The sequence below is a fragment of the Epinephelus moara genome, chromosome 20 (genome assembly GCF_006386435.1).
Source record: "Epinephelus moara isolate mb chromosome 20, YSFRI_EMoa_1.0, whole genome shotgun sequence".
NCBI lineage: Eukaryota > Metazoa > Chordata > Actinopteri > Perciformes > Serranidae > Epinephelus > Epinephelus moara.
Genome location: NC_065525.1, coordinates 24095606 through 24226777, shown reverse-complemented (window position 1 = coordinate 24226777; position 131172 = coordinate 24095606). Strand labels below are relative to the sequence as shown.

Here is a 131172-nt window from a genome sequence, read left to right as displayed (position 1 = left end):
ACCTAAAGTACAAAATTCCAGGAAGATGGTGTTTTGATTACACGTTGGGGCTTAAAATATTGTAATCATGCCAGAAAATTCAATACATTTTGACAATTACGCCAATGTCTGCAGATGATGTCTGTGTTTCTGGTGTTAATTTACATGAAAGTGCTTCACAGCTCCTCTCTCTCTCTCTTCTTTTTTTTTTTTTTTTAATTTGGTAAACTCTCTGCTCTCCTATTTCTGATTTAGCGATGGGCAGCTGGCGGGGACAGTTGAGCTTATTTTCACCTGCCTAACACCAAAACAGCACTAGGACCACCCTGCTCTTCTCTCATCATTCATATTCAAGCCAGGGCCTCTTGACAAGTCTGCTGATCTCACTCAATGTTTTGTGATTTGGACAATACGTTTTCACTGTGTGGGCAAAAATGCTGAGGCCATCACACTTCTTGAGGCCAGTCTTGTGAGACTCAACTGAGGCAGAAGCTCGGAATTATTCCTCCTCTGTGAGAGTTATGCTCGTCAGTGGATCCGCCTGATCCCAGATAAGTCTGCAGTCAAACAGAGTACGGGATCCCGTGTTTCCATACTAATATGACCAAAATACGACTTTAAATAAAGGTCTTACTAAAGAAGAAAAGTTGTCTTTTATACATCCTGCACTTTAATTTATACATTCTGTTGCACTCCTGAGTTTTTGCTTCTAAATTTTGAAGACTTGGACATTTATTCTGAATCAAAAGCTGTTTATTTTATGTTGTCTGGAACAAAAAGTCAGCCATAAAGTCAACAAATGCAAAGTGTACTATAAAATGCACTTTATAGTGTTCTTTATATTTAATTTTGCTATGGCTTTTTCAAAAAATAAGGTGGTAATGGCTGAAAATGTGTGAGAAATACTGCAATAAATTGGTAGAAATGCTGAATATTTGGTTTATCTTAGTGCTAGTTGACACAAGATATAGTCCTTTAACTGTTTGATGACATCTGATTTAATTACATTTTAATTTAACAAACAAATACAGGAAAATTGCATCAAGAGTGTAAAAACTTCTGTCTCAAACTGCAACTTCTCCTCACAACCCTCTAAAATGCCATGTTGTTTTTCTGCTCCACGAAGCGCAACTACTCTCAAAAATATGATTCTTCATAAAGAGCGTGAATATTTGTGATGTGGCCATTGGTAAAAAATCCTTTTGGGGATTTCGATATCTAAAAGAGAGAGGTTTATACATTAGCGCTGTAGTTGCAAAACACTGTTGATATTCAAATGATTATTGTGCAAAATCTGGGATAAGCTTCTGTGTGAGAGCTCTTCTAAGTGCCTACAACTATTGCTAATTCCCCTCACCATTGTGGGCCGAACAAAGGCCTTAATCCCATTTCACTTTTGCAGAAGGCTGGGGCTATTTTCCCTCTCATAAACCAACAACACTCCCCCTAGCCAGAGCTGAGAGGTTCTGAGAAAGGGGCCAGTGTGTGTATACTTCAAGGCTTTTTTGTCCAACTTGGCTAGTGCTCTGCATAAACTTTTAAGTGGTCCCAGTAGGCCTCAAACACCTTTTGGCAGAAAAAATAAGCTACCACAAACTGTAAAAAGGAAACCAAACACTCTCTTAACCTGGACAATACAAAAGAAAATATATGAAGTCTTTTATAACTCAGATTGGGTCCGGACTGCAAAGAGTTAACATGTTTTTTTCATGCACTAGTAAAGGAACTTTCATTCCTCTGAAAGCAGCGCTCTTTCTCTGCATTGTAAATCCTTTAATACATTATTTATAACATGGTGGTCCACTATCAAAGCAAGTGGAGTAGGACAGGATTCGGTTCTTGTACTTTGTAGTTTTAGCTTTAGCTTGCAGCGGAAAATAAAACCACTTCTCTGACTTTGACATAATATTTTCCTTTGTTATTCAGCCCACTTCATTTCTACCTTTCAAATTTGTGGTTTAATTAAAACAAGTAACAGTTTCAGGGGTTTTTTGTCCATTCAATTATAATTACATCACAGAGTCCTGCAAACGTGAAGACTGTCCAGAAATACAATTACTTTTTAATGACAGAAAAAAAGGCATATCATTTAAATTTGATGCACCACCTAAAGATTATTTCATCTTTTCCCATTAAACACAGGAACTATCTTAAGGATGAACATTAAACATCCCATATGTATGCATTTTTTTAACCATTCAATTTAATTTTGTAAATACCAGTATGGGCAGAATATGTCTAATAGGAGCTTGAGTCTATATGGAAATGGTGAAGCTCCCTGGAACAGACAGTAACGCCACAAGCCCAGTTGTTCAGTGAGTAAGTGATGGCTTTATTCAGCTGCTGTGTCATGCGGTGCATGTGAACCAGCATGCAGACCAGCATGTGGCCTGTGTTGGCTCATGTTAGGTGTGTAGTTAGAGGGTCTACTTGCACTTAAAAAGGAGGGGCGCAGCAAAACACAAATCAGCCAGGAATTTTCTTCAACAGCCAGACAAACCATCCTCCTTTAATCTTAATCAATTAGACACCCATGAAGTGCAAACAAATCACAAACCTGTCAGCATGCACAATACAGTGTAAAGAATCTGCAAATTACATGCAGTGTAGACAAGCTGCACCCCTTCCTACAAAGCTGCTGGGTTGAGTCCTCTTAAAAAGCTTCACATCACCCAGATCATATTTGTGCCATTGACTTACAGTGTAATAAAGAGGATCTCTTTGCTAAGATGCCCACTGGAATCCAGAACTGTTAGCTTAATATCCACTGGGATCCACTGAGGTGAGTGTAGCCTTTCACATACAATACTCAGTCCTGGGAAAGTGATACGTCTTTGCTTGATGTTAATGGTTTGTAACATCCCAAGATAGCAAAATTTATCTCTGGCAAACCTGGCCTAATGATATTTCCCTTGCTCAAGTTGACAGAGAGAAAAGCCATGGTTAAAGTATTATTGAATATACTTGTGCATACAGGGAGTCATGTATCAAATTCTACCAACTCTTATCTGCACAGAGGACCACCTGAGGCTTTTTAGGGGGATGGGGTTGGGGGTGGGGATTACATGATGTACCTGATTTTCATTGACGGACTTTAAAATGAACAGTAATTAAATAAAGTTTCTAAAAAAGCACACATTTGCTTTCTAAATACAACTGTCAAGCCCAAATGAACCATAATACATTTCAATAGTAGTGATATTCAACACAGAAACTGTTGCTGAAGTTTAAGGCTCGTATGGCAGCAGTGTTGGGGAGTAATTAGTTACGTGTAATCAAATTACAACATAAATGTAACTGTGATCAGTTACAGTTAATAAGAAAGAAAAACATGTAATTAAATTACAGTTACTAATAACCATGTTGGCGATTACAGAGGGGTTACATCCGAATATAAAGTTTTCGGTTAAAAGTTTTTGAATGAATATAATATTCATTCTGGTGCTTTGCATCTTTTCCCTGAGCAGGAACGGCTTCTTTTGCCCCCGCCCATTTCTGGACAATCATTTTTCAGCTTGCCAAGTTAAAATCATTTATTACAAAAGTCATCAAAAAGCAATCAAACATATGTTACATTACTTTGTAACAGTACTTTGTAGCAGTCTACAAGCAGCAGCTGATGAACTGATTTCTATTTTTGTTTTTTTACCAATATTGCCTAAGATATAGAAACCAAAAATTAACTACCTCAAAACTTCAATTAGTAGCCCGGGCCATTATTTGCTTAAATCACTGAAATCAACAGGCCTGTATTTGGGACAGGCCTTTAATGCCTTTTACACAAAACTGTTGCTCTGTAAATACAATCAAATTGTGTATTTAAACCAGTATGAATACTACTTGTTTAAAAATTAGGCTTCAGATAATACATCAATTATGATCATTCATTTGATATAGCTCCAACAGACAGCGTATCTGAGAGTAACGGCACTCAAGGATTACGGCACCCAAGGATTACGGCACCCGGCATACCGATAAAACACCACTTTATCCTGTTTAAACAACACTCACAACTTGGATTAATTTCTATAATAAAAACCCTTTTGCTTCTTTTGATCCGAGGATCCTTACAGACTAAAGGAGTATGAATAACTTACAGGGTTATCAAGGAATGGACACAATTAGAGGTAGCCAACAACCTGGTTTTAATCATCTGAAGAACTTCTATAAAAAATGCTTGGCAACCAGACCCGGCGTCTAATTGAGACAGGCCTTTATTTGTTAAAATGTGTAGACACATCGGGCTGGTAAGAGGGACTGGGCGTTTAATTGGAGTTTTACACCATTCAAAGGAGAGAATGGATGAACATTGGCAATATGACACTCTGAGTCATCTCTTTCACATCTATAGTGGGCCTATATCTACTCCCACTCAACTGCAACAGAGCCATATTTGCTGTATATAGGATACAATAATGATACTGCATTGAAAACCCCCTGTCAAAATGTGGAATTTTAAGAAAAGTTTATATGATCATCATGACTATGTTTTTTTTTCTTTAACTGAACCACTGTCTAAGACCACTGTCTTTCCATAACCTACAGCTTTAGTTACCTAAACCTAACCAAATCTTACCCACACTGCAGTTGTCATGAGCAGATATTGTAGGAATAATGATGTGAGGAAACTTTGGCGCCAAACAAATGTTGTCACAGAACGTAATCTGGGTTTTTGAGAAATGGGCCAATATCAGCGGTCTGTCTGGTGAGTGGGTTGTGTAAAAATGATCTTTGCAACCAACATGTTGTGAGTTTCCCCACAGAAAATGTCCTGGCGGTGGAATCTGGCAGCAGAATCATCTGCAGGGTGTCCTGATTCAGTTTAGCTAATATCCATTCAGTTGATTACTGTCTGTTGTCGCAAAATCAAACCTAACTCTGCAAACTCATTCATCTGGCTTTGAATGCAGCGATCACAGAACCCACTGAGAAACTGAGAATCACTGTGCGAGCTTTTGGTTAAAATTGCAGTGGACTCTTGTTTTGGTGGTGGTGTGTGTTCTGCTGTGCCGTTAGCTACGTCTGATCCTCCTCTGGCTACAGAACAATAGATTTTCATCAAGAAGGAATTTTACAAGTTTCAAAGTGCAATTTTGGCACATATCCTGAAAGTTAGTGAGAAAATATGGTTTTTCATGTCAGTTTCTTAGAGACTCTTCATTTTTATTCCAATGCAGTGTTTTAGAAAGATATATTAGTGGAAGGTAGAAAAGTTTGTGTTTTTAAAAGGAAACACCTCTTTGGACAATCTCCCCAAACTGGGGAGTCACCCTTACCGCTAATGTAAAGACATGATCCCTCACCAGCCTCCCATCTACACCCCTGGCTAAATGTGTTTGTTGAAACTGTAGTCAGGAACTAAACTTGACTATCTGCTTGAATGTACTGTATATTTTTGTATACTGGAGTTTGTTGTTATTACCAGTGTTTTGAGACAGTGGTGACGCATGTGACCAACACTGCTGGATTGCCTACATCAAGGACACCTCACGAAACTGTCACACTGTGTTGAGGTACATCACCCAATTAATTGTGAAATGGCACACTGACACACTGATGATGAGTTTATGTCAAAATGTTTGTTTTCAATCTGCTCATTTGACACTGACTATTAAAAAGCTCATGTTTTTGAAAGACTCTTTGATATCAGAAAACTTATTAAAACTGAAAGTGTGTGAAACCAGTTGATAAACTTTATTTTCTTGGTTTATTTTTAAAATTCTGGTAAAGGTCATAATTATTTTGCCTGCGAGGTGGTTGTGATTTTTATTCTTGATTTTCTTAATTAGGAATAACAGGCCGAATGGTTAAAAAGCTTTCTCTGGTTGAAATAATGTAGGTCTTTTGGCCATTCCACGTAATTTGTGTCGCCATTCCCACTTTTTAACGTGCTGACTTCTGCCAAGTTGCGCCAAGGTGCGCTTGAGATGGACCATCTCCAGAGACAGGTCAAAGCTCACCTGTCTGTCTCCAAGTTAGTTGTGGTGACATCAGATGGGCTTTGTCGTCATTCAGAGATTATTCAGCGACAGTTCAAGACACACCTTCAAGCGGGTAGCCCTGTTGTATGGAGATGCAAATCCAGTCAAGTCAAGCTAGCACACGTGTATGGAAAAGGGCTATTAGAGTAGGAATCCAGAGTGAGCCTTTCATAGGTGTCGTAGCGATCACGACAAGTAATTATTAACAAAAACTGAAATACTAATTCCTTTGATAAACTATAGGCTTTAGTGGCCCAGTGAAAGTCAGACCAAAGGCATTTGCACACTGAGTCCATTTTTCTCTGATGTGTTTTTTTAATCTGTTGTCCAAAAGAAACTGTAACGCATAGAAACTTTGCACACTGAGTCCGATGCATTTCTCTGTTCTATGCACTGTGAAAATTCGCAATGCGAGACAAAATGAAAAGACACATTTCCTCTCTTGCCTCTCTCCACTGGAGTTATTTATTTGTCACCATTCTCTCTGCGTATGTCTTGCATTTGGCACGACAGCTGCATGGAGGAACTGAGCTTTCCTCCCCTGTCTGTCTCCACATTCTGTGTGTGGTCCACATCCTCCTCCTCGTCATCATCATCCACCTGAATATTACTATCTGACCTGTTGAACATGAGCTATCCGAGTTATGAAAGGATACTGTGCGACCTGTTCTTCTGTCTCGTTACGGATGTGTCCCACTGCCACATTTTCTTCACAGATTCTTGGTCAAACAGCTCTGAAGGATTCTGACATGCGTAAAATGCGGAAAATCAAACCTGTTCCGAAAACTTTAATGACGGACTAACGTTTCAGAGTCAGTGTTCTAACGTGAGGTCGTATCTATTTTTAGACGTTCAACATTTCATACGAAACAAATCGACTCAGTGCGCAAAGGCCTTAAGACTGTCTAACTGCCTCGAAGAGACCCTTTTCATAACAAATTGTCATTCAGGTCAATTATATCCAAATATCATACCCATATAATATAACCAAATACTAAAAATGCAATAGCATTTTGATCATATAGTATAAATTACATTTGCTCTATATTTTGCACCCAAACAGTACCATGAGAGCACAGTATTTTTTAGGGAGACGGTCCTCCAAATTATGACCACATGCAGCATATTACGACCCATATTTACGTTGTTGTTAGGCCTCTACTGGTTGTAGTAGTTATTATGGGAGCAAAGCAGGAAGTCAGATGTAGTAGAGGGATGAGGTCAGGGTGGATGGATGGGTCAAACAAACACAGGACTTTCACCCAGGAGACCAATGTTTAATTATTTTGTCTATGTGATATAGGACATGATGCATGGCATGTGGCATATGTTTTAAATGTCACCTAACATACACCATGTTATATTAGTAACAAATGTACATATTTTAACCTAAACCTAACAAAGTACTTTTGGTGGTACTTTGATGCTAGCCATTTTACAATGGTCTTACAATACTAACCATATTTTTATGGGCATTTTGCCTTTAATTGACAGGAAAGCTGAGCGTGAAGTGGGGAGAGAGAGGGGGAATGACATGCAGCAAAGGGCCGTGGGTTGGAATCGAACCCGGGCCACTGCGGCAACAGCCTTGTACATGGGGCGCCTGCTCTATCCACTAAGCCACCAACGTCCCGCCATGTGCTTTATCTTTAAATGAAATAAAAATGAATACACTTGTTTTTGGAACCTTATCCATATGTTTTTCACTGATCTTCCGCAATATAATCCTGGCTGTGGATAAAGCAGGACTGATTTTACAAGGCACTGTTCCATTAATGTAATTGCAAAAAAAAAAAAAAAAGTACTAGTAATGTAACTAGTATGGTGAGTTGAGGTGACATTAACTAGCTACTTCTGCTGGCTAGGTACTTCATCTGTTTACAAGCAGGTAAAGAAAGGGAAAACATTTAGATTAAATGACTGCCATGACTGTTGTTTACAAGCAGTTTTAAACAGATTCATACCCTACTGTAAGTAGGAATCGCATATCTTACGAATCACTGTTATTTAATGTAATTTCTTTGTTCAGTCCAAAACGGCAGCGACTTGGCTCTGGGGCAGTGAGCAGATGTGGTTTTGACAAACCAATGGAGTTTCGCCTCTTGCTAACGTCTTTGACTAAGTACTAACTCCAGCATGCTAACATGCTCACAACTACAATGCTAACATGCTGATGTTAAGCAGGTTTATTCTTTACTGTATCTTTGTTGGGCAATTTAGCATGCTTTTGCTACTTTAGCACTAAACAGACGGTACAGCTAAGCCTGTTTGGAATCTCATTAGGTTTGCATGTAATTACTGATAAAGCAAAGCATGGGACCAACTCTGATCTGATAATGACTAGATGAAAAGTCAGGGATCACCAAAGTTATTATGATTCATCCTGAGGGAGACATGAATGTATGAACCAAAATTGATGGTAATCATTTCAATAGTTGTTGAGAAATTTAACTCTAAACCACATATGCAAATCTTATGGTGTCACTAAAGGAAGTCAGGGGATCACTAACATCAGTAGGATTCATCCTCTGGGGATCATGAACATCTGTACAAAATTTCATAGCAATACGTCTATATTTCAGTCTGGACCAAACAGATAAATGGACAGACCAACCGACATCGCCATCTGAACTATGTCACTGGCTAAAAAAATGAAGTTCGTATCCATATTTCAAAGCTATACTGCACAGGATTTTCCTAATAAACAATGTATGGACTCATTCAAATATAATCCCTCTAATCATAATTTATGACTCACCAGAAGAGTGTGGTCTCTGCAGAGACTCTGCCCTCTGCCTGTATTTTCTTCCTGTTCTGTTGTGGTTGGGACATTACTCGGCACAGCACAAAGGTGAGGCCTGGAATTTACAAAAAGGTAGCAACCAGGTGCCAGACAGTAAGCAGCAAGCATCCAAGAGGAAGGAACAAAAATCACAGACATAGCACCTAAAAAGCGGGGAAGGCAAAATGCCAAGCAGACAAAGCTTGTTCCAAAACTAGAGTTAATCTAAGGTTGGCTTTCACTTTGACTGGTGTTACAAAAATTCTTGGACAGTATACCTTTAAAACCAAAAAGCTGGAGAATAAGTAAATAACCAGGTCTCTGACAGTCGTCATTGTACAACTTTCTATACAAAGTTTTTATTTGTTCTGTTTTGTTGACATATAAATCAGAGCAAAAACGATTCTCTTTAATAAGATATCAATTATGGATGGATGGAGTTTAATATTAACAATCTGTTAATGTATTTGTATGAGTGAGTTATGCCCTGGTTTGCTCTCTGTGAAACAACACAGGTATACTCTATGATACAGTAACACGGCTTACTGAAAAACTTGGTACAACACTCTAAAAACAGCCCACACAGCATGAGGCGGCATAGACACTTGTGATTGGTGGAAATTACTCCTGCTCTAGTTATAGACCCATTAAAATGCTTTTAACTTGTGAAAGCAACAAACACCCACCCATGGAGGGTAAATATTGGCAGAGGTTGAATTAATAAAATATAATTTGGACTGTTCAGTAGATCGTTCTCTCAGAAAGTAGACAGTGTACCTCAGAAACTGAACATTTGGCAACACAAGGCAACCAAAATCCTCTGTGTGTGTGTGTGTGTGTGTGATACAAAGTTCTGCATTTGCACATTACTTTCTGTACTAATTGACAATTAGCACGGTCTAGAGCACAAAGTGTGAAACCTTTAAGGAGTCCAAAGTTAGCTTTAGTTTTTTATTCTATTGCAAGTTCTGAAAGAAGGTCAATTTTAATCAACAGTGGAAGTGTTTTAGAGGTAAGGAAATTGTTTTAATACTCATCACTTTATATAGATAGTATCAAGACTAGAATTATATTAACACTGAATCAAATGACAACACATTTCAGCCCCTCCAGGATGCTACGATTGCATGCTAAAATGCAGGGAGAACAGAAAAATCACTATGACAGAGGCTTTTGCATTCAGATCAATTGCACATGATGAAAGAATCAGGGTGGTAAGCATGGTTCATGGTAGTGTTGGTGTAGTAAAAATCATAAACTCAGAACACAACAGTTTTACTGTTGCTGAGGAAGTTGCCTTCAATATTTATATCTATTTCTATTTTTTGCAATTTTTATTTCCTCCTGCAATTGCATCATAAAAATATATTGCACCAATATGCATTGCAATTTTTAGGCTTTGGTAGGCATTTCAGGCTACAACAATGTAATGTAGTGGACACGTCCAGTTACGAACCCATAAGAGAATTTTTATTATTAGCCAGGCTTAGTCAGGCTTGGCCTCTTTTAGTTCACCGTTTTGATTATACAGCAAATTTCATTTATCTTGCAAACAGTTTTCTCAGAAGATGGTGGAGACCAAAAACAGAGCAAAGAGGAGATCAAATAACGGATTTGCTGAGAGGCCAGAAACACGACTTCAATTGGACGACAATGTTGCCTCATGTTTGCAATGGGTGGGCAAATGTTTGCTCATATGTGCATTGTAACAGTTTACAAGGTGATTATATGTTCTGCCCCCTGGTAGCTAAAATTTTACAGCTGCAGCATGACAAAAGAGTCTACGAGAGAATGAGTAGCATTTGTTTTAACTAAACCTAGATGGCAAGTCTGTTGAATCGCTAGCTGGAGAACAATACACAAGTCTTTCATGGTTCTGTGCAATCGGAGAACAATACACAAGTCTTTCATGGTTCTGTGCAATCTCTCTGTCATATATTTAGGGACTTCTGACCAAAAATTTTGTGTAATACTCAAGAACATTTTTGTGCATGCAAACAAACAAACAAAGGTTTGTTTGTTTGTTTGTTGTCTGGTTCAACATGAAAGAGGACTACAACCAGGCAGAGGAGACACAAATTGTAAGTGGACCATACTTGTTTGCAGTGTACTCTGCTTGCTGTACTTTTGTTTTGCCCCAAGAAATGCTGTTTACCAGCTGTATTTATTAACTATTGGCCAAACTTATATTTCATTATCTATTTTCAGGGTTCAAGCACCACACATCGAACAGATGTTGTGGAAGCTCCAACATCCAACAGCTGTCGACAAATATGAAACTGCACAACCACATAAGAAATACTGGCATTATTAACTACCTTAACTATGTTAAACTGACCCTCTAGAACTCTACATAGCTGGACTATTTATGCAAATACAAATAAATAATCAGATAAAAAATATGTGCAGAAATTATGTGCTGTCATGTGCTATCAAGATCTCATTGCAATATTACAGAATGAAAAGTGGAGTGTTTCTGGCAGGGCTACTAATCATTTGTATTTTGTTTAGGGATTAGGGCAAAAGCAAAAAAAAAAAATCATCTTTGCCTTTGTGGTATTGTATAAAAACGCATATGTCTAAGAAATTGTACGATACAAAAGAACCACTTAGCCCCAGTAGCTTATTGGTCTTATTAAGGTCTTAACTGGTGTGATAAGTTGTAACATCCAGGTGGTCATTAAATAAAATCTCTTATCAGGTGTTCACTTGTGGAGGAATTAAGCAGTAGTTTGGTAAAGAACATTTTCACCTCAGAGTTTAATTAATATTAAAGGAGTGGCAAAACAATAGCCCCACTGCATTTGAAATCTTAACCCCAGGTGCCCTCATTTGGAGTGCCTGGCATATCTCCATGCTGCACCAGTCTAATCTATGGCATGTCAGCGTGACCAGGTGAAAAGTGGCGTTAATTCTATATTGGAGCTGGGCATGTGTTGAGAGCAGCAGAGACAGGTAGAGCATGCCATGGGAGTAAGCGTGTGACCTGACAGGGATTGGCAGGCAGGGTGTTAATTGGATAGGTGCGCCAGCCCATTTGTGTTGGCCATCCCATCGCAGAAGACATTGTACCTAGTTCTTGACTCCCAAGACAAGCTGCTGTGCTCTTCGTAGACATGCTCTGAATATAGCCGGTGAAATTATTTGTTTCTCAACAGCCACGTGACTTTCCCCAGACACAAAGACAGGGGGATGGGAAAGACAATGCATCACAAGGTAGAGCCTCTCTAGGCTAAAATGGATGTTATTTGGACTGGTAAGAATTCATTGTGTGTGCGTGTGCGTAATTCTTTAATATATCAAGAAGAAAACATTATATATATGAACTGAGTTGTAGCAGCTGGACACAAGTTTGATTAGAAGTTAGGACATTAAAAGATGTTCACAAGGTACCTATATGTGATTAGTTGGTTAGTAAATGTAACATCTCTGTCTGTAATTAGAACACAGCACATCTAAACATCTATAACACGATGAGATATATTCTGATGGTTGTCATGACCTTAAGTTGTCATGGTGGCATAAATAACTTAAATTCAAGGCATGTGTTGTTCATTTGGATTTGTTAGGTGTTTCAACTTAAATATTACATTGTTAAATTGTCAGTTAAGCTCATGTCGACATTGTGGAGTTTCTGAATACAACCTGCTGTTTCACATTAGTGCTGTCAAGATACTGGAATTTCTAACTCTGATAAAATACCGCAAAAAATATCGAAATTCAATACAATTTTTGATACCACGGGGAAAAGTGTCAAGTGTGGGCTTTAAATTTTAAATATTTGTTAAAAGATCTAGCAAGGCTATAACATGACAATATTTTTATTTTTGGTTAGTAGCAGAGAACTGCAGAATGATTGTAGTAAACATTATCAATATGAGACCAAAGACGCACAGCTGATAGTCGTGTCTCAATACTGCAGAAAACAAACGCTGACACTGTTGTAAATATTCAGAATTGATTTGTATTGATAAATAGATATTTTGTCAACACTGTTTCACGTAGTCAAACCAGTCACATAGGCTACAAAATGAACGCTATACTGAAATCACACAGCCAGTAATATTTCATATTTATACTAACATGATGTGCAATAACTTTATTCATTTATTTATGTGTAAATAATTCTAACTTATATAATGTTCACAGCATATGTTGGCATATGTGTGCACATGTGGGCGTGCATGTCTTATGCGTGTGTCTTATTATTTATATATTATTTCCGTTTTATTCTGTGCATTGGATTTTTATTGTACTCATTTACAATGACAATAAAAGTAATTAAATTGAATTAAATTGAATTGAAAACATTGTCATTTATCTCTATTCAGATTAAGTAGTGATACGTTGTGACACCTGTTACTCAAAATAACATCATTTTAGGTTCATCTTAAGTTACAGGTTCATAAGGATTTTCTGCCATGACTTTCAACATATTTATGCTACATCATAGTAGGTGTATCCTGCTGAGAACTGAGCTTTTGTTTGGTTTGCATTTTTAATTTCTCCTTCCTATTTGGGATCAGTAGGATCTGATAACTATAAAAAAAAACCAAGCAATGAACAGAAAGTAGATGTCCTAAATGATGTCCTCATATGGGGACAATGGCTTTATGTTTAATAGCCATAAGTGTGTAATTAAATATAAAACAGTTTATTTCAATACCTGAACATTGTTGTGCAAAAACAAAACTAAAAACAATGCAACATTTGTTCAATGTTTTGTAACTCTATGAGTTAGAGGTCACTGTTCAAATCTAAAACTGTTGGTAAAACAGTTGTTCAATGCCTGAACTTGGCTGTGCAAAAACTATACTGTGATTTACTCATTTTGTAACTCAGTGTGAATTCTCCTTGCTCCATACTTCAAGCTAGGAATGTCATTTTTGTCTGTCACACCTGATTGGCCTGTGTGAAATGCTTTAACAATCAAGTCCCAATGTCCACAGATGAGACGATGATAAATGACAATGCCTTAGCTTGTTCCTGTTGCTAAAACTGGTCACATTTTTATGCAATATCAAACTACAAACATTATAAAATTTTAGTAAACAAGTTTCAACCATAAAATGTGATCAGGTTTGATACCTTGTCCACTTTTGTGTTGGGATTGGCTGCAGACTTACTTGGCAGAGATGGCTGCCATCTTGTTTTTACACGTAGTAATGTATTGTGCTTTTACTTCCACTTGCACAAAAAAAGTGTCCACAAACAAGGACAACAGGTCTAAGTTAGGCAGAATGTGTTACATGGGGCAGCAAAGCCAAAATGTGATGTCCTTGTATGAGGACGCAGGGTCTCCGGAGGGTATGTTTGCAGAAGACATTTCCTTAGCTACGGTGCAGCTGAACATTTTGGCAGAAACTTCAAAAAGCTTTGGATGTAATAAAATTACTTTGCATTGTGTCAAATTCATCAATTTTGTGTCTCTCGTCAATGAACTGTTTTACTTAACCTTTTTATTTACTCTGCTAGGACCATATATGGCATCATATAACTGAACAAATAGCTGACTACAAAAACTGTCGATGTCACAAAATGTTTTATGGTTACCAGTGATGGGCTGAAGCTTGACTCTGATAACTGGTGCTGGCACATTTGACAGTCGCTTTGGTTTGAAGCTGAAGTTGAATTGCTGGTTGGCTGACTTCACTAGTACCCTGATCCTGCTGTAAAACCACAACAGGTGAATGTAAATGTCCATGAGAGAACCAGACAACTTTAACTACCAGGTCTGATGATATCATTTTTAATTCACATTGGCATATGCTGCTTGCAACAACCAGATGTCAAAATTATCTTTATAGTCTTTGCGGTCTTCTTAAGCATTCTGTCACTACCTTTTTTTTCTTAACTTTGAGTCTTTTTTCTGTCTTAACTGAGAAAACTGATGGAAAATGTTTGATCCTCAATTTTGCTTTGCACGCTGGCTACAAACACTCTCTTCTCTGCTGTCTGATGAGCAAACATGGTTATCACTGTCAATAGTCACGGATTGCATTTGTTAGCCATGATTAATATTGACAGATATTTTCTACATTAATATGAAAAAATATGTGATGAAATGAATAAAATAAATGTTGATTAAATTGAATTTGAGAGCTTAAATTTGTATATTTTAGCATCCTTTTGTAAAGCTAGCAAGTATACTGAGCATGTAATAAAGTAACAACATACAAGGCTTATTCAAATGTGAAATATGTTTTTTGGCCCTAAAAGGAGTGCGTCTACAGCAGTTTTAGAAATGTTGTCAATGATTGGTACATTGTTAATGAAGGAGAAGTTCTGCTTACTGTTTCATTTTAAATTTCCTCAACTATCAGGGACACATCTCACACACATCAGGCTCTAATTCTACCGGGCAGTATAAAGTATTTTTAGATCAACTAAGTGGAACAATGCACATCCCATTTTTTTGATTGCTTGATCAGGCAAGTGGGTCAGAAATTAGACAGAAATATACTTGCTGGCGGTGCCCACAAGCTTACCTGATAGAGCAGGTGCCCCATGTACAAAGGCCATGTCCTTGCTGCAGTGGCTGCAGGTTCGATTCCAACTCCGGCCCTTTGCTGCATGTCATCCGCTCTCTTCCACCCCATCTCTCTCCACAATCTAACAAAGGCAAAATGCCAAAAAAAGGAAATCTACTCACCCAATGTCATTTTTTGCCCCTTTACAAACTGTTTTATTTTTTAGTGGTTATCAAAAAACAACAAAAACTAAAGTTAATTGTCATGAAAAATAACTCTGTATTATTGGCCTTGCTCTCAAATTTGGGGCAAGCTGCACAATAAAAAGTTGGGAGTTTTGCCCAGATCCTCTAACGCCACCGAAATAAAAATCTTGTTACCATAACTGAAATGCTTGCTTGCGCTTTAGCTCATAAACTTTTCTGTACCTGCTGCCGTGATCTCGCATGTGCCAAATCAGTGCTGCACATGTGCAACTCTCAACAGAGATGACAAGGAAGTGAGATGGGTCACTACTTAGCTACCTTTATCATCAGCTCCAGGAAAAAACAAAATCATGTGTTTAATTCTTAGGATTGGGCGTTATCTATTTTTCATATCTTTATACCTTCCCAACATTTCACCAGGGCATTGTCACTATTTATTCTGCCATCCCTCAGAGTTTCCGCTAGGAGGGAGATCTGTTCAAGCCATGAACTCAAATAAAAAAAGGAAATATTTTTACACCTATTTTCCGTATTAAACAGAAAAATACGACCATACACCTTCAAAATATAGGTTTATCCCTTCCTAACTAAGACTAGCTTAGCTGCCTTGTTGACACATTGTCAAACACACAAACAAATAAAACTCACCACAACCATCTTGGTTAGCTTTCCATTGTTCCAAAATCACCGAAACTCTGGTTTGGTCGAAATAAATCCCTAATATTAATTGATACGATGTTAAATATATGCCGGCTCTACACACTATTTTTCCCTGCTGTCTTTCTCTGGCATTGCTGACCGTGTTTTTACTAGTCCTGTAACGTTATCCCCACCTCTCTCAGCTTGGCTGCCCGTTCCACCATTGGAGACTGACCTCTAGTGGTGCACACGTTGCACTACATCGCCTCAATACAGCATCTCCGTATAAGTTTAACAGAAAGAGGAGCATCTGTATTTTTTTTACAGTACTGAAAATCATAACTTTGGGATTTCTAAACACCTTAGAATACCGTAATACTGTGATACTGCCCAATCAGTGAGTTGCTGGATTTACTAGCCTGACGTGGCATTTTACTTGCATGGGCAGTCCTCATTGTTGAGCCCTGCAGTTGCTAACATGACTTAGACTGTGTGAAGCGAGTGGCTTTAAGACTGGACTGTGAGGCTGTAGCTGAGTGCTGTGGTTATGGTCTCAGTAAGCAATCAGAAAGTGAGGAAATCTGTGAAGAATTATAACTAATACAATATTTTCCACAGCACAGATAGTCATTTTTCTGTATGTTAGTGCAGTACTAGATATTGAAGTACTTATAGAGGCATTAAGTACTTGGATAGGAGTAAATGATTGCTCACACAATGTTTCAGCATCTGCAAAATGAAAAACCGGTTAAGAGCGTTGTTCATTTTTAATATCAGAAAAATTGTAACTGCGTTGCAGTTTCGCTTTGTGCGTACAAATGCACAATTGCACACTGCTATGCAATATGAACCAGGGCTTCATGCTTTTATTTGAATATGAATGTTCTTCTAATACAGCAAAGGGTATACACAACCTTCAATTTAACCTTAGCCATTGTGTTCGATGCAGACTAGCCTTTCTATTGTTAAAGATGCTGCATCTTATTTTTTTAATAAGCAAAAGGATTAAATTAAACCCCATGCAATCCAAATGAAATGGGGATTTTTGGATGCATTCATACCAAATGTGTCTGGAAAAGATAATTCCACTTAATGGAGGCATTTAAAGAAGTTGGCTGATGCCTCCACTGCAACTTGGATTATATCATGTGTTTTTTTTTCTTTCTGCCATCACATTTATCTTAAAAAAAAAGGGAGAAACTCAACATTAACATGAATGTTTACCACAGCTTCTATATTAATGATTTTAATTTTGATGGATGCAGCAAATAGTGAGGTTTTCTACATTCTGAGAGGCATCTAATGAGGCATATTAACACCAACGATAATTATCATTATTATTCTGGTTATAATTACTTTTATAATAATATTGAATAATAATAATATTAACAACATTATTTTGTTAGTCATTTAATCTTATTTGGCTCTCTTTCTGTTCCATTTCCGCTCACTATATAGATTTCCCTCGGCCTGAGTTAGGGGCCGGTGTGAGCTGTCAGATTTGCGGGTGATATCTCAATTAAGCAAAATAGGAAAATCCATTGTTTATGGGGGTGTGAGAGGGTATTTCCAAGCCGCGGGCTTTAAAATGGGAACAAGAATGTGTTCGGTCAGCCTGAACAGCGCAGGAGGATTTTGGGGAGGACTCGTCCTTTGTGACACATGCAGCATAGACATAATGAATTATATTATAATTACAAAGCACAGTCTGTAGAAGTGGACAATATAGATATTTGGCCAGGGGGTGGAGTGTGCTGCTCCATAGAGACTGGGCCACTCCAGACTGCATTTCTATTCAGATCACTTTAACTTAGACAAATCTCAATGTGAATGAATGGGGCTTTGTTCGGAAAATAAAAACATTTGAACAAGGACGCATCATCTTCTCATTCTCGGGGCACATAAGCAATTTTACACGTCTGAAAAAGACATTGAGCTGTCGATGTTTTACTTTTTTAGACTCTCAAAAAGTACTCATTATGTATCTTTTTATAAATAACCTAGAAAACACACAAAAAATGCAAGCATGTACTTGTATTACACTTATTCAACAAATAAATGTTTGTAGGGAGGAATATGTTACACCAGAGAACAGTGGTTTATCTGGAGGAGCATGGTGTGTAAGTGTGTGTGTGTGGTGCTGGTGGAGGTAGTGTATATTGTGGAGAGATTGGGCAAAGCAGAGCGAGCAGAGAAGCAGAGGGGAGTGAAGCTGGCAGTGACTGAGAAGATGAGGATTTGACGGCAAGGTGACAAAGAGTTCAAACAAAATGAGGCTTGTAGATTAGCAGCACTCCCCTCAGTGACAGGTGTCATCTCTTGGGGCAGTCTGTCACTCTGCCTGCTGCCACTCTTTATATAATATGAGGAGAGAGGGAGAGACGGAGGGAGAGAGAGAGAAGAGGAGGAGAGGCAGCGCACACTTGCACCTCACAAGGCACGGCCTCGCCTGCTCCTACCTGCCAGTAAGCAAGATTAAAGACGAAGTGGCAGCGGGAACAAAAGTCGAGCAAATGTTTATTTACCTTTGCTGGTGATGTCGCTTTAATGGTTTTTATCATAACCAGGAAACTTCTCAATCAAAGTCAATGTAAAATCACTTAGGCGGGGACATTGTGGTATAACAGAGAGACACTGATGTCCATAATTACTCTTTGACATTGCAGTTGGAGGGTATGCTATTCAGGCAATTCAAATTGCTTTACATCTTTAATTGGTTTCATAATAATCAATCACTTTCATATTCCTGGATTTATTAAGCCATTGTAGAAAATGTGGGAAATCAGTGGGTAGGATTAGATGTTTTTATATAATTATGTTTTATTTTTTGTATATTTAATCCAATTTTTTTTAATATAATTTGCCAAAAAACAGATTTTGCCATCTGTTTTTTTAATCCATTTCCTGATGAAATGTACACGTCATCTTCTATATTATTCTAAATATTTTATAGCATTTTATTGCCCATTCAAAAATACTATAAATCGAAATAATACTACCCAACTAGAAAAAAAATTAATAAATAAATATGTACAGTATATCTATATATGGTTGTATGTATATTAGAAGAGGTTCAAGGTGATACTTACTAGTAAACATTTACTGCCACCCAGGAGAGACAGCAAAACAGAGAGTGACAGAGACACAGAGTATTGTTCTTTTGTAAAGAGTCGCTGAGTTTTGCCCAGACCCTTAACAAGTCTGTGATACAGGAAGGTATTAACTAAAGCTCGGAGGGAGCCAGCTCACATCATCCTGGTGACATGCAGGCTGAGACCTGCTGCTCTCTGCCCAGGACTCCAGCCATCTGCTCCACAGATTGCACTGAAACACACACAGCAAGCGCTGCTGCCACCCCTCTGGGTGAGAGAGTCACCAGAGGGTCAGCTACTTCTTCAGGACTTTCTCCCTTATATGTTTTGACTGCTCTTACTCGCTTATGCTGATTAGGGTCAGCAAGCAACCCGACTAATAATCTCATAATCTGCAGCGAGCGACGAACTGAGGATCTACAGTGTGTCCTAACAGGCAAGCGAGAGAGGCTGCACAAAGAGAGAGAGGGAACGAGAGAAAGAGGAAAATAGCACGAGAAGTATTCTGATGTTTGTTTTTGACAGATGAGGGATGCCCCCTATTGACTTTGTCAGGGAGGCTAGAAACAGGGGTAGAGAGAGTAAAACCGGAGAGCAGCAGTGATTGCAAATTGTGAAGAGAAATAACCCGAGTGACAGCATTCTCAGTTACAACCACAATGGTAGGAAAAGGGGTCCCTGAGATTATATGGACAAAGGGAAAGACTCGGTCTGGAAATTCAGATGGCCAATATACATTAAGGTTTTAAAATATTCATTGCACAGGTTGGAAGGGATAGAAGGTTATGTGAGTATTTGGCGCCCTCCCGAATGGAAAATTCTCTCTGAATAACAATCAGGTTGTACAGCATCAGACGTATAATGAAAACGAAGATGAGTGGTAGCTGGTTATAGCAACATGGGGCAATTTTCTGTAGCCTGGAAAAGAATAAATGTATTGACACAATAATTCTAAGTTAGACACAAAATAAGCAGCTAACTGTATATTTTATTTTTGTGTTTTTATTCGGTTAATTCTCTTTAATTCAGAACTGTTTTTTGCCTAAATGAATTTCCTGATTTCACACACTTGCAGCATGACGGCATCTGTGCCCTGTGCATTGAAAAACAAGTCATATGCCTCACAGTGCGTCTCTGGTCTGTGAACCAGTGTCCGTTGGGGAAATCGACCACCCTGGGCACAGTTGTGCTGGAGTGAGTAATGAGGCAGGCTTTCCACGATGGCTGATAGAGGCTCCCATTAACAGCCATGCTTCAGGGTATTCTCTGTCTCTGTGTTGTGGAATGGAAATGAGATCTGATAGAGCCATGTATAATTTGTTGTCACATCAAAGTGACACTTATTAGCTTTATTTCCTTATCATTGTTACATCTACAGTACCTCTGGGTAAATATTTCAGTAGATCAGACTGCTGCTAGCATGCTTTTGTTATGTGCCTCTAAGTATAGCAGTAGTCAGAATAAGTTTCATTGATTGTAGTTCTGTAACAACTGGTTATGGAGACGTGTGTCTTCTATTGACGTGCTTTTAAATTGGACACAATGAACGTACTTTACCCCACAAATAGATTTCCTGAAAGCTTATATCCAACGTCTCTGTTGGCTCTAAAGGAATAGTTTGGGCATTTTATTCCTTCTGGGAGCGCAAACATTTGTCATTTTTTCTTATTCCTCTGTGTGTCATCTCTTTTCATCGCCAAGGTTGATAATCTTATTACGAATATCATCCTGTAATATGTAAAAGTTTTGTGGTTTTTGATATATTTTATTCATCAGTCCGCATTCTCACACAGACACAAACACGTTAGCCCGCGCGCGCACACGGACACACAAGCAAACACGCACATTTTTCCATTAATCTCGCAGCTATCCTGAAGTGGATTATTTTGAATTTATCCAACAGCCCTCTTCATATCTTTGCGACTTTGAATTGGGATATTGCGGGATGGACCGCTATCAGAGCAGAATTATTTTCACAACTCCAACAGAGGACTGAGCATTGAAGGGCTATATTTTACCATTGCATCTATAGATGTGCAGCATTATAACTCATGAGTGGCACCTCATTTCACACAGCCTAATGGCTTGACACTGAGAGCACGCTGGGGATCCAGGCACGGGAGCTTCCCTTCATTTTTTTGGTCTAAGTTTTATGAGATACAAGGATTAGGGTTGATTGAAAGTCACAGTGAGCTGCTGCACAGCACTGCAGTATGTATAAGGGTTTAAACTTCCTTCATTGATGACTTAATTCTATTAATGATACACACACGCAGCCAATGTTACATCACTTTGATTTATGTTTTTTTTTTTTTGTACAAATTCTGCAGGCTCAATTTGCTGTGTCGATAAAAAAAACCTGACAAGTCAAAGATAAGTTCAGATGTGGGTCTTTATACGTCCCCCCAAAAATCACCCTAGACTGCAGCAGCTGTGATATTTAACTGATTTAGATAGAGAGAAGCAGACACTGAGGCACAGTCTACTCTTCAGTGAACTTATCTTACCCGCCTGCATGTGACAGACAGCGTGGCCCTCCAGCTTAGTTGTCATACAACGGCGACCAGTCAGAGCTCGTCAGGTTGCATGATTGTATAATTGTGTTGTGACACCTTGAACCCGCCGGTGGTATATAACCATGCTCATTTTCTGATAGCACACCGTGGGCCGTTAGAATCAGAGTTATGATGGGTGTAATTTGTGCCTCCAACGGCGGAGTGAAAGGAGCGGGTCATCAGCAGGATAAATACAAATTAAAATTGATGCAGGTCTCATTTCTGCTTGACCAGTTTGTGTTGGGAGGCTGCAGAGAGCTCGGAATGGTGCACTTGCCATTTGTGCCATTTGGTCTTCCATTTCAATTCAGGGCCTGGAGGCAAAAACTCCAAATAAAATGTACCTGCCCAAAGATGTGCCGCAGTATCACAGGCTTGATTATGAAGCTCGGCAGGCTGGAAATACGGCTGCTTTTATAGCTCAAGGTACGCCTTCGTGAAGATGTTGCTCATATTAAGTTTTTAAGTTCATGTCAAAGCCCAAAAATTACTAATATTGAAAAACAGAAAATAAAACAACAATAGTGTAGAGGTAGATTTGTGATATTTTCCTACACTTTAAATGAAAAGCGAGTGATTTGTGATTGACAGCTTCTTTCTGATTCCTACATTAGCTGTTTGCTGCTGTCTCTGGGTTCGTGTGTGCCTGAGTGTGTACCGGTGTGTGTGTGTTGTACGTCCAGCAGAGCCAAAGAGGCATCCTCCTGAACTCCTGTCACAGCTTCTCTGACTGCGAGTTCAAGAGCTCTTCATTACAGCCTCTGCGCATCTGAGGGAAAGAGAAACAATGCTTAGAGCTCAATGCACATAACCTTTCCATTCAATCAGCGGTTCAAACTGTCTCCCACTACTGAAAATCACTCTGTTTCTACCCAGTCAAGTGCACCGCTGAGTCAAAAAGCCTCCTATCAAAAATTAATAAAAGTATCTTTCACTGTACTGGCTGCCAGAAACCAAGGAACCTAAATGATAATTTCCAGAATGAGACTGACATTTTTCGGAGATCATAAAGCGATACAGAAGCTCTGATTGAAGACAGTAATCACAACATTTTAACCAGCATGCCTATGCATTACCCATCACTGCCTTTGAAATATGTATATTTATGAAAATAAGCAGTAAAACTAGCCTGACAGTACAACGGCGACGTCAAACAAAGGCTCGTCAGTAATGTTTTATACAAATCCACTGATATAATAATTATACTATCCCCAGTCTTTAGTGGAGGTTGATTGTTCTTGCTGTGAGCTAACACACTTAATTGTAGTATGCAAATGAGAGCAATTACAAAGCTTTTAGGTGAAGAGATGACAGCTGAGGTTGGTTTTATTGGAGGCCTCACCCAAACTGTTGCCATGGAGACCACATAGAATAACGCAACTGTCAAACGGATGTAATCTCATGATATGCCCAGAAATTGCCTGCGCTCTACTTTTTTTGTTCCACGAACTGATCCATATGAAAAAGGAGATGCTTATTACTGATTACTTAACAAATTGACAATTTGTGTTGTGCAAAAAGGGAAAGAGGGGCTCGTTTGAGAGACGGAAATGTTGGAATGGATTCAAATTTTCCAAACCAGAGTCTTCACAAGAATGTAAAATATGCTCTCACGCACAGTCCGAAATTCTTTGAGCTTTTTATGGTGTCAGCAATTAGTCAGATGTATAAAAAGGGACAATTATTTAAAGGAAAATAGTTTTATATTATTATTTAGCACATATATCTGACTGTACTGTGAAGTCTGTGGCTTCAACAAACAGGCCTTTGATTTATTGATACATGACAGGATACAGGATATTGATATGTGGCAATTTTAATACTAGTTAGGACTATTAACTGTGAGTCAAAGAGACTTACACACTCAAACAGAACAGGGTTTATTTAGGTGAGTGTTTATTGTCAGTGGAGCCGCCCAGAGTCACCTTTTCACACTGCTGATCACATGACAGTCCTAATAATGCTGCTGATGATTGTCATTGTCTATGACATGACACAGGACGCTACCTTTCCAATTAAAATCATCATTGCCTTTTTTTTCTTTTACAATATATCATTTTGTCAAAAAAAAATAAAATAAAAAAATACCTGCACCTTACAGTTTGATCAAGTTGCATGATTTTTAAATTACATACTTTTCAGGACAATTTTTTCATCAGTCCAAATTTAAAAACACTCACTGCTCCATCTTTGTTTATCCCAAATTACACCAAATGACACAATCACTGGCGTTGGCGTGCAAAAAAACAAAAAGTTGCGTTCTAAATTTGGTCAAATTTTCAACAACAATCTATATTACAATTACTCCTGTGCAGGCTTTCATGAATTAAATATGAGTTGTGTCTGAGAATGAGATGTTATAGAGGTAAATGACAAGAGGCAGCCTGTAATTGAGGTGGTGGCAACATGGGCCTACTGAACTAATCCCTGACTCAGTCATGTGACGGGCTGCTCACCAATGGCGGGAGTCCTTTTCACCACAAAGCCAGGGCAGCTGGGAAAATTGATTTCTCATCTGAGCTGTATTTGATAGCTTTTGAAATCAAAAATTGAAATTAACTAACCTACGCCCCGTCATTACAAAAGAGCAAATTAAACCATGCAGCGGCGGTTCCTCCGAGCTCTGGAAGCCTGAGAGGGAGACAAATGTGAAGATGCGGGCTCTCCTCGGCCCGTGACTCTCACACTCTCTGCCCAGAATAATATTAGAAACAATAAATAAAATGTGTGCTGTTGTATTTCAATAATATGTACTGTAAACCATTGAGCTTTTTAAAATATAATTTACAGCACATAGCAGCACATTTGCCTGGTGTGAGAGAAATAAATTATCTTTTTTATTCAAATAACAGATTCTGTCATATAGTTTGCTTTTTGCATGTTTTTTTTTTAAATTTATATATGGCAATAATTTGCCAACATTTAGATTCATTGGCAAAAATAACAGAATATATAATCAATATAAATATAATTGAAATAATCAACAGATAGAGTAATTTTTTGAGTGCAATAACTAAACTACAGGTTCTGCAGATTAGGCAGCTTCTCTAAATGTACAGTCTCAGTCTTCCTAAATAAAAAAAAAATTGTAATTAAAAAATTAGATATATATATTTTTTAATCTAAAGTTGTAGATTAAAAAAATTGTACAGGGAAATGAATCTTTATCTTTAAAGATTCATTTCCCTGTACTACACCCACAATTTGCACAAGATGCAATAACTGTGAGTGACTAATTTACAATTCATTATTAGAACAATGCAAAGAGCAGTTTAACAAGCATTTAGGAGTAAATCTTCTTTGTGAGACTGAGTGAAAGTGGACGTGAAGCAAAACAAGGTAGCTGGTTGCGTTGACAAACGACATGCCGAAACAGATGTTCCTGCAGGTGGACATGAAGATCAATAGGCGTTGGAGAGCAGCTAGATAGTTACCTGAGCTGCTGGAACTTGTAGCAGATGTTAAACAGACTGATGCCCTGGAAGGCTGATCAATGGACAGGAGGCAGATGGAGGAGAACATGGAGGAGTGCTGGGAGGCGCTGTGAGCAGAGAGAAACATAAAATAATGGGAGTCACATTTGATATGTAGATGGGCGCCTGTCCACAACAACGTTAACCCATCAACACAAAAAATAATAGGCTTCAACTTTTGGGGGGAAAACTTCCAACTTCAGCCAAAACTCGGCTCCCTTCATCGACTTCTGTTCGGCTAATTACTGGTGAATTTATCTCGTCAAAGTCAGGATCCTGTGAAGCTGATTATTTGCCCCGTATCGTAATTCTAAACAGGTAGGTTGGGGCACTGTGATGACCATTATCAGGGATGAGAAACAAGAGATTCAGCAGTTTTTCTGGGCTAAAAACTTGCCTAATTAGCAGTGGTAAGAGGTAGTGTCAGGCTGTGATCTAACAGACTATCACCTTTACCTCCCATTAGTGAATTAAATACACACTGAAAATCCCTAAGCATCTCTTGGCCCTCACTACCGGGTATAACTAGTGCATTATCAATCTTATTTTAAAAGCACACATGACAGAAAAAGCCTTATTCGCAGTGTTGTATTAAAATATTTGTCAGGTATTTTACAAATAAAATAATCAGGAAATATCATTCAAACAAGTTGACTTCACATAAATTACATTTAGTGTACGACACAATTATTTTCTCTGAACTTTAATCAGGCTAACTAGGTCTGCAGTTAGTAGCAATGTCTCTCAGTTCCTATACACCTGCACGAGCACACACACAGACCCACAGAAAGACAGTGCTTACTGTACACACACATACGCTCGCACACACACACACGCACAGATCTTCTGACATCCAGCGTCCCAGTGGCCTTGCTGTCCGAGAAGCAACTTGAACTAGGCGATAACCTGATAGACTTTATCTTGTCTTCCCTGGGTCTCAGTGAAGCCTGAAGAAGACACTTCAACTGCACAGCATCCCCCCAGAGTCCTAACCTTCCCCTCATCTCTCCTCGCCGCCACCGGTGCCTGAGAGCTGTCAGCGGCCTGTTGCTTATTGATGTTTCTGCATGTTTTATGTCTTTCTGAGATATGACGGCCCTGACACAGTGCTGATTTCAATCAGCTTGCCACATACCGCCGAGAATGACAGCTGTGGAAAGTAAGAAGGACAAAAAAAAAAAAAAAAAAAAAAGGGGAAAGAATTGGTGGGGATGTCATTGGCTCAGATCAGCTCTGGCCTTGTCTCTGACCGGGGATTCTCCTCCCTTCTAATGAAAATGTTTCATTCACATCTCGCATCTCATGCCTCCCTCACTGATGAATTCAATAGAAGAAAAAAGAGAAACGAATAGTGAGGGGAAAGAAATTCAGCTTTTGTCAGATTGCGGAGGCAAGAAGAGAGGATGACCCCGGAGCCAAAGGTTTTGACACTGCATCAATCCCTTTAGGGGTGAGGCCTGCTGGACCAGCTCTGGCTGAAGATTACTTCAGCACATCTGAGGGATGGCTGCTCTATCTATTTCACACATTCTATGCAGAGGAGAGCCTTGTATGCTTTGGATCCTGAGCTGCCCAGTAAATTAGGTCTGAGATCATTCCATGGAATGAGGGGAGCTATCCAGGGCAATTCAACTCCAAACCATTGACAGAGAGCTTACCGAATCCCTGTAAAAGGGAGACACATCTAGTCCCCTCTTTCTCTTTATGATACCAACTAGAATGTACCGTGGGTAATCCCAATAAGGCTCTTTACTTGCAAATTCAAGTATATGCACACATGTACCGATAAGACGCTCCCACGCAGCTTTCTCACATACGCGTTATTGACAAGCATATCACATCTATTCAGTTGTCTGCGCTTTTGTCCCTATCTGAAGTAATATCTTTGACTTATTAGGTGGCGCGATGCTAAATATGATGTGGTGATAATTGCAAATTCCCATCAGTGTTGAATCTGTGTGCGGGTCACACAGATTGTGCTGCTGGTTTATTTTGCTATGTTTTCCAGAACATGTGTATTTTAAAAAGATAATAAAACTTTTTTTTTCTAGATTTTTAATTATTCTATATGTTCACTTAAAGCACTTCTTGGTGTTTTAATATTGAGGCTGTGTTTTTCATCTCAAGATTTTAACTCAATCTAAACTGGACTTTAAAGTAAAAAAAAAAAAAAAATCTCCAAGATCTCAGTCTTTTCAAACTTGTGTTTGTCTGAATCTGATAAAGAGAAATTTATTCGCTTCTGTTTTCATTGAGAGATATCAAATTAATAGCTCTAGTCGGGGTACTTTACTTTGAGTGCGCAGTCATATTTCACTTTCATTTTTTTTTATAGAACACAATTACTGCGGCCATAATGAGATTCAAAACAAAGACTAAATTAGCTGTCATTAAATTATTTCAATTTCCTTACCCTAATAGAAGATTGTGACAGGTGTCATAGTTGCCGTTATGTTTGGCTTCGCAACATGTTATAATGGATAATTGATCCATCAAAAAACATCAAGCCAAGGCAATAACTGGCTTGAGACTGGCGCACTGAACATGCAGAAAATCGAATTTAACCCCATGTTGACTGAGACACTCCCTTGCTCTGTCGATCAAGCATGTCTCTCCTTGACAGCTCTGTTCGCATGTTGTTAAATAATCTAAAGGGAAAAAAGAAACATGAAAGAAAAAGCAGTCTCAGAGGAACTGTCACAGAGAAAGGAGAATGCCATGGGGGGCGAGGAATGCCTTCAGTCGCACAGCTTTTCACATTTTAATTTCAGTCTGCGGGACTGACTCATGGTAGCGCCTGAGTGAGTGGGTCCTGGGAGTCAGGGCTTGCGCTGACCCCTGAGCATAGACAAGCCCAGAGAGATGTCAGCTGAGAGCTCCTGAGGATCACCAGGCTGCCAAGCGCTTTGAAAGCTGCTGCCAATTCAGCCTAAGTTTCAGCTGAATGGTCGCCACAGAGAAGGGGAGCGACAGCAATAAAAACAGGTTGCAAAAGGAAGAGAATTTGCTTTCAAAATGTATTTGGCCTTTGACCTTGCATCCAACCCTGTGGCCTCTGTCTTTGAAGCTGAGCATATTTTTTGAGAGACACTGAAAGAGGGGAGGGTTTTAGGGGTGGACTTGGGGCCTGTCAGTATAAATATATTAATAATCTGACAGCTTCATCTGCTTTTGAGGGCTAGACTTGACAGCTTCACAATGGCCTGCGCTGTAGTCCTTCTCGTACATGTCTAGCTTTCCTGTCTGAACAACACAGAGAGTTTATTAAGACATCACACTCCTGTGAAGTATTGATTTTACACCAGTCTCTGTCACTTACTGTATTAGCCCAAGCAGGAGCTCCAAAATAAACTATGACAGCTGCATGTAACCTGCTGAATATGTTTGAGAGAACTGCTCAGTTCAGGTAAATGTGCTTTTTATTTTGTTGTACATCTTTAATCTAATATCGCCTGACCAAGTTCCGAGATCAAATGTAAACACACAACAGGAAAAATGCTTTGATTTTTTTTTTTTTTTAAACAGAAAATTCAAATTTTTTGACAGTGACAAATAAAGGAGAAACGCATTAGAGAGGAGATTGTTGCAATTAAGTTTCTGCAGCTCAGGAAAAGGAGCGAATGCTATCTTGAACAAAGGAGGGGGATGTGCATCTGCCTGTGGAAACGCGCCCCGCCTCTCAGACAGTGCGTCTGTCCGTGGAGAGACAGAGGGAGAGAGGGGTCAGAGGGAGCACAGGTAATTGAGGTGTCCCCTCCCCTCCTTTTTTTCCAGGGCTTCTCACCCCATCCTTTCACCCCCCACCCTATCCACACAGCGGGCACAATTACGCTCCCCATCACCCCACCAGCTGGCCCCCGTGATCCCACACTTCTTACTAAACGCGACTCCATCGGCCCTTTCCCTCTTAACCTCTCAGCACCCGCTCCAGGGGAATGGTAAGGCTGCACACAAAACTGGGGAAAAAGAACTCTGACAGTTCTACTACTTTTAACACTTTGCAAAAAAGGGAAAAAAATGGAGAAGTTGAGTTAAATGCAGGCTGTGCATTGAGAATTAAACTGTCTTTATGGCAGGTGTACTGTACAGAAACCTACAGCAGCTCTAAAACTGCATGATTCCATTGAATTTAAATGGCAATAGGAGGCTGTGGATTAGTTTAAGAGTAAAACATTGTCATACTGGGTAACAAGACACTGCTAACGTTGCGATAATTAATTTTACACTTTAAATTAGAGGAAATCTGACACATTAAGGAAGATTTGAAGAATAAATTCTTCAATACGGAGTAGCCTGTCCACCGCGCAGCATGCTAACAATTCAAATCAAACTGTAATAGCTATCAACATGTATGTTAATTGAGTGGCTTGAAATAGATTTCAACACCCGGGTGTCAGTCTGATCATACTTCTCGAACACGCTCCGAGTGTCTCTTGATAGACAGTGTTTTCACTCCATCCCTTCACATTAATGAGTGGGAAGGCTCTCCTGTGCGTTATTACCTGAAATAATACCATATGGTAAAATGTAAACAACATCTGCATATTCATGTCATAACTTCATCTGTTTAATTAGTTCCAGCAAAGCAGTTTACCCTCTGAGGCCCTCCCTGTCAGAGCAGTGATGGTAGAGCCGTGCCCTGCTGTCGGTCCTGACAGTCCTCCATTGTTCAGTTGACGCTCCTGCCCTGTCTGTTTAATGCCAGGTGCATCTTTACAGGCCACGGATCAGGTGAAGTGAGTTAGGGAGCTTCTTTCACACTGATGCCAAACCTGACATATTCCTCTTTAGCGAGGAGACCCAGCAATTATTTGAGGATATTCTATTATATGTAAACACAGCTTGGTTAAAAGCCAAACTTTCACCAAATGACACCATCTCTGACATGCATCAGCCACTGCAGGCATCAATATGTGTGGTGAAATGCATCTGTTTTCACTCCGCACAGCCACACTGTCGGAGAGAATGTGATACGCACAGTTCAGGTCAATCACGTGTGTAAAATAATAACCAGATATATATATTTTTTTCTATTTAAATGCTGGCCAAGATTAGACCCATTCAACAGACTCTTGCCATGAAATAATTCATACAGACATACGCTTCACGAGTAGGTGGTCTTTGATATGTAACACTGCTTCGCAATATTTTTGTGCATGTTTCATTTGGCAATCAATATTTCTGTATATTATGAAAACAATACTAGCAGTGCCAGAAAATTTACAAGGTTTTTTTTTTTTTTTTTTTTTACTATACGCTGCTTTTCTTTTTTCTTTGGACACTTGTCCTACAAACAAAGAAAAAATAAAGAAAAACAGGGCAACGTGGTACGAGAAGCTTGAGTGGGCATTCTCTAATTAAATTCTCCTTCATCAGACGCTCGTTTGTGCACAAGCATTAATACTTTTGACCCCATGTAGCCCGAACACTAACATGCCTGAGGAAGGAAAAAGAGGAGGGAAATGAAAGAGAAAAACATGAAGGAATATCTTATTAGGGGAGTCAGGCATGTTTTGGCCCTCGTTTCTTGATGGCTGCTCTTGGTGTCGCGACCTACTGGCGTCTAGCTAATACGACAGTGTACGCCATGCCATTGTTCTCAATCAATAACTAATTATCAAAGTACTGGCTCCGACTTGTATTGTCCTCTTTGCTTGGAGCCCCTTGTTGTGGACTGAAAGACAGAAAGGGGGAAGAAAGGGGAAAGGAGGGTGGCTTTTGGCTGCACAGTGATGCTGCCGCCACAACATCCTCGCAAGCCTTTCAAGATACACTGTGCCGTCAGTTTGAATTACCATCCCCTACTAATTGATATGAATTAGAACAGAAGAATTATTGTTGCTGCTGAATGTCATAACGATATCCTCAAAGTAATCATGGGAGACAAAAAGAGAACAGCACAAAACACACAAGCAGACCAAATAAGAAAAGACAAATTAAGCCGACTCCTGCTAGGGACTTTGCAAACGAGGCTTTAAACAATAGGGAAAGAAAATTAGACTGCTACCAATCTGTATGTTTCATTATTTCAATCTTGTTTGCAAGTATGTACCACGATTTTAACCAAACAGAAAGGATTCCTCCTCCAGACAAACAGCGTAAAGTTGTGTTTTATTTGCGAGCTGTATCTTAACCATCAACAGGTTCAAACGCAGCACTCTAATCACTGATACAATGTCCTTTTATCACCTTGTCATTGTTCGTTGGTTTTTACAAATGAGCTGACTGAAATAGAGGAACCCAGTAATTCGTAGTTGGCAACACAGCGTGGATTGTGTGCTGGTGCCTGCCTGTCTCTGTGCCTCCTAATGGAGTGGCGAGTCCTGTCATCCCACGTGGCAGCACAGTTCACTTCTCCGCAGTCCTGTTGGTGCCACTGGCACCAGGACTGGGGGCCAAAACCCCCAGGAGCCCAGGGGGTGGCTGGTGCCCCTGTGGCAGGCAGGGGTCAGCCTAGTAAAAGTGCAGCCCTCAGGACAGTGAGTCTAATCCCACAGCAAGACCATGGCAGCTGGAGCGGCCCATCCGTTCAGCCTGTGTAATGATATCACTTGCACTAGATCTGATGTCTGACCTCATTACCAGAGTTTAATTGCGTTGCTAACAGACTTTCAGTTCTTCTTTTCTCTGGCCTCTTTCTGTTTTTGACAGCTCTCCAAAAGAATGTCTCTGTTGCTCAAAAAACTAAATTAATTTTCCTATAGGCCTGTATTTTGTCCTGTTTACCATGTGGGCATTAAAATTGAAATGGATAAAACTGAGCCTTGGCTAGATAGCGAAAATATGACTCGTCTTTGAATTTTAATCAGCTAAATATTGGAAAAATTAAACCTAAAAAATAAATAATTTATTTATACATTTTGTGAGGGTTCCCTTACAGTTAGAAAAGTTCAGTACTGTAATGCACGCTGTATATATTTCCCAAAAAATAAACTTTTCATCGAAAAACATCACAGCTGCCCCTTCAAATTGAAAACCGATAAATAAATAAATAAATAAATAAATAAATAAATTCGAAATTAAACGAAATTAAACACGCTTTGTTTTCTAAAATAAATGACAGGTGGTTACTGATATGGGAATAATTTGAAATAGAAAAGAGAGTATTAAACCAGCAGTTCATTAACACCTTTTAAGTGTACCTGGACCTTATCACGTTGTGTTTATTACAGATGAGTGTGAAAAAGCCTCACTACATATGTAAATGACAATCGTGTTGTTCACACTTTTAATTAGGTAATGATTTTTTCTTTTTTTACTCCATTGTACACTTATTAGCAATAATTTTAAAGTGGCAATTTTACCTTTAGATTTTTTACACTGAGGTTTCCAATCATCAGATTCACGTAAAGCTACATGTTGTGGATAACTACAGTGGACTGGGCATTACGTCTCAAGGGAAATATTCCTTTTCTATTTGTGCAGGCTGTTTTGATGCTTTGAATCCAGAGCCGCCCCCCCCGCCCCAACTTGTTGTGAGCTGTGCGACCTGAGAGCCATCTGTAACCTGCCCTCCACCATGAAGGAAATAACTCTCTTTCATGCCATGATACCACATGAAATATGAATAATGAAAACAGACAGCGTTGTGGTGTAAATAGGAAGCATGACTGGGGCTTGGTGCTGCAGATAGCAGCTCAGTTGCCTCGCTATCACCAGCTTTCTCCCTCCCACACAGCTCAAGAGGTAGTGTCATCTTAGTTTCCTACTCAGCGCCCGAGCTGCGGCCCTCCGTAACCCGCACACCCTTAGGAAGCTAGCACGGGGTCGTGGGGAACGGGCCACCACTGTTAATGGGGTTGCTCTTTGAGTACATCACAACACAAGTAAACAGGGCACTCCATTGTGTATTAAGTGCAGTGAAACTTTAAGTAAAAGTCTCATGGTGGGCAAAGGTTACAGGCAGAAGGTATCAGAGCACGTTTATGTGTGTGAGTGTATGTGTGTGCAAACAGCGGTCTGTGTACAGGTGCTGTGAAAAAGATGCTGTGCTGTATTGAAAATGCCTCATTACCACCCTTCCCGTTTTCTTGGGCTCATATAGTGTAGCAATGTGCCCTTGAAAACAGACCCCAATTAATTCTTTGCATTGTGCATGTGGATAGATTTTCCAATATTCTCATCATGAAAGAGCAATTATAATTCCATGATTCATATGCACACTCCATTTGAAGCAGCTATCCTCGCCCATTGTCAGTTGTCAGAGTAGAGGATAAACCATGAAAAGGCCTAATCCTGCTATGGGCAGCGGGCTTTAATGAGCAGCCTGTCTCAGGCAGAGCCATGTGATACCCTGGCTGGGGCCAGACCAGTGCAACGTGGAGGTCAGCTCCTAATGGAGGGCTCCATGGCTTCCCCTCTGGAGAAGGGCGGAGCCCACTTACGTTGACCTGTTAAGTCAAGTTGCTCTCCTCTGACCCTCCAAAAGATGCCTGGATGTGGGAGATTGTCAGGAAAGCTACAGCACAAACAGCCGTGCTGCCTGCAGGCAATGAGGCTCGCTAGAAATGAAAGGAGGAAAAAAAAGAAAACGCCAGCTCAGAACAAGAGACTGGAGCCTGTGAAAGATGTAAATTCAAAGCAAAAGCAGCAGAACTTTAACCTATGGGCTATTATGCAGCAAGTGAAACAGAGCTGCCGCTTGGAATTAGGGGACAATAGGGAGTTCAGGCCAGGGGCATTTAACCAATGGACATCTAGTGTATCAGATCCCAATCTTAATGACATCAGTGACCGAAGCTTTGCAGAAACTCTGATCTCTGGTGGCATAAAGAAAGGGTCGTAGCCAGAGGGGATTAGTAAAATAAATGGAAAAAAAGAGAAAAATATTAAAAAAAGAAAGGATAATGAAAAGAGGTTATGAGAAACCAGGGGGAATATTATTGCTGGACTTCGGCGAGATGCAGAGAGGAGGAAAAAGCTGTGCAAATAGTCATGGGATTGCAAAGTCAATAATACGTGCAATCTTCACAGACAGAAAGCTATAATCAACAAAAATCCATATTGAGGGTGAATGCCAGAGTTTTTCAAAATGTCAGTGGAGTGTGTTTGCAGAAGGGCAGGAATGACAGATGAAGAGCAGGGAGGTGAGTGGCAGGGACACGAGGACAGGCGGACTCTGTGCTGATGAGGTCCTGGACACAGAGACCAGGCAAAGTGCAGCGCCGGGCCAGGAGAGCACTCTGCCTCAGCCTGCTCCCTACAGAAAAGCCAAGAGGAGTCAGCAGTGCTACTGCTATCTAATGGGAAGCGTCCACTTAAAATTCATAGGTTAACAAGACAGTAGGCAGCCCGGATTGCAAAATGGTTGCAGGAGTGATTTTTGAAGACACTTTAAAATCGACAATTTCAGCAATGATAAAATTACTTTTTCCTTCCTGGTGCAGTGCTATAAAATACAATGCTTCGTACTGCTGGGCAAAACAGAGCAACTGAAAACTGGGCGATTGTGAAGGAAGTGCAGTTTTTGTGAATATAAGCACTTAAGTTGAGTCATTTTGAGGATATAGATATTTTCCATTTTCAACTCTGACAAAAATGCAGTGAAATGGACGGGCCATTTTTTTCTTTCCGATTTCTGTCTGGTAAATCCTTTTCAAACGCAATTCCTATTCTTCTTTTGAGGTCTTTTAAGTCATTATAAATGTTTTCTCTCTCCCCCCTCTCTGTCTGTCTCTCTCTCTCTCCCTCTGCCTAGCTTTAGTCTTCTTGAATAAAATAAGTGCAGATTTGCTGGAAATCAGTGGCTTTTGTGTGTGGCTGCAGGAGCATGGTGAAATGTTTGGACACTAATACCCATTCATTTCGGTAGCGCCATAAATAAAAGCTGCCAGCTATGCGGCTGCCGTGAAGTGGTATTCTTTGGTGCCCAGCAGGATGTCCTGTTCACATTAGCGCAGCAGGGAAAACTGGCCGGAACAGCCAGACAACTAAATCAAGACATTGTCAACTTCTGACAAAATTGCTATTGGGATGAGAACCGGTTTTAAGAGGGGTGGTGCATGTCTGGTTGTGTGCATGTTGCAATGTGTGTCTGTGTGCGTTTGTAAGACAGAGAGAAACAGAGAGAGGGAGAGCAAGAGAATGAGAAAACAAGAGAGGCATGGGGGAGATATATCTTTTCAAAATGCAGTATATTCTGAAAAATAATTCCTAACAGAGTAACACCACGGGGGTGACATGAATGAGGAAGTGTTGCTAGAATGGGGATGGCAGTGCTTAGATCAAGAAATAAAACCTGAGCCTTCACAAACACTCATCTCCTGTTGTGTTTTTTTTTTCCTCAATCCATGCCAAAATGCTTCTTGGGATCAATTTTCCAATACATACCAATGTTGTGCAAGCTTTAAAACTGTGATACAATATAAAGTACCACAGCAGAAAAAATACACCTGCAATATGTTCTGAGTTTATCACTGAGCTTGGTTCCAGGCGCTGGATTTTGTCTTGTTTTTGGGTGACAGGGCTCTGGCCTGCAGTCATTTTGGGCCACCTAATTAACAACTAAACATAAGCCTCCTGTCGGCACATATAAACTTTACCGATCCCCCGCAAAGAAAAAGAGATCAGAGGTAAATCTTGGAGCATCTGTGCTAAACTTCCACCAGGTCAGGGCAAACAGCACACATGTGATAGGATGTCATAAAGCATACTCCTTTAAACACAGTCCCAGCCCTGGGCTAGATTTGCAGGTGGTCGATTGCCTGGTCTTCACAGAGGTTAGTTCTTAGGGAGTGCTAAAAGCTGAAGGTCTGAAAGGGAGTCCTATCATCAGAGGAGGCCTTAGTGCCAACAAGACCCAGATAATGACAACTCTGACCTCAGTTAAGTACATAACACAGCAAGAGCTCTTGGATGTGCTGCCCAGAACAATGTACGGGGAGAAGGGAAATGCTGCGCCAGGGCCACAGCTGGGACATACCATGCCAGTGGGCTTGCCATTTTGATTAGGGGTAAGTAAGCCTTTTAACTTAGTTAGATTGAAAAGAAAAAAAGACAGGGTGGAGTTTCTATTCATATCTTTTTGCCTTATAAAGCCTACTTGACAACACAGTGGTTCAACACTTCCCTACAATGGTGAAATGAACCATTACGGTGCATGTCAGAGGCCTAATGTGTACTGCAGATTATACGTGGAGAAAAAGATTGAAATGAGGTTTGGCAGTGCCACCGTGAGGTTGCGGCTGGACTTCGTGTATCTCGAGGCATCCTGGAGCCCGTCCAGACGGCCCCTCTTTTGGAGTTCTGTGAACTGGAGATGAGAGGAGTGCTCCCTCTTTCTGCAGGCTCTAAGTTGGAGTCTTTGCTGTAGGGTTCAGTGGACCTTGAGAAAACACCAGTGAATCCGTCACCATCATCCCTCCCGGGACAAAGCTGGCTGGCCACTTCTGAAGCTCCAGTGACCCAAGGCTTGAACCCTGCTGCTCTCCATTCCCTGCCCTACGCAGCCACTGGGAATCTATGACCTCAAGTTCATCGGGAATCACACACTTGCATGGCAGCTTCAAAAGCAATGACTGGTTCTGTCATGTTTTTAAACTGTGTGGTGCCCTCCACTGCCTCTGTGCAAATTAACAAAATATTGATACGTGCACTGTCTCTGCTTCAGAACAATTCATTTTCAAGAAATGAAGACATATCATTGAAACAAAGCTTTGTTGTTGTTTTTTTTTAAACATTTGAGTCTCAACATCAAAAACATATCATGAAAATATGAAAACAGTTATGATTTTGTAATAGCTTTCTTACTGCATCCAAGCCCAGATGGCTCTTAATTGGTTGGCAAAGGGAGCAAGAGGTCTTTTTTTGAGGCGTGAGTGTGTGATTGTTGCTGCTGAATTGCTGCTGTGAAAGGCTGGCTGCGTGATGTGGAGATGGAACAGTGTGAGAACAGGTCACACAATGGAGCCACCAGCCTTGCACGCGGGGGGATGTTGGGGGTGCGTGGTGTGTGTCTGTTCGGGGGGAAACGAAAGACAGCTTAAGACGGGAGAGTGGAGACATGTGAGGGAGGGTGAACATACAGAGGATCTACTGAGAGCGAGAAAGTCATGTAGTATAATGCTGCTCACGCACAGTATTTATATTCAACAATTCATCTTAGAGAAAGTGCATGAATTACTGTAAACCCACTTTATCTTATAACTTGAAATTCATTTGAACTGACACCTTGTGCTGGGGAGCAACACTGATTTACAGTATATCAACATTAACACTGCTAGTTTTCTGCTACCTCTAAAAATAATGTCTAATTACAATTTATGTTCATCAGCGTCCAAGCCTTTCCCCCCCCAATTCTCACCACCAATTATTTATATTATTGCCTGCAAATAAATAATCTGTATTACACATAAAACGATCCACAACAAATTATTACTTTTATTAGTGTAATAGTACACATATTCATGACAAGCACTTTCAATTCTTTAAGTAAACAACTTTTTTCAGTTTGGTACTTTAATCACCTAATGATTAAAGCACTATTAGTGTAAAACACTCTAATTACAGTCACACATCTCGGAACAAGCACAACATCCCAAAGTTCCCAGGTTTGGCAGTGTGCCTATTGTTGACTCTTACAGTAACTATAGTATAGTTAAAGTTCGTTATAGCATAGTCAGGTTAGCTGTCACTATTAGCTTACAGCTTACAATTAATTCTATGAATAATTAACAAGAGTTTTTTTAGATGAAAACTTTGTGGGACTACTGCACCAAAGAGACACCAAATCTCCATCCCAATACACTACAAAGTATGTCACTTTGCGCAGTGTTATAGCCTACTTGTATACCGAGGGGCAGGAGGAAAAAACTTATTTAATGTAATTTCTATGACTGTGCCCAACTCAGAATTATGTCAGTTGAATCAGATTTAGCTGTTCAATAAGAATATTTGATTTTTTGTTCCTTTTTTTCCATATTGAGTTTGAGGGTTAATATAGTAAACAAGTCAAGTTAGCCCTCTAAGCTAATGTGTGCCAACTATGCTAACGACCGATCGGAAATGTGTAAGAACATTCTTTTGCTGATACTAGATATCAAACAAAAGCTGGAGACTTTATTGTATTAAGTTGCTGTGAGCTGTTCACCACTTCTACGCAGAAAGCAGAAGATAATGTTATCTTGGAGCCTGACCAGGCAAACACTGTTGCCAACTCCTCAGTAAGAAAAGTAGCTATTGGCTGTCCTAAAAGTCGCTAGAAGTCGCTAAATGACGTCATCGCCTAATTTGCATAATTGTCCATATGCATGTAATTGTAATGGCTGCTGTAACGTCGTGGGAGAGACAAAAACTGAGTAAAAAAACACCCTGAATATGTTTAGAACTACAAATGAACCTTCTTTCAGTGATTTATATGAGACAAAGAAAATTTTACATTTACATCCTGCCCTGACTGTAAACCAGGTCGGGATCAGCCAGCGGCGGTTCCGCGCATGCGTGATTCACTTGCAGTCTGGACGTGGAGGGGTTAACATCTCCTGCTCTGACTGCTGCTGGGAGGGAGGACTGTGCCGTCTGTGAGGGCTTTGGGGCGAGAGAGGAGCCCACGGCAGCATCCGCTGCTCGTTAAGAAGAGTAAGAATGATACGTGCTCTCACAACAGAGTCTCCAGAAGTCTTCAATAACATCAGAAAAAGTCACTAGATTTGTCGCCAGTTGTTTTTTTGAAAAAGAGTCGCTAGAAGGGTCTGGAAAGTCGCTAAATATAGCGACAAAGTCACTAAGTTGGCAACACTGCAGGCAAAGCCTCTCTTCCTGCAGGCAGCTGCCTCCGTCACACTCACCCTGATATGGGTCTGCAGCTGCCTGTACTGGAAAGCAGCGTGAAAGTAAGAAAGCTATGTCTGCAGCAAAATTTGGGGACTGAAATGTCCCCGTAAGTACACTGCACACTGACTCACGTAAAAGAAAAAAAAAAAAAAGACTGATTGAGTTTAAAAAAATCCTAGACGACTAAGGGGTTTCTGGCTGACGACTCCAATCTTTGACTTTCAGGGGGCAGCCCTACTAGTTACTATAACAAAGTCATTTTTTTGTGTACTTAGACTTTAAGCATTTTTTTAAAAAAAGAAGAAGAAGGAATACAATTTTTTCACTCTGTTGTTAATTACGTCACATACACACAGGACCTATACACATGCATTAAATGGAAAGATGTGGGAAGGGGCTGCCCATGGACAGACACCCCAAGCGGTAAGGGGTTTGGTGCCTTGCCCAAGGGCACCTCGGTAGTGCCCAGGAGCATGTGAGAAAGGTAAAAGAAGAACTAAAGAAAGTTGCCAAATCAGCAGTTGCAGAAGACAGAGCTCCATGTTCAGAAAGGTGAGGCTTTTGTAAAAGATTTATGTTAAATGCATATGTTTACTGACAGAATGCCATGGATGCGAGGGTTGTGAACACTACAAAAAAACAACAACAATGTGATACAATTAAGGATGACATCACCATGGGTTATGGTTAGCATTATTGTATCTCGACATAGGTTAAAAAAAAGAGGAGAAAAAAAGGTTACATGTATCTTAATTAACCACTGATTCAATGCACCATTCTGCAAGCACATTAAATAATGAACACTGAACACCCTGACAACATTATGTTACCAACAGGTGCATGGTGGTTCTGGCTAAATATGCTCACAATGGATCCTCCAGCAGTGACTTCTGTGAACATGTTTTTGACCAAAAATTTAAAAAAAAAAAAAAAATCTGTCTGGAGCTGCAAAACACATTTGAGCGTTATCATGATGGTAAAACAGACTATTGCCTCTAGCTTATCAACATTACTAATACGTCTAAATAAGCATTCAACAATATGGTTTAGCACAAGGTGGCTGCTCTGCAGTTGGTTATTTATTGGTAAGAGTTGGTGGTGGAAGCAAATTAATCTGTCCACCAATAATATTTTTTTACTTCTTTGGATTTGGAGTCCATAGCTAGCCTAGGGAGATTTAAGACTAGCCAACACTACAGAGATTCATTTAGGCATAAATCAAAACATTTAGAGGAAAAGATGCCTGGCTGTAGAGGAGTTGACAAAAATCTGATTTTTTTTTTTTTTTAATTCTGTGTATGGGCTACACATTTTTACAATTAGGGAATGTAAGCATTTTTTAAGGCCTACACCAATGATTAAAAAAAATGCTATCATTTCCATATGATTTTAATTTTTTTTTAAAGCCACAGGGAGCCACTGGAGAGGGGCTAAAAAGCCACATGTGGTTCCATAGCCGCAGGTTGCCTACCCCTGGCCTATTAGAACAGTGTCACTTTGCCATTACAACTAAAACTGTGCAAGTTTGCCATACTTATAACACTAATAACATTAGCACTGACAAATTACCTCTGCTAATTAAATCCATGCTTGACTTCATAACCACAGTGGTTACAGTGTGTCATAACAAGCAAATAATACGCCAATTGTATTTCACCTTGGACGAGCAGTTGGGGTTTTAGTGCCTTGCTCAAAGGCAACTCGGCAGTTCCCAGGAGGCAAAGACAACCTGGCACCTCTCCAGCTATCAGTCCACGCTACATACTTAGTCCGTACAGGGACTTGATCTGGCGACCCTCTGGTTCCCAAACCAAGTCCCTATAAACTGAGCTACTGATGCAGGGCGGATTTAGAGATTTGGGGTTCCCAGGCAAACTCCAACTTGATTTACTTTTCACCCTCTCTCTAACTGGGAATGTTGGTATTGGCGATGGCTGAGGAAGTACTCAAAACTTTTGTTTGTATGAGTGGTTCTCAAGAAAGCTGCAAGCAGCAAAATCACAGGCCAAGCAGTCAGCCCATTCCAAACAGGCATGTTTTTAACAGGCACAGATCTAGTGCACTGAGAATACACGAAAGACTGAACCTAAGGGCAGATTGTGGAGGATGTTACAGTTCAAAAGGCTCACAATGCAGGTTCAGACAGAAAAGGAATTGAAATGCTGTTCAACTGACATGTTCATACAATTTATATTGTAGCCTAAATATGTTGTTTGATTTAATTGTTCTATCACATATCCTATAATAATTTGTCTGAACCCCCCCTTTTAAATTAAAAAAGTAACAGTTATATTTACTCACAGTACTTTAACCGACCTACTTTTTACACAAGTAACAGTACTTTTACTTTTGGGAAATAATCATCCCTCTGTATTCCACATGGTAAACTCAAAGAACTTCACCTTATTTCAACACACTGCTGCCTCTCACACCTGCATTATTACACATGTGCCTTGTGGGTGAAATAAATTTAACGAAGCGGTCTTTGCTTAATAAAACACTGCAGCTCTTCGAGCTCTGAGAGGGGAGATATAGCCGAGAAAGATGAAGACCTAACACTTGTGCAACACCATCTAACAGGATGTCTTTATGAGCAAGGGGCAAAATTAAGCTGTGTCAAAATGGCAGGCCATGGGAGAGGTTGCGGTAGACATCAAATCAACAGCAGTCCAATACAGGATCCCATTATCAATGACACTATATGGGTGCCCCCGGCCAAAAGTCCCCTGCACTGCAGAACTTAAGGTGTTGCTTGATTCATTAGTGCCTGTGTCTGAGCCAAGGTGATGGCTCCCTCATTGTCCTGAGAGGGGTGAAAACTGGAATGTCTTTTCTTCCTGTCAACACTATGTCACTTTAATTTCTTTTTCTGACGCCCAGTCTTGACACCTAGAAAGGTTTGACCGAGCATGGTAGCAAGGGATCATAGGAGAGTCCTATTTAAAGGGAGTGGTTGACACTGTTGACATTTCATTCTCCTTCTTCCTTACAGCCTCACCTTTTCATGTAGGAATAGAAAAATGCATCGCATTAAAGGTAGATAAGTTGTTCATTGTTTGAAAGACCAGATAATGATCAGTCATAACTCAGATGTTCGCTAAAAATTTGGCCAGACACTGACACTATCATCCGCACGTTTGAAACTGATCACAGATGGCCAGGGGAGGGGATTCTAGATATTAAAATATCTTGCAGTAATTTAAATTAAAGATGCAATCTCACTCAGTATTATTAACTTGACTCAGAAGCAGACTTATTCAGGCAGTTTCATTGATTAAAATACACTGAACTCACAGCTAAACAAAAATGTTAAAAGAATGAATGTAATGCACATTATTGTGGAGTATTCGTGTTGAAGTATTTACAGTATGAAGTCACCCATAATACACTGTTAGAATATAATAGCTGTCAATGGATGCACAGTGCTAATAATGTAATGTGCCCCTCCCTAAGGGAGCTGATCTCCTCATCTGGGTCATGGTGAGTATTAAAAGGGTTAAGGGTGCACAGTAAATTTATTGTGGGTCTTCCAGCACCAATGGGCCAGAGCACTAATGGATGACCTTGGGGTTTGGCTGTTCCAGACTTGAGGAGATCATGTCTCACCACCTCCCTACCACCAGGATGACCCTGGCCCTCTCTGCCCCTGGCCTCAACCTTTAACTCACTGATCTTTGACCAAATTATTAAGCAGACACCTGCTTTCCGGTGTATGGTCAGAGTGGGGGGAGGACTCACCCTGGGTACTCTAATTTGATGTAGATGTGCGGTGAGACAGTATCCATCTCACTAAGGATAAACCCATCTGTTAGACTTCCCAGCAGTGTGACTTTCACTGACGCCTTCACGCTGTGTAATCATCTTACTGTTTACACTGGTGTACTATAACTTTATAATTTAATTAGCCTTAATAATGTATTTTAAAGCTAACGTTATTTGAAATCATACAAATACCACTGACTTATAGCCACATTATCGCCACACAAGTATGCATATAACGTATTAGGACAGATCCCTGAGTGGGGGGGGCAGTATTTGTAGGAGATAAACCTGGGCCCTACGGCAGTTTGCTCTGGTGAAATAATGTCCTGTTTCATGTGACATTTGTACAATGTTCTGCAACTTCCAGGTTAAGCTGTCCAGGACAGAAACCTTCAGCAATTACCAGTTTTTGATAACAAATGAGAGGCTCAATCTAACTTATTTTTCATTCATGTATTTCATCCTAAAAGCTTATTAATATCAAGGTGAGAGTGTCACTAACGTCTCTACATTTGGGAAAAAAACAAATGAAAAACTGACTTTTCTTTCATTTATAATTATTACCATTTTATTTCTATAATACTCTATTTCCTCTATGGCCAACAAATTCACACAATCACATATTCATGGCACACAAACGCACACACTCACCCTGAAAGTGAAGGTGGGACAGAGAATGTTACCATTATATCAACTATAAAATATAGTCCTCTGTCAAGGGCACTAAGGTACGGGGACCAGCCCCAAAGACTGCTATGGACCTCGGGGAGTAGTATGTGTCAAACTTGAGGAAAAAAAGGAGAGAGAAAAAATTGCTGCCATTAAGGTATAGCTTGGAAATGACACTGACCCAGGTCTGCCATCTTGCATTGTCCCACCATCTGCACAAATGTGAACTTTGCCTTTAAATCGTGGCTTCTCAATTAACATGTCCAGCTGGGTGGAGAATTTCGTCAGCTCCCTAATATCATTACTGCCACACCAGACTGTGATATAAATATTAAAAAAGTGCCCAGAGCTCTTTGCTGGCTATGCGAGAGCTGCTGCTTCTTGGGTTATAATGAAGTGCACCCACATAGCAGGGTAACAGTGGAAAGCGTGGTCTTATTAGGGCTCCTGCAGACTGTAAGACAGAAAGGATAAATGTCTTGGGCCATCTTTCTTTGTGAGTTCTTATTCTCTCCACTCGTCTCTCCACTCGTGGGGGGGATCTTAGACACAGGCAGCACCTACATGGCAAAACAACACATTCTCCAATGCTCTACAACAGCAGAGGCTCAAGCGTCTTTGAGATATTCTAGTGGACTCAAACAAAGAGGGTTTAGAAAGCATCAAGTCTTCTTCCAAAATGCAAGCTGTGTGGTCTTTGTGATAGCCCCATTACAGCATGAAGGACTCTTACTTTAGGCTGTATGTGTCTGTCTGTGTTTGCTTGTATGGATAACTGTACTTTCCAGGAAAAGAGATCTTAAGAGGAAGTCTTTGAATGTAGGACATTGGCGCTGTAGCGGTTAATCTCCCCCCACGGCTTTACAGACGGCTGTGGATTTAGGAGTTGGCATCATAACTGACCAGTGCTGTTTGATTAGATAACAGGGGATCTACTGCAGGCATCAATGGTCCACCGTGCTGAAATGAAACAGTTTGCTCTCCGCCCATTCTGCTTAGAACACGATGGGGGTGATTCTTCAACAGTCTGATGCCACAAGCTGCCAAGCAGCGTCCACCACAGCGATACCACGATCATGGCGATACTACGGACAGCACCAGCTTGTACCAGATGTTGGGAATTAGCTGTCCCTCTGGCTGTCACGGGTTGTGCCCTGCAGCTCTCCTTGAGACGCAACGTGCAGGATTGCAGGTGTTGATGAGTTGCCAAAAAGGCCACTGAAGCATACTTAGGTTTAAACGAAATGGCAACTATACTTCTACAACTAACACTGCATTCTGCAATGACCATGTTTTTGGCTTTTAAGGCAGCCACAGTGTAGCCAAAGATGCAGACTGGCTCATTATGCTTGGTGAACACGCTGACCAGATGAATACCCTTTTGTCTACATGTGATACTAAGTCGAGCTCCACATGGACGAGGACTCTGAGGGGACAGACTGGGGAGCAGGAGGCTCCACATTTGCTGCGAACCAACAATCTAGTGTAGAAACTCTGACACAAATGGGGCCCATTATTTTCCACCATTATTTTCTATCCCACAGCAATATCTTGAATAAACCCCAAAGACTTAAAATTCCCGTTGTAGAGTATACTGTATGATCATTGCTTTACTCTGATTGCTACTGCGAATAAATTTGTTGTAGCAAGTTATGACAAAGCCTCTTTCTTTGGAACATGATTTCTCTTCAATTGCAGGTGCTCAACAAAATTGCAGTTGTAAAATTGTTGGAAAATCTTTGGTCAGTTTGCTTCTATTTTATTTTCAAACAAGATCTCTACCTATTTTATGCACCATGCTGTAGTGTAATAACTCATATTATAGTATAAGCATTTAATGCAAATGTATTCCTCTTAACATACTGCAAAGGAATCACACTGAATGTTTTCACTCCGATAACCAATGTTTGATACAAGTTGTCCAAGAGCTTGCATGGCAGCAGCAGGACTGACTGGTTAAGCTCAGCCCTCGCTGTACTGTGGTAGAGGGCCTTTGTCCCCTAAAACGAAATATACTCTCAGTGCATGGGGGTGGATGTCACTTCAGATACTGATGCATTTGGGGTCTGCATGGGGGGAAATAATGTGCAACAATGATATCTTTGATCATTGCTCGAACTCCCCAACACAGGAACTGTGTCGAGTGTGGTTATCATCAACCCATTTCTATTCCCCCAGCACAAATCATTTCATGGCTCCTTCATCCCATGTGCCAGGACTGGGTTTCAAAAGCAATTTCAGCTGAAAAATAAGGTGCTTTTCTTCAATTTTCAAGCCATTTGTATCAGGGTTAGTGTTGTTTACCTAGCTAGTACACTGGTATTTACATACCTCTTTAAAGGAAAAAAATGGCCTGGTATGATTTATGGACTGCAGCAAGAGCGCAATTTTCTATGTCGTACACCTAATCTGAGAGGGTATAGAGAAAGGTCACATTGACCATACAAATACCATGGCCCTTCCACAGAGAGTGGGTGGATATTCATTCTCTTTAAAAAAATGTCAGTTAGGTCTGATTTATGATATGCAGAGCACACCGGGCTCGACAACACCTCTGGTTTCAGACTTACGTCTGGGTCGATGTAATAGAGAGAATAAGATAAGAGAATAATTTCTCCTAAACTACTGTCTTTGATAACACCACAGATACAAAATACATCTAGGTAACAATTATTATTTCGTCTTTGTTTCTTGGTTTGCTTTAAATCACTATGAAAAGAAAAGGAACAAAAGCAGCAAAGGATGAGTGTTACAGTTACAAAGACCAGAGAGACAGTAAGAAACAGAGATAGAAGGAGAGATGCTGTCAGGTGTTGGGATCAATGCCATGTTTCAGAGTTGTAACCTTTAGCCTCCCCCTTGACTCCAGTGTGATATGATACCACGAGACTGATAGAGATAGAAAATACGTTTTCACGTACTCAGTGAACACGATACTGCTACACGGCCTTCTTTCTTCCTTCCTTAATTTCCTAAACGCATCTTTCCTTTATGGTGTGTGGCGTGAATTTGATCTGCTCGACAGGAAAGAATAAACCATTTTCAATCCCTCTTATGATTTATTAAAATATCATCGCTTACAAAGACGGCGTCCTGCCTCAGGTGATGTTTATAGCCCACACAAAGTTAATTATCAATGAGAATCCTTTAATTTATTATCCATTAAAATGTGACATTGTCAGTGTATGTTCATTAATATTAATACCTACAGTCTTCCATGGTATAGCCGCGTGGCAAGGACGCTTATTTCTGCAGGAGGGAACAAAGGGGAAGACTCGCAAAAAGGTCAGCCAATTCACAGAACTGCTGAAACACTAAGCAAAATAATAAAGGGCATCACAATCAAGATATCATGCCGGGACAAACCAATGAGTTGAAATGACAGCACCCAAAACAATTGTGAGGCTGACACAATTTATGCTTTATATCAGGAGTTAGAGATCCAGCAACCACAATTGGTTGATGGGAAAAATGACAACAAGGATATCTTTTGAGTATGCGCGAGTTTTTATTTGGTAGGTTCGGTTATCGACTTATCTGCCAATTATTTTCATGATTAATCGATGAATCATTTAGTCTATAAAATGTAAAAAAAAAAAAAAAATATGTGAAAAATGCTCATGATAAGCTCCCAGAGTCTTAAATGACGTCTTCAGTTTGCTTCTTCTATCCGAACAACAGTCCAAAACTCTTCATTCACCATCACAAATGACAATGAAAGAAGCTGGAACCAACAAATGCTTGACAATGGCGATTAATTTCTTGGGATCAACTTAACGATAATTGTTGTAGCTCTACTATCCATTTCAAAAAGGTTGCAAATGAAGGCTTTTGTCTCAGAAACAACTGTTACACCAATAATCCCTGTCTTCTTTAGAAGCTACATATTGGCTCTACATGTGTTTGTGGTTTCATACTTTTACTCTGGTGCCATGCCACATTTGACTGGGAACAAATGGATCCATATCATATAAAAAGAAAAAGTATAGAGTGTCAGTTTTGAGATTCTGTTTCATGTTCGGAATTATACGCTCATTATTTACAGTGTGCTCACTCCTAGCACGGACGGACCAATTTATGGGGAAGCAGGGGATCAAGTTCAGTCCTAATGACAACCCCTCACTGACCTCTCCAGAGAAAACAAATGGAGCCCCAAGGTGATGTTTCAATATCACTAACTACTTGGGTGTCCTAGGGAAAGGAACAGATGTAGCCCTGAGGATGAGGAAGGGGTGAGGTGCAGGTCAAGGTCACCATACGCCAAGGTTAGGGTCAGATAAGCACGGCTGGCTTGGGGTCTTCACATGCCCACGGGCCATAAAAGGGAGGCGTGGACAGAGACTCAAGAGCTATGGATCAAGTGTTATTCCACTGAGGGCCTGAGGGGCGGGTGAGGGTAAGGGCACTGAGGTTCAGCACTGTCATATGCCTGGGTTATACTATTGCTCTTAGTCCCATCGCCTGCTTTGGGCTGGTGGGAGAACACTTGCTAAATTACTAATGTGTTTACCAGTGAAGAAAGTTACAAATCCTCTCAGAGTGATGCAAATATGTGTTATGAAACTATTTGATAACTCTTCAGCTAATTATAAAATCAGCTGCTACTTCTGCCTGATACTTTGATGCAGTTATAGGCGATTTATAAGTAAGGTTAGACTTCTTTTAAAAGCCTCAGCTCATAATTAAGACCGCTGGTAGGATTTCAAAAGACAACAACGCCGTCAAGTCCGTCACCAGTTCTGCTCAGCTTACAATGCAAATTCATATGTGTATATACTATGTTACAGCCGCAAGAAATGATGTCTAATTGGAAAAATCTAAATGAATTACTTCAGGTTATTTGTTAAGACTATGAAATGTCAGACTATGCCATTAGTTGCAGTGGGAGATCCCATGGTATTTGGAGAGAATAAATTGGCTCTAGCACATTTATTTTGACTTAATTAATAAGATAACCTAAGTGATTTATTTGATTCCCCAGACTGTATGGCACAATAATAACCTACAGTACGAGGTAAATTTGCTAAATGTGTTCAACTAGAGAAGGACAACAGGAACAGAGTGAGACTGCAATTACTGTCATATTCATGGGGAGGAGGATGCTAATAGGGAGATTTTCTGCTCCAGATCAAATCAAATGTAAATGTATCCTGGTGGGTTGTGCTTCCTTTAATTAGAAGGTGCAAGTAGTTTGATAAACTCTTAAAGATTGTGGTTCCTCTGGTTGTCAGCTCATTACATGCCTGCTCATTCTGCTGCAGCACAACTCGGTGCATGAAGCTTCTCCATATATTAACGATACCGTGCAGCGTGCAGTTATAATAAGTGGAATATCCTCTCACGTAGAGAAGAGAAAGACATCCAATGCCTCTATTCATCAATTACGACTCAAATAAGAATTCAGAAGTAATGAAGAGTGTTGATCCTCTATTCACTTATTATTCAGTTTTCAGGTGGAAAACAAAGGCTGGCCTTTCATATAATGAGGAGATTAAAGAGAAGGAAACAAAACAAAATCAATTACATTCTTCAAAAGCTTTTGAAAATAATATATTTAGGACATTTTAGATGGAACTGAGGTTTGGAAAACTGTATCATTATGTATGCAAGGAAAACATCTTTTAAAGCAAATAAAGGATTTTATTAATCATCAATATATGATGCCATATGTGCTCTAGAAGTACACCACTGCCACTATGCTGTAACGTATACAGTGTATGTGTGAAGAACTGAGAAAAAACTTTCACAGTATCTCGTTATAAGGAAAAGTTATCCCATCATTACCAAAAAGTCAAAGCAAGAAGTGTTGCTGACTTTAACAAGTACCTTTTTATGATTCAATAAGATGCTTTTTTTTTTTTTGGTGAGACTTTATCCTTTGTTAAAAGAACAGGATTTGAGAAATTACACTGGTGGCTGAAGGTTAGGCAGATGACAGAACATGCTGTCCAATGTGTAATAATGCAGCATTCTGAATCACACAACCAAAAGGGCTCTAATGGAGAAGAAATTCTCTCTCAGTCGACATAATGTGCATTAGTATCTGCAGAAGAATGACTCTCTCTTTTCTGTTACTTTACAAAAAAAAAAACGCACCATCAGTTCTTTCAAATGTTCTCACTCATCAGTTTCTGTGGTGTTGTGGTGTGAGGCAACACTGCTTGTAAATTATTCCGCTACAACAATAAAACTCTATTTTAACAAGAATGTGGTCATTGTAACAAGATATGTTTCTGCTTAGAAATAGATATGATTAAAAAAAGTTTTTATAAAAATTGTTGCTTTGTGTATGTGTGTAGCACCATACATTAAGCTGCTTGATATTCAAAAAATAAATAAAAAATCTATAAGCTATAAATCTATAAAAAAAATTCTGCACAATACAAAATATTTTAAATATTCAATGTTAAACATGTGAACTGTTTTGGTATTCAAAATAAGTGTTAACCCATCAATTTAATTAATTACCTTTATTTATTAATAGCTGGATGACAGCAATGCCATGGTGCATGGATCAACTAAATTACTACATGTAGAATACCCCTATATATATATCACATACAAGTAAACCAAGTTACTTATCGCTGATGCATTGTGTCATTGTTTCACACACTTTCTTTATTATAGCTGTTCTTTTAATGAGATCTAAAGGAAAGCTGTTGACAGTGAGAATATGAACATTATTAACAGCATGCATGTCAACCGACTGTTGTCGTAAAACGCGATAAGCTAAGTTTGTCAACATATAGCTAGCACAACAGCGAGAGAACCCAAATAAGACGCAAGGAACAGATAAGAACATGGACAGAGAGCGAGGGAAACAGAGGGAGAGTGAACAGGGGATGAAGGCGACAGAGGGAGAGATGACTCCCAAGAAGGTCACTCCTTTTTTGTAGTCAATAATTGACATTTAAACACACGTTTCAAACGTCACTGATAAAATTACGCGAGATAATGGAGAGCGAGCTGCTTACACTGGCATGCAATTATAACCATAATGAGATGCAAAAATGCAAATGTCTTTGTGCATGCTCCAGCCTCCTTTTGTGGGGTGCCGCGGCGTCTGTGGTGGATGATAGATGCCACGCTGGTGGTGGTAGACAGAATGGTGACATGTGGGAGTGGGAGCAAGCAGAGAACAGAACTGGGGCAAATATGCCACACACCCTCACAAAAGTAAATCCCATAACTGCCTTAGCTAATGCTTCCCTTAATGCTCTCCAAGTCTATACAGTTAATTAATGGCTACATATACATTTTTTTTTATTCAATTAATGGGGAAATATATGGTTTACAGGCTGGTAATGGCTGTTCTGCAATAGAAGGATATAAAGATATCAACATAGCTTAAGGTTAAAGGTGTAAAACGATCTTCATGCCTGCACGTATACTTTTCTCTCTTGAAAGGAAAGCAGTGACTCGTGAACGTTTAACCTTCAAACAAAGTTTTTGTTCTGACACAGTTAATAAAATGAAAGTTTAAGCCTTGTTAGACTAAAAGAAAATCACGTCCTGTCAAAATATCCAGTGTCTTGCCTACATGTGCTGTAGCCATGCACGGTTATTCTTCTGTTTTAGGCACACATGTATTTTTACATGTTTAGCAGCATGTATTCATTTAAGTCTCCAATGCCATCACTTTGTACTGATCACCTGTGTTGCTCCACTGATCTCAAATTTAATGCCCCTTTCAGACGCAACAACTGGGAACATTACACGCTCTACGTGACACATACCTACACAAATACGCCGCATAAAGCCTTTTGCCGCTATCTATCCTTGAATAACATTCATATAATCTTAGTACAAATTCCTGTAGCCCACCTCCCTCGTTTGTAGGTTCACCCTTTCCAGACCGGTCGCCCACCCCTCTACCTCTGAAGGCTGATAAGAATGGGACACAAAACATGCTAGCAGTCATGCTGTTTGTTAGAAGCAATTAATTTCTCCGAGGCCTTCATTCCATTCAGGGTAAGCTTTTGTGCTCTAAATCCCACTATTCTGAGCTTCTCTTGTGCCACGTAGGAGGGTATGAGAGAGTGGAGGATCGGAAAAGAGAGGGAGAGCCCGAGACAGAAGCTTTGGATGACAGATTATCTTGGGCCAGTTAAGCATGTAATTGCTCAAATGAGTTAAAATCCCTTCAAATATCTGTCTCTGCACCTCATCACACCACTTCATACACTCAAATATTTGACAATTGACAAAGATAAACCTAAAAGGGGTCTTCAATAGCCAGCTGCCAAGACATTTTTTTTTCAGCTAGAGGAATATTATTCACAAGATTTCTATACGTGTTGGAAAAAAAAAGTACTGACTTTCCTAAAACTTAAGCTGCAAGAACTACTTTAGGTTGCTTACCTCTGCAAACTAGTGAGAGCACCTTTAAAGACCTTCAACATGCGGTTGATGCTACAACATATCTGAACACTAAAGATCAAGTAGCAGGATGGATATGTCTTACACTGCGAGACAGAGGGATTGTTATACAGAGTAACAGACACAGCAGTCCACAGATTCAGATCTGGAGAATGCGTGCCTTCCTCCTGCCAAGCCTTTTTCACATAGCCACTGTTGCTCCAGACTAAGGCTGATGGATCCATGCCTTAGAGGGAGAAGCTGCTGCATGCCAGACTTCTGAGGGTCACTGAATGGACTGTTCTCTTGTGCTTTCATTCTTTTAATTTAATCAGTAGTCTAATCGCAGCTTTACACAAATTTCCCCCGCTGCATCACATCAAAGACTTTGATATGAATTGTATTGTCTGTGGCGTTTAGATGCAATTTGACAGTATTAAGGAGCAATTGTTGCTCACTATAGTATGATATAAATAAATTCTCTCTATGTCAAGTAGTCAGCGTCTATAAAAAGATGTTTGGAATAAAACAAAGGCTGTTTTTGTGCATGATGGAAAACTAAATGCGATGAACATGATGGGCTGGGGTAAGATGGAGACTTTTTGCCAGGTGTATTTGGCCCTTGCCAAATGCCACCCTCAGAGCAGAGAGGGTGTCCTGCATTGCTTCCCTGAATGAATGCTAATGAGGGCGTGTGTGTATGTCTGAATGTTATTCACACCACATCAAACTGGGCCTGCAAAGAGGTGCAAAACTGGAGCTGGCAGCCTCCCAAACCAAAACAACCTGGAAGAATGTCAGACATTACATGTGCCTAGGACACAGTACATGCATGGATTATTGTAGAGGGGTGGAAAAAAAATATAGGGCCTATATTAACAGTGGCTCAGCTGTCACAAAAAGGTGGAGCTGACTCCTGGAAAACTGTTAATGTTTATGTTAGAAAAATGCTTAGCTCTTTAATTTTAAAAGCCAAATGAGAAATAAGCAGGGACGTGGTAATAATATACAGTTTGCTGCCTTTAATACACAGAACTAGACGGGTTGCTGTTTTTTTGGATGCCCGTCAAAGAAAATAGCGCTGGCATTTTTTAGTTGAAAGTAACTACATTCTTATTTACATAATTTGACATGAATTTAGAGAAATTGCACAATGAGAGAACGCCCTACTCTGATGTGTTTCCAGGACTCAAAGCACTCTTTTGAATTCTGATAAATTTAATGGCACAGTCTTGGGTTGACTTTCCCAGTGCACATAAAAAAACAAACTGGTCGATAGAAATAATACTAAAAGGGAGAACTGGGGTTAAGATGCAAAAGGCATGCTTTAGATATACATCCAGCACAAAGAGTTTGAACTAAACTTTGACCGGCTTTTGCCATGCACGCCGCAGCGCAACACAAGATAGATTCACAAACCAATTACAATCATTTAGGACGGTCTACTTTGCTAAGGTGAGACATTCCCTGGATTGGCTTCACATTCGCTGACAGCTGATGGGCAGACAAGGTCACTGGATGTACAAGCTCTCATTTAAAACATAGACATGAGAGCAGAACTGGGGTTAGTTGGGTCTATCAGAGCTGTCAATCAATTAATGACAATTATTGAGCAAGGACGCCCGTGGGAGGTGAGAGAGGGAATGAGAATGACCATGGGGGAACAACATGGGGAACGGGACGAATTATGGAGATTGGAAAATAATAACCAAAACTGAATGATATTACCAGCCCACACATGCAGATTGCTTACTTCCCAGCATGCGTAAAGTGTGTCAATTGAGCACCATGACAGGGATTTGGGCCTTGTTTTACTAATCAAACCACAGAAGAAGAAGACATGCGATGACTTATTAGAATTCCCATAAAATATCAATGAGTTTTATGAGCCTAACTACATTATGTGAGGTGTCAAATGAGCCATGAATTATTGCATTAGGAGAGATGTGGTTGGTGAACATGGGTGTTTTTTTTTTACCACACATATAGGAACTTAGCAAACAGTACTCTAAGGAGGATAACTCAGAGGAGACACACTGTCCCACACTGACAGGGTGCTACTGCTGTGCTCGTACAAATGAATACAGGACAGAGTCATGCTCAGTCTAAACTAGGAGAGAAGCGGGAGAGAGGAAAAAGGAGGGAGGGAAAGCGTTTTGAAATTCTCCAGCTGGCAGGCTTTAATTTTCCACCATTCTAATTAAAATGCAAATTAAATTTATAATTAGCAACCACAGTATCCGAGAAACCACCTTGTGTGCAGCCCAAACATATGGGGCAACCAGCGGTGGGCAGCACTGTCTCTAGGAGACAACAGAGGTGGGTGGCAGGACTGGGGAGTGTTTGTCGAGGACAGAGCTACTGATCACGGGCCGGGCCTGGTGACACGGGGAGCAACGCTGTGCTTTAACCTGCTCCTCTCAGCTGGGAGCCCTCTAAGCTCTCCAGGCGCTGGGAGGCAGGGGAGCACGGCCCAGTTTACTCTGCTGTCACCGGCCGTGTCACAGGTCACCGCCTGTGTCACCTCGGCTAGGCACAAGTGCGGCGACCAGCACTGCCGGGGTCAGCTCCTCTGGATCGAAAGGTTTCTGACCAAAATTAACCTTTGCTGACTCTCAGATAATTAATTTTTCATTGATGGAAATACTTTGTAAACACAGCACTCCAACATTTCTTCACCCAGTAGCTTTCAGCCGCTGCAACCTCACATGGTGAAGGTGTTTTTCTGGCATTATGAGTGCAAAAAGTCTTATATAATAGTTGTTGAGCTGAACAGCAGCGAGCAGGATTTTACAATAAAGTCATACAAGACTGCAAAGAGTAAAGCAATAAATAAATAAATAAATAAATACATAAACAATCTTTGGATGATAATCAGGCAAGGGAATAATGACAGGCACAAACTGTAGCTGACCATCCTTTGTTGTCCAACACAAGTTAGAGCCAGGTCACTGCGGGTCAGAGAAACGCTTTCTCCAAGGTGCCTCGCTTTTCCACTGACACTGCTGAAACAGCACCATCAATCATCCATCAGTTGTCACAGCCCGCAGCTAAGGTCAGAACAAATCCATGTCAAAAGAAAAGGCCACATCTTACCATGCGCTTTCGCTCAGCTGGACAGTCTGCTGGTGACACTGTGTCAAGAGACTGCTATCCCACTCTATAGTCCTTCTCTGTGACTGACTTAGTCGATGAGAAGGTCTCATATGACCTCTTCAACACCGCCATCCCCCTTGTCACCTGAGTTGGACCACCGACTTCCATTACGCAGTTAAGTGTCTCGACTACAAGACAGACTTATCTGGGAAGCTGTCAGGTGAGTTAACTCGCAAAGCTTTGGGTAGACAATTGGACGTGGCCCTGTGTCACGACTGACACTGTTTCCTCTTACACGCTGCTCTCCGAATGACACTCGTTGCTGTGCGGAGTCAAGCATTAACACACTGTCATCAGTAATCACATGCAGTAAGAGCCATTCATAGATACAGTATAGACATCAACTTGGAAAAAGATTTCTTTGTATTAAAGAAATCTATCTACTTTAATTTGCTGGCTTTTTAGGCTTTCCCTCTTAATTGGCAAAGGCACATCTTGGACTGAATGTGGGGTGAGTTGATAATCAGAACACTGGATGAGCTTTTTACTCTACCACATTGTTTGGATGTGACATCTTCCTGTGCGTCTGACCGGGCTGACAAGTTGGACACAAAAGAAACCTCTCTGTGAAGATATGCTAACTGCAGCGGTGGACAAAAAAGTCAAAATGATATATGGCTTAACCAAATTGACAGTCACTGTTGGACAAAACATGGTTTCTAAATATAATCCTCCATTGTTTTCTCACCGCTAAGAAATGTTCTCGCTAGCTGTTTGGTTGTGCCACCTGTTGCCTTGTTAATCATGCTGAGAAGATACTCATAAATCATAACATTCTTCAATTAATCAAGCTGTCAGCTTCTAGGTGAGAGGTCATGCATGGAAGAGACAGAGGTCATCGGTGTGGTGTGAAAGGGCCATGGTTGTGTGGCATCTCTTATTCTTGGGAAGTGTCAGTGGAGGAGCCAATGGAACAAAGGAGAAATCAAAGTCCAAGGGACACGAGAAAGGGGGGCGGGGGAGGCGGCTGGGGCAACCACACCAGAGCCAGAGAAAGGAACCAGGGTGCAGAGCATAAAGCCAGTCAAATTGACCTGTCATTACATCAAGAGAGCCGTGCCAAGCCGCTACATTATCACACTCACCATACCCTTTTAGATGACAGAGTTCCCGCAACTTACCAGGTTCCTGCAGCACTCCATTTGCATAATTAACAAGTCATTCATGTGTCATTCATTTGACTTCTATTCATTTGTAGGAGACTTCAGATTAAATAGCATGCACTGTATCTGGTAATTTCAACTGAGTGTCAAATGATTATGACTCTAAAAACACAAATTAAAGTCTATTACTAATGCATCTTGCCATTTCGAGACAAAGGATGAAGAAACACATACAATCATTTGCACAAAACATCACATTGTGGGCGCTTGCATGTCTGGCATGCGCCTTTTTTTAGAAATGCTTCAGGTTGACACAGATATGGGAATGCAGGTTCAACAATGGTGGCTTTACTGTCGCAGTCAGTGGACTTCCAAAATACCCACTGGCAGAACTGGCACCTTTCTTGCCTCAGTGAAATTGTTGGCTCGGTACTGCACAGCACAGACAAAGAAAATATTATGTACTGGTACTCTGGGCTAGAAGAAGTATTCAGATCTTTTTCTTATACAACACTGCCATCAAAAATAAAAGTGGTCATCATTGAGGCAGAATGGGCCCTACATTATTTTGTTTTGAAATATTCAACATTTGGATTATTATTCTTGATTTATTAATGTAAAATAACAAATTTAATGCTACAGCTGGATGAAGTAAAGCTAAGTTAAATACTTTATAGGCAGTTTTATGTAAAACAATACATCATATTTATAAAAGCAAGAGTAAAACGTACAGTATTTCCCTCTGAAATATAATGGAGTAAAAGTATTCAATGGTGTAAAATGGAAATATTTAAGTAAACTTACAACACATAAATGTACTTAGTTACTTTACACAAGTGTTGGGAACTAGTTACATGTAATTAAATACAAAATAAATGTAATTTTGATCAGTTACAGTTACTGAGAAAATTCATGTAAATAAGTTACTTAGTTACTGATGAAAATTTCTGTGATTTCAGATAATTCTTTTCATTAAAAAGCTTATATGAGGAGTATAATTTTACTATATATTAAAACTTAATATATTATTTGTTTTGTTGGTTTGCATCTTTTCACCATGCAGGAATGTCTCTCTTGATATAGCCTATTTCCAGATATTTTTCAGCTTAGTTAGCTCAAGTTTAAAAAGTGTTAGAAAAGTAATCAAAAATTGATCAAATGTAATAAGTTACATTACCTCGAAGAAGTAATTAAAATAGTTACTTTACTTAATACATTTTTAACAGGGTAACTTGTAACCTATTGCATCTCGAAAGTACCGTAAAACTTTAATTAAAAGCTTAGTCCCGATTTAACGCCCTTAACTAGCCTGGTGTGGCTACACATTTTGACGAATAAAGGCCTGTTTCAATTAGAGGCCTGGTCTGGTTGCCAAGCAGTTCAGTTTTTTTCCCATAGAAGTTCTTCGGATTTACAAAACTGGGTTGCTGGCTAACTCAAATTACGTATCCATTCCTCGATTCCAAGTTGTGAGAATTGTTTTAACAAAATAAAGTGGTGGTGTGTCAGTATGCCGGGTGCCGTAATCCTTGAACGCCATAATTCCCTTTCTTTCTGATGCGCTGTCTGTCGGAGCGAGATCAAATGAATGATTCATAATTGATATATTATCTGAAGCCTAATTTTAAAACAAGTAATATTCATACTAGTTTAAATTAAGAAGTTTTATGTGAAAGGAATTAAAGGCCTGTCTCAAATAAAGGCCCGTTGATTTCAGTGATTTAAGCAAATAATAGCCTGGGCTACTAATTGAAGTTCTACCGTAACCTTCACAACGCTGTACCACTGCTGGTGCTTTAACAGTGACATGATAGAGTCAATGACGAGAGTGGCAGATTCACTGCTGGATTCACCCATGAAATTGTATGTGCATGATTCCCACCAAGTTATTTAGCCTCTACACTATCCCCTACAACACACTAGACTCCTGTAGCCAACTGGTATTGTACCTCTTCTTTTACACTGTTATTATACCTGTAGGTCATTAATGGAAAAAAGCTCAGATGAAGGTTTGAAGCAGCAAACAGTTATACAGTAAGTCTCATTTTCAAAGTACACTTTGGTCAGAAACAGTGCACTGATGTGAATTTATGTAGTAAATGTGAACTGATCATTTCCAACTATGAAAATAACTTGCAGAATAAACCTCTTCCCAACTGTACAGCTCATCATACACTCCTTCTAACTGTGGAAATTATTCTTAACATTACTGTCTCCCCCACTTGCCCCATTCATTTCAATAAAAGCATGCCATTTGCGGATACATGCCAATCTTTTCTTGTGCTACACATCTTAAAAGCAAAGTACAAGTACTTTAACCCAACAGCCTTTTGCACATGAGGTCAGTCATTGCTGATAATTACAACATCTGTAATTTCCTATCTTAATGTGCTATACATCAAGGTTGAACTTTACCGAGCTCGACGTGTCAATCTGCTCTATGTATTTCCCTTTGCATTAGCGAATTTGAATGACATTTAAGTCTCACAAACGTTGTTACCAGCCTGTCACTGCCCACTCATCCACCACCTTAGAATTTACAAGTGATTTTAGTCATTGATTACTAAGTGTTTGGAAGTCTAATGCAAGTGTATCTGGGCATATTTAAAACATCTTTAATGAGTCCATGTTACCACTTAAGTCAATCACTGCTCTTTTGTTTAAACAGAGAAAAAAAATGTGCCAGGATTTGAGAGAGCCACAAAGTCTACATATCAGGGAACACTTACCATTAATTATTTAAAAAAGAGAGAGCGCTGCATTTTTTTACCTACAAAGCACAATTTTAAATGCTTCAGATCAGCACAGGTTTGTAATTTTAGAGAGAAAGACGGGGAAAAAAACAATGGTTATGTGGCGTTTTACACATTTAAACCATGCAGGGCATTTATGCACCATTGCCAATAGGGCTTTTTAACAGTTTGATTAAATGCTTTAATCAATCACAATCCCAGCCTGTTTATTAATCACTTTATCAAGCAGTTGATGCATTGCTGCTTTTAATGGACTCCATTTATTTTGATTTCTCCTCTCTTCATCTTATCGAAAGGGCTCTCCCAATCTGGACAGATAAAAAGGGGGACGCGGGAATGGCTGGCTGTAGTGGCGAGAGCTCAGACGAGGCAGTCCCTTAACTTCATTACAATCACTCTGCTCAGACTTAACCAATTTATTAGTGGCAATATGTGCCCTGAGCGATGGCTAGGTAAACCACATAGCTTAGCTCAGATAAACAGGCGCCCATTCATTTGTCTCCTCACCTGACACCACAGTGATGTATGATCCTAATAAGATTAATATCCCCTGGATTTACTCCCTCTCAGGCCCCGCAGGCATCTTTTAATGTTACTCCTCAATGATCTAAGGCTGTTTCTCAACTATCCATGTTGCAAGATTTGAGGGAAGAAACGCAGCAGTTTGGATAAATACTTCAATCCAGGCTGGATGTAACACTTCAGACATAAATGTTTTATTGCGCGGAGACAAGGCAGCCTGTTCTTACACTTGAACTATGAATGAACATTCTTCCCTCCTGTGGAGGGGCTGAAAACAAATTTCTAAAACAGAGGCTTCTCCCACAATTGCATTTCAAGTTTCTGTTGTATTCAATAACGCATTAAAGTAGTCATTGAACCTGTCATGTTCTGGTCAGAAATGACCACAATTAGCAAACAATCCATCTCCTTTTAAGCCCCCTCCCAGCCAACCCCCGCCATCACCCAGCCACCACAGCCTCTGGTTTGGATTCACGCACAGACTTTCTGTCTCATCCATATTTCCCCCTGTCTGCCCTTCAGCTTCTCCTCTTCTCTCTATTGTGCGCTAAAAAGCTATTGTCTGCATCATCTGAAACTCTGTTCGCTGTTACGAGGCAGCGGTGAAAAACATGAGAGTGCACAGGTTTGGAACACTGAATAGAAAATTGTACTTAAGTGGTCTTCTCTTGCCCATCACCTCTAGCCTCTACCCTCCTCCACATGAGAAGGGCTGCCGGGGTGGGCTGGAAGGGGAAGCCAGCAGGGCAATAGCAAACTTGAAAGCAGCCAACATTTGCAGCACTCTTGAAAAACAAGCATTTCACACCTGAAGCCTTTCATGCAGGGCCTCGAGGCATCCCCTTCAAGGCATTTAATTGGCTATTGCTTCAGAGCTCGTTCAACGTGCCCATTATGGTGAGGCGACAAGCAGCCAAGTATGTCGAATGAAAAGGGTCCTTCTCCCAGATGGGCCTAGTGGTATTAAAAACTGCCCGATCACTTCTTGCTGTTGACTGGCAGAGGTAATTCAGATGTGTGCACATCTACAAATACTTAGAATGAAAAGAGTGAACTGGATAAGATAGAGAAAAAAGACTGGCCTTCACCATTTCTTTCAAACACAGCACTCAGGCACAAAGATTATAAGATGTAGAGATCATGGCGCGATACTGATGCATGTATGATATAAAGCAAAGCACATACAGCCGAGCGCTACCTTATTCTACTACAGATAGCTGCTGTAATAAATGACACTCAACTTCAGCAGTCCTGTTTATCAATGATGACATTTGAACAAGCTGTGAAACATTTCCTCGGTTACTGTCAACTGGTGAAAACATAAAAATACCCTGCAGCATGCCTCCACACATCAGACACTTTGATCGCTTACAGTTTTTGAAATGAAGACATTTGCGGCTCCTCTAAACATATATTTCATGCTTTAATCTCAGCCCTGGGACGTAAGGCTCTAGGATATGATGTTCCACTTTTGTTTGGCAGTTCTACCTCAAAGATACGGTCCTTTTCCTTCCCTGTGCCATCTGCCATCTGAAGTTTCACCCATATCAGCCTGAGGCATTGGAGCCCTCATTGGCAATGTTTTTGAGGGCACCCTGACTCCCCATGGATGGACAGCCTTGGGGGAACCAGATAAAGTAGGTGTTTAGTCTCTGGGCTGCTGATGAGGAAGGGATTGGCTTTGAGCTGGGTTGGGACTCATGGGAAATCTGGCGTGCAAACTAATTACGTTGTGCTGCCAAACTGCCTGTGATTACAAAATGGAGAGGCGGCGAAGGTGGAGCTTAGACTTTATCAATTGCCCTACTATTTCTTTTTAAAAGAAAACAGCTAAAGCTAATGAGATTATTTGACGAGATGTTCTTTTTGTAGAATGACTAGCTGTCTTAATTTTATAGCAATTGTAAAGGACCGAATGAATGGATAGATGGATGGAATATAATTAAATAAATAAATAAATAAATAAACCAACATCAGAATCTTCCACTTTTAAAAGTTGTGTCGCCTAAAAAAAAAAAATCTGAATTCTCAGGATGGTTCAATAACAGCAAATACCTAATTACTTGTGCCATGTTTCCCCACCTGCCTGTCACACTTTTGGAGAAATCCACTTAAAAAAACAGGTTAGTTGACAAATTATCTGCTATATTTGTATTAACGCCTCAGCTGGTGGCACAGACAGCCCCTGAAGATACGCACCAGGCAAATCATTAAAGGTACAACGGGCTACTAGTTCACTCCCCCATCATGGACCAAATCATTTTAAAGCTCAACATCTGAATATTTGTTCACTAAAACCACTTGATTAATACTTTTTGATGTTTTAATTGATTAAAGTTACGTTTAAAATCTGAAAGTATTTGTCCGTTGTACAGCATGAATCATGTAATTTCAAATATAACATTTATTCGACATTTGTAGTGCTTCTTCATGTTGCAAGACACGCTATTCTTTATACTTTCTGTTGCAAACACTAGTCATTAAAGGCATCATAAGGAAATAATTCAAAATGTTTTTAAAGGGCATCCAGTCTGCAGACCCTTGACTGGTGCGAGTAAGAATTTCGCAGCTCACGAAAGCTCTCCATTTTCAGAAATCCTCCTCTTTTCAAGGCGCAGGTGGAAGGTTGCAATAAAGCAGAGCAAGGATGCTTATAATGGGAGATAAATCTTCTATGTTGCCTCCATTATTTTTATTACATTATGTTCCATTACATATGAATGTGCTTAGCAGATGTCTCAAAGCATTGTGACTTACATAGCTTATATTCCAGCTCATAACCCATTTATACAGTGGAGCATGTCACCAACTCAGATGAGGAACATTTGTCAAGGATGGAATGACAGCACACAATGAAGCAATATCATCCTTTAAAATAACTTCACTTATTCTTCCTCCCTCGCCCATTCACCGGCTCGCTCTTTTCTCTCTGATAGGGGACTCGGCGTCTTGCGGGTTAAAAGAAAAGGAACTGATTTTATGAGGGAACTGTAGGCGCAGTCATGGATCTAATCATCACGGGGGGATGCAGGTAACATCAGTCAGTGACATGGAGCAACATGATATCAGACACGGAATAGATCACTGTCTGTGTGGTATACATAGCACCACTCTTCCTGAGACCTCATCCTTCAAAGGGGCAAACTGGTTGTGGTTAGGGAACTGAACTTGGTACAAGAGGGCTGCAGGTTCAATATCTCCAGTCAGACACTGAGCAAGATACTTAACCTGAGCTGCCTCAATGAACATCCCAACTAATAAATAGATGGCATATAAAATGTCAGCACGGCGCTGGCTGATAGGAGCACGGCAATAATAATAATACACAGCGTATGCTATGGACGTATCACAACATACACAATCAGGATTTATATATAAAATGTACTTAAAATACTGCTGCTGGAATTAAAGCTTATTTCTCTAGGATTATTTATTCGTATCTCACTTTGTTATTTATGTTTCACCATTAATCTTAATAGGCTTTATTCCTCCTTTGTTACTGAGACTGTTTAGTCATTATAAATTGGTTTAAAGCTTTTTTTATTTAATTATTTCATCATATTTTGGGAGTCTGTCTCATTTTATTCTGCAACGCACTCTGAGCTGCATTTACTCCTGGAAAAAGAGCTCTATAAATAAACTGAATTATTATCTGTTATTGTTATTATCAAGTGAATACCTGTCTGACAGTTAAACCCTTGAGTAAGGTATAGTCGCTTTTCTGTACCTTGGCTCTCAAGTTTCTGTCCAATGTTCACAGAGCAAGGGGAAAAGAAATCAATAAACCAACAGGACAACTGGTCTCAGAGGATTTCACTTTGGATTAAGAATAGAGGAAAAAAGGGACAGAATGCAATACTGAGATCGCATTATGACATTATTATCAAAATCCTCATTGATTACTGATGTGTAAAAAATAAAAAGGTAATCCTACAAGTCGTAATTGAAATGAAATCCGGCAGATCACTCTTCGACTGGGAATGATAGCCAATGACATGACATTAAGCAACGTGAGACAAGGGGCAGTGGTTTAAGTGATCTGGCAGGCGGTACGATGCCCTCCTGTCAGGATCGATCAGTCCTGCTGAAATTTAGAGCAACACTCTAAATTGGTCTTAATGGTGTGTTTCATCCTCCAGTCTCCTCCACACATTGACAGGGAGCCAGTGTCCTTCATCACGCCGGGTTCCTGCCCTCCCTTTCAATCTGGGCATACCACTGATCTCTGCTCTCTGAGGAGAGAGAGCAAATCGGGCCAGGGGCACCCACAGCATCGAGTGGCTTACATCCCACCTCAGATAGTCAGGGAGGTTCCCCTTTTAAGGCGCTGAAATAGCCTGCAAAATAAGCAGCGATTTTCTGATCTGCTCAAAAATCCACTTCTTGAGCATGTGAATTATCAAATGGCATGGAGGAGCGTACACAGAGTCACCAGTATGAACTGACGGTGTATATGGCAGTGGCTTCTGTCTCAGTCTTTAATGGGGGGAGACCCATAAGGGGCACAAAAAAAAAGAATGAAAGAAAAAAAAAAGCCCTGTATGGCCCTTTCCCACTCTGTTGGAAAGTAATCTGCTTACATCATTAGGCTAAGCTTGCTGAAACAAATTACCAGATGTTGTGTTCCTTTTCCTCTTGTCTTTTTGTCAGCATTTTAAAATACTCTCCGCCATTTTTCCTCACTAGCGCCCCCTCCTCTCCCGACACCTCTACACAATAAGGCCATTTGCAAATAACAACAATTGGAAAAAGGAAAGTCCCTCCCGCTATTCACAACCCCTATCTGGTTCTGTTCGCGTCCTTGCATTTTTCAGGCGATCCAGTCATGTAGCGGCTAATAACCTGAACAGAGGAGAAGAAAATACCAGGGAAAAAGAAGAATGAACTGAAGCAATTGAGGTCCCCCACCCGTGGTTGCACTTGGTAGGGATTTTTGAGGGTCTAGTTTAGCTTATCACATTATAACCCATTTAGAGATAAAGACATGTCCCAGCGCTTATTATAACTCTGTAGCATGCTGAGCATGCAAACACATATTTCAATCCGCCTCCCTTTTAGATATTTCTAAGAGCAGATGTAACATTAACTCCAAAGTCAATAGAGAAGAATTAGGCAATGTGTGCAATGTCCTTGAAACACATTAAAATTATAATATTGATATTTACACTTGCAATTCTGAATTATTTCTTAAAATTATCAATAAATTAATAATATTGCTTTTGTGAATTATTGATAAAATTTGGACTGAACATTCAGAATATTAATAAAATCTTAAAGTGCTATGGTCTGGTAATAATAAATGAAAGATCAAAGTGGCCATATCAAAGATACTGCTTGTATTGATTCTGATTGTGAAAAAATATCACAGTAATATTCTGTTATCACTGATAACTAATTGTGAAATAATTTTGTGGAAGCTTTTATTATTATTATTATTATTGATAATAATAATAATAATAATAATGTATTTTTATTGACCATTTATGATGTGTTTATATTTGATTTTATTTTTAATTTTATTATAATTATTTATTATTTATTTTTACTGCTTCAAGTCCTAATATAAAATAATTTTTCTGCCTAAATACACTGCACATTTATACAATTTTTAAATTAAATGCAAGCTTGTCTAAACTCCTTTCTTTTCAGAGGCAATGGTAGTGAACTGGAGAATTCAGCCCTCACAATACAACCTGCCCTCACACTGTATGGGACTTAAAGAAAACCGTGTGCAACAAAGCCAAAATACTGTCCGCCTGGACCTGACCTTATTTTCTTGACACATAAAAGAATACATAAACAGATATATACTTTCAAATCAAATTGCTTGTGTATTTACCTCTTATCAACCGCCTGGCAGCAATTGTGATTCATAGCAGTCATTTAAGTGATAATGCACTCATTCACTACACTAACAAACACATACCTCCTGGTTATCAGTGCGTCGGCGTCGTTGCAATGCTAGTCGCCAAACAGGAGGCAGAAAACTCAAGATGGTGTTGATTGATAAATTGACAGGTTAATTTTCGGATGGATAATGAGAGTAAGACCCTGAAAGATGGTAGAGAGAAGTCTCTGGCCCTTTGCTCTACCTTGGATGCAGTGCCATCTATCTATTACTGGCAGAACCGCAACTAGGAGCAGGTACACTCAGGCCCTGCCAAATGTTTGTACCATCTAGGTTAAATGAGGTCTCAAGCTTCATATGTGTATATCCTTGTTTTATTCCTTCTGAACACATTAACCGGAGCTTCACAGAAATTAGACCGTATTCAATTTGCACCATGGCTTGTGGATCCTTAAAAAACTATGATGGATAAGACTTCAGGAAACATTTCAGCATCTGATTCTGCATCAAAATACCACCTACAAATAATTCAAAAATAATTAAAGGCAGAATTATGAGTTTGACAAGTTTCCTTCTTTTGGAGCACACTCGCAAAATGTGCAACTTTTCCACATATTTATAGTTGATCATTTCTAAGGCTCCTTTTTGACATATGTTAGACAATACCATAGATTATGATTTTGGACAATACTGTCATTTTCTACGGTTGCAATTAGCAAGATTGCATGTGAGCGGTTAAAAAAAAAAACTCCACCTCTGGAGCTTAATTAGAGGGCAAACTGTTAGAATGGAAGAGAGGGTTTAACTAGAGGTTAGAAAGGTTTCTATATCTTACACACATTTCTACTGCTTGTCACTGCAATGTGCCAAGTCTGCAAGCACTCTAATTAAGCCTCCACCACCAGCGTTACTCTTTAGCTATTCCCCATGAATCAGCATACAATGTAATGCTAATCAAATGCCACTATTTTACTTTCGGACCTAATGCCCATTATTTCTATCTTGTCTACTGTACCTATTAGTGGATTTGTCTGCATCTTTATTTAATAAGGCAGAGACGTGGGGAAGTGATTTGACATTGTGAGTCCAGGGGAAAAAAAATTTTCACCAACATGTCAAGATGACAAGGACAAGAGACCCGAGTTGCATTTTCTCACCATGTCCTTCAATGAATTTAAACAAAAACCTGTATGAAAACTGGAAATCCTTGATACAATTATAAAAACCAGTTTAGTTAGAAGATAAATTATCACCGTGGCGACTGAATGCAATTTTTTTTCCTATATTGTAGTACAACATGACAGAAAGATGACCCATTTTTTTTTTTTTTTCATTGGCTCTTGTTTGTACTGAGGCTTCAAGAGACCCTGGTCTCTTTTGGATATGCCTCGATTGAATTTTCTGGCAACTCATTCTCTTTGCTGTCTCCCAGTAGTGAGGCACAGGGATGGGAAAACATTTTAAAAAATGTATCATTTATCTAATAATTAATCTGAAAACATAATAGGTCTTTCATATTGAATTTAACAAATGGCACAATTTCATGCATTTATTATCTGGTTTAAGGATAGAGTATGTTATATTACACTATTCAGCCTTTTTTTTCTCTCTCTCTCTCTCTTTCAGAATGTGATGCTTCTCTTATTATTTTACCCAAATAAGTTTAATATTCTGTCCGGCCGTGAAGCGAACACGCGAGGAGAAACAATTTACATGGAGCACAATACCAAAGTCTCGCTCTCTGTGTATGAGCTTCAGTGAAGCAGGAGCGGCTCTGTTTAGTACAATGTTTGATGATATGACCACGACCATGAAAGAGGACAACACTCTCTGTGTTGCCATGGATGCAGAATGAAAAAAAAAAGATTATTTCTGTAAGCTATACTATACTTGGTAGATATAACAATATATTTGCCTCTTGATTATAAAAATAATAAAGAAATCTGGTCCAAACTTGAATGAAATAGATTTCTGCTCTATGAAAGCACGGGTCTTGTCCACTGTTTAAAACTTGACAGCATGAAAACACCTCACACATGCATTGATCTAATTTATAATGCAAGGGCTCAATGCAAATTAAATCAAAACTAATTAAACACCAACAAAAGTATGAAAAGAGCCAAACAGACTGCACAACAATTTAAAAATCTGGTATGCACATCTACAATACTGTTCTACAACCATTTTCTTGCAGTGCATTTTGTCCCCGTATTGTTGAGATGGCGAGCAACTGTGACGAGAAGAATTATGGCTTAGGGTGTCATTGTATCGCTGTAAATGCTGTTGATTACCAATAACCACATGGTCACAACTAGGGGCGCCTCACTCCTCCCATGCGCTTGAACGGTGCTCTGAGCTCTGACAGACACGAGAACGAAAAGGAAAGGGTGCAGAGGACAAATCTTGGGGGATTCACCCCATCTGAGACTCCAAAGCACCCAACAGCTTGATCCTGTGTCACTCTGAGGGCATGGCTTGGCTCTCCCTTGATTTGCCTTTGAAATCTAAACGTTTAATTGTGGTCAATGAAAAGGGTTCAAGCAAATGAATGGTTGAGGAATATGAGCGGAGGGAGGGGCTGTTTCAGAGTGTCAGGCTGTAAAATGAGTATACATAAAAAGCAGGAGGGAGAGGAGAAAAAAAAATCAAGAGGGAATAATGAAATTAGGGATGGGGCGAGAGAGAAAGAGAAACCAAGGGCTGGAGAACTTGAAGCACTGACCCCTATCGTCCATGGTGAAAAGCAAGAGATTAGAAAGTGTTTCATGCTAATTTCCATGGAGATTTCTGTAATTTCTCAAAAATTACTTCTTCCCGCTTTGATTTGTCCGTACTGCCTGGCCCCCTGCTAGTGTTGTCGGGGTGGTCTGCTCTATCATGCCTCTGCTCTCGTGGGCCCCTCGATGGCCCCTCGCTGCGGCCAGCCGTCGTGAGATTACTGAAGCGGCGCTGACGTCTCTATCAGCTCGCGCCACCGTCATGCCCTCTCCCAACCCCCCACCATCACCCGATCCCTTTCCCTCGGCCTAGCTTCCTTTCTGCCCACCCACCACCAACCCGCCCTCAGTGCAAACTCTCACAGATCTGTCAGATGATGGCTTCATTGGTTCGCGCGCTGCTCCCTGCAAACTCATACTGGTCTTTTTTACACTCCCTCATCCCGTCCTCTCATCCCTCCAAGAAACCTGCACCACAAGAAAAATCTCTACCCCCCCCAACCACCCCCCCCTCCCATTGTAGACTGTTTCACCTTTTGCTATCCCTCAGCCTTCTCTCTCTCTGCCTCATCCTAGTTTGTGCTTCTGCCTGCCACATCAAAGGAGAACCAGGGGTCACAGAGCCACAGGCATGGAATATAAATGCAGCCAACTGCGTGGCAGTATGGGAAATCAATCCTCTAAAGATAGCTCCATACACTTCATGAACCCATCATCAGTCTCTGATACATATAGTAACATATAGGAATTTTTGTGGCCTTTTGTGCATTGTATACTGCACAGCGTGTTTGCTCTCTAAAAACAAGTGTTTGCCTCAACTAACGCTTTCTTGACAAATTATTTTTCAACAGATTTTACAATATATAGCATTGCAAGAAAATATTAAGGTGCACGATGTACATGAATGTATTATAAGACATATTAATTAAGAAAGTGATTCTGTGTTAAAAAAATGAAGGCTGAAACACAAACTCGAATCTCCCTTTCTCAGGGCCGGTGTGTGTGTGTGTGTGTGTGTGTGTGTGTGTGTGTGTGTGTGTGTGTGTGTGAGGGGGGGGGGGTAGTGAAGAGAATCAGCAAGAAGAAATGTCTGAGACTAACACTGCAGCAGAAATATGTAAACAACTTTTACTGGTGGTCCTGAGCTGGAGATTCACGCCAGCATACGCAGGTGACGCTTCCTGCAATTTGTCAGAATTTCACCCAACTTTGTCTCAAGCACCTGTGAAGTAGTTGGGCCGTGTAGTGGATGGTGGTAAGAAATATGTGTCTGAATGATAAAAAAAACTAGACATGACACGAAGCAGCAGCAAAGCCATTGTTATGAATTCTATAAGTCTTGAGGGATGAATGGGAAAACTAGCGCGATTGCCAGACACCGAGGTCTGCGGCGGGGTTCGATGGCTCCGTGTGGGGGCGACTGGCTCTGGTTGCTTAGCATTAGTATTAGATAAACACTCTGTCGGAAGATGTCAACGTCTCCATTAATGCCAGAGCTGCCACACAGGCTGTGCTTGAGTGACACAGTGTTTTGTGGAGTGTGACAGGGGTTGTAAATGCTAACTCTCTCTGGCTGCATCTCCCGAGCCTGGTGGAGCCAAACCCCGGCGACACCTGGGAGCGGGGACGCGCTACACTCTGACACTCTGCGGAGATGATACATGTTGTCCACTCGTCCTCATCTCGGGGACGGCGTAGCATTCACTGTACTCATTAAATTCATCCAATTAAATGATGAATTCAGTGTTTAATTGCTGTAATGTGTTTACAATTTGAAAGCTTATTCGGTATTGTGTTTACTTCATATTTAATAATCGCAGAGTTTGAGACATATTAGAAAGGCGTAAGTAGAAGACAAAAGGCTTAAAAATCTTTGCTCACTTATCACTCTGTACCAACCACGAGCAGATTAGCCTCATCTGGAAGTGTGGCTACCCCAAAAGGCTTTTCCATAGTCTTTACAAACCACAATATGGAAGCTGTGTGTTCAGCACAAGTCTGATGCACTTAAAGCCTGCCACAAGTACACATATCCAGCCGCACAATGAGCAGGATATGGGTTTTTCCATGCTTTCACGACTGGACAGGGGAGTTTTCCAGTCAGTAATTACGCAGACAGAGGTATTCCAGTCAAAAATATCATTTGATTATTTTTGAGAAAGCATGAAAATTTACATGGATCATGTTTATCTTCAGAGACAAAAGGAGTTGTTGCTTTAGGGGAGCTATAAGCTTATCTCGGATAAAAAAAGTCACATGAATATGTGCAAAACTATGTATATAGATGGGAAGCAAATGACCTCAGAAGAATGACCAGGCTCCAGTAGAGCTACAAAGTCAAAGAGCTCAGCTGGGGATCATTTTAAAATGCATTTATTCTCTAAACCTGTATTTTCTTTTTTTTTCAGAAGATCACGACTACAACAGAAGTTGATGTGTGGCAAGAAAAAAAAAGTGGTAGCAGAATAATATGAACCAAACTCCAGTTGTATATAAAGTTCATAGTATATTTCATCTTTTTCTCCAATACATTTTGCAGCCGGAAAGGTTGAAATTTTTATCAGTCTGAGAAAACAGCATGGAGAATTAAACTGCCTTGAGCTCAATAATACTGGCCATCTAGGAGCTGCTGAGTTGTTCTGTAGGCTGGAGGGCTGGACAGTGTAGTGTACTCTTCCCCCTAATGCCCTGTCCATTGATCTTTCCCGTAACTACAGCTCCCCACAGAAACCCACACAATCTGTGCAGAGGAGTGCTCCTAGGCACCCCCCACTTCAAAGGTGCATATTTACTCTTAGAAATTTAGAGAAAGTGCAGCTGTGGATGCATCCTCCAACCTCAATCAATGATAGGGCTGGTCCTCCTGACCCCCCCCTGCTGGCTAATAAAGTGCTTCTTAGGCTTGGTGGTTTCCCTGGAAGCCTTGTGGGGTTGCTTCAAACTAGCACTTAGGTTTGTTTCCATTGTCTCTTCTCGAAAATTGATTTTTAGAGAAATACTTATCTTGTTGCTCAACAAAGTTCTACAGCGAATTACTGTAGACAGTTTTATTTTGTCCCAGATTTCTGTTTTTTTTTTAAGCTGTGGCATTTAATGATGAAATAAATAAGAAGCAAATCACGACTTCTGCGGAGACCGGTTGGAGAATGAGCCTGAACCACATGATGCTCCGGACCCAAAGTTTTGTTTTTTTTTCCGAGTAATTGACGTCTTTTGTATTAGCAGAAAACTTTTACCTTCGCTTTAACCTCAAGCCAAGCAAATGAATACCTGTCTGCAAGTATTTTTAACCCACATTCCTCCAGGGCAATTAAGAAAAAGAACTTAACAATGGTTGATTTAGATGACTTATTAATTTTATATTATTAACTTTTTTAATCCTCAACGTGTTTCCTCTCACACGACTCTCCACTACAGCTGCGCTGCCCTGAAAAGAATTTCAGAATGAAAAAGCTTCATTTTCAAATCACAGAAAAATACAAAATAGATTGTTACAATGTCTTTAATTAGCATTTTTCAAAGAATCTACATATGCATTATGTCTACTTAACATGTCCTGTTTTCCATCTTTGACAAAAATATTTCATGCTGGGATGCACATTACCATAATTGTCATTCCCAATCTTCAAAAACAAATGTGTATTAAGACAGTAGCTAAAATAGTCCTTCTGCTGAAAATCAGACAATCAAAATCTTTTGTAATTAAGCACAGCGATATTCTAATTACCGATAATTCAAGCTACTCCATGCTGCTTCCTGTCCCCCTTCTGCAACAATTAGAAAAATATATGTCAGCTGTGATTTTTTTTCTTCCTTTATTTCACTTTAAAGTGGCGCTGTGGGGGATTTATTCAAAAACAATGACATTTATAACTCTTCTCTGGAGGAACTGCATTCATTGTCTCCTCAGCAGGAAAACCTAAGTTTTAAGTGGCTGGACTAAAGGTCTGCAGCAATTTACATATCTGCACAACACCGGAAAAACTTTCTCTTGACAATGTGGCATTCACTGTGCACAAATTATACTTGTTACAGCATGAAAAGTAAAACTTCTCACCAAGAAATCATTTCTCTTACAGTCATGACTGCAAGTGGATACACATAATTTTGCATGATGAGCTACAGTAGGCTGAAAACTAGTGACCTTGTGACTACATTGTCTGACATTCATCATCTGATCGTCACTCTGTAGGTGAGTGCCTGCCTAACAGGCTTTTCCTTATAGCGTTGATTGCATTCTTCCAGTGTGCCACAACAGCTCGGAAAACAGCAGAACAAAAACTTGCTTCAATGTCATTAATCCTAACTTGTTTGGACTCCTCACGTTGACTCTCCCACACATCTCCTTTTCTCCCTTTTTTCTCGCTCAGCACATAGTACTGCTCTCACTCTCTCTGCCTCGCTAACATGTTGACAGCAGTTTGTTAGTAGGTATCAGTTTTCAGCGAGCAGGCTGAGAGGGAGAGAGGGATGTGGTAATCATCTCTATCTCCGGCTGCTTGGCAGCGTTCCCCTCGGCATGCTGGCAGACACTTGCCATTGAGCAGCTGTCAGGCAGAAAGGGTGTGGGATGTGGGCTCAAGCTACACAGGTCACGGTCATTTCTTTCCAAAAGCCACTGAAGCTAAAACCTTAAGTGGCATTTGAGCTACCTGCACTGTCAGTTCTGACACTCACAACACTAACAAGGAGACCACCAGTAGAGAGTCAAACTCGATTATGCCTCCCTGGTGGATTTCCTTAATATAGCTTAGCTACTGCCAGGCTTGTTTTTCTAACAGTTAGAAAGCACATGCTTTCAACATTAAAAGAGATGCTCTGCAGATATGTGAAGGAACATTTACAGCGATAGCTAAGGAGCGAAGATATATATTTAACCCATTAATTAATATAACAGATACACCGGGTATGATCTATATATAACTGCCTGCGCAATGAGAAAAGAGTCAGTTAATCAATTTTAATATGTTTCATAATTTGTCTGCATTATGAAGATAGATAGATTATGCTGACATTTCTGAACTGTTTACTGCCTGACTTTTATAAAGAAAAAAAAATCAGGTGAGAGGTGCAGAAGGGTTTTTAATTAAAAGATAGACAGATAAGTTTATAATACTTGTTATTATTATTAATATTGAAACTATTATTTCTGTGTAACATTAATTGTGGTTGATTTGTTTTTAATTGTGAGGCACACAGGCGTGCTCATGGTACACAGTCCTGCTACGCTTTAATTGATTTTTGGTTGTTGCCATGTCTGCACGGTTACAAATAAAACTGTACGTAACGTATTTACGGTAAAGGGCGGTGTGCTGATTCATTCCTGAGTGTAAACAGAGAGTACAATAAATGATTTTCAATTACACTTCAAAAATCTACTCCTATTTCTCAAGTATTATTATTTATGTACCACTGCATTTTTCCCCTTACACACCAGAATAACAGTCATGCTCTTCATCATAACAATTATTCTGCATTAATTCAAGGCTGTCTTTAGTTCACAAACCAGACCCCCTTAGTTTATGCTAAATTATTTGGAAACATAACTAATCAGCAAAAAAAAAAAGGAAAAAGAAAAAAGAAAACAGCATCAAGTTGCACAGAAAGGTTAAAACTTTAAACAAAACTGTATGGAAAAGTAGTCGACTTCCACGGCTGCTGCAAACTGAATTGTGCTTGATAAGTTGCAGGCTCTCACAACCTGGACCTGTGATCTTTAGAGTGATACCCTCAAGTTCATAGCAACAAATACACTCAATCACTCAGGGAGATCCTAAGTCTCTCTGTTGGCCAATTACTGCTTTTAAAAAGCCTAGGGCACCCAGGAAACTTTGACTCCTGGAAATAAAGACCAATCTGAGAGAGAAACATTGCAGCTATTAAAATCTTTATAATTCTGTAAATCACAAGTGATTTGTTTTGCCCCATGGCTTGTTCCGATACATCCTTGCTGCTATTGCAAAGGGCACGGGGTGACTGCAATTGAGGAGAGCAAGCTTATTTTTACAACTAAGCTCGGAAAAAAGGGAAGCCTTTTTTCTTCTTCTTTTTGAGTGCAGAAGGCAAAGATCTCCTCTGTGTCATAATTGCCTGAAGTTAGAGAGTAAAGGCTCTGGACTCCCGATGTTAGTGTGGGCCTTTCATCAGGGGGGTTGGAGTCAGAGCCGCTTTAAAAGATCAGGCACTCTGGAGGATCCGACTCTGTTTTTATTTATGTAATAAAGGCATTTTAGAAGAGAGAAAAATGATAATCACTTATCTGCTGCATTAGATGTTTCCCTGACTGCTGCTGTCATTGTTGGGGTTTGCTGTTTTTGTTGATGAAGGCTCCCATTATTGGACGCAGATTTACATTTTCTCAATTATTTCAGTTTTGAACTTCAATATTAAGCATGCTATACTGATTAATTTTGAGGATGGGATTCCGAAATTAGCCCGCTTATTCAAATAAAGTGGAAGCCAAAAGTGGTAGAGAGGATCATGCAATTATGAGTAAAATCACTCCAATTAAACACTGCCATGTTAACTTTTAGAGAGCACACACTCCACATAATATAATTACAAATTGGGAGGAAAAATGGAAAAGAAAACACCAACATTATAGAATGAAGCGTTTACAGTTGATGGATTCTCAAAAAGCTCTTCTCTCCTCTGGTGCTCAGGGTTAAGAATGGCACTCCTCTGCTGGTGCTGCAACACTTTCCCTCCCAACTGCATCGCTCCCCATTCAGCAGCGCAAGGCCCTCTGGTACTAGACAAGGGCCCTGACTGAGGACGCTTTGATACTTCAGCCTCTGATCACCAGAGTATCCTTATAGTGCCGAGCTGATGGACGAATGGGTCATAGGAAGGATGTCCAAACCATAAATCAGACTACAGGGGTGACAGCACACAAAATAGGTGAATTGTCCTTGGGTTCGCGATGCTGGCGGCATCCCTTGTGTCCCCGAGTCACACCACCCTTTTTATTATTTGGGAGCGAGTCAAACGGATGCCCCACCAGCCATTCTGCCCTCCCCCTTGTGTGTTTCCCCTAGTCTTCGAGCCTGGACCCTGCTATGAACTGTTTCCAGAGTCAGTTACTGGTGTAATTGAAAGTGCTTTGTCATCGCTTTCAGCCAAACACTGATGGATGTGAAGTTGAATGAGGTTTGGGTTTTAGTTATACGAGTGAGCCTGTGTGAGATTTATCACCAGAGGCTTAAGAGGCTACAAGGGACCATTAAAGCACCACCGCCGTCTACATCACAGTGAACTGTTCATTATTATTCATTAAAACAGAATGCCTTTAATATGTCTAGTTTCCCCATGTGAAAAAAAAAACATTGTACATACGTGTTTTTGATGACTGCTGGAAAAACTGTACGGTTGCCCGTTTTTTTTTTTACAGTCTGGTGCAATTAAATTTGGATTTTAAAGCGTGTAGGTAACACATAAAAAAGTAAGCTGGCCGAGAAATTCATAAGAAAAGAATAAATAGTTCAGCACTTTTTTAAAGTTTCAGCAAAATCAAAAGCTCCAGAAAGTCTCTTTTTATGCCTTCATGTGTACTGCATTAATCTTTGTCCTTTACAACTTTGCACTTTCAAACAACTTACCGCAGTGAACTGAATAATATATTTTCTTAATTTGAGGTCTATTATGTTAAACATATACCCTTAATGTATGTACAGTCTAAACCCACCAGTGGTTTTCATATCTTTTCATAATTAGTGTGGTCTATAGAAAACCTATGAAACCATTTAATTTCAATTCTGAATCGACATCCACATGCAAAGCGTGGGAGGTGTGCTAGTTCTCATTGTCTCCCACTTATTATAGGCTGCCCCCAGCTGCCTGGGCTGTGAGGGCCTGGATCCTGGCTCACGTCCAGCTCGGCTCTGATCTGGGCCTCTTTGTGATTTGAGGAGTATAGAGCTTTGCTGGGCTGCTGTCCTAGAGCCATGTTGGAATGCAAGAGCAGTGGAGGTGCAGAGGGAAGTGACCTCACTGTGTGATGCGAGCAAGAGTACGGGGCAAGAGTTACACACTGAGGTTGCTTGGATTATAAATAAAGTAGCGTGTGGTTTCTGTGCTGCAGCCGGGAAATAGGAAAAGGTGAATACCAGTGCTCACAGCGCAGTTGTAAATGGTGCCCTATCCTAACACTGGTTCAAGGCTGCCAGCACGGCCAAATAAAGTGGATTTAATAGAAAAATATTGCCCAATTTCTGCATGTACTCAAGGATTTTGCTGCTCCATTGTGTATATATATGAGTTTTCGAAACATTTTATTGTCAGACTAACGATTGCTATTATCATTTTCTGCCATCTAATTAAATATCGTTCCTTATTTCTGGGGGTAGGTGAGTCATAAGTGAAAGAAAAAAATGTTTCTCTCTAATGTGTTGTTTTTAAGATTTTGAAAAAACCCAGATACATCTTACTTTTTAACATCTATCAAAATGTAACATGAGTGTTTACTCCAGATGATTAAATCTGTGAATGTGCTGACATTGTACAAGCGCCAATCATGTGGACTGCTGACTGCGTGTTGAGGGATACTTGTGACCGACCTGTCTAAGGCTTGTGTGCACGCCGGTCGTCTTGCAGTGCAGAGGAGGGAGCGGGAGGGAACAAAAGACCAAGACCCTGCCACAGGCATAAACACCTGGGAGGATAGACAAAGGTAACTTCACTTTAACAGGAAACGCAGTGTCCAGGATAAACAGTGCTTACCTAGGCGCATCAGCAGTGTGTGAAACTTAATATGTCTGCCAGGACATCCCCTTTGGAAGACAAAAATGTGCACGGGACCACAGTGTTACCGCTCTTATAGTTTTGTGTTTGTTTTGGGCCAAGTTTTCAGCACCAGCTGAATTCATTTCTCAGTTGAACGCGCCGCAGGCTCGACATTTAACTGAACACTCCCACATCTACAGTGTAGGCTCCATTTTATATATTAAATGTTTTCATGATGCTAATTGTGGATAAATCTCTCAAGAAGAAATCAATAGATATGCTGTTGCCTATGGGAAAATTAGCATGGTAAATGAACATTAACTCGCAGATGGTTGGGTATGGGGCATCGCTGTGGCTCCTAACAAACAATTGATTAACTTGTAAATTCCCATTGCCCAGCTGTTATTCAGGCTGTTTACCATAAATAAAAGAGGGGGAGTAGAGAAAGGATCCAGATGCTTTGAGTGCTGCAGAAAGGCAATCTGTCATTGTTCTCAACTAACACTGATGGATGCTGCTTTGAATGGGGATTGGTTTTAGTTAAACATGACAAAGTGAGGGATGACACGCCATTGGTCACAAAGGTCTGGAGGTCCAGCAACGCCTCAGCAGTTGCTTTTTTTCAGCCAAGACAACCTCTTGTTCATGTATCAGCTGCCAATAAAAGGGAAGAAGTTGTCGGGGCAGGCTTTCAGGTTTGTTTGTTTTGCTGTGTGTTCATGTTGAAGTTGAGAAATGGGAAAATGAACAAAACTTCCGCGCTGACTTCACCAAGAGGGCAGCCAGTATGATTCGAGTCTAACTTTACTTCTTTCCACTCTCGAACAAGACTCACAGTATTTACAATACTTGGAAAGTGTATGATTCCACTGGGGTCACCACGGCTCACACGTAAAATATGAGAAATCCTCTTTACATGTTTCTTGTCGCTTGTTGAGTACAAAAAGTACAGCTCATTACGCAGACACATTGTTGATCTCTATATCCAGTAATTAGTGTAAATATCCCAACACAGTCTAACCTGTGTATGTCTTACAGTTACAGTTACTGCTGTGAACTACCAGCTCTGTTTCCCAGAAATCACGTTTTAATGCAACTAATTTGAAACAGCAAATACTTTTTAAAGGAAACGAAATGACGAGGGAGTTATGTTTTCTGTTAACATAATAAGAAGATGTTGCTAATTGACATATCTGGCAAGTTGCAAAAATGTTGATATTAAGTGTATCTGAAAAATGTTCACTGAAAAAGTATTTCAGTTATCAGCAAAATGTTTACTAACAACATATTTCAGTTGTTTTCCACCAAAGCAGGCAACCCTGCAATACAACATCCATTTGTAGTGACTACAGAATCATTTTGTATTACCTTTTCTTTAAAGAAATGTGACTGAAATCAAAGCTTTACAACCCATACTCATCCTTTCATGTCAGTATGACACACGACTTGGCGCCTTCAGTGTGTAATGGCGCCTGATGGCATCAGGGGGAAATATGGTCAGACAACAACGGACGTTAAGGGGGCGAGAAGCCTGGGTAGGGCGGGTAGGAGGGGTGGTGGATGAGTCCAACAGTCACTGACTGTCACCCGAGAGGCCAGTGTTCTCTTTTGGTATAACTTTATAGCCTGAACCTAATCACGTGCTTTTGTTGTCTAACCCTAACCATGTGCATGTGCTGGTCTAACTTAACCACTTGTGTTTGTTGTTGAAGGAAATTTGCTGTGTTGTATCGACGTAGTGCATTTACTTTGAAAGAGACTGTATGTAAACTGTACATTTCCTGTGAAAACAGAAGCGTATTTTGAAAAGACACAATGCATGTAACAGGCAGAAGTTGACATGACATCCAAGAACGTCGACAACAGACGAACCCAGGCTACCTTGCACCAGTGTTTTAGATTTAGTCTTAGTCTTGAGACAGAAATGCTTTGTCACATTTTAGTCATTTTTATCCTTTATAATTTTAGTCTAGTTTTAGTCGACAAAAATTAAAAACATTTCAATCATTACTTTTAGTGTTTTCTATGTTTGTTTTTTTAACTTTAAACTGATCCAGTTAGGCTAAGTGAGGTATCAGAAATGAAAATCAATGTGACAGGTTGTATAAAACTTTAATTTAGACAAATTTTTTATCCAGCTGCAAATAATTTCTGCACATTTACACACTCATTTCTCCAGCAATTTTTGACAGGTTTAAGGTGTGATCTATGAGCACACACTCACGGATCATCATTTGAAAAGCTCATCATCCCTCTATTTATGCTCTCAAAAACTTTGACACCACAAATAACTAATCTGAGACAACTAGAATTTGTACCCAGGTTCATTGTAAACTCTGACTTATTGATATCACTGTTAAGAAGCAGAGAATTAACTTAATCAAAGTCAGCTACACTCACAGATAACTGAGCCTCCAACCTGCCTGTCAAAAGCATCAACTCAAAAACGTTCTCGAGCCCGGACTGAGTGGAGACCTGTGGAGACCAGATGTGAAGTCCCACGGCGGGTGGCTGCTTGCTCTGCTGCCATTCAGTGGCTAACAAGCGGAGCTAACTGCTAACAGTAACCACTGTAACTAACAAACTCCACAAATCCATTCAACAACTCCACAGTCAGACACACACAGCTGATTATTTACTGCTGAATTATGCTCACAACTCGCACTAACTGCTAACTGATGCTGGTTTGAGGGTTTTTGCTGGCTAGCAAAACATCCTGGCGCAGACTATTTACTGGAGTTTGCCAGGCTGTCGCTCATGCAGCATTTTAAGATAATTACAAGCACGGCCGTTCTCAGCTTTCAGTGTCTGATAGTCCACCACTAACATTTTTGTCACATCTCATCATAAAACAAACATAGATTTAATCTTAGTTTTTATTATCAAGATCTATTTTTAGCTTGTCATCATCTTGTTATCATCACAGACAAAAGGTTGATGAAATTTTTTTTGTCATAGTTTTCTTTATAAAAACGAACACTGCCTTGCACATTATATGTAAACATGGAAAGTCCACGACCAAGCTACAATATGTGACAAGGTCGGAGTGAGAATGTGTTGAACCTTCTCCAAATTGCTTATGTTGCCTATCCCTATGGCAGGAGTCTCGATGCAAACCTAAAGTTCTGATGCCAAAGTCCTGCACTTTGTATGTCCACCAGCTTCCCAAACCACCTCCTTCCAAAGCTAACGTAGTACATGAATAAAGTGGGGATTTTTTTTACCGGAAAGAAAAAGCTGTCTCTGAGCATAAACCAGGCACTGATTACATTGCCACAACAATGTAATTAAGAAAGCAGTTTGATAACAAACTAATTTCTAGAAGACAGGGTTGGAATTACAGTAAACTAAGAACACCAACAATGAAATTTGCAAAATGACTTAGCTATAAGAGTAGTGGCCAATACATTTATGTAATGAACCATGTACACTGGCAGCAAACCAGACCAAAAGTTTTGACATCAGGTTAAAACATTAAATGCAGACATCTAAGTTTAGTTATACAGCATGATATAAAAGTTTTAAAAGCATGATGTGTTTTGGGGATATTGCTGTCAGTGGACAGGAGCATGGGAAGAAAAATCCAGTCTTAACCAAACTTCAGTGTGATGTCAGATTTTGAATGGTCCAGTAAACCTTGCTTCTCTCTGACCCAAAAATAACTAAGGGTGATGTAAAATGCATATGGCCTGCTCTTCCAGCTGCAGAAGATCACATACATGTTCTCAGTAAAGGATGACATCAGAGATCTGGAAGGAACAAAACACGTCTGTCTTTGGACAGGAGGCTTCAGGCTGCTGGCCTCAGAAAGTGAGCTAGTTTCCCAGATGCAGGGGGGATATACAGAGCACCACTAAGGGACAGTTTAAGTAAAGACTTCTGCAAAACTCATCATTCATTGTCATATATGGCTGAGGTAAAATTCACCCTAAAACGTAGACTCCTTTCATCTTCTATCATTGAACGTTTACATTCCCACACATAAGACAGCTATCCCATAAGCTTGCAAAAAGAGGGGCAAGATTTCAAGATTTCAGGGATCTCATTAAACCCTACCCTCCACATACAGTCACATACAATTATACAGATGCTCCTTGGAGGAAGGTTTCAAACTGAATAAGATGACACAAAATGTTTAAGAATGTAAACCCAGAGCCAATGACAAGGAGCATAGCCTCCCTAGTACAGGACAGTAAAAACATACTACCGCTGCCCATAGAAAGCTACGCATCTGCAATATTGGTAATTCTCAAATTTTCAAATTAACTGTATTATTAAATATTCCTGTGTGCATTGAGAAAACTCTCTTATTTTTCAAGCCATTGAAATATTATGTGTGTTTCTCAGTCATAGAAGGTTAAAATGTGTCTTGACTACAGGTATACAGATACTCATTTATATTTTGATTATGAACTGTACTTTCATCAACATCAGCTCTTACTATTTGAATAATGTTTTCTGTTACACAAAACAAATACAAAACTTATATTACTTTATGTTAGGAAATTATGAACTTAAAGGTGAAGTATGTCAAATTTAGTGACATCTAGTGGTTAGGCTGCAGATTGCAACCAACTGAATACCCCTCTGCTCTTACCTTTCCCTTTCCAAGCATGAAGAGAACCTAGGGCTGCCTCCAGGTAATGTAAACACATGAAAGGCACTCTCTAATGCCAGTGTTTGGTTTGTCTGTTCTGGGCTACTGTAGAAACATAGCGGTGCAACATGCAACTCTAAGTCAGAGGATTGCTGCCTTTGAAGATGTTAAGGGCTCATTCTAAGGTTATGAAAACACAACAACTCTGAGATTCAGGTGATTATGCACTGATGGAAACAGAATTATATCTATCATATTCCGTCATATTCCATTTCTGCCAATACATCCCCCTTACCCTAAAACTGCCCCTTTGTGTCAATGAAAACTGGGAGACTCAAATAAACCCTGTAACTGACGAACATACTTGGACATCTTTGCTGCTCTGATGACATATTCATAAAAACTGTTAAAAAAAAAACACTTAAGTAGGGCTGCCCCCTAATAGTCGACCAAACATAAGTCGACCAGAATGGTCATTAGTCGGCAAGACTTCATTAGGAGTTGCTTAGTCCCAGAAAAAGGAGCTGCGCCTTGTCAAAATAAATCAAAACCTAAATGACTGGACTGTGTGGGAATTTAATTTGACAGACACAGGAAGTGGCCACACTCAGCAGTCAGACAGGAGTCACATTACAAACCAATCACAGTCGTCAGATATCTTTCTCTTCTTCTGTAAATATTCAGTCTGATAAATACCAAAAATATCTCTTTTTAGTGCAGGGCTACTCAGGCCTTACACCTGGACAAGATGTCAACACACTTAAAAATAGCTCAGGATTTCAGGTAAATAGACTGTACAATACTTGCTAAAGTTTCTTAGCAACCTCAGACGCAACCTGCTGTCATGCTCTTGAAAGCTGGCACAGAAAATGCACAAGAGTAGTGCCCAGTGGCTGACTTCGCATTTTCCAGGCGGTAAAAGACGCGGCATGTATACAGCCTCTAATTTCCAGGGCTGGTACCTGTGGTTATTCCACAGGCTAGTTAATAACATGTCAGGCAGGAAATCCAAAGTGTGGGATCATTTTGAGAAGGTGAAGGACGAACCCAAGGTGATATGTAAACTCATCTTCATTGGTCGACTACAAACATGACGTATCATCTGAAACATGTAAGTAGCTACATGCCCATTAGCCACTTAGCATAATCATTACTGCTTTGCCGACAGCATCATTAGGCGGCTCGCTCAGTGTGTGACGTGCACTTGTAGATAAAATATAGTACGTTTTTGTATTTCTCTGTAATGTAGCACAGTGTTAACATGTGACTGATACTATTCTTTCTCATACCTTGAACTCAAACCGTAATATCGTAAACATGCGGGGACTAGTTGACTAATGACCCAAAATGACGACTATTGGTCAACCAGGAAAATTCTTGGTTGAGGGATGCCTTACACTTTAGAGATGTAATACAGTGTGTCTGAGCCATCAGACAATCAAACTGATCAATACTACAAGCGTTTTTTTTTTTTTTCAGCAAATCTGGCAGATGAGTGCTTACAATTTCCCAACAAGCATTAATATTTCATCAACAGAAAAGTTGAACAAATTTAGCTTACATTTAATAGTACTTATAGGAGTACTTTAAAGGAGTCTCAGAAACAAGGTAATGACATCAAAATGGCATCATCACTGCCATTAATGGTGTATGCATTGATTTAAGCTGCATACAGTTACAATATGTATGGTTATAATGACAAACTACCGCCACATCTCACATTGACAAAACTAAGGATATCTGATGAAAGTAATGCTGATCTGGTGCTACTAAGACAATGCAGTTAAAAACGTACATAACTAAATAAATAAATAAATGAACTGATATATTCCAGCTCCTGTTAAGTTGCAGACTATTTACCTAACCAAGCAAAGCTGACCCTCTGTTATATAGTTCATAACTTTGAGGAGACATTTTTTGGACAGCTCAGATTTCACGAGCAGTGACGTACACCAGTATATTTAAATATGTCTGTGCCAGTTAAAGATATTGACTTTTGTTGTGTGCTAATTTCTTATAACAAAGCATTATGATGGAATGCAGAAAAAAAAACATCACTCTTTTCCAAAACAAAAAGCAGACAACATGCATTTTTTGTTGTCAGTTGCCTAGCAACATCGAACCCAATGTCCCAAGTTGGAAAAAACTAACTTGCAAATTTCATAGCTATATCTGAAAATCTCATAATGCAATCAGATTTAATCGTTTATATATATAGCTCCCAAGCCTACAGTTAGACACACAGTGTTAACCTCGAGATAGACTCGCTTCTTCTGGGAAGATGCACTATTTCACACAACAAAGACCACTTAATAAATGAGGGTGTTGTCTAGACCCTCCGTTAGGAACTGTATTGATCACAAAATGAGATTTCATCACATGACGGCAGCTGACCTGAGCCAATCCGGTTCACACACGTGAGCTTCCTGTAAACCGTAAAACAGCATTATGCAATGTTGAGAAAAAAACACACCCTTATGAGTTTTTCCATTTGGAAAATGTTTGAGGCAAACTGCTCAATAAGCCACAATAAGTGAGGGATGCATTAGGAATAAATTACTGTACACGTGGAACAGCACAAGCACTGCTTTCTGAGCTGAATCTCGATATTCACCAGCTGGACACACATTTTAAGTACCTCATTGTGTGCATGTGGCAAAGTCATTTTCAGATTCGGTATTCACCAGCAAAAGGAAGAAGAATAGATTTTGACTTTTTTTTTTTTATAGCTCCCATTGACTGTGTATGACTGGTAAGAATTTTAATTAAGGTGCTGTACTAGTTGTGGGATTTTAGCTTTTTGACTGTGCTGGACACAAACCACAGAATGAAGCTCCACTTTTACGCTGTCATTGTGTTATATCACTATTTGATATTTTATATACTCAGAAATATTTTTATACAGCAAATAATATACAAATAATTTTGTTTTAGTCCTTGTACTTCTGAATATTGCTGAAGAAGACAGAGCTAACTGTGTTCATTGGACCATAGGCCAAAACCTGAGGTCGCATCATATCAAGTCAATTTATTTATATAGCCAAATATCACAAATCACAAATTTGCCACACAATCTGTACAGCATATGATACTCTCTGTCCTTAGACCCTTGATTCAGATAAGGAAAAGGCCCTATGATGTTTGAGCTTGTAGTGTGCAGTCGCCTTTCTAAACTTGTTTTCCAGAGACAGCCCAGTATGGTTTCTTATGGGAGAGTTAGTGAGAGCCATTGAGAGGCAATCATAGAGTAAATACAGACCAAACAAACAATTAGCTGAAACCATAGACTGTATGGAGGAAGTGGATGTAGCCACCATGACGTCACCCATTGGTTTGTGAACTACCGTTTTGAAGCCTCAACTTTGGCATTTTGCCCATCACCATCTTGGTTTTTGGAGCCAGAAGTGACCATATTTGGATCATAGGGTGGAGTTGTGGAGAAGCAAGGGGTGGATCTGACTGAGAACCTGTGGACATTACAAACAGTGGTAACATGGTAAAAGTTGTCAATCGTAAAGTAGCTACAACCTAAAGCATACACCACTTTACTGTCTATGTTACTCTCAGCAGGACCATAATTTACGAAATGAAAATCGTGCTGTATTGAAGAAGGCTTGAAACTAGTGATCAAACTCATGAGGAAAGTGTCTACTGTGGTAATAAATCAAGTGAGTAGTAGGGCTGGGTGATACGGAGAAAATCAAATATCACAATATTTTTGACCAAATACGTCAATACCAATTTTGCGACGACATTGTGGGATTGACTATTGGTGCATTAACAGAATATTCACGCAGTGAATTTTTCAATAAACAATCAGTAGTGCGGATATAATGACTAGGTGGGTAAAGGCAAATAGTAAAACAGCTGAAATTGCCTGGTAAGTTCAGAAAATTATATCAGTTACTGTAATGCAATAGCAGCCTCTAAAACCAGGAAAAGACAACACTTTGATATCCAAAATCTAAGAAGACATCGACATCCAGTCTTATATCACAATTGATATAATATTGATATATTGCCAAGGTCTAATTAGAGGCAGGGTCATTTTCTCAGAGACTTCTATACAGTCGGAGTTCTGTTTGCAACCAGTGGAGTCGCCCCCTGCTGGCCTTTAGAAAGAAGGCATTTTTAAGGCGCTTCATTTTTCAGACGAGACGATAACCCCTTGGCTAAACCTTTTTATAATGCACGGGCTGTAGGATAAGGTGATGACTCTAAGTGGGTTTAGCAGTGCTAGCAAACCTTTCACATTACATGTAATGTTGATTTAATGTCAAGTGTAATGAAGCTTTCGTAAGTCTGGAAAACATAGAAAACAAATGGTCAAGCTAGCTACTTAAGTACAAGCAGAGATACTGGAGACAATGTCAGTATAAAGATGTAACTGTCATGTGCCAGAGGAAAGACCACGGAGTCGTTAAAATCACCTTAAGTATATAAACCCGCATAAAATTCCATGGGATTCCATGTATTACAGGAAACTGTAATTTGAGCGCAGTTAGGTCTTGGCGGTAGTAGCGCCATATCAATATGTTTTCAAATGAGATATAAGATGAGGCAATACTGTTTGTATCATTATAGTTTGATGCTGTGTTACAAAACCCATTGCCGCGCTAACCTGGCAACATGGAGGGAGACACTGCGCCGGTACTCTACTTTTATCAGAACAAACAACAACAACAACATATCATTCAGCTCTAGACACAATATGTGATTTAGCATGACACTTTGACTTGAACCTGATGCTTGACGAAAGCTCAATGAGTGTCCAATGAGGAAAAGTTTGGAAAAAATTGTACAAATATACAAAAGTCTATTGGCAGACTGTGATGGCATTTAATGATTTAGGAATATTAATACCAAATTTTATGTCAATCCTGTCTATAACTGTTGAGATATCTGCTCGGGACTACTGTGTTGAATGGAATTTTGAAAAAACAATACACTGATTTCTCTTCTGGCTATTTTACAGGCTATTTTGTAATGATGTTGCTTAATGTGTTTCTATAATGTTTGTTGCACATCAAAGGTCATTTTTATTTTTGTGATATCTTGGAAAGACATAGAATTTAATGACCTACTGAATACTTTCCCGTTGCCATCCGTGCTCTCAACTCCAACAGTTAAAACTAAAACACTGCCATTCTTGCACCTCAGCTACTCATTTTAGCACTTTATTATATGTGCTTTTTATATCTATTTATTACATTACTGCCATTCTTAAGTCTTTTGTAACTGTTTTATTGTCCTGTGCTCTTGTCCGTTTTGTTTTCTTTTATGTACACCATGAGATTGCTACCTCAATTTCGTTGTTTGCTTGACTTACAATGACATAAAGATTTGAACTGAATTGAATTTAATTGAATTAAATCATCATAAGTTGGGTTTTCATCCAAATGTAGCGCAAATTTTAACTGTATTTTCATAAAAAGGGCAAAAGTAAATGTGAAGGTATGCAATTTTCTATCCAATATTGTTATGTGAATATTAAGAGCTGGTACATTGAGATAGGCAGTAGTTGGCGCTACTTCTCCAGTCAGGTGCCACTGACGAGATGTCGTAACTAAAACAGCACCAGTTCAACTGAAGGAAAACAATGGATGTGCTATATTCGAGAGCACACACATGAAAATATGGAGTTTTGTATTACTATTATTATAGCTATGCTCTCTTGGAAATCTGTTTCCTTTAGTTGCATTTACATTTATGAATAGACCAACTTTTCCATCTCTCCTAAGCGAAAAAACTTTTTTTTTGTGATATTTCAAGATTTTTTAAACATTTTTGCAGCTTCCACTCAGTTTTTTTTTTTAATGTGCCAATTAAAAACGTACATCAAAAACAGGTGGATGGAAACACACCGTCTCCATTTATGCTCCCCTTAATGTATTCTTGTACCAATTTCAACCTTCAAAATGTCACAGTTAATAAACTATGTCTAAAATATGACAGAGGCAACCGAAAAAATATAGCTTCTTATTGTGAGAACCTTTCCTGTCACAGACTGGGCTTTAATTGTGAAGAACCAGTATGATTCCAGTCACCAGTGAGACAGAATGTCAGATCAGCATGTTTTTTGTGATGTTGCTTTTAGTTCTCTAATGTGAGTCCATGCGGCCAGACTGCTCACAGACTTGGCCGCTGGCTGAAGCCAATTGTCTGAGTTAGGCAGCAGAACACAAGACTCCCCACTTGGAAAAAGGAGGCGAAAACAGTGGAGGAGTTTCAGCAGTCAGCCCTCAGACAGGAAGACTCTAGAGGAAACACCAGAAAGCCATTAACTAACCACAGTATTATGGTGATCTATTTGCTGGAATGGGCTACAGACAGCTAATGAACAAGCCTTAACCCCCTCCCTCGCTCTCAACCCACCACCCATCACACACGTATCGCACACACACACACACTGAGGAGCAACACACACTGAGAAGCAATGCTGAAAGAGCTCTTGCTTGTACAAAACAGCGTGACAGATCAATGCCTGATTCCTAAATCAAGGGAAAAGGTTATTCTGTGTCTCACTGGGATTCCACTTACTATCCCCCTATATCTAAGACACTCCCATACCCATTTAAACCAAACAAGTCCGACCCCCCCCCCCCCCCCCACCAAAANCCCCCCCCCCCCCACACACCAAAAAGAACGCACCCACATCTCCTAATTAAGAGTGAGGCGGTGGGGCTTTTTGTGTCTGTGGTTATGCTTGCAATGTTAGTGTCTGGAGTGTGAAAACAGATCTGATGGACTGGTGCCCTCAGCTCTCCCTGATCAGGCTCCAGCAGGTATCCCCCATGATTGACAGCTCACAGGTCAGCCGCCCATCTCTCAGTCTGTTAGAGGGTGGGCGGTAAAGAGATTTGGAATGCCTGGGACCCTGATTGCTTTATTGCTCGCCTGTCAGAACCATTGTACAGCTCTGTATTATTAGGGCTCGCCATCTCTCACCGTCTGGAAGGTGTCGCGTCTCAGCTCTGCATAAAGAATCACCACTCCATTCAAAATCCTCTTTCTTTTTGGCTGAAAGGAAGAAAGCACAGATTTTTCCACAGAATCTCCTGTATTGGTTTGTCAGATAATGCAACACAAGTGTCTCTGGGGAATGGTTTGGATGGCGCTGCTTTACACTCGAATGCAGGAGATTTGAGATCCCATTTGGCAATAATTTATCACAGTGATACCAACAATAGTCTTTAACATTATACAGGAATTACTCTGATGTTACTGATTATGTATCTAATCATGTTGATTTTGTCATTGCTGTGGTGTCCACGCCCCTGAAACATAAGGAAACAGCAAGCTTCTATATTTTGCATTTTGCTTTTCCTAGGGTTGTTTTACTTTATGAGCCAAAAAAGCCATTTTCATGAAAACCTGTGATTTTCTGGTATAGCTGAGACATGAAACTAATTTTGCAAGACTGCAATCTGACATATAATGCATAGCAATGCACACATTTTAAGGGATGGTGACTTAAACATTAAAATATTTTGTGTATTTTAACACTGGTTTTTAAAATAGCCCATGCTTTCATGCTGCTAGAGCTGAGATGAACAGAAAATTAATCAGCAAATTTTTTCCAACTATAAATACCAAATTCAAGCATTTAAATTGTGAGGATGTGCTTATTTTTCCGGTTTTCTATCATATTATTGAGTTTTGGACTGTTGTCCGGACAAAACTGCAAATCTAAATTTGCAAACTTGGGCTTTAAAGCTGGTGACAGCCATTTTTTTTTACTATTTTGTGACATTTTATAGCCCAAAATTTATCAAGACAACAACAAATTACTAATAATGAATCATTAGTTGCAGCCCGGGAAACACTAACTTGTTTTACCCTGGTATTTTTTTAAAATTTCACGATGGCGAGCTATATTATCTGTGATCACAACAGGTGAAATAGTTTTAAATTAAACACATTTCTTTAACAATAAAAACGCTGCGCACCAAAGCTGTGAGTCGGGGCATGTCCAAACAGCAATTTCACTGTATTGTTACTTGCTGTGGAAAAAAAGTATCGTTATGATAATACTGCAATCTAATTATGTTAATTTACTTTTACCCTTTACCTCCTCAGCCAGATGTTTCTATTTGACTAACCAATGAGAGAATAACAAAGTACAAAAGTACAGTATAGTCAAAAATCCCCCATATTGTCTCAACATGAAAGGGTAATACAGGCAAAGGAATTTTTCTGAATATCAAGTGAGGTAATGTTGTGAAAAGTGCGTCCTTCTCTATAGTTCATCCCCACTGGAACAAAGAGCCTCCTCCAAAGCTACAACGGCCAAGTAAACAATGTCTCTACACAAATCCCTAGCTGATTTTTTTTTTCCCGCTATTCCCCGAGCCGAGATGACAGACTGGCAGGTTGTTGAAGGTCATCGGAGCAGTGGCTCCTGGTCCCCTGGAGCCCAGGTGATGGCTGGGCCACATCCCCAAGTGCTCTTGCTGCTCTAGGCCACAGCAGAGACAAGCCCACTGGGGTGCCACGTCGCCGTCTCCATGGAGATGAGGCGACAGGCTGGCCACGGCTCAGGCTCACACCTTTATGGTCAGCGGCTCGGCGTCTCTGAGGAGACTTCCCTGCCTAACAGCAGTTGCACACGAGTTGTGATCACCACCCCCACCACCACAACTCCCACCCCAAAACCATTCACCCTCTCTTTTTGTTGTCTTCTTTAAAGCAAGTGCAAGCACAACGCAGAACGGCCCCCCTCCCGCCCCCCCCAACAGTCCAACCCTCCTTGCCCTGGCAGTGCTACCCTTGTGAGGCCTGCTGGGAACAGTGGTGAGATGTTAGATTAGACCTTCAAGTCTGGGCAGGACCTAAGAGGGGATGCAACGCAAAGGGACTGCCCACTCTGTCTATGGCTCATGCTCCATTATGGTTTTATCTGAGGGTGTGAAACTATCATTCCCAAATGCTGTCTCCTTTAAGATCCTCTCACAATTGGCTGCTGAAGAAAACTGGCTTGACTGGCTCAGTTTAGCGTCCCTGTTGATCGTAGTTATCATGTCTCATTAGACCAATGACATTTGACTGATAGCTGAATATCACATGTATACTTTCAAATGTATACATCCCCGACATGCAGCTTTCATGTTAGTGATCATATTGATTTTTAAAGCGTTATTGTTTCTCATTGTGTACGTATGTCCTAATCTGAGAAATGAATGATAACCTCTTCATCACTCTACCCCCTGAGTGTTCTTACTGGAAGCCATATTGATTTTGTTAGTCTGAGAGTCCTTGCATTGCCTGGCCTTTACCTCAGGGACAAATCTAATTGTTTATCTCTGGACAGACTTCTGCCTTTACTCCCTTCTGTCTCATTATGTGCCAAGATTTGTCAAGTCAAGTCTCTCCACACTCTCAAATCTCGCTTTACAACATGTCGTTCGGCAGAACACTACAGATGGCTTACTTATCAACAGACCCTCCCACATGGAATGTTACAAACATGACAGCACAACACACTTGCAAAAATATACACAAACTGACATACAATGTAATCACACTCTGGAGACACGATTCCACACACCGACACACAAAACATGAGTCACTTTTTTTTTTGTGAAGAAACACTGATTTTTCATATCTTTGTGCATGCTTTCTTGGAAAAAAAAAATCACAAGAAACTATTGTTTGAGATCTACCATGCACTGTGCTGCAACAGTTACTATTTCTTGCTACTTCAATAAAGACAATGCTGTAATTTTTTCTTATTTCTGTTCAGGCTCATCACAGACGACCAACAGCACAACAATATGACTGACAATCCTCACTAATTCAGACGCAACTGGTATTTTAACCAACTGAGTCAAGTCAATGGACAAATTTGCCATTAGTTTAATACTGCAAACGCTGTAGGTGTGTAGCCCAGTAGACGAAGTGCATTATGTCAGACTAACTCAACTGTAATTACACGACACATACTACCATCCCAGTTTGGCCCACATTATTCATCATATTGCAATAAAACCCTTATGAACGATGAAGCCTCTGACTACTGCAGAGTAAAAATGCCCTGTGACAATCTACCAAAATACTGTATATGCAAGAAAGTCTTAACTACTGTAGAGTACAAGATAGGGTTACCACTTCTGGAGATGCCACACTCATGTCAAGATGTGTTCTTAAAAATCAAGCACCAAGAAAACCATGTGTAGAAAGACAAATATCAAGTGACTGAACAAAAAGACAATAAAAATCAGATCAACAATTACAAATAGTGCATTAAATTTGCCTATAGTTAGGACTACAATCCGAAACATGCCATTTTAAAATGTATTCAATTTTTCTTAATTAGGTCAAAGTCCCAAAATCATTGAGGTTTTACAGCACTCTCAGAATAAGCAGATTACTACCTGCTTAAGAACTGTAAAGCTGCCGGATTCTGTGGTGCAAATCAGATAAGTGCTAGTTTTTTTAAGTTCAGCATCATTTTAGCTTCTTCCAAGTTGCCTACACAGTGAAAACCTCATTACATTGCCATACACTACAACATTTAAATGTCAAAACTAGTGTCTGCACATTTAATAAACTCAACAGTTGACCAACTCAACATTACGACAAAATATTTTAGTGATTTTAGCGACCACTTCTTTGTTTTCTTATCATCTTTGCCTTCTCACCAGCTCTCCAAACTCTTCCAGGCCATTGGAAGCCCTTGGTCAGGTTTTATCAGTGAGTTAACTCCAACGAAGTAGGCCAGATCGATAAGCACATTCTCAGAAAGGAGCCAGAGCAGAGAGAGTTAGAGGCGCGGGGGAGAGAGGCGCGAGAGGCAGGGAGCAATCAGAGAGCTATGGATGTGTGTGCCTTCAGGAGTGGATCGATGCTCTGACAGGAGCCCTGCTTTGTTCTCGCACAGTGCTCAGATGTTAGGCGTGCTTAACATGATTGCTTAAAGGTTTTTGTTTGCCTACTTGTGTTTTTGTTTGTCATTTTGCTCTACTTATAGTATATCCTGCTGTCCCTTTTGTTATCAAGTTAGATAGGTGGTTAGGTTGGTTATCTTTGGTCTCATTGTTTCTTACACAGGGATTTTTTTTCTTCTTAAATCAGCAGGGGGTTTAACTTGCATTTTACTCTTTCGAATTTTGACAAATTTCTGGGCATGGATAATAGCCAAGTCTATTACTGAGGGCAAAAACACAAACAAAAAAAATGCTCTGAATAAAAAATGTCTAAAAAGTGATGATTAACAATAACCTAAAGCACGCCTTTGAACTTATAAAAAAAATCAAGTGAGGAATTAAGCATTAAGAGAGACTTTGGTGCCCTTCATGCTTTAAATATGAGGACTGTTTGCTTTCGACAAATTGGTCTTTGACATCCCTTGTCATGTCTCCAGTTCCAAGGAATTTTTCATCATTACAAAGCTGCATTCTTTATCCTTATGCCACATGGCCACCCAAACCGAGTTAAGCACTTTGCCTCGCTAAATACTCTGCCAAGAATTACTTCTAACAAGAACTTGGGTGTGCCTGCTTCTTCACAGAAAGGTGTTGACCGCAAAGGACAAGTAGGTGTCAATAGATCTGCTCTCAGCGCCTATGGGACGTTGAGACGCATGAGCTCTTTTCCAAGGCTTAATAAGATAGCACAGATGCGCCCTTGTCTGAGCACAGCCCTGCGTCTCATTGTACTTTGGCCTCCCAACCCTGCCATTGCAAGACCTCTATTGCATTGGCTGCATGAGAGGGTCTCATTAGGACAGACAAACGAAAACCGGGGTCAAGGTATATAAAGGTAGCCACAGCTAAGGAGCATGCCTCTAAGATGAGCTGGGAGCTCCACCACGTCCTAAGGCCACCCCTGCAGACCTCTGGCCCTCCCCATCATGACCTCCAATATCTACCATTATTTGATGAAGCAGAGCTTGATAATTATTTTGCGTGGTTGAAGAAGGGGGCACAGTGTGAAAGGAGTGTCTCACTCTAAGGGAAAGGATAGTAGGGGATGACAGAAAAAAGAAAAAAAAAACTAACAAAAAAAAAAAAAGATCAAAAGCAGGCCTTTCGCTTTTCATGCCTCAGAGGCTCCAAAGAGGATAAGGAACAATTGGGCCCTGGGTATCCTGTCCTCTCTGGCAATTAGACTCAGCTGATGAAGTGAAAGGGATGAATGGCAGGGTTCAAGGCCTTCTCTAGGATTCACACAACAGGGTGTGTTTTTACCTTCTTCTCCTTTATCTTCATCTCCCTTTAGAGTGGCAGAATTGCAGCTGAAATATTTCCAGATGAAGACAATGTAATTCAAGGTGCCAAATCTTTAGCATGGGGGCTGATGAGATTGAGGAGGTGTGAGAGGAGCAGAGGGGCACAAACAGAGTTGTATGCAATCACATTCATTCTCAAGACAGGGCACAAAGAGATGGTCCTGTGTGTTTATAAGACATTTTTATAACGTTTAAATCATATTTTTATCAGCATCATCAACAACTATTACATGTTGCACTGCAGGTAGTGTATTGTGTTCAATAGGACGAAGCAGATGCATATGACATATGGACAATTGTTCATGCAGATAGTGCGCAAGTTGTACAGAAACATATCTAATTGGTCCGGGGTTTTTTTTCAACAACTGAACAAACATAGTCAATGTAACTGACACTATTTAGTTACGAGATTATGTATAAAATAATATAACATATAGTGCATTTGAATAATGAAATAAAACATTGTCAAAGTTCAGGCTATATAAGACTTGTTGTTGGGTGCCAACTGTTATGGGTTGCTGCTGTAAAAAATGGCCAACAATTACTAGCACTGAGACAAAAATACAATCTACAGTATTGCTTCCGTTCAGACAAACAGTAAACTATAAATACAGAAAATGAGCCAGCAAAAATATGCAGCGCTTAGCAGCAGCAAGCAGGTTCCATAGAAATCTGACTCCTTCATATTTCCACTTTGTATAATCCTTGTATAATATGTATGAGCTCTATCACCCTTTCAAAACGTATGCAGTTAATGCCAATTTCTTGACAGTAACACATAAATTATTTATTAAACTGTAGCATTAACAGCTTAAATTAAACGTAGAGTCAAGTTCTCCGATGTGGAGGAGCAAGTTTTACCCTGACACACAAAGTCAGTTAAATCGGCAGAGCTGCATAAGTGAACTGAAGGTAAATAAATACCAGGCTGTCTGTATTCAGATGCAACACGGAGGATGCTACAAGCAGTCACGCCACAACCCAACTGATATCAGAAACATCACACTGTTTTCAAGTACCATATTTTCCACAAAACTGCTCCCACCCTGGTATGACCCCAAAATTAAGTTGTACACTTAAACAATTTCACTTTTAGAGTGAATTGCTGCACAAGTGTAGATTTAAGTTGCTCCTATACGAAATGCATCGACTTCCAAAACACTTGCTGCCATCGAGTTATCGTATATTTCACAGAACATTTCTTACAGTGGCCATGCCAGTAAATGGGCCCCGAGGCTTGAACGCTCCTGCCACACTGCACTAAAACCTTAAGATGATTAGTGATATTCTTAAAACCTAGCCCACTGATAATGTGTTTAAAGAAGCGATACGGCTTTTCCAAGCTTTGAGTTCAAAGTCTGAGAAGCATGGGGTCAGAATGCCAATGGGCTAAACAAAGAGTAGCCAAAATGGGCTTTGGGGGATTTGAAACTTAGGCCCCTGAATCCCTTTGATCAAAACAGAGCTACGGCCATAGAAATACTAAGTATCAAGTGCCTGGGACTGAGTTGTTGCCAACGAATTGAGAGTTTGGCATGTAGGATGAGACACTGATAGATCAAAATAATGGTATAGTAAGAAACTGGGAAGTATGAGAATAGTGTAAAGTCAGGGTTCCAAACAATGACCAACATCCAGGACAATTTAAGGTTGTTTTTTGGCACCGTTTCTTCTTATGGAGCCAAATACTTCCTCAGCACTCATCGCCACAAACACTAACCTTAACATTTCTAAAGCAAGTTGTACTGTATGAGTCTTCTAAAACAAGAAAGACACAGAAGTACAAGAGTCTAATCTAAAGTTGTTCAGATGTTTCAATTTCTTGTCATTTATAACTAAATCTTTGGGTGAACCTTTTCTAAAATGTATTAAAAACTGATGACATATGAAGACTAAATGAGGTGGTAAAAGTATCTTTCTTCGCCATCTGTTTTAAAAGGATGATATGTGGTAACTGGAAATATTCAACTGGCTAATTAGTTCTACTTTGACTCTCAGCAAGTGTCCTGTTTTAGTCAGTGTGCTTGATGAAACAAACAAGAACAAAAATGATTCAAACTCAAACACGAACAGATTTGCCCGTCTTGAGCAGCCTCAAGCAATTAAGTAGGCATGTTTTCGTCTTATTCTAATAATAAATCCATTAAGTAAGAGAGAATCCAACTGCGTTCAAAGTTATTATTACCAAATTGACAATAAGGCTAACAATGTAACCTGACCAAATGTACAGTGCGATTAATACGGCTTTTTTCTTAATGTCAAGATAGCTGAAGTCGTTAAATGAAAATGGGAAAATAATCTCAAATCATAATCAATCAAGAACTCAATTATGCGTGTTTATTTTCATCCTGTCAGTTATAGTGTAACACCTCTAGGAAGCTACATTAACAACTGATTAGTGCTGCAGACAGCCATAATGACAAATAGAACATATGATGGTGAAGTCGATTAAATTGGGAGAATTTCAATTAGCCTATGTGAAGTCTTTGAATATTTCCTCTCAGCACTTGTAGTTAGCTCATATTTAAACAGTTATTGACATGTTTCCAGCCCACATTAAAGGGTATTCAAAGGGTGCAGTGCGAGCTACACAATGTAACCGGTGCATCACAACAACGACACACACTGTAGTCATGTTGGACTGTCTGTAAATACAACTGAAGGACATAAAGGTGCAGTATGTTTGGGAGAGCACAGCTCTAACTCCATGAGTATATCATTCTTTTGTTAAAGATAATAATATCACTGTCAGGATACAATGGAATCTCTGCTCACCTATATTTCTATTAAGATTAGTGAAGTATCAGACACACTACTGTTTGGTATGTACCTGCATGCAGCAGCACCATTGTATCAAGGCTTTCAGCTGTGTTTTTTTATGCATTCCAGCACTTACCTTTAATGCCTTCTCTTGCTGTTTATGTTTACTGCCTCTTTGTTTATGAAGCCATCGAGCATCTCCAGCTGCAGAAAAACACAACTTATCAGAAGATTCATGGGGCCAAATTGTCGCAGATAGGAGGGAAAGCTAATTATTATTTTCAATATTTAACTGTTTGGTTTATAAAACAGCAGGAAACAATGATCAATCACAACTTCCTAGAGTCCAAGGCGATGTCATAAAGTGTTGTGTTTTGTTCGACCAACAACCCAAACCCTGATGATATTCAATTAACTGAAAAATAAAGACAAGGAAATGCAGCAAATTCTCTTTTTTGAGAAGCTGAAACCAATAAATTTTTGGAGTTTTTGCTTGAAAACTGGTTCAGGTTAGCGTGTTATCAAAATTGTTGCGGATTAATTTCCTGTCAATCCATTAATCAACTAACATAGACATAGAAATAATACATAAGGAACTGTACCTATCATTTAAGTATTTAAACTGGTCATTTTTGTCTTGAGGACATCTTCAATGAAATCCGTAATAATCAACTAAAAACTCCATTCCATTATTTAGTCCATTACCACTGTCAGATCCCTCCTGATGACACAAAGCGATGGGATGCACAAAATATAATGGGTATCTTGTTTTAATTGTTCAAATTTTCCCTCGTCTTTTTTTTTTTTTTTTTTTTTAAAGGTGACAGGGCCATTACTCCAAAGTCATCACTTATCAGCAGTATCGCTGAGGATTAATGGTTTCACTTGTGCTAGTAAGAAATGTTTAAGTTGTCCCGATTATCAGTGCAAGAAAAAGAATAATGGTTATTTGTCATTGTGTTAAGCAGTGAGAGAGACTAATCTAACAAAACACTCAGTTACGAATGTGATTAACCCTGTCTGCTGGGACTGAGTGGGGACGTGCGCTGGACTGTGCACAGCAGTGAAGCCACTGTCTAAAAGGGAATGCTTGCCTTCTCAAGAGCTGTGTGACACTGGTTCATAGTTAAATACTCTAGCAGCAGCTATACTTTTGTGTAAGACAAAAACTATGCTAAATAAAAGGTAGTAGATGTTAAAAAGGAGCTCTCGCAAAAGGGGAACTCTAACCTTGCACATACTGTCTGTTAATTCGATCTTTAATGAAATATTTTCCATATTATTCCCAATAGTTTGGTGCTGAACCAGACTGCGACTGGGTGAAATGACAGTGACCTACAAGCCAGGAGATAAAAAGGTGTCCTTTTTACATACTACATAGGAAAAATTGATATAAAGCTTGGAAAAACAGCGGTGGAATATCAAGGACTTTAAGTCAATCAGTAAAAAGCAGTCAGTCAAAGAAGAAACCATCAAAAAGAGAGAGCAAATTGGAACTGAATGTTGCACAAGAATGGCTAAACATTTACCAAATATGACAAATGAAAGAAAAACCGTAAATTACAATGGCAAAATAAAGATTTAGAATTTAAATTTAAATTGAGACTTAGTTTGTTTGCAACAACAGCAATTACCACCACCAATAGCTGCCATACTACCCATTTAACACATTTGTCTTGTGAAGGATTTTTTTTCCAGCGGTACAGTCCCTGAAGCTTTTGTACTGGTTGTGCTGGCTTGTTCCCGCTCCAGTAATCTCCTACATTATTTTCCTTGTCTGTCACCTTTATAGTATCTATTAGCCACTCTCTACTATCTGTTTGTGGGGCATTTTCTCTTCCTTTTCCCCATGAATGTTTTATATATTGGAGGGAGAATGATTGTTCTTTGCAATGAGGCCAGCGCGTGGCCTCAGTAAGACAAATTGCTCCAGAACGTCTAAATGGCAGTCAATGATAACTCATTGTAAGGAGAGTAAGTGACTTCCAATGGAGTGGATAGGGGACAGAGAATAATGGCAGAGCACAGGTGAAAAATAGATGTTTGGCTCGGTGTAATTACTCCATTAGGGGGCTCTCTGTTAATCTACCAAACCACAGCAAGTGTTTTTACAGCGATGAGGAGGTGACGGGCGAAAATGACTGCAACTGGACAGAGAGGAGCCCCGCTACCTCCCCAATCACAACACACACTATGAAGTGTTTACTAATGGACAAATGTACTCCCAGTCTGCGCTCTCGGCAGCATCCCACGAGCTACTCCAGTTACAAGTAAGTGTGGTGATAGATGTATTGACGAAGTTCATCATTGAGCTGACATATTAATTACCTGCAATATGGTCCCGTGCGTTCAGAGTGCTTTAACCTCCTCTGTCTCAATTGTGCACTGGGAGATGGATCAGCTGTGGGCCTGTTAAACATGAAAATCTGGGTTAGAACAAAAAAAAAAAAAAAAAAAAAAAGGGACAAAGGAAAACCCACCCGCTGGAAATCAACACCCCCATTCTGCTGATTTTCCAGACAAACATAATGATAACAATTTTTTGACCATTTGGTGTCTGCTGCTTCCGCCTGTGGCAATCTAGACAAAAGGAGCCTGGAAAAAAAAGGCCCAATATGGTCTTAAGAGTTTACTCTGACCACACAATCTGTTTTCTTAAGTCAACTTTTAAAACACTGCTATGAGCAGTGCCCACAGCTTTATCACTGAAGCTCAGATTGACCTTGCGTTCACCTTTATACTATTTCCCATCTGTTTAGGTTCCACCCTAGAATCCATCCCAGTTGGCTGTAGGCCCACTTTGCATCGGGCTTTCTCTGTGGAACCCTGAACAAAACCCTGTAGGAGCAAAAGACTCTCTGTTCGGCCTATTTCAGAGAAATTTCAGCTTGCATCTCGGCGTTTCTTTCGACGCCCGACGAGCCTACTTGGACTTTTCAGGCTGTTTCCCCCATGTGCAACATAAAAACAAGAGATTTACCCTTCTTTTACTGAGGCTTTTCACTTGACTCCAACCAGTGGAGTCCTCCAGCATGTTGCAGAGCTGACAAGAGGGTTAGAGAGATGTGGTCAATTCTGCACATCAGTGTTTTAAAAAGGTAAACCTTGAATATAATATGGCTAGTGAGGCTGATAGGGAAAACAGGCACCGATATAAACAAAATAAAGTGATTGAATTTGCAGAAAACGAGTCCATTCTTGTTTCTTAACACTTTCACTTAACTTGCATTAGAGTTACAAGTGAATTAAGGCTGTGCACATTTATCTGCATCCTTGGTTGGAGCTCTGCAGACAGAAATCCTCACAGCAGCTCATTAGAGGAGAGAACTGACCTTCAACTAGGTTTTGAAAAAAAAAAAAAAAACGTTGAAAGCTATCAGCAGGCAGGTGTACATGGCTCAAAACATACAAAGGCACCAATAGGGGAAAATACAAGGCGTCCAGCTGGACAATTTTCACTGCCCCAAAAGCTACAGGTTGCGGTAAGGGGACTTCAAATGCTAAGGACAGTGAGAGGTGCCATTATCACTCAGTGCTGAAAACGAGCACGGTGACCCGATTAAAGCGAGAATTTCTGGGTCACGGTCTTGTTTTTCAATGCTTAATTTGTCTATCGATAGTGACACGGTCCGTGGCTTGCACCTACCTGTAATATTATCTTTCTAAAAGTCGTGGTTCAGACAGGGCCCTTGTCATTGTAACCCTACACGGGGTGTGCGAGCGGATTGGCCCTGCAGCGTGTTGCAAGGGAGGAAACGCCGGCTGACTCTGCTGGTGCAAGTTGCGGGCTGCGGCGCCGCTCAGTGGACACTCCGGTTTCAGGAGCTCCTTCTTCCTCTCCTGCCTCTGTAGCTCTCACGGCAGCCAACCTTCCGGGCATGCAAGAAATACACAAACTCTTTTTCAAGTTTGCAAACCTAAACTTTTTTTTGCTTTTTTCTTTTATATATATTTTTTAAAAGAATATATCTAGTTATTTATTTATCTATTTTTGAGTCAAGACTTTTGAAGTTGGATTGTTAGAGCGCACAAAGGAAAACACTTTTGTTAAGCATGTCATCGAAAAACATAGATAGATAGATAGATAGATAGATAGACAGATAGTCTTTATGATATGACCTCTGGAGGGGTCTGCCTAATATTAACTGTTTTAATGTACAATTATGTGATGCTGATTGCAGAAGTTTTATGTTTATTAGCTTTTTTAGATAATCAATTATAGATAATTATGCTGACATGTCCCTGGGTGTCCTCACTTGTAAAAGAGAGCAGATAAGAGCATACCCTCGCACACCAACACAAGCTTTTCCTAAACTTTGGTGTGCTCTATAATGTTTGTGAATATTATGTGTCTCCAAATTATAACAATTGGACCTTTATGCATGCACCATTTCTGGAGAACCAATCTAAATTTGACTTCACTCTCAAATTCAAGCACTTGCTTTGTCTACATGTGCACTCATGAATATGCAGGGATACCACGGACTTACACATTCTACTTCACCTGAGCCGAAACCAGTTAGCTTGTTTTGGTGGCCTTTGGTGTACGGCAACAAACAAGTTCATAGTGTCTGTGGTCCAGCCTTCTCGGGGCTTCCTTTGCATCAGACGCACTGCCCTTCATCTCATGCTAATGTAGTACAAAAAAGATATCTAGCTTTAAAGACATGGCAGTCAGTTAAAAAAGGCTGTGCTTAGTGTTTGAAGCCATAAATGTGACAGAAGACTTCAAGAGGAAGACCCAAGACTGGCAGTCTAAAGATGAGTGAGAGGCGGACAGGCAACATGTTTTTTTCCCATCCAGAGGGATATTCTGTGGCCAAGCTTGATTATTAGAGATGAAGGACAGGCTGAGAGGATGTGGGATTGTTAAATCCTTGAATCCTTTCACCAAAGCCCCCTCTATAACATTCTTCTGCACTCCATCTCTGTGCATTTATGGTGCACCCTTGATTTTCCTCTCTTTTCTTTTTCAGACTGAATGAAATTCAGATTCCCTGGTGATATGCATAAAGCAGAGAAATATGGAAATATAATTTGGCACTCTGCAGTATCCAACTAAGGTATTTAGAAATAATATTGGGATGTGAATTTGTATTATATATTCCCCAACCAAACAGACCTCGTACAGTATGACTAAATCAATGCTGGCATGGATTCACAGGCTCATCCCACCAATAACTAATCACTACACTGTATATGTAGACTGCACTTCAACTGTCTCTGGTGTTATGTGAAACCCTGGCTGTGGATTCAAAACCTCTGCTCCCCTTGCTTGGAGAGGCTGTGCTTCATTTGATGCCCTGTCCATTATTGCCAGCATATTTGAAAAGTGCTAAGCCTTGAAACGAGTCCCATATTATTTCAGGCCGGACTGAATATTTCACGGCGGGAGGCAGAAAATGAGACCTTCCCTCAAGAGACTGCCTGCAGTGCATTCTACTTGGTGCAGCAATCGGAAGGTCTCATACTGTGCAAAACACACTTGAACAAACAATTATATATTTATCTGCCGCAGATCTTTCTTTATTTATTTTTTTTATGTGTGTGGTTGTATGGGAGAATGGGAAAGAAAAATGCAAAATTGGAGGATACTGTAAATATGGAGAGTTCTCTAGTTTTGTGCTCACTAAGATTGGTATCAGCACACACACACACACATCAGGGTACAGTGAGTAATCAGCGACCCATAAAATAAGGTGTTTTATCACCACCTCAGGAGCAGGAACACATTCCAGGGAAACTGGAGATCCCTTTGAGTTACACCCAGAGTATAACAGCAGCAGGCTAAAAACAGGAAGCTAACCAGATTGATTCTTGAATCACCCGTGCCTGCTTGAAATTGGATCCCGGTCTTGTGAGATTAGCCAACGACATTGTCTGTGTTCTGGTGCATGATTCCATAAATGTGTAACAGAGTAGACGGTGGACTCAGTTGTCTGGTAACAATGCTGTCTTTTGACTGATTCAGGAGCGTGCTGTTGAAGTAGCTTCAGTGGCAGCGTAGCTTGCAGGCAGAGTATTCATGGGTTCAAGAGTGGCAGGACAGGGAAAGTATCAGAGGAAGCTATCACCCTTATACTAGAAAAAACGATGTTATAGTAAGGAACATATGTAGGTGTGTTATAGTCACCCACTCACACTGCCCTCTGCATACTTATACATTATCACTGTTTGCATCATTGCTGCAGATTATTCTTTTTGGCAAGCAACAGTAATATTACTTTTACAGATATGCATTATGGTTAAAAAAGGCAATCTGTGCTCTGTTATCTAACTGAATATACACCTTTAAATTATAAAATTGCTATCCAACAAATATGGCCACCCATTACAATTTAAAGTTGACATATAAAACCTGATCCAATTTTATTTTCTAATATGGAACAAACTACTCAATTTGCACCTAAAAGTAGATTGTGCTACAGGAAAAAAGTCAAACAACAAAGCTGTGCTTAATCATTGAAACTCCAGCTGGCAGTGACCTTTGGGAAGGATCCATATCTCTGTTCCTGGAAGAAATGATGTGGATGGCAAGCAGTTGTGTCCTTTGTGTTTTGTGAAGATATTGAGTGTTTGAAGTGTTAACACTGACACTAAGCCTTTGGGGCGAGCAGGCGAAGGAAACATGTCACACAATAGGATGGGACTTGGATCTTTGCTTCCCCTTTTCTGACCTCTGACCATTATTGGTTTTCAGGGTTGCTGCAGCCCCGGCTCCTTAGGGGCAGTGTCCGCCTTGATCATATCTTCACAATGCGCAGAAGTAAGGCGTATTACTTAGCGAATAATTGGACCCTTGAATAAAATATTCTGACTTAGTTCATACAGTAAGTGCCATTTTATTTAAAGTGCTCTCTTTTATTAATTTTGTTTAGAAGGTTTATGTGTATCACAAATCCTACTTTCCACTGTGATGCAAGGCTTTGAAAGCATTTGGAAATTGTTATTTAAATCCTGTATGAATGCTAAATGATTTACTGTACAAACCTTTTGTGAGATTGTAAAATAACAATTCCTGCCCTCATTTCAAGACTTCTTTATCCAGCCTGCTCTTATCCTCATGGTGACTTCAAGAGTCTTGGCCATCTATTAGGCATTTGCTGTCATGGTGATGACCTTTGTTAATGAATCTTTGAATTTTGGTTGACAATGTTTTTGTGTGATCTCTCCATATTATATGCCTCCAGTAGCTTGGCTGACATAATCCATTGAGGCCACACATAAAACAGTGTGCCATCTGCACCTGGAGCATGGCTATCAGCTCTGTTTTTTTTCCCCCCTCCTCACACTGCCTTTGCTTGAGCTTTCTCCTGCCTGTGTGTAGCCTGACCCTGCTCTTCCCGTTCCAGGCTACAGAAGCCAAACCAAAGGCTGCTTTCAAGGGGGACTGTCTGCTCAAATCAAGTCAGAGGCCTTTTAGAATCGGTTCAGAGATCATAGCAAGTAGAAGTCAGGGAAGAGGATGACCCTCTCCTCGAGGCTTGATCGGATCTTGGCCCAGTCAAACCCAGCAGGGCTCAGTCTCTGGACAGCTTCGTCTCTGCAGGCTTTGACTCTGTGATAGTGCGAATGAAAGAGGGCACCAAGAGAGCAGCAGTTCTGACGTGTCAGGCTCAATGTCCTGGCAGTCTCGCAGAGCAAAGTGGGCAAAGCAAAGGACACAGCCAGCAGGCACGGGGCCAGAACAAGACCCCTATATTGTGTGACATGTCATCTAATGGCTGTCCTTTTGTTTTAAATTTATGCATCTGAGACAAGTTGGGGCCAATGACATAGGTCACAATGTATGAGACAAATAAGCAAATGTAAGCAAGCTCTTTAATAGCAGAAGTTGACATAATGTTTAATTGTTTTAATGTTTAATAGTCTAAAATCATATGTTAAATAGCCTATTGTTTGCAGCTAGAAATATAATTACCTTCCGTTGTTAGTATCCATTAGCATCTGTTGATTTATCGTAAAACCTCTCCTATCTCAATCAGTAATTAGAATTCAGTTTTTTTCAGTCTGTAAATAAGACAAGGTATTAAACAACTTTCTTACATTTAAAAAAATTAATGAGATTCTTTCTGGAGTCTCCTGCATATTTTGCGATAGAACAACAATGTCAGATGTCAAAAAACTTTAGAATTCTGTTTACTGTAAACATGGCTACATATTGGGATAGAGAGAGCTAGTTGTGTCTTGTTGACACACAGGATTATTCACCCTGTGTTTCTGACCCTTCTCTACTTGACTTGGGCTCCCCCCACTCCCACCTCCACAGATCTCAGCATTCATTAAGATTACGTATTTACTTTAAGCCCGCCGCCTCTTTGCATAATGGCAAGCAGGTTCCCCGGCTGGCACAGTGTGTTTCAAGTGCTCGGTGAGGATAGGACTGAATTTTAAACACGATGTGTCTTGCCTCGAAGTTGACCTTGCACAAAAAGCCCAGTGATCTCATTCTTCGCTTCAGTAGAAAGCTGCTGATTCTCTCTGTTAGAGTGTTGCTCCTGTAAGAAAGGAGCCCTGTACGGCCTGCATATCACTGCAGGCTACTTCTACAGACTCCTTCCACTCTCTCTTTTCAGCAGAACGGGAGGGCAGGGAAAATGGCTCAATTCATAATGCTTTGATATGGAAATCTGGGTTAATTTCTCTCTCCAAAGGGAGTAATTTACCAACAGAGAATATAATCCAGCTAAGTGCAGGAAAGGAGAGCAGCCATTTTAAACTTCAGCCTGGACAGAGACTTATCTACAGTTATTATTTTACAAACATCGCAAATGTGATAAAGCTATCGTTTACATTCGGAGCCTGCTGATCATGTATCTTTGTTAATATTGTATAGTGTTAGAAGTCATGGTTCCTTGTGTCAACCACATTTCCCACAAGGCGATGGCAGTAAGCAGATATCACCCAGCTCCCACTGGATGTAACTTTATCTCCGACTAACTTAAGAGCAGTGACTCTTAGGTCAGCAGAGGTCACAGAAGTACCCTCTATTCATGGAGGCCTCATTGCTCTGTCCACTCATATAGATCATAACGATTAAACAGCCTTGAGCCTTGGCATGGCCCTTGGCAGCTTTACTTGGCAGAGCTACTATTCGAGCACAAAGGACAAGCAGTCTATGAGACAAAAGTTCGTAATTGTTTTAAAATATCCTCACAAAGAATAGCACTTAAATTTTATGTCTGAAGAGTCTGCGTAGTCTTGCCAAAGCATCAGCGTAAAGCAGTAAGGATAAGACTTTTATGAAGAGCTCCTCAAGTGCCTATCATCATGCTGGTACCATTTCATCCATGGCTTTATGTGACTGAAAGCATTTATAACAGTGACATCCAACAGTTACTTTGATACTGTGCCTGTCAGTCTTAGGCATCGCCAAGCTGTCCTATGCGACTCGGGGGTCATGAAGGTTAATATTGCCTAGTGCTCAAAATTCAAATGATGACAGGATGGGTTCATTGATGAATGACTGATAGTTGACCCCATATTTCACTTGTCATTTTGTCCACTAAAGCTTCCACAGACAAGGTTTGTCAGAAGAGGTTTGCAGCTTAACCCTCAGTTGTCTCTGTCTTTCCTCACTGCCTGCGCCACAGCTGATGACTCACTTCCTTATCACGACTCATCGTCAAATCTGATTAAAACTGGATTTGCTCGACAGTCTTAATGCGTCTTAATTTACATACATATATGCAGCATATGTAAGTGTATGTCTGTACACTTATGTTGCTATTTATAAGTGTGTCCGTTTATGACATGCAATATGTCCGTGTACATGTACTGTACATACATATGTGCATGCATGTTTGGTGACTCAGTAATGACACAAATACTGAATTGCAAGACCAGCATTGGTAAACATTTGCAGCAACACTAAATATCATTGAAAAAAAACCAAACCTCTAAAAGACATTGACATTAACATTAATCTAACCAGACATGTATTTCTTGTTTCAAGGACAAATTTAAGGACACTTTTCACGTACCGCAGTTGAGCAATCAAAGTTATTGTGAATCAATACTTTATTTGGCCCTATAAAATTTCTACATATCCTCATAAAACAGTTCCTTTGATATCCAACCAATTAGCAGCTCACTTATAACGTCATGTACTTTATGTAAAGTTACATAGGTTAGGTTTAATAAAAGAAGCATGGTGACGACATACCTCAAAATAACTCAAAGTTGACTTGGTTTCAGAAGGTTCCAAACACCGGTGTCCTGGTGGAAGTCCTGTGTTGTTTGACCCATAGAACACCCCAACATGCTAGCTTAGACAGACTTTCGGTCTTCATACTACTTCCTTCTTTACTCCTGCCAGCACATTGGTCGATTGCAGCCTACCTGATTACATAGGGTATACAGGAAGTACTGGATCATGACTACACGGGTAACATTCAAAATGTTGTGCATTACTTTTCATAGGTATATGTACAAACAGTTCATTAAATATAGGATTGCTTAACTGTTTAAATTTAAAGTGTCAACAAACATAAGTCAAGCATGTTTAAAGGTCCAGTGGTAGGATTAGGGGCATCTGTTGGTAGAAATGGAATATAATATTTATTGCTATGTTTTAGTTAGTTTATAAGTGGATCTGTTTTCACAGAGTCTGCCATGTTGTTTCTACATTAGCCCAGAAAGAACAAACTAAACACTGGCTTTAGATAGGGCCATTCGCGTTTTCACGTGGGCCACCATAGTTATCCCACATGCTTGGCACACAGGAGAAGTTTCAATTCTGCAACCTCACCGCTAGATGAGGATGAGGACCTTTAAACCACAGATCAGGTTCTTAAAAGTAGTCAGTATTTTTATATCAGCATTGGATGACTTGTATGTAAAAGGGCCTGCTGCTTTTTCCATTAGCTCCACACCGTCTAGTGACTTTCAGATCATTGTTTTGGTTCAACAGCCCCAATCTTTACAGTTTTGAATAACCCTCGCCGTTCTCATACCATCATTTTTGGCAACAGCAGGCATTTTCTTTAAGCAAAACAGATCTAACAACTTACTGTACCTGCCTAGCACCAAAAGGAAGACAGGCAAAGTTAGCGTAGCGATTAGCTAGCGACCAAATTCAACAATATAGCAGCTAATAGCAAAATACATTTTTTCCACAGGAGAGTGGAGACCAAATGCAGAGCTAAAAGGAGACTTATCATTAGACAGTCATCAGGTGGCCAGAAACATGACTCCAAATAAAAGCTTATGTTTTGTATCTGCTCGATATATAAATAAGCAACTGTTTCAGTGTCATATCAATTAAAAAAGGCTTAATAAACTGCAAGATTGTTATTGCCCAGTCATCCAAATTATTGCTGAAAAATTATACAAGAACATGTCGAATCATTAATTTTGTTTTTTCAGAAGTAGGTACTCTCCCCGTTTTTAATTAAAGATTTCACCAATGCAGTTTTATTTTCCTCAAATCTGAATTTCTCATTTGCTTTAATTAAAAATAAATAGGAAACATATTATAAGTTCCTGGAAAAAAAACAACCCATCCATCTGTCAGAGGCATGGCTGCCTGCATGGCCTGGTGTTGTAATGTCTTGTCTCTCAATAATGACCTTTAGAGAGAGACACTTTTAGCCTACAATACATGCATTACCGCTGTACTGCCACATGCCATATTGCCAGATGGCTTTCAAATAGTAACCTCAACTGCCCGTGGTAGGGCCATAATATGCCATTGCTTTGCTGAGGTCTTAAGACCAGCATCTTGCCCCTGGGTTTTGCTCTTTCAGGATTTCAGCTGGAGGACACATTGGTGAAACCTTGCAGTGATGGGGGCAATATGTCAGCAGTCGGAGGCAGTTCAAGTCATAGCATAGCTGGACACAAATAATGAGTCGCATCAGCTGTAGCTCAGTAGTCAGAGAGTGAAAGGACGAAGGGTTAAACATATGTTCTGATCTGAAAAGGTCACCTGAATCAAACTTAATCTGATACAAGTGTACGCAGAAGATTAGGGTCACTGTTTTCCTTATTGATTTAGGTTTATTTAAGACAGCAAATATGTGACTGTAAATAACGTGTATGTCATGAACTCATATAAGACATTAAAATGATTTACAAAAGTGAAACTGGTATTGAAAATGATCGTGTTATGAGATATACATGTTAATGTCTTGGATAAGGGAATGCTCATTTAGTAAACCATTAGTTTTATTCTGTACCAGTGCTTCAGGATGCAAAGTATATGTTGCATATCACACTTATTTCTACTCTAAATAATTCATATTTTTTCATATTACAGCTCAGCTCCACCATGTTTTTATTAGTGTTTATTTGTGGGGAAAAATATACTATTTGATGTTTCTCTATATCTTACCCAAGAAATATTCTGCCTTTTTTTCTGATGCTCTAAATTTACTCATCACACATAGAGTTACCTGACTACAGCACATTGACATTTATAATTTCACCATCACCACTATCCCAGCCTTCCCCTTTTCCTTCATTGGATGGGGCCTACTGGAGCAGGCAGGATGCCCCTGTTAGGTCTCCCTCCTGCCTAGCCTCGGCACCACTGCACCATACAGTCATTAACCACCATTACCAGGCAGGGCCATTTCATGGTCAAAGAGCATTTCAGTGTTAGCTCTCCCTGGGGCGACGGAATCAGCCAAGTGAGTTTCAATCCTGCTCCACTACATATGCTATGTTTTACATTTTCCCCTTTTTCAGCTTATTTTTTCCCCTAACATCTCCCCATTGTGCACTTTGACTCGGCAAGTGTGACTCGGCGTAACTCAACTATGCATGATCGATGGCATGTATGTCTGCAGTGAACTGTGAACTTTACAAACAATAAAGAACTGTGCAACACATACAGTACTTAATGCATTTTACTGTAATACCATGACATAATGCCGAGAGCATTCAGAGAATGAGCTTTACAACTTTACCACCGCAGAAAGGATTGAAGCGCTTACTGTATTTATAAGATGATTGACAGACATTATGAGATGACCAAATGTATTCCACTGTTGTGAAACAACAGTTATCTATTGTAAATGTAGCTTTATGATTATTGGCTGAAACCACTAATGGGGCTCAATAGACTTGCTCCTCTTTGCATTCACTGCACAATAAAATTTTCATGCTCTGGCTAGAATGAACCTTTCAACCCTGTTCAACTCTTCATCCGCTAAGTATTCAGCAATGGGTGGAAAGGCAGGGCAACTCATTAAGGCCCTGTGATCATAGAGTTGGGAAGTTAGTAGGTTACTGTCTACAAAAGGTGCTGTGGCTGTCAGGATGTGAGGGTTCAGGTTCCTCATGACTAATTTAAAATGGTAAGCATTTTGGCAGGCTAATCATAGCCTCGTCTTCTCTGTGAAGTCTCGTGCAAAACTCTAAGCCTAACAACCACATAGAGTGGGGAATAAAGTACAACTGTAATTGCAGGGTGGCTACGTAATGAGGTGGGTGGCAGTATAGCCCTGCTATATGAACTGCTACCTCACCTGTTAGCCACAGAGGTTATCCAGAGAGCAAGCCTCACCACTTCCAAGTCAGAGTAGTGGTTTGGAACACACGGCCAGTTGAAAGCTTGGATGCTGACCTCTGCCACTTTAATTTCCTTGCACAGAATATCTGATATCATACAGATTCTTATGGCTGTGGACATCTATCACACATCAGTTCTAACACACCACTGTGCAATGAGAGCCAGACAAGATACTAGAATTTCTGAAAGTAGTCCCTGGGACAAGCCCTCAGGGCAGGAGAGCTGGTGACTGGACTCTTCAGACCTTAGTGGATGAGCTGAGGGTTTCCCACGTTTAGAGCATTTCAACTTGGCTAACAAAGATTCTAGACTATGGAGTCACTGTGTCGCCAAACACTGATAATTCCCTCTGGAGATCCTCCGTGTCCTCATGCTAGATGGTGGTCATCTAGCAATGTATCCTACAGTTGTTACAAAAATGCACATAAATTGGTTCATATGATATTCAACAAATTAGCACCAGTTCCAAACACAGGTCTCCTGGGGAAAAGTCCTGTGTTGTTTGACCCATCCATGACCCCTACCTGCATCCTTATATGGACTTCTGGTCTTTATACTACTTAGTTCTTTACTAGAGCGCATTGGTCACGTACTTGCAGCCTTCCCAATGACATCGGTATTATATGAATTACTAACAACCAGTTACACACAACCAGTGCACGAGAACAGCCTGCATGTTGCCAAACACTCCTGACTCCTATTGCACCTCGACCCATGCAAGTTTGCTCGTGCATCCTGCTATTGTGCTGATTCCCTAACAGCTAGCATATTCAGGGCCAAATTGGGGAGCCAATGGGTCCTTGACTTGGGGAATACAATTGTGCACCACATCACTCTTTCCTACTGAAAATGTCTGAAAAGCCAGGAGACAGGAGCCTCTACCTAAATCGGGTCTGCCCATCCATATTCTGACCATGCTAAAGAGCAAAGGATGTAGAGTTTTACACAGTATGCAGTCTGCTGGGTCCCTCCAGGAGACAATGTCATGACATAGACAGTAGGGCAGTGGCAGACTACATCATGTTGGAAGTCCCTTCTCATGAAGAGTAGAGGCCAGAAAGACACTTTCTCAGCAGTGAAAGAAACAGCTTGACTTCAGTTCCTTCAAACAGCATCAAACATATCAATAAGAAGCAGCAGCAGCTATGGGCTTAGTGCAGGACATACATCTGCCTTTCTTTTATGTCAACAGCAGCATATCCTGTCCCACTTGAATCATCACTGGAGGTGCCCCAACCTGTGATCACACAGTCATCAGAAGAGTCCATGTGTAGTTATGTGGTGGCCTGTGGAGCTCTTCCAAAGCGATGATACACTGATGCTTATTGGTTGATTTATTTTAAGTGCTGCAGTTGACAGCCACATTTAAAGGTCCAGTGTATAGGATTTAGTGCCATCTAGCAGTGAGGTTGCAGAACTAAAGCTTCTTTTACTGTATGTACGGTGGCAAATGCGGAGCCAATGTTTGGTGTAAGTTCTGGGCTACTGTAGAACAATATGGCAGACTCTGTGGAAGAGGACCTGCTCCATATGTAGATATAAATGGGTCATAAGGTAAGACAAACACGAAAATTCTTATTTTCAGGAAATTACAAACTAATGAAAACGTAGCCTTTTAAACTGCCAATGTATTCTAAATATAAAATGCAATTTAGCAATAGCAGTCATTTTGCTTAGTAAAGGGATGTGCACTGCATACTATGATCTTATTAGGAAGGAAATCTGGAGAAAATTTGTCTTGTGTATTATATTTATGAAACATTAATCCAGCAATCATGTGGTCAGTTACTCTCCTGAAATCCTTGTCAAACTTTAATCAGTGGAAGACAGATTTTTTTCTCTGAACAACTTACATGTGATTATTATGAAACAGCAATGAATTAATGAAATACACATCTACAAACATTTTTCTAATGTTACCCTAAGTGTGTATTAACTCTACCTTGCGACAGCACATGGGTCCAAATGTTGTCGGTGCAGGTACCGGCAATCCCCTCGAGTGAAGACTCAAACATCTGGAATTCTTCAGAAATGAAGTAATCAAAATTGACGTCAAGCTGGTCCGTAAAGTTTGTTCCCAAGATCCAGCAATCTGGCACCACATCGGTACGGAGTGTGAAGAAACATTTTTATTAACAAATAGCAGTGACTTGTGGTATATAGTCATGTAGAGCAGTGGAACATAGCACGCAGCTGTTGCTAGCAGACCCCACTTATAAGTGTTGTGCACGGACTGTTGCTGCCATCTGGCTATTACCAGTGAAGGTGAGCTGATCTAAAATGCAAACATTAAAGCTCAACCTTAATGTTTGAACATGTTAAGGATCAAACTGATTCTAACTACCTACTAACACTATAAGATATGTTCTGGGACATGGAAACCTTGGATTTTGTAGAGGTCAACCTACAGTGGCATTTTAACTTATCATTTTACAGACAGTAAAGGTGGGAGGGGGTCTGAATACAGAATGGCAGGTATAGCTCTATTCCCTTGTGCTTTAAAAACAACCTGCTGATTGACGTTGGCAGAAGATGGCAATGCCACTGGGTGATTGTTGGGATGAGAGCGGGAGACACCACCCACTGTCAAGTTGTACACCAGCTCAATAGTCCACCGAGCACTGACAGTCCCCACAGCTGTACATTTTACGCTACCTGAAGCCCAATAATTAGCATTTCTTTTTCAGCAATAGGGGAGAAAAAACAAACAGAACACGCACCTCCAGACTTGCATAAGCAACTGTGCACACACACACACAGAGGCACTTAGCACATTCATAGAATTTCCTCTATCTATTTATTAATTTATTTATTTATTGTAAGCTGGTGCTCAGGATGAAATTAATTGTGCAGGTTTTGTATTAATTTGTGTCAATGTTACACTTGTCAGCTTGAAGTTGACAAGAGGAGCCATATTCTTGTTGTACAGTAGGAATCCAAACATGCTGGTTCTGCCTCATGCTGCTGGCGGATGACACTCAGGGAGAGATCACTCTTGCTCAGTAGGAAGTTTCCTCTCAGTTGAACTAGCCAGCTGTTAGTTTATCAAAACTTGACTGTTTGACATATGTTGTATCCATGTTGTAGAAAATCACTCCAATAACAAATTAGTTTTCCCAAACTGTATCTGCCCTCAGAATGTGCCGTGTTTCATTTGTTTATTAAAGGACATTTTTAAGCATTTATATATTTTTTTATTATTATTTGGCAATGATTTTCCATTTCCATTTAGAATTGCTCTAGAAAACCATGATAAATGTACATTTCCGTAATATATAAAATGATCTGATGTGGGGGTATTGATGGAGGAAATGGCTGCCTGTGTTGTGTATTTTGTCCTAGAGGCAGACATAGCAGGACGAATCAGCAGGCCTCAGGACAAACCTCCCTGTCACCAGAGATGGAGAGCCCAGCCAACTGTGTTGACTGATTGTTAGCATTAGTGGCTGTGAGTGTGATTAATATGGCTGCCCCTCACATAGCACTCTGGAAAAAGAGAGGTGTAGCTTAAAACTGAACAGGGGTGGCCACATTTCACGCTTTTAAAGAAGATAATGCATAACCTGAGTGCGGCCGGCTGTATATGGCAGGATGGATGGCTCTGAGAGACCAGGTGCTGTTGCATTAATTCCTCCACCCTAAATCAGAGGGAGGATGTGCTGGCCTAATGAGCTTGTTGTGTGGGATGCTGTGAGTGCTGCTGAGACGCTGTGAGAACACACTGTGCTCCAGCTTAGTGAATTTGAGACTGCCATAATTGCTGCATTGTGATGGTGATTTTCTTCTTCCGCATCTAAAGCAGCCCCTTAGCATCTGCTTGTTTGCCTGGGCCTCCTGTCTGCGGCGGTCATAGCACTCCCTCTGCTTCCACACACTGGGCCTGTAGCACTCACCAAACATTTGGGCTCTAATTTGGGAAGATTAGGTCCCCATGCTGATAAGTCAAACATTGCATCACAGCCTTTCCGCTGTGATATGAAAGGGTGTCACTATGCTCTGGCATTGCTGACAAAAAGATGTGCACGTTTGCGGCATCAGTGCCAGCATGCAATCCTGCCTATTTTAAGAGTTCTTGCCTCAGCAGAAAGGTTTTAACAAAACGTACATAAACATATATATCTTGTTAACCGAGGCTAAAATAACCAGTGCCAACATGTTGGACCGGTGCCCTACGACAAGCTTTAACACGCGCCCACATTCCTGTCTTTCTATTATTAAGTTTCTTATTTTGCAGTAAAGTATGACATTGCTTTGAATACCAAACCAAATATATACCACATCCAGCCGGTCTCGCCGTCAGTGGCAGACATGACATGATGAAATGCCACCTTCAGTTTTCCATTTTTGTATGTGTGTGAAGGCCATAAGATGGCTAAGCGATTAACCGCGCTGCTCACTCAACATCTGTAAGAGGTTCATCTGTGCAGCAGAGATCCATGGCTCGGGCACTCCCTCTGTGCCCCTATGGAAAAAGGGGCCTGCCAGAATGAGGAATGACGGCTAAGGCCCTGATTATTAGGATTAATTGTCTTTTAGTCATGCAGCGGAGCAGGAGTGCCAGGGTAAAGCAAGGTGGAAATAATGAGGGCCAGCCAGCAGTCGTCATGTTTTCTTTATAAGCTGCCTTCACAAAACAGTTGGCGCTTCACTCTATCAACACTATTTAGATCGGTGATAAGCATAAAGTCAAAATAACACGCTTTTGAATGGAGGATAGTTTATAAAATGCACTGACAAACCGTTCACTTGTTTTAAATAAAACCCTGCATTGGTAATATACTGGTGCTGTGTGGCCTGTGAAAACACACCTGCCAGGTTAGAGGTGTCTTACATAATTCGCCTCTTGTTCATCTCGGTCTCATAAATCTCCAGTATTGATCTTCACACATGTGACTCCCCCTGTGAGTCTGTTGTTACTGAGTTTTACAAAAACATGTTTTAGCTTGATATTTCTGCACAAAAAAGTTTGTGCCAACTTTAAGTCTCTGTCAAAGCACCCGCAGCGCTCAAGACAGAAAAAGTCTTTGGATGTCTTGGGGTGTTTAGTCTTGAGATATAAAGTTACAGTATTTCCTGTGTTTTCACTGAGACAGACAGAGCACAAAAGTTTGCTGCAAATTTAACAAGAACTGATTTCCAGGAAAGTTGAAAAATAGATGCCTCTCCGCCGACAAAAACGTCTAAACACCTGTCACTTCCCGGCGTATTCATTCATCATTATTAGATAATAAGTGGGGAATAGCCCCTGAAAACCTCTATTACCTTTATGTACTCTGCAGAAGTGTGCCACAGATAACAGATGAGGCTGGACTCCATGTGAAATTAAATTACTTTTTTTCATATTGGGCACAATTAATGGGTTTTAGAAGCAGCGGAGCTCAGAGCATTTAGGGATGTGTCCTATCAACTCGTCCTGGGGATTAACCCAACTACTTTGCATTGGCCTCTGAGCGCACGCAAGCAATGCTAATCTGTGCACAACCAGACAAGCCCCCTTCAATAACTTTCAAAAACTTCTGCATTGATGATGGAATATCTGTCAGCTGGTTGTCATTAATTTTGTACATGATTAAGCGTGCATTTACGACACTTGTCAAGTGGCAGTTTTGAGCTGTCTCTGATTTGAGTGCGGGCGGCGTTTTTTGTACAACCTTGTGGAGCGTCTATGTTTTGTTTACAACTTCCTTTAGCCAAACTGTGAAACTATTATTCATTGATAACCCTCATTTATTTTTATTTAACAATGCTCTAAGTGTTACTACATTAGCTTATTCTCTGTATGGTTTATATTTCACCTTCTGGCAATGCTGTATGTCCCACTGCGAGAGGTACATTTATTTTTTTGCTTTTGTATAGTCAGAATTGTGCTGTTTCGTGTTCGAAAGCCCCGCTGGGTCACCACTAGCTTCCCCGTGGCCTTGACTGTGACAACACAGCAGCTGAATAAAAGTCATAGGAGAAATGCCTTTGATTGTGGAATACCCTTCCAAATCTTACATAGCCTTGGGTAAAAACATGGAACAACAACGCAGAGGTACAGTAACAGCACAATGGAGGCGCTCAACATGAACTAATCAGTGTTTTGGGAATATATAAGTCTCTTTGACTTTCAAGGCAGTCAAGGGAGAGAAAGAGTTTCCAAGTTGTTTGTCATCTAAACAAATCTTCCCTGCAGCATTTCTTCGTACTTCCAATAATAGTGACTGGTTCAAATGCCAAATTATGCTTTGCTCTGACATATTGCCCACACCATGTGGTGTATGTGTGTGTTTGTATATGTGCTTGCGAGGACGTGTGTGCGCGCCAGTATGTGTGTCACAATGAGTGTGTGTGTTTGAGACCGTGTGTGTGCGTGTGCCCGCTGTTTGTATGCATTACTGTACGTGTTAGTGGAGGTGGCTGGTGGCGGTGTACCAACTAGTCACGGACCTGGAGGATTAGATTTACCATTTCAAAGATGCGTGTGTTTCTAAAGTTTACACACATACATGCACACACACACACTCATACAATCACCCACCCACACACTGCTTCCCCAGCTTGTCAACGTGCAACGTGGGCTGCGGAGGCTTGTGCGAACAGATGGGAGGAACCAGCATAAAATAAAGTTAAACTAGAACAGAATGACTATGCAAGTGGCGTGGCCGCCCTTTGTTTGCTAGGAAGGTGATCCTCAGCAGCTGGGGATGATGGAACGCATGATTAAAATTACCAGAGGGAATGATTAATATCTCCTTAAAGCACACACTTCCAGCATATCAATCATCTCATTACACTGGAAAAGTTAATTGTGTGAGGGGAGGGTTGGGGCCCCTGAACCATGAAAAAGTAGCCCACCCCTCGACATGTTTACTTACACAACAGAACAGACCCAATAACTCCATGTGTTCTGTACTGTGTTTCCAGAGTTTTGACTGTTTCCACTGAAGCAGGCCCCGCTCTGCAGGGGACACTGTACTTAACAGTAACTGGATTTCTTTACTGACTAACCAAACTTTGTCTGTTGAGTAACAATTGGGAGGTGTAGGCTGATATATGATTGGTTACAAAGCTATAAAAAAAACAGCTGGCATATGGTGTTAAACAATACACTTATTTGGGGAGAGGGTATAGAGATTTGCTTTAAGAAAGTGCAGGCTCCGCAGTACATCACCACATGCAGCTCTCACCCCTGTGCACACTCATGTTAATAACACTCATGAAAATGGTTAAGTGCCATATATTAGTGGGACATTTCGCTATATTCCGGATGCCATAAATGGTAAGGTTATGAACTGTTGAGCTGCTTAATTGAATTGAGATGAATTTCCGGGTAGCCTTGATTTCCTGTAAGATTTGTGTAATTAAAAAACACAGGCTTCAACTTCCATGGGGCCGCACAGACACAAAATAATGTGAAACCCTGTGTGTGTTTATGTGTACAAACAGCACCTACAGTAAGTGAGTAGCTGAAGATTATTTAAGTGGTAGACCATGACGGAAAAAAGGGGTAAAAAAAGGAATAAAGCTGCATACACAGGGAGATGAGGGGAGGTAGGGTTCCCCGTGCCTACGATGGCCCGGCTTGCCCTTGCCTTGCCTTCCTTTCCCCTAGCTGCCAGTGTGTCCTACTCTTTGCCCTCTCTGCTCCGCTGCGCTCGCTCCCGTCCCCCCTCCCACCTCTCCCTGCGTGCCTACGCTGCCTGAGCCAGCTGCTCCCACTTCATCTTCAGCAGCGTCACCAGGCGGGGTATTAATCATGTTTTTCGAGGGGGACACTCTGCTATTTATCTCTCTGACACTTCCAGCATTCAGAGGCCCGTTGCTGGGCACAGCCCATTGAGTAGTAAGATTACACATTACTTCGCTCCATTGCTTCTCCCTGCCCTCTCCATTGACTAGCTGTTCGACGGTGGCATCGAGCTTGCACGATCGGACATAATTTATGCCCTACATGTATAAAAAACACAATTCTGTTTCTCTGTTTTCACCCTCTATACTTCAATTTGGCTAATGTGCAGCGTGTATACATGCAATAGCAAGATACTGTGTGTTTCAATGAGCAGCACATAGCATAAGTGATGTAGTATTATGACAGAATAACACTACAACTGTGGTATCAGTTTAATGTGAAACACATTTTGACAGAACTTTCCAAAATTAGTTTCCTAAAGTGTAAAATGTGACTACATGCAAACGATGCAGACTTTTTCCTGTTAATAAGACTTGGTAAGATTTTTTAAAAATGTGTGATATTTTACACAGTCACTAGAAATTGTCCACAATGAGCATTACTATTTTTTCCGTCCATCATAAAGGAGGTGTCTACTTTCAGTCAGCGATGCACTCACATGGCGTGCGATTTTCAAAGAGACAGTCAGTGGAAATGGTTGCATCTGTGAAATCCAATTACACGTGTTGACCCTTTACTTTTTCACTTACACTGCACATTGAGGCACTTTTACAACAACTCCAGTGCCATAGATTCAAATCTCAATCCAATCCTCGCGCTTTTGAGTAGGCGATGAATTGCAGGAATGAATGCACCACCATTCTCCTGATATTTGCTTCATTTTTCAGTTTGTTAAATGTATGAGAATCCTCGGGGCTAAAGTAATCTACTACCTCTCCACCGCTGGAAGTTTCTCAAACAACTGAATTATACTGTGGATGAAAAAGGTGTCTTAGGGAAACAGGAAGCAGTTATGTTGGCTGATGGCCAGTCTAATGGGCTGATGGGAATGCTGAATGAATGAGTGATCCTCCAGGGATCCCCTCAGCTTTTGGTGGAGTTCTGAATCGAGAGTGTCAACTAACTCCTCCTCTGCTGAAAATGGAGGGTAAAAGTGCATTGAAATTCTGCCAAATAGTAAATCAAATATGTGTTCAAAAAGGAAGTGAACATTTTTAGAACAATAGAGTTAAGTACGCCCTCAACCCCCACCCTGTCCTCTTTCTCTCTCTCTTTCTCTCTCTTCGCCTGTACCGCTCCATTTTTCTGTCTCGACCATTTTCCCATTCTATCATTCACACATTAATAGGCTGCATACAAAAGGAAAGTTAGGAGTCATTTATGTGTTTAGGAAAAGATGCAAATTCAATTTATTAATAGCTGCTATTGCGCAGTGTTGGCTGGTGTCTAAAGGGATGCTGAGGAAACAGTTCTGGGTATTACAACCTCTTCCCTTTGTTGCTATGCTCTTCCTCACATAATGTTCGGAGGTCAGTAGAAGCACCTTTTCACTGATTTTCAACCTGACCCCCAACCACATAATGGTGGCGTGAATCTCACCCTAATCCCTCTCACTACTGGATGATGCAAACTGCACTGAAACCTATCTTTCTATGTCTAGAAAGGTTAGCCTTCAAGGGGGATGCAGGCTTCTCCAAAGTCAAACAGCCAAGAAAAGAAATTGTTCTGTCATCTTGTGAGTTTGCTAATAGCTAAAGCTATTTTGTCATAGAGAGACGTGCACACTGCCTGCTTTGGCTTTAAGGCCTGGCATAATTTCACACCAAAAATAAGGCAATTTCAATAGAATTGTCGCTATTGATAGACCTGCTTGCCAAGATGATGTCCATTTGCATAGGGTTCAACTTTAACACAAATTCACACTGTTTACTAATTGCACACAGCACTTATTCGAAGGAATGGCGAGCCAGAGAGTCCAAAATGCAAAAAGCTATGAAATTAGCTGTGTCTCATCATCTATTTTTTTCATAAACCTCCTATGCAAGAGGAGAGGCGACATGGTAGGGTTTGCAGTTGTGAGATATGAGTACAAATGTGTTCTCTTGAATTAGATCAAATTAAATCAAGTTTATTTATACAGAATGACACACAAATATATAGCAATGTAACATGTACACAAATATAAAACACAACAACACTGGTAAGAACAAGTAAGAAAATGATAAAATACTACAATATTAAAACCACGACAAACAACCAAAGGCCATTGAAAACATTTTAAGATTTGTCTTAAAAGTGTCAATAGAGAGGGAGCATTTGATTGAGAGTGGAAGGCTATTCCAAAGCTTTGGAGTAGCTACCACAAAGGCACGATCTCTCTTACCCACCAACCTTGATCCCGGGATATTTAAAAGACATTGTTCTGAGGATCTAAGAGGTCGGGACTTGGAGAAGGGGCAGAGAAGTTCAGCAATAGAGAGTGAAAGTACTGACTATTTACCAGAAGACATTTATTTATGTGTTGATTTTATTTGATTCAGTGAGGGCCCTTCACTCAAGTCGAGCATTAGAAAAGGGTTTCTTTGTTATTGTAATTATACAACACAGGATTGCATTATGAATGGTAACTGTTGTCCCCTCTACACACACAGAAATGTATTTTCAAAATAATTAAATCAGAATAGAATATGTCATGCTTAAATTTAGTTTCAGTCAGAAACTGGTTATAAACAAAATATTGCTATTATTATATTTTTTATTTTAAGTCTCCAGGCTTGAGTAAAAATGGATTACAAGTCAGGATTGTGTAATCTGATTACAAAAAATAAGTCACTTTAATCAGTGTAGAGTACATTTTTTAAAAGAAAGAGGGAGTTAGATTATAGTTACATTGTCAAGAATTACTTGATTGCATTTTTGATAACACCTTTATAATACGGCCATTTTAACCATTGCTCTTTTAGTTTAATTCAGTAGAAGTGTGTCTATACAGTTACAACTGCTCTACTTTGCAGTGGACCTGGTGGGAGAAAAAAGAACTGTGTTCTGTCAAGATGGAAGGTTGAGGCAGCAAACAGCCCTCCATTCCTGGCAATATTGCAAACACTTTGACTTCAAAAATGTGGATGCAAGAATACACACAGCACACCTGTAGTTTGTGCCAGTAGTGCTTTTGTAAAGGTAATTTGATATGACCAACTGATAAGGCTGAATTTGGAAAATGAATTTTATTTGCAGTGAAGATGTCTTTAATATCTGAGGATCTCAGATTAATTTTCAATGTTTGATTTTTAAGTAATCCAAAAGTATTTCAATTAGATTAGTGTTTTTTAGAATTCAATGGATTATGTTGCTAATTACAAAAATTGCCATGTAACTGACCTCATTTCAAAGCAAACTGATCCAACCCTGTCGCAGTCAGTCGTATTTGAAACTGTTTTTGCTTTTTTAAATGCACATAGTGTTCCAACTTGACTGACTTGACTACAATAATGATGGTGAAAATGAACGCTGAAAATGATGGTGAAATAATGTGCTATCCCTTATAATAATAGTAATTATATTTCTTCACTTCTTCCGGTGGAAACAGAATGGCCAATTTACACCATTTGGTGATTACATCATCTTATTTTTGCTTTTATTGATTCTTGCACTGACTAGCTCATTACTGTAAGTATGTTTAGTCATTTTGTGGTTCCTGCTTTTTTCTTTTTACGTTGTCTAAATGCAGGACTTGGAAAAGGGCCCCCTCGCTGAAGGGAAAAATTAAAAACATTCAGAGTCTGGAACATGCTTGAACGTGAAGCCCCACTCCCACACCCCAGATGTTTCATACAAGTGGAACCGTCGTCCTCTTCAAGTCCCTGCTGCTCAAAGTCCAAGCTTCTGCTAATATGAGACAGGAAATGGCTGCAACAAGGCTTAATGGCTAATGTCTACCTACTCTGTCTGTAAGTGGATCTCTACAGAGCCGCAAGGAGTGGGCGTTAGCGCGGAGAGGAGAGGGGTGCTGTTGGTTGAGGTGCGCTGCAGGGGGCAGAAAGACTTAATAAAGTGATGACATCTGAAAGCTAAATATAGATAACGATTGAAGACTGGGGTAGTCAGATTTGCATAGGTCTTTAAGTGTCTGTTACAGTGAGTGTGTATATCTTTGTGTCTGAGTGCCTGCGTGTGGTTTCCACTCACCTGGTATTTTGGTTGTACCTGTCATGTATTAATATAAGGGAAGGGTTTTGGAATGTTAACCATCAGTCAGTATGTCACTGGTTCTAAGACTGTTGGCTTCTGTATAGACGATGGCTCTCAGATGAAAGCCCTGGACTCTCCTCAAAAACCTTGGAAATGGAGCACCGTATATAGCTAGCAGTGATAACAAGAATTTGGCTTCAAACAGGGAGAACATCAAATACCTCCGTGTATGTGTGTGTGTGCCAGTGTCCACTGGGTGTGTGTTTTTGTGCATGTAGGTGTGTGTGTGAACATGTCGCTATATGTGCTGTACATTTTTGTGTTTTCATCTGTCATTATGTTACAGTATGTTTGAGTCCGTGTGTGTGCGTGTGTGTGTGTGTGTGTGCGTGTGTTTTTGCAGCAAAGCCCTCCCATTTCAGCTCTAATGACACAGTGTGTTGTGGCTGAGGCCACAGGATTTGGACATATGTTCACCTTTCTTTTGATGAACAGAAATTGAGACCAGAAGAAAGGGGACAACATTTGGACCAGAGATTCACCAAAGGGAATAAGATGAAAAGGGAGAGACTAGATGGCTAGTGAAACCCTGTCATGACCAGCAGAGTGGCCCATTCATCTGCTCTAATTCAGGGCATTAGTGCCTCACAGGATCAACATTGTCAAGGCTACAAACAAGAATTGTTATAGACTTCACTGCCGTAGATTCTTTCATGTGTCTCACAGCATTCTTTTGTGAGGTAGATTTCATAACAGCATGTGATAGTGAGGTCATTACAGTGGCATCAAAGTGAAGTGCAACACTTTAAAGAAGCAAGACAGGAAAATAGTTTAGTGCGTACAACACTTTATTTTAATATTTGTTTTGTCAGAGTGCTGAGAAAGTGTCCTGTGCACATATGCTGTGACCTTAAGAGTAATAGGAGTAATAATAAAGTGTTAGCATGATTAATCACCCCATCTGCCACTGAATCCTGGAGGACTGCTGATATTCTATCTCCAAATTTTGTATTGATTCTGATCAGACTGTGTAAAGTTGTGGCATGACCTTTCTTTACAATTCCCTTGCTTGGGTCTCTCTCGGCATCTGTGTCTCTCAGCACTAGAAAGGCTCATTAATGGTTTTGCAGGTGCCTTTATTGCTATGTCCCATCTTTGGACCTATGATTGATTGTTGGCATCGAGTGAAATTGGAAATGCTCTTTGCTGTGATTGTTTTGTTAAACACCTGCACAGTATTTATTACAAAGGTCACATTACATTGGTTCCTTCATCTAAGAATATATGATCCCAATCTGCCGCAGAAACAGTTTCATTTAGACGTATACCTTTATACTTCACTGCTTCTATAGAAGGAGTGCTCAACTGCAGCATTCAGCTTTAGAAATGGTAATGTATCTTTTTATTTCCTGCAGATGTCAACAGTGGCACCATTCAGATGTCTGTCTCTATCACAGCTCAATGCCATTCTGCTTTGTAATCAGCGCACTTATTTTAATTAAGCTGTCATATTTCATATTTTGCATATCCTTTTTAATAACAGCACTGTTTGATTATTTGTCTTTCACAGCCACATCTGTATGGTTGGGATCAATAGCTGATTATAAGCTACGCAAAATGTGTGTCAAAGCTTATAAGCATCCAGCAGGAGCTTAAAACACACGGAGCTCTGTGCACAAATTATGTCTCCATTTCCACAGTCAGACCTTCAGGCAAAAAATATAATGACAAAGTTGTGTATCCGAACACACAGATCTACAAGATAAGAGTGACTATTGTCTTTAATCAGAAATTTGCATATTAATGTACTGTATATGGTAATGTAATGATATTATTATCAAAAAGTGCCTGTGACTAGCCATATGTATATGTCAGAGTTGTTCAGAGTGATGTCTTAAATGTATTTTCATACTCAAAATGTCTTAGCCTTGACTAAAAGTATGGAATTATTGAGCTTTTGCACAAATATTACAGACTTCTTCCCAGAGGTGTGCACTCGAGTCACAAGATTTGGACTCGAGTCATACTCAAGTCACAAATTTGTTGACGTTAGACACAACAAAATCAAAAAAGACTTGAAACTTGGACTTAAACACCAATGACTCGTGATTTTATTGAGCCTTTTGACTTCCTCCAAGCTCAAAGATTAAAAGTATGTAAAAGATTGCGCCACAAACCAATTCATTTTCCTTTATTTCCTGAATCAACTAACATAAACGCTCATCATTCCCAGGTCTGTTTTGTTTGAACCAATCCGATAGCATCCAGTCAAGCTGCAGGAGAAAACCACAACGAACTAACGTTACGTTACTGAGCACCAGTTAAAAACAAAAAGATAGCCTACCAAAGATCATTTAGCTTGTGTACAAAAACTAGTCAACAAAAATAAGAAAGAATTGCAGTATGCTAAATATGCATGTCAAAAACTAAAGACATAGCTGCAACAACTACAACTACACTCGACATTTAAAGTAGGACAAGAAAAAAGGTCAGCTGAGGCTCATATTAACATTGTTAGCGAGCTAATGTTTTGCTAATGTTAGCCTAACCGCTAAGTATCTTTGCTTTTACAAATAAATACACATCTTAAAAGGCATCCATGATTGTTGTATTATTTCTCTGTTGTCAAAATGGCATTACATTTAATGAAGAGCACATTATGACTTGTTTAGGACATCAAACTCTTGTGGTTCAGTTCCGAGAACAATTGATTCTCCTCACATAATCAAATTTGGCCAGAGTCATGCCAGACCATCTGGCTGAGGTCGTATAAGGTCATTTACACAATAAGAGTTTATGTCAGGTCATCTGCACTGTAAAACTGGTGGCTTGGGACTTTAAACTTGGCTAGGGACTTGCATGTCTTGATTTGGGTCTTGAATGCAATACTTGTGACTCTCAAAACAATGACTTGGTCCCACTATGAAAAATACTGATAGGCAGTACCATACAGTAGTGCTGCGATTTACTGTAGCTGTAAAATTTTCAGTTTAAGTATTAACTCTGGCAGCATTACTTGCATCTTACTAGCCTCTTTACTAAATCACATAACACAAGTGTCTGTTCAGCAGCACTTGGCATGAGCAAGTTTAAAACCTCCTGCATTTAATGATGTGTCATTCATGTTCAAACATGCAACGGCAGTAAAACACCTGCTTCAGGTTTGAAGAAAATGATGAAATTAGGTTTCAAACATTTTTTCTATGATCGTACACAAGTCTGTAATTAATTGAATTATTAAAAGTAAGTACATCTGCTGCAGTAATCAGTATAATTGAAGTGTTGTATGCTTAATGAGTTGCTCATTAAGGGCTCTGAAATAAAGTGCCCCGTACCACTTCAAATTTTGTATTTTCATATTTAGTTAGTGTCGTCCATTTACCTTAATCATATTGAAATGAGATTAAAAATATGCATCTTTGTCTACTGGTATGTTTGCACCATTATATCTCATTTATATTGTATTGATCAAATCAAGGAGAAGATTATTTTAGTCAGTGTGATGGCCCTCTGGTCTCTCATTTAACTGCAGTAAATTATGTTTTATTTTCATGATTCACAGGATTTTCAAGCTTCAAAGTAACAGCAGTGTCTTTTAAAAGTGTTGTGAAATGACATACTTGTAGTACACATTAAAGGCCATTAATTTGAACTTCACAGTTGAAATGGGATTTCCAAGCCAGCAATGTGTATGCAAAAAGAGGAAAATCATTGATCCTTTAATGCCGTCCCTGAGGGTCCACTGGTGGGGTAAAATAAAGAAGCCCTTAAACTCTGCAATTGCCAATAATGAGCCATCATCACTCAAATTACAGCAAGCACTGATTGGGTTTAAAGTAATGCAGAAAACAACATGATCAATCATCATCAAGGCCTGGTGTCGTCATGTCAGAGCACGGGCCTTGTGCAGTGACTGGCGGGGCAGAGCTCCATCTACAGGGGCCAGGACTGGGCCATGTCCTTGGGGCAACCATCCATCCTCCAACATCAACATCTCAGAAACAGCAGCACCTGAAGCGTTCACTTTGATTTTTAAAATACTGCTATGACCAGCAGCACCTAATGATAAAATTAGAGCTACATCAACCAGATGATGGGACAGATGTTTTTTATCAAAAGGTAATTGTTGGTACTGTATATGATTATAATGCTGTATATCCAATGCAGGCTTATTATCCACGGGCGCTGCTGTCCAGATGCTGACTTTTGTCTGTCTTTTGGCAGTCATTTTCACTAGAGTTGAAATTTGTAAAGAGCTGAATATAATAGTTACTTTTCATAATCTCCACCATGGATGGCTTGTCAAGCACCCACACGCTCTATTATCATTTTAATACCCTGCTTGGACTTACTTCACCAGGGTGCTGACAGAATGGTTTCTAAGAGTAAGTCGTCTTATGGAGAGGAAAATTATTTTCCCCTGGTTCATCACAGATAGCTCAATTAAGATAAGAAGGACCAAATCTAAGTCGTATTATGAGGAATATGTAAATGGCTGAGAAAAGAAAACTCCAGGCAGCATGGAGGAGCATTATTTGCCTAATGAGGATATTGCCATTATTCCTTTGCATGGTTATTGATTGAAAATTAAATAGCGTGAATAGTCAACCCATTCAACATATCATAGCCTTGTAGTAGTTCCACAGTATAGTATATTCTCATTCTCTATGTGCCCTCTGTCAACTCATCTTCTCCCACTTATTTGCCATTCAACAGTTCAACCAGCCTGCCTGCCCTCAATCTCAAGCAGGAGATGCAGGAGGCACAAAGCAAAGTTTTATTGCTGATCCAATCCCTGTTTAGATTCAGCGTGCATGAAAGCTCCTAAAGTTGCCTACCATCAATAATGAGGTCTCATTTACACAAATTACTCTGAACGCTGATTAGGTATTATCTAACAGCAAGGGCCACCTCGATCAATCATCATCAGCCTGTGGAGCGTCAATGGACATCGAAAGGTTAACCCAGATCTTGGAGGCCCTGCCAGAGTCAGCAGAATCAGAGTGGGAGGCCTCTATGCTGTCGATTGAGCAGCCAGACAATTAGGTAATGATTAAAATAGCGGCACCTGGGACTCAATAAGAAAATGAGCCATCCCGGCATAATTTGAGAATGATTTGTTTACCAATCCATATAGCTGTAGACGAAAGTCACTGAAGTGCAATGTATTAAATGTACTAAGTCCTTTCTTTGCCACAGCAAACTTTCTTAAGTAGTGTATGGACTACCATGCTGTTTGACTTTCATGGTAAAGGTAAAGCCAGAGTCTGGAGGGGAAAAAGTGCACCATATGCATACTTGTTGTGTGTCCTGGATGGCCTGGAGGTGTTTATATTTGTGGTATTTTCCATCCACATGAGGGATATGGGAGAAAATCATAAACTCAGACTTGGCGATGCATCCTTTATCCTGACTAAGTCAAGTCTACTGTGACTAGGTAAGAATGTCTGCTTAGAGGAAGGTCTTGATATCCTGTAAAAAAAATATATATATATATATATATATATATATGTATGTATATTATACATATATATATATATATATATATTTTTTTTTTTAAATAAATAAATAAATACCTGTGAAACACAATAGAAATGTTTCTTGACCAAAGTATCACAGCCCAGTGCATATGAGCTAATGAGGATTATTCCTTATGTTTACATGTTACTTGTACCTTAAAGACATAATAGGTCAAATTCCACTGTCTTCCAAAACAACTTATGTGAACATCCCAAAAATGACATATAATAATGTTCTCATGGTTGCAGTTTTAAACACATCGTTTACGTAATGAAGGGGTCACATTTCAACCCCAAAACTATTTAGGTTTAGGCACCAAAACTATATGGTGAGGTTTAAGAAAAACATCCCAGTTGGGCATTAATAAGTACTAACCTATTACGCTGTATGTCAGTAACGTTGCATGCTACATATACTAGCATACTAGGCTACGTTGTTATTAAAATAAGTCAGCTTTGAGTTTGGTATGCAAACACTGGGTCTCCTGGGTGAAAGTCCTGTGTTTGTTTGACCCATAATCTCCCACCCACCCTATTAGGGGCTTCTTCAAAAACATTTTGCAGACTTAATCGCTTTTTATGCATGTTACATCACTTCCTCCTCTGCTTCTGTAATAATGACTGTAGCCACTAGAGGATGCTGCTCAACTCATGTAATGTCAGCTGCATGACAAATGTCTTTCAGCTAGTCATACTAGACCAAGTTTGTGCGAGCAAAACTAAATTTAAAGGATGATATTCAGAGCGTATCTGTGAGTCAGAGGTTGTCTGGACACGGTTCTCGACATGGAGGTGGCTTAGGTGCTGGCTAGCAGCTAATGATGCTGACAGTGTAAACAGTGCTAACAGAGCTAATGGTTTTAACCGGGGGGGGGATTGGAGGGTGGATGTTTCACTGCCAGAACGAAGTTGTCCCGATATCAGTGGTAGCCTAACCACCGTATGAGTACAGTGCAGATCAGTGCATTTAGCTAGCCAGTAGGATTCACTCACAGGGACTCACATGCACAGCTACAACTAATAGAGAAGCTGGATTACAACACTCATAGAGATAGGGTGAGGCCATTCTCTGCTCAGGATGCCATTACTCCACTATATCTTACAAAGCAAATAGTTATTTTGAGATATATTAATGCTCTGAATGTAGCCATACACAACCTATAAGTAACAGTGGGCTCATCCATTGCTACACCTCTTATACTCGTACATTACATCAAGTGATTTCAGAATGAAAATACTTTTTCTCATAGTTTTCAAAGAAATATAATTAATATAAATTCTGCCTTGACAGCATGCACGTGTGAGATGAAGATTAAAAAGTTGAAGAAAAGCTCTTTTCCTCTCAGACTGCGAACGTTGGAACAGAAAGATTCAAAAACAGTTGTGAGGAGATGAATATGTGGCTGACAGTAAGGATGGATCAGCTGCTTGTGATCTAGGAATATGCATTAAAAATGTCAGTTAGAATTTCAACACCGCAAATTAGCATTCAGAGCACCGAAAGATTATTCAGACACAAAATGGCCCATATACAGACCACAGGCATAATTCCTGCTCGTATGTGGGCTTCAAAGCATTACTGCATCCTCTCAGGCCATTTAGACCTCACTGGTGCACTTGAGCTGAGCAGGAGACACAGCATAACATTCAAAAGTTTGCCGGCACTCGGTATCAGCTCTGTGGTAAGTTATCTGCCACTCCATGGGAAAATAACAGCCTCAAGACACGAGTGAAAGTGTAACCTAGTAGATACTGTATGTACAAATGACATCCAGGGGGCAGACATCCTATCTGTGGCTGATGTTCTACATTAGCCTATAGCACCCTTTATTCCTGACATCTGCTCAAGCAATTCAGTCTTCTCTCTGACAGTGGAATAATAAATGTTGGGCTTATTTTCTGTTAATGCTTTAATACCCGCTGTTTTTAAAGAAATATTATTTCTAACAAAAGTTGTTTAGACTCCGTGTGTGGGTGTTCCTATTCTTAATAATGCTCACTCCTTCTGACCGGAGAGGGTTTTCGAGGGATTGTGGACTTTACTGCAGCTTTCTGATTTGAATAAAGAAATTAAATCCCACATTTCTGTCTTTGTTCCCCACTCACTGTTTGACTAGTATTTAGTCTGGGACAGAATATGATGATAATAATTAGAATAATCTGACCTCCAATTTTAGAAAGTATTTGTACTACATTACCAAGGAACAGATGGCAAATGAGAGGATGTCAAGGGAGTGGTACCTTTATCACCAAAAAATGTGATTAAACTCTTTATATATTATTATAAAATAAGTATAAGGAGGTTAAAAGATATTTGGATTCAGTTGTTAGATGTCCTATCTTTAGCTGCAAATATTCACAGCGTCATTTGATATATTACAATGTTTGACATTATCTGGACAAGACGGATTTGCCACCAGGAGTATCACGACACAAAGCCGAAATCTAATACCATGCTACTCATTACATACTTCTTATTCAGCACCTCTTGGATGCTACCTCAATCCAAATATTTGCTCTTTGGAAAACCTTGTTACCCAAATCAGCTGGTGGCCCTCAGTATACATCCATCCCATAAGGAGTGAGTGCCAGAGCATGCTGTGTGCATCCACTAATACAAATGAACTTCTTCAGATAGGTCTGACACTTACAGCAGTGAACAAACAGTGCAGCCTCTTTATGTAATGGGTAGCAGTGGGGCACAGCAAAGAAATGATGAGACATGAAGGGCCATTGCCTCTGGTGCTATCGGGCCGCAAGGATTAAAACACGTCCCCCATAGCCAAGTCACATGCGTGCCCTGCTCTCCGCCAAACAAGTAGGGTTACGAGTGTTATTACTCTCACCTTTCAGAGGGGGTTTTGGATAGAGAGATCATTAAATTAACCGCAGGGCACTGCATTTGTGACCAGAAGTACATAAGCCACTCGAGGGTGGTGGCCTACACCCCGTGTTTCTTGAGATGCACGTATAGCTGTCCTCAGAGAGCCGGTACGACACCAAGGTGAGTCTGGGTCTGTAATAGTGTTAGCCTTTTGATCATTATGTGCTTAACACAGTAGATCTTCATTATGGAGGCTATTTTTCACTGAATTCACTTAGTTGAACATTATTTTTCCCGTGACCCAGTTCAATATCTGGTACTTCACGCTGACTTGACTGGGAGCTCTCTCCTCTTAGAGGATGGTGAAAGGTAATGAACGAGTGCCTCAAAGAATTTTTCAGCCATCAGTCTGCAGCCTTTCAAAGAGGAGGTGATTGACAACATCCTATCAGTGTAAGTGTGCAGTGTATTATCATAGTTGTCCATCCTGTCTAACAGGAGAGGATGTCCCTGTCTTCAGACGATGCTTTTCATGAAGTGGTTCTGCCCGATCGTTGTCAATAAATAAATCTGATAATTGTCAGTGCAGACAGCTGTTTGTGACAGCTTTGTTGTCTTGACTCACTGCATCCTGTCATTCTCACAGAGGGAAAAGTGAGTTTTATATACTCTGACTGCCATCCGGGGAGCGGAGACATTTGCACATGAATCAATTGTCAGCATCACTGTACTCTGACAACTCGGTGACAGCTCAAATACACAGAGAATGGTATTGTGCACATTTTTCTCAGCGGCATCCAAAGTTTGTGCAGATATTTTTTCCCAGTCATGTGATTCAAGGAATCTGGAATATCAAGGTTATATCTATCATTATGAAAACAGAAGTGCAGAAATCTTAAGAATTATGGACTCGAGCAGAACAGGAAAGTAGATGAAACATCTTTCTTTCCCTTTTTTTTTTTTTTTTTTTTTTAAATATCTCCTCTTTCAACAGCTACTTGAAAGTGAGCCTCTCCGATTATGATTGTGGCTCTTGTTGCTCAAGATAACTGCTTGACATTTGCTAAATCAGTCAGTGTCAGTCTTGCATACTCAATTTCCCTCCACTTGAAAGCTCTCTCCAACTTTGGCATTTTGCAATGTTCTGTCACTCAAACAGAATTTGCTATGGGTATCGATAAACAAAAAGTCTGACAGCACAGCAAACAAAGAGCCGGGCTTTTTTTTTTTTTATAACAGAAATAACTCGCAGTGCCTTCCATCAGAGCATCTGGACTTGAAATGATAGGTGCAGTAAAGGCAATGCAT

At 40.1% G+C, this 131172-nt stretch overlaps 1 long non-coding RNA gene across 1 annotated transcript; it reads right to left on the bottom strand.

Moving 5' to 3' along the window:
* Positions 1–22256: 22256 nt before the first annotated feature.
* LOC126408196 (uncharacterized) lies at positions 22257–98555 on the bottom strand. Its single transcript, XR_007571843.1, has 4 exons — positions 98471–98555; positions 96279–96346; positions 25139–25245; positions 22257–22473 (listed from the first exon to the last, which is right to left on the bottom strand). It is a non-coding gene; the product is annotated as an uncharacterized LOC126408196 (long non-coding RNA).
* Positions 98556–131172: the final 32617 nt, after the last annotated feature.